Below are 144,179 nucleotides of genomic sequence, written 5' to 3' on the forward strand. Positions count from 1 at the left end.
GATTCCAGCGCCGCATTGTCTTTCCTATAATGGGATTCTAGTGCCGCACTGTCCTTCCTATAATGGGATACTAGTGCCGCACTGTCCTTCCTATAATGGGATACTAGTGTCGCACTGTCCTTCCTATAATGGGATACTAGTGCAGCACTCTCCTTCCTATAATGGGATACTAGTGCAGCACTCTCCTTCCTATAATGGGATTCTAGTGCCGCACTGTCCTTCATATAATGGGATTCTAGTGCCGCACTGTCCTTCCTATAATGGGATACTAGTGCCGCACTCTACTTCCTATAATGGGATTCTAGTGCTGCACTGTCCTTCCTATAATGGGATACTAGTGCTGCACTGTCCTTCCTATAATGGGATACTAGTGCCGCACTGTCCTTCCTATAATGGGATTCTAGTGCCGCACTCTCCTACCTATAATGGGATTCTAGTGCTGCACTCTCCTTCCTATAATGGGATACTAGTGCCGCACTGTCCTTCCTATAATGGGATACTAGTGCTGCACTGTCCTTCCTATAATGGGATACTAGTGCTGCACTGTCCTTCCTATAATGGGACACTAGTGCCGCACTGTCTTTCCTATAATGGGATTCTAGTGCCGCACTGTCCTTCCTATAATGGGATTCTGGAGCCGCACTGTCCTTCCTATAATGGGATTCTAGTGCTGCACTGTCCTTCCTATAATGGGATTCTAGTGCCGCACTCTCCTTCCTATAATGGGATACTAGTGCTGCACTGTCCTTCCTATAATGGGATACTAGTCCCACACTGTCCTTCCTATAATGGGATACTAGTGCCGCACTGTCCTTCCTATAATGGGATTCCAGCGCCGCATTGTCTTTCCTATAATGGGATTCTAGTGCCGCACTGTCCTTCCTATAATGGGATACTAGTGCCGCACTGTCCTTCCTATAATGGGATACTAGTGTCGCACTGTCCTTCCTATAATGGGATACTAGTGCAGCACTCTCCTTCCTATAATGGGATACTAGTGCAGCACTCTCCTTCCTATAATGGGATTCTAGTGCCGCACTGTCCTTCATATAATGGGATTCTAGTGCCGCACTGTCCTTCCTATAATGGGATACTAGTGCCGCACTCTACTTCCTATAATGGGATTCTAGTGCTGCACTGTCCTTCCTATAATGGGATACTAGTGCTGCACTGTCCTTCCTATAATGGGATACTAGTGCCGCACTGTCCTTCCTATAATGGGATTCTAGTGCCGCACTCTCCTACCTATAATGGGATTCTAGTGCTGCACTCTCCTTCCTATAATGGGATACTAGTGCCGCACTGTCCTTCCTATAATGGGATACTAGTGCGGCACTCTCCTTCCTATAATGAGATCCTAGTGCAGCACTCTCCTTCCTATAATGGGATACTAGTGCCGCACTGTCCTTCCTATAATGGGATACTAGTGCCGCACTCTCCTTCCTATAATGGGATTCCAGTGTCGCACTGTCCTTCCTATAATGGGATTCTAGTGCTGCACTGTCCTTCCTATAATGGGATTCTAGTGCTGCACTCTCCTTCCTATAATGGGATTCCAGTGTCGCATTCCTACATAAAATGCACTCTCCTTCCTATAGTGGGACACTAGTGCTGCATTCTCCTTCCGATAACGGGATTCTAGTGCCGCACTGTCCTTCCTATAATGGGATTCTAGTGCCGCACTGTCCTTCCTATAATATACTAGTGCCGCACTGTCCTTCCTATAATGGGATTCTAGTGCCGTACTGTCCTTCCTATAATGGGATACTAGTGCCACACTGTCCTTCCTATAATGGGATACTAGTGCCGCACTGTCCTTCCTATAATATACTAGTGCCGCACTGTCCTTCCTATAATGGGATTCTAGTGCCGTACTGTCCTTCCTATAATGGGATACTAGTGTCGCACTGTCCTACCTATAATGGGATACTAGTGCCGCACTGTCCTTCCTATAATGGGATACTAGTGTCGCACTGTCCTTCCTATAATGGGATACTAGTGCCACACTGTCCTTCCTATAATGGGATACTAGTGCCGCACTGTCCTTCCTATAATGGGATACTAGTGCCGCACTGTCCTTCCTATAATGGGATACTAGTGCCGCACTGTCCTTCCTATAATGGGATACTAGTGCCGCACTGTCCTTCCTATAATGGGATTCTAGTGCCGCACTGTCCTTCCTATAATGGGATACTAGTGCCGCACTGTCCTTCCTATAATGGGATACTAGTGTCGCACTGTCCTTCCTATAATGGGATACTAGTGCCGTACTGTTCTACCTATAATGGGATACTAGTGCCGCACTGTCCTTCCTATAATGGGATACTAGTGCCGCACTGTCCTTCCTATAATGGGATTCTAGTGCCGCACTGTCCTTCCTATAATGGGATACTAGTGCCGCACTGTCCTTCCTATAATGGGAAACTAGTGTCGCACTGTCCTTCCTATAATGGGATACTAGTGCCGCACTGTCCTTCCTATAATGGGATACTAGTGCCGCACTGTCCTTCCTATAATGGGATACTAGTGCCGCACTGTCCTTCCTATAATGGGATACTAGTGCCGCACTGTCCTTCCTATAATGGGATTCTAGTGCCGCACTGTCCTTCCTATAATGGGATACTAGTGCCGCACTGTCCTACCTATAACGGGATACTAGTGCTGCACTGTCCTTGCTATAACGGGATACTAGTGTCGCACTGTCCTTCCTATAACGGGATACTAGTGTCGCACTGTCCTACCTATAACGGGATACTAGTGCCGCACTGTCCTTCCTATAATGGGATACTAGTGCCGCACTGTCCTTCCTACTGTATAATGGGATACTAGTGCCGCACTGTCCTTCCTATAATGGGATTCTAATGCCGTACCTATAATGGAATAATAGTGCCGCACTGTCATTCTTATAATGGGATTCTGGTGCCGCACTGTCCTTCCTATAATGGGATACTAGTGTCGCACTGTCCTTCCTATAATGGGATACTAGTGCCGCACTGTCCTTCCTACTGTATAATGGGATACTAGTGTCGCACTGTCCTTCCTATGAGATTCTAGTGCTGCACTGTCCTTCCTATAATGAGATTCTAGTGCCGCACTGTCCTTCCTACTGTATAATGGGATACTAGTGTCGCACTGTCCTTCCTATGAGATTCTAGTGCTGCACTGTCCTTCCTATAATGGGATTCTAGTGCAGCACTCTCCTTCCTATAATGGGATACTAGTGCTGCACTGTCCTTCCTATAATGGGATTCTAGTGCTGCACTCTCCTTCCTATAATGGGATTCCAGTGTCGCATTCCTACATAAAATGCACTCTCCTTTCTATAGTGGGACACTAGTGCTGCATTCTCCTTCCGATAACGGGATTCTAGTGCCGCACTGTCCTTCCTATAATGGGATTCTAGTGCCGCACTGTCCTTCCTATAATGGGATACTAGTGCCGCACTGTCCTTCCTATAATGGGATTCCAGCGCCGCACTGTCCTTCCTATAATTGGATACTAGTGCCGCACTCTCCTTCCTATAATGGGATACTAGTGCCGCACTGTCCTTCCTATAATGGGATTCTAGTGCCGCACTCTCCTTCCTATAATGGGATACTAGTGCCGCACTCTCCTTCTTATAATGGGATACTAGTGCCGCACTCTCCTTCCTATAATGGGATTCTAGTGCCGCACTCTCCTTCCTATAATGGGATACTAGTGCCGCACTCTCCTTCCTATAATGGGATACTAGTGCCGCACTGTCCTTCTTATAATGGGATACTAGTGCCGCACTGTCCTACCTATAATGGGATTCTAGTGCCACACTCTCCTTCCTATAGGGGGACACTAGTGCCGCACTGTCCTTCCTATAGTGGTATACTAGTGCCGCACTCTCCTTCCTATAATGGGATACTAGTGCCGCACTGTCCTTCTTATAATGGGATACTAGTGCCGCACTGTCCTACCTATAATGGGATTCTAGTGCCACACTCTCCTTCCTATAGGGGGACACTAGTGCCGCACTGTCCTTCCTATAATGGTATACTAGTGCCGCACTGTCCTTCCTATAATGGGATACTAGTGCCACACTGTCCTTCCTATAATGGGATTCTAGTGCCGCACTGTCCTTCCTATAATGGGATTCTAGTGCCGCACTCTCCTTCCTATAATGGGATACTAGTGCCGCACTGTCCTTCCTATAATGGGATTCTAGTGCCGCACTCTACTTCCTATAATGGGATACTAGTGCCGCACTGTCCTTCCTATAATGGGATTCCAGCGCCGCACTGTCCTTCCTATAATGGGATACTAGTGCCGCACTGTCCTTCCTATAATGGGATTCTAGTGCCGCACTCTCCTTCCTATAATGGGATACTAGTGCCGCACTCTCCTTCCTATAATGGGATACTAGTGCCGCACTCTCCTTCCTATAATGGGATTCTAGTGCCGCACTGTCCTTCCTATAATATACTAGTGCCGCACTGTCCTACCTATAATGGGATACTAGTGCCGCACTGTCCTACCTATAATGGGATTCTAGTGCCACACTCTCCTTCCTATAATGGGATTCTAGTGCCGCACTGTCCTTCCTATAATGGGATACTAGTGCCGCACTGTCCTACCTATAATGGGATTCTAGTGCCACACTCTCCTTCCTATAGGGGGACACTAGTGCCGCACTGTCCTTCCTATAGTGGTATACTAGTGCCGCACTGTCCTGCTTACAGTAAAACACAAGGATGTATTGCTGACACACACACATAAAACAAGGATGTATTGCTGACACACACACAATGCACAGCTATAGAGGACAATCATTTTATTTAGGAGTGGTCACAAACAGAAATAAATCACATATTTCAGCCATACTCAGCAGAATAAAAGGCTCCGGAGTGTTTCTATCATCTCCCAGAAACTATTCTGCTCGTTTGCAGCTGGAGGTATAAGTAGCAGAACATGTGGTGTTGGCTGTTTCCTGCAGATTTCCCCTCTTTTCCTGCTCGCCATATTCCAGCCGCTGTAGAGTTTTCGGTATAGCAAACCCCTCATTCCAGGTATTGACATCAGGGATCTCACAGTCATTTACACAAAGCCAACATAGAAAGAGCGGTGTGAGGAGGGAGCGTAACTTGTCCTGAGCTGGGATTGTCCTACATCACCTGAATATGGCGTCCAGACCTTCAGCCAAAACTCACAGTAGAAAAAAAAGTTTCCCCAATCCTGGTTACTCAAGCACTAAATATGAACAGTCGTTGTCTAGATTGTAAAACTTTTTAAAAACAGGAAAATAGCACCACATTTTATCAGAAGCCAAGTGTTATATCACTAGCTATTTATTTATCCATGTCCAATGGACCTTGTATAGTGCACCTTGTGGGACCTGTCTGATGGACCTTGTATAGTGCACCTTGTGGGACCTGTCTGATGGACCTTGTATAGTGCACCCTGTGGGACCTGTCTGATGGACCTTGTATAGTGCACCCTGTGGGACCTGTCTGATGGACCTTGTATAGTGCACCCTGTGGGACCTGTCTGATGGATCTTGTATAGTGCACCTTGTGGGACCTGTCTGATGGACCTTGTATAGTGCACCTTGTGGGACCTGTCTGATGGACCTTGTATAGTGCACCTTGTGGGACCTGTCTGATGGACCTTGTATAGTGCACCTTGTGGGACCTGTCTGATGGACCTTGTATAGTGCACCTTGTGGGACCTGTCTGATGGACCTTGTATAGTGCACCCTGTGGGACCTGTCTGATGGACCTTGTATAGTACACCTTGTGGGACCTGTCTGATGGACCTTGTATAGTGCACCTTGTGGGACCTGTCTGATGGACCTTGTATAGTGCACCTTGTGGGACCTGTCTGATGGACCTGGTATAGTGCACCCTGTGGGACCTGTCTGATGGACCTTGTATAGTGCACCCTGTGGGACCTGTCTGATGGACCTTGTATAGTGCACCCTGTGGGACCTGTCTGATGGACCTTGTATAGTGCACCGTGTGGGACCTGTCTGATGGACCTTGTATAGTGCACCTTGTGGGACCTGTCTGATGGACCTTGTATAGTGCACCTTGTGGGACCTGTCTGATGGACCTTGTATAGTGCACCTTGTGGGACCTGTCTGATGGACCTTGTATAGTGCACCTTGTGGGACCTGTCTGATGGACCTTGTATAGTGCACCTTGTGGGACCTCTCTGATGGACCTTGTATAGTGCACCTTGTGGGACCTGTCTGATGGACCTTGTATAGTGCACCCTGTGGGACCTGTCTGATGGACCTTGTATAGTGCACCTTGTGGGACCTCTCTGATGGACCTTGTATAGTGCACCTTGTGGGACCTGTCTGATGGACCTTGTATAGTGCACCTTGTGGGACCTGTCTGATGGACCTTGTATCTGTGCAATTTATGGAATTCATCCAATGGTCTATGTATCAGTAGGGCATGCACAATACCTCCAATGGCCCTTGTAAAATGGGTGCTCATGGTATCTTCTAATGGACCAAGTACCAGTAGAGCTTGTGGAATCTATCAGATGAACCATGTATCAATGAAACTTGTGGTATTAACACAAAGGACCATGCATCGGAGGAGCGTGTATAATCTGTCAGATTATACACGCTCCTCCGATACACGGTCTATCTGACAGATTATACACGCTGCCCTGATACACGGCCTATCTGACAGATTATACACGCTCCCCCCGATACACGGTTTATCTGACAGATTATACACGCTCCCCCGATACATGGTCTATCTGTCAGATAAACCGTGTATCGGGGGGAGCGTGTATACTCTGTCAGATAGACCGTGTATCGGGGCAGCGTGTATAATCTGTCAGATAGACCGTGTATCGGAGGAGCGCGTATAATCTGTCAGATAGACCGTGTATCGGAGGAGTGTGTATAATCTGTCAGATAGACCGTGTATCGGAGGAGCGTGTATAATCTGTCAGATAAACCGTGTATCGGGGGGAGCGTGTATTATCGGGGGGAGCGTGTATGATCTGTCAAATAGACCATGTATCGGGGCAGCCTGTATAATCTGTTAGATAGACCATGTATCGGGGCAGCGTGTATAATCTGTCAGATAGACCGTGTATCGGGGGAGCGTGTATAATCTGTCAGATAGACCGTGTATCGGGGGAGCGTGTATAATCTGTCAGATAGACCGTGTATCGGGGCAGCGTGTATAATCTGTCAGATAGACCGTGTATCGGAGGAGCGCGTATAATCTGTCAGATAGACCGTGTATCGGGGCAGCGTGTATAATCTGTCAGATAGACCGTGTATCGGAGGAGCGTGTATAATCTGTCACATAGACCGTGTATCGGGGGAGAGTGTATAATCTGTCAGATAGACCGTGTATCGGAGGAGCGCGTATAATCTGTCAGATAGACCGTGTATCGGAGGAGCGTGTATAATCTGTCAGATAGACCGTGTATCGGAGGAGCGTGTATAATCTGTCAGATAGACCATGTATCGGAGGAGCGTGTATAATCTGTCAGATAGACCGTGTATCGGAGGAGCGTGTATACTCTGTCAGATAGACCATGTATCGGGGCAGCCTGTATAATCTGTTAGATAGACCATGTATCGGGGCAGCGTGTATAATCTGTCAGATAGACCATGTATCGGAGGAGCGTGTATAATCTGTCACATAGACCGTGTATCGGGGGAGCGTGTATAATCTGTCAGATAGGCCGTGTATCGGAGGAGCGCGTATAATCTGTCAGATAGACCGTGTATCGGGGGAGCGTGTATAATCTGTCAGATAGACCGTGTATCGGGGCAGCGTGTATAATCTGTCAAATAGACCATGCATCGGGGCAGCGTGTATAATCTGTCAAATAGACCGTGTATCGGGGGAGCGTGTATAATCTGTCAGATAGACCGTGTATCGGGGGAGCGTGTATAATCTGTCAGATAGACCATGTATCGGAGGAGCGTGTATAATCTGTCAGACCATGTATCGGAGGTGCGTGTATAATCTGTCAGATAGACCATGTATCGGAGGAGCGTGTATAATCTGTCAGACCATGTATCGGAGGTGCGTGTATAATCTGTCAGATAGACCATGTATCGGGGGAGCGTGTATAATCTGTCACATAGACCATGCATCGGGGCAGCCTGTATAATCTGTCAGATAGACCATGATTTAGTGGAGCTTGTAGAATCTATCCAAAGGACTATTCATGAGGTGTCAGTGAAGCCATCTGTCCAATGGGTTTGGCATCTCCTGATATCCTGCAGATAAATGTGCACTGAAAGATTTCATGTCACTGCTTCGGGGGATTTCGGCTGCTGTGTGCCGTCTTCTGCCAGTCTGAGAAAGACAATAGAAAGGAGTCAGTATTGGATAGGAGGGGAAAAACGCAGAGATGCAGAGAAAGGATGTATGGTGGCAGCAGTGAGGAGCAGGCAGATAATACCCATGTTAGTCTGTACTAACCATCACAGGATTACTGATGGAGAGAAAAGTGAGAGACTGGAAAAGCGCAAGAAAGAGAGGAAAGCAAAGAGTATGGAGGAGTAATGACAGAGGAGCCAGGAAAGTATATGGAGTATGGAGGAGTAATGACAGAGGAGCCAGGACAGTATATGGAGTATGGAGGAGTAATGACAGGAGACAGGACAGTATATGGAGTATGGAGGAGTAATGACAGAGGAGCCAGGACAGTATATGGAGTATGGAGGAGTAATGACAGAGGAGCCAGGACAGTATATGGAGTAGTAATGACAGAGGAGCCAGGACAGTATATGGAGTATGGAGGAGTAATGACAGAGCAGCCAGGACAGTATATGGAGTATGGAGGAGTAATGACAGAGGAGCCAGGACAGTATATGGAGTATGGAGGAGTAATGACAGAGAGGAGCCAGGACAGTATATGGAGTATGGAGGAGTAGTGACAGAGGAGCCAGGACAGTATAGGGAGTATGGAGGAGTAATGACAGAGGAGCCAGGACAGTATATGGAGTATGGAGGAGTAATGACAGAGAGGAGCCAGGACAGTATATGGAGTATGGAGGAGTAGTGACAGAGGAGCCAGGACAGTATAGGGAGTATGGAGGAGCAATGACAGAGGAGCCAGGACAGTATAGGGAGTATGGAGGAGTAGTGACAGAGGAGCCAGGACAGTATAGGGAGTATGGAGGAGTAATGACAGAGGAGCCAGGACAGTATATGGAGTATGGAGGAGTAATGACAGAGCAGCCAGGACAGTATATGGAGTATGGAGGAGTAATGACAGAGGAGCCAGGACAGTATATGGAGTATGGAGGAGTAATGACAGAGAGGAGCCAGGACAGTATATGGAGTATGGAGGAGTAGTGACAGAGGAGCCAGGACAGTATAGGGAGTATGGAGGAGCAATGACAGAGGAGCCAGGACAGTATAGGGAGTATGGAGGAGTAATGACAGGAGACAGGACAGTATAGGGAGTATGGAGGAGTAGTGACAGAGGAGCCAGGACAGTATATGGAGTAGTAATGACAGAGGAGCCAGGACAGTATATGGAGTATGGAGGAGTAATGACAGAGGAGCCAGGACAGTATATGGAGTATGGAGGAGTAATGACAGAGGAGCCAGGACAGTATATGGAGTATTGAGAAGTAATGACAGAGGAGCCAGGACAGTATATGGAGTATGGAGGAGTAATGACAGAGGAGCCAGGACAGTATATGGAGTATGGAGGAATAATGACAGAGGAGCCAGGACAGTATATGGAGTATGGAGGAGTAATGACAGAGGAGACAGGACAGTATATGGAGTATGGAGGAGTAATGACAGAGGAGCCAGGGCAGTATAGGGAGTATGGAGGAGTAATGACAGAGGAGCCAGGACAGTATATGGAGTATGGAGGAGTAATGACAGAGAGGAGACAGGACTGTATATGGAGGAGTAATGACAGAGGAGCCAGGACAGTATATGGAGTATGGAGGAGTAATGACAGAGGAGACAGGACAGTATATGGAGTATGGAGGAGTAATGACAGAGAGGAGCCAGGACAGTATATGGAGTATGGAGGAGTAATGACAGAGGAGCCAGGACAGTATATGGAGTATGGAGGAGTAATGACAGAGGAGCCAGGACAGTATATGGAGTATGGAGGAGTAATGACAGAGGAGCCAGGACAGTATATGGAGTATGGAGGAGTAATGACAGAGGAGCCAGGACAGTATATGGAGTATGGAGGAGTAATGACAGAGAGGAGCCAGGACAGTATAGCGAGTATGGAGGAGTAATGACAGAGGAGCCAGGACAGTATATAGAGTATGGAGGAGTAATGACAGAGGAGCCAGGACAGTATATGGAGTATGGAGGAGTAATGACAGAGGAGCCAGGACAGTATATGGAGTATGGAGGAGTAATGACAGAGGAGCCAGGATAGTATATGGAGTATGGAGAAGTAATGACAGAGGAGCCAGGACAGTATATGGAGTATGGAGGAGTAATGACAGAGGAGCCAGGACAGTATATGGAGTATGGAGGAGTAATGACAGAGTAGCCAGGACAGTATATGGAGTATGGAGGAGTAATGACAGAGGAGACAGGACAGTATATGGAGTATGGAGGAATAATGACAGAGGAGTCAGGACAGTATAGGGAGTATGGAGGAGTAGTGACAACGAGGAGCCAGGACAGTATATGGAGTATGGAGGAGTAATGACAGAGAGGAGCCAGGACAGTATATGGAGTATGGAGGAGTAATGACAGAGGAGTCAGGACAGTATATGGAGTATGGAGGAGTAATGACAGAGGAGTCAGGACAGTATATGGAGTATGGAGGAGTAATGACAGGAGACAGGACAGTATAGGGAGTATGGAGGAGCAATGACAGAGGAGCCAGGACAGTATATGGAGTATGGAGGAGTAATGACAGAGGAGCCAGGACAGTATATGGAGTATGGAGGAGTAATGACAGAGGAGCCAGGACAGTATATGGAGTATGGAGGAGTAATGACAGAGGAGCCAGGACAGTATATGGAGTATTGAGAAGTAATGACAGAGGAGCCAGGACAGTATATGGAGTATGGAGGAGTAATGACAGAGGAGCCAGGACAGTATAGGGAGTATGGAGGAGTAATGACAGAGAGGAGCCAGGACAGTATAGGGAGTATGGAGGAGTAATGACAGAGGAGCCAGGACAGTATATGGAGTATGGAGGAGTAATGACAGAGGAGCCAGGACAGTATAGGGAGTATGGAGGAGTAATGACAGAGAGGAGCCAGGACAGTATATGGAGTATGGAGGAGTAATGACAGGAGACAGGACAGTATAGGGAGTATGGAGGAGCAATGACAGAGGAGCCAGGACAGTATATGGAGTATGGAGGAGTAATGACAGAGGAGCCAGGACAGTATATGGAGTATGGAGGAGTAATGACAGAGGAGCCAGGACAGTATATGGAGTATGGAGGAGTAATGACAGAGGAGTCAGGACAGTATATGGAGTATGGAGAAGTAATGACAGAGGAGCCAGGACAGTATATGGAGTATGGAGGAGTAATGACAGAGGAGCCAGGACAGTATATGGAGTATGGAGGAGTACTGACAGAGGAGCCAGGACAGTATATGGAGTATGGAGGAGTAATGACAGAGGAGACAGGACAGTATATGGAGTATGGAGGAATAATGACAGAGGAGTCAGGACAGTATAGGGAGTATGGAGAAGTAGTGACAACGAGGAGCCAGGACAGTATATGGAGTATGGAGGAGTAATGACAGAGGAGCCAGGACAGAATATGGAGTATGGAGGAGTAATGACAGAGGAGCCAGGACAGTATATGGAGTATGGAGGAGTAATGACAGAGGAGCCAGGATAGTATATGGAGTATGGAGGAATAATGACAGAGGAGCCAGGACAGTATATGGAGTATGGAGGATTATTGACAGACAGGACAGTATAGGGAGTATGGAGGAGTAATGACAGAGGAGCCAGGATAGTATATGGAGTATGGAGGAGTAATGACAGACAGGACAGTATAGGGAGTATGGAGGAGTAATGACAGAGGAGCCAGGACATTATAGGGAGTATGGAGGAGTAATGACAGAGGAGGCAGGACAGTATAGGGAGTAATGACAGAGAGGAGACAGGACAGTATAGGGAGTATGGAGGAGTAATGACAGAGGAGCCAGGATAGTATATGGAGTATGGAGGAGTAATGACAGACAGGACAGTATAGGGAGTATGGAGGAGTAATGACAGAGGAGCCAGGACAGTATATGGAGTATGGAGGAGTAATGACAGAGGAGACAGGACAGTATAGGGAGTATGGAGGAGTAATGACAGAGGAGCCAGGACAGTATATGGAGTAGTAATGACAGAGGAGCCAGGACATTATAGGGAGTATGGAGGAGTAATGACAGAGGAGCCAGGACAGTATATGGAGTATGGAGGAGTAATGACAGAGGAGCCAGGACAGTATATGGAGTATGGAGGAGTAATGACAGAGGAGCCAGGACAGTATATGGAGTATGGAGGAGTAATGACAGAGAGGAGCCAGGACAGTATATGGAGTATGGAGGAGTAATGACAGAGGAGCCAGGACAGTATATGGAGTATGGAGGAGTAATGACAGAGCAGCCAGGACAGTATATGGAGTATGGAGGAGTAATGACAGAGGAGCCAGGACAGTATATGGAGTATGGAGGAGTAATGACAGAGGAGCCAGGACAGTATATGGAGTATGGAGGAGTAATGACAGAGCAGCCAGGACAGTATATGGAGTATGGAGGAGTAATGACAGAGGAGCCAGGACAGTATATGGAGTATGGAGGAGTAATGACAGAGGAGCCAGGACAGTATATGGAGTATGGAGGAGTAGTGTCAGAGAGGAGCCAGGACAGTATATGGAGTATGGAGGAGTAGTGACAGAGGAGCCAGGACAGTATAGGGAGTATGGAGGTGTAATGACAGAGGAGCCAGGACAGTATATGGAGTATGGAGGAGTAATGACAGAGGAGCCAGGACAGTATAGGGAGTATGGAGGAGTAGTGACAGAGGAGCCAGGACAGTATATGGAGTATGGAGGAGTAATGACAGAGGAGCCAGGACAGTATAGGGAGTATGGAGGAGTAATGACAGAGGAGCCAGGACAGTATAGGGAGTATGGAGGAGTAATGACAGAGGAGCCAGGACAGTATATGGAGTATGGAGGAGTAATGACAGAGCAACCAGGACAGTATATGGAGTATGGAGGAGTAATGACAGAGGAGCCAGGACAGTATATGGAGTATGGAGGAGTAATGACAGAGCAGCCAGGACAGTATATGGAGTATGGAGGAGTAATGACAGAGGAGCCAGGACAGTATATGGAGTATGGAGGAGTAGTGACAGAGAGGAGCCAGGACAGTATATGGAGTATGGAGGAGTAATGACAGAGCAGCCAGGACAGTATATGGAGTATGGAGGAGTAATGACAGAGGAGCCAGGACAGTATATGGAGTATGGAGGAGTAATGACAGAGGAGACAGGACAGTATATGGAGTATGGAGGAGTAATGACAGAGGAGCCAGGACAGTATATGGAGTATGGAGGAGTAATGACGGAGAGGAGACATGACAGTATATGGAGTATGGAGGAGTAATGACAGAGGAGCCAGGACAGTATATGGAGTATGGAGGAGTAATGACAGAGGAGCCAGGACAGTATATGGAGTATGGAGGAGTAATGACAGAGGAGACAGGACAGTATATGGAGTATGGAGGAGTAATGACAGAGAGGAGACAGGACAGTATATGGAGTATGGAGGAGTAATGACAGAGGAGCCAGGACAGTATATGGAGTATGGAGGAGTAATGACAGAGGAGCCAGGACAGTATATGGAGTATGGAGGAGTAATGACAGAGGAGCCAGGACAGTATATGGAGTATGGAGGAGTAATGACAGAGGAGCCAGGACAGTATAGGGAGTATGGAGGAGTAATGACAGAGAGGAGCCAGGACAGTATAGCGAGTATGGAGGAGTAATGACAGAGGAGCCAGGACAGTATATAGAGTATGGAGGAGTAATGACAGAGGAGCCAGGACAGTATATGGAGTATGGAGGAGTAATGACAGAGGAGCCAGGACAGTATATGGAGTATGGAGGAGTAATGACAGAGGAGCCAGGACAGTATAGGGAGTATGGAGGAGTAGTGAAAGAGGAGCCAGGACAGTATATGGAGTAATAATGACAGACAGGACAGTATATGGAGTATTGAGGAGTAATGACAGAGGAGCCAGGACAGTATATGGAGTATGGAGGAGTAATGACAGAGGAGCCAGGACAGTATATGGAGTATGGAGGAGTAATGACAGAGGAGCCAGGACAGTATATGGAGTATGGAGGAGTAATGACAGAGGAGCCAGGACAGTATATGGAGTATGGAGGAGTAATGACAGAGGAGCCAGGACAGAATATGGAGTATGGAGGAGTAATGAGAGAGGAGCCAGGACAGTATATGGAGTATGGAGGAGTAATGACAGAGAAGCCAGGATAGTATATGGAGTATGGAGGAATAATGACAGAGGAGCCAGGACAGTATATGGAGTATGGAGGATTAATGACAGACAGGACAGTATAGGGAGTATGGAGGAGTAATGACAGAGGAGCCAGGATAGTATATGGAGTATGGAGGAGTAATGACAGACAGGACAGTATAGGGAGTATGGAGGAGTAATGACAGAGGAGCCAGGACAGTATAGGGAGTATGGAGGAGTAATGACAGAGGAGCCAGGACAGTATATGGAGTAGTAATGACAGAGGAGCCAGGACATTATAGGGAGTATGGAGGAGTAATGACAGAGGAGGCAGGACAGTATAGGGAGTAATGACAGAGAGGAGACAGGACAGCATAGGGAGTATGGAGGAGTAATGACAGAGGAGCCAGGATAGTATATGGAGTATGGAGGAGTAATGACAGACAGGACAGTATAGGGAGTATGGAGGAGTAATGACAGAGGAGCCAGGACAGTATAGGGAGTATGGAGGAGTAATGACAGAGGAGCCAGGACAGTATATGGAGTATGGAGGAGCAATTACAGACAGGACAGTATAGGGAGTATGGAGGAGTAATGACAGAGGAGCCAGGACAGTATATGGAGTATGGAGGAGCAATTACAGACAGGACAGTATAGGGAGTATGGAGGAGTAATGACAGAGGAGCCAGGATAGTATATGGAGTATGGAGGAATAATGACAGAGGAGCCAGGACAGTATATGGAGTATGGAGGATTAATGACAGACAGGACAGTATAGGGAGTATGGAGGAGTAATGACAGAGGAGCCAGGATTGTATATGGAGTATGGAGGAGTAATGACAGACAGGACAGTATAGGGAGTATGGAGGAGTAATGACAGAGGAGCCAGGACAGTATAGGGAGTATGGAGGAGTAATCACAGAGGAGCCAGGACAGTATATGGAGTAGTAATGACAGAGGAGCCAGGACATTATAGGGAGTATGGAGGAGTAATGACAGAGGAGGCAGGACAGTATAGGGAGTAATGACAGAGAGGAGACAGGACAGTATAGGGAGTATGGAGGAGTAATGACAGAGGAGCCAGGATAGTATATGGAGTATGGAGGAGTAATGACAGACAGGACAGTATAGGGAGTATGGAGGAGTAATGACAGAGGAGCCAGGATAGTATATGGAGTATGGAGGAGTAATGACAGACAGGACAGTATAGGGAGTATGGAGGAGTAATGACAGAGGAGCCAGGACAGTATAGGGAGTATGGAGGAGTAATGACAGAGGAGCCAGGACAGTATATGGAGTAGTAATGACAGAGGAGCCAGGACATTATAGGGAGTATGGAGGAGTAATGACAGAGGAGGCAGGACAGTATAGGGAGTAATGACAGAGAGGAGACAGGACAGCATAGGGAGTATGGAGGAGTAATGACAGAGGAGCCAGGATAGTATATGGAGTATGGAGGAGTAATGACAGACAGGACAGTATAGGGAGTATGGAGGAGTAATGACAGAGGAGCCAGGACAGTATAGGGAGTATGGAGGAGTAATGACAGAGGAGCCAGGACAGTATATGGAGTATGGAGGAGCAATTACAGACAGGACAGTATAGGGAGTATGGAGGAGTAATGACAGAGGAGCCAGGACAGTATATGGAGTATGGAGGAGCAATTACAGACAGGACAGTATAGGGAGTATGGAGGAGTAATGACAGAGGAGCCAGGATAGTATATGGAGTATGGAGGAATAATGACAGAGGAGCCAGGACAGTATATGGAGTATGGAGGATTAATGACAGACAGGACAGTATAGGGAGTATGGAGGAGTAATGACAGAGGAGCCAGGATTGTATATGGAGTATGGAGGAGTAATGACAGACAGGACAGTATAGGGAGTATGGAGGAGTAATGACAGAGGAGCCAGGACAGTATAGGGAGTATGGAGGAGTAATCACAGAGGAGCCAGGACAGTATATGGAGTAGTAATGACAGAGGAGCCAGGACATTATAGGGAGTATGGAGGAGTAATGACAGAGGAGGCAGGACAGTATAGGGAGTAATGACAGAGAGGAGACAGGACAGTATAGGGAGTATGGAGGAGTAATGACAGAGGAGCCAGGATAGTATATGGAGTATGGAGGAGTAATGACAGACAGGACAGTATAGGGAGTATGGAGGAGTAATGACAGAGGAGCCAGGACAGTATAGGGAGTATGGAGGAGTAATGACAGAGGAGCCAGGACAGTATATGGAGTAGTAATGACAGAGGAGCCAGGACATTATAGGGAGTATGGAGGAGTAATGACAGAGGAGCCAGGACAGTATATGGAGTATGGAGGAGCAATGACAGAGGAGCCAGGACAGTGTATGGAGTAGTAATGACAGAGGAGCCAGGACGGTATATGGAGTATGGAGGAGTAAGGAGAGAGAGGAGCCAGGACAGTATAGGGAGTATGGAGGAGTAATAACACAGAGGAGCCAGGACAGTATAGGGAGTATGGAGGAGTAATGACAGAGGAGCCAGGACAGTATAGGGAGTATGGAGGAGCAATGACAGAGAGGAGCCAGGACAGTAAAGGGAGTATGGAGGAGTAAGAACAGGGAGGAGCCAGGACAGTATAGGGAGAGCCAGGACAGTATAGGGAGTAATGACAGAGAGGAGACAGGACAGTATAGGGAGTATGGAGGAGTAAGGAGAGAGAGAGGAGCCAGGACAGTATAGGGAGTATGGAGGAGTAATAACACAGAGGAGCCAGGACAGTATAGGGAGTATGGTGGAGTAATGACACAGAGGATACAGGACATTATAGGGAAGATGGAGGAGCCAGGACAGTATATGGAGTATGGAGGAGTAATGACAGAGGAGCCAGGACAGTATAGGGAGTATGGAGGAGCAATGACAGAGAGGAGCCAGGACAGTAAAGGGAGTATGGAGGAGTAAGAACAGGGAGGAGCCAGGACAGTATAGGGAGTAATGACAGAGAGGAGCCAGGACAGTATAGGGAGTAATGACAGAGAGGAGACAGGACAGTATAGGGAGTATGGAGGAGTAAGGAGAGAGAGGAGCCAGGACAGTATAGGGAGTATGGAGGAGTAATAACACAGAGGAGCCAGGACAGTATAGGGAGTATGGAGGAGCAATGACAGAGAGGAGCCAGGACAGTAAAGGGAGTATGGAGGAGTAAGAACAGGGAGGAGCCAGGACAGTATAGGGAGTAATGACAGAGAGGAGCCAGGACAGTATAGGGAGTAATGACAGAGAGGAGACAGGAGAGTATAGGGAGTATGGAGGAGTAAGGAGAAAGAGGAGCCAGGACAGTATAGGGAGTATGGAGGAGTAATAACACAGAGGAGCCGGGACAGTATATGGAGTATGGAGGAGTAAGAACAGGGAGGAGCCAGGACAGTATAGGGAGTAATGACAGAGAGGAGACAGGACAGTATAGGGAGTATGGAGGAGTAAGGAGAGAGAGGAGCCAGGACAGTATAGGGAGTATGGAGGAGTAATGACAGAGGAGCCAGGACAGTGTATGGAGTAGTAATGACAGAGGAGCCAGGACAGTATATGGAGTATGGAGGAGTAATGACAGAGGAGCCAGGACAGTATAGGGAGTATGGTGGAGCAATGACAGAGAGGAGCCAGGACAGTATAGGGAGTATGGAGGAGTAATGACAGAGGAGCCAGGACAGTATAGGGAGTAATGACAGAGAGGAGCCAGGACAGTATAGGGAGTATGGAGGAGTAAGGAGAGAGAGGAGCCAGGACAGTATAGGGAGTATGGAGGAGTAATAACACAGAGGAGCCAGGACAGTATAGGGAGTATGGAGGAGTAATGACACAGAGGATACAGGACATTATAGGGAAGATGGAGGAGTAATGACAGAGAGGAGCCAGGACAGTATATGGAGTATGGAGGAGTAATGACAGAGGAGCCAGGACAGTATAGGGAGTATGGAGGAGTAATGACAGAGGAGCCAGGACAGTATAGGGAGTATGGAGGAGCAATGACAGAGAGGAGCCAGGACAGTAAAGGGAGTATGGAGGAGTAAGAACAGGGAGGAGCCAGGACAGTATAGGGAGTAATGACAGAGAGGAGCCAGGACAGTATAGGGAGTAATGACAGAGAGGAGACAGGAGAGTATAAGGAGTATGGAGGAGTAAGGAGAAAGAGGAGCCAGGACAGTATAGGGAGTATGGAGGAGTAATAACACAGAGGAGCCAGGACAGTATATGGAGTATGGAGGAGTAATGACAGAGGAGCCAGGACAATATATGGAGTATCTAGGAGTAATAACACAGAGGAGCCAGGACAGTATATGGAGTATGGAGGAGTAAGAACAGGGAGGAGCCAGGATAGTATAGGGAGTAATGACAGAGAGGAGCCAGGACAGTATAGGGAGTAATGACAGAGAGGAGACAGGACAGTATAGGGAGTATGGAGGAGTAAGGAGAGAGAGGAGCCAGGACAGTATATGGAGTATGGAGGAGTAGTGACAGAGGAGCCAGGAAAGTATAGGGAGTATGGAGGAGCAATGATAGAGAGGAGCCAGGACAGTATGGAGGAGTAATGACAGAGGAGCCAGGACAATATAGGGAGTATCTAGGAGTAATAACACAGAGGAGCCAGGACAGTATAGGGAGTATGGAGGAGTAATGACAGAGGAGCCAGGACAGTATATGGAGTATGGAGGAGTAATGACAGAGGAGCCAGGACAGTATATGGAGTATGGAGGAGTAGTGACAGAGGAGCCAGGACAGTATATGGAGTATGGAGGAGTAATGACAGAGGAGACAGGACAGTATAGGGAGTATGGAGGAGTAATGACAGAGGAGCCAGGACAGTATATGGAGTATGGAGGAGTAATGACAGAGGAGCCAGGACAGTATATGGAGTATGGAGGAGTAGTGACAGAGGAGCCAGGACAGTATATGGAGTATGGAGGAGTAATGACAGAGGAGCCAGGACAGTATATGGAGTATGGAGGAGTAATGACAGAGCAGCCAGGACAGTATATGGAGTATGGAGGAGTAATGACAGAGGAGCCAGGACAGTATATGGAGTATGGAGGAGTAATGACAGAGGAGCCAGGACAGTATATGGAGTATGGAGGAGTAATGACAGAGGAGCCAGGACAGTATATGGAGTATGGAGGAGTAATGACAGAGAGGAGCCAGGACAGTATAGCGAGTATGGAGGAGTAATGACAGAGGAGCCAGGACAGTATATAGAGTATGGAGGAGTAATGACAGAGGAGCCAGGACAGTATATGGAGTAGGGAGGAGTAATGACAGAGGAGCCAGGACAGTATATGGAGTATGGAGGAGTAATGACAGAGCAGCCAGGACAGTATATGGAGTATGGAGGAGTAATGACAGAGGAGCCAGGACAGTATATGGAGTATGGAGGAGTAATGACAGAGGAGCCAGGACAGTATATGGAGTATGGAGGAGTAGTGACAGAGAGGAGCCAGGACAGTATATGGAGTATGGAGGAGTAATGACAGAGCAGCCAGGACAGTATATGGAGTATGGAGGAGTAATGACAGAGGAGCCAGGACAGTATATGGAGTATGGAGGAGTAATGACAGAGGAGCCAGGACAGTATATGGAGTATGGAGGAGTAGTGTCAGAGAGGAGCCAGGACAGTATATGGAGTATGGAGGAGTAGTGACAGAGGAGCCAGGACAGTATAGGGAGTATGGAGGAGTAATGACAGAGGAGCCAGGACAGTATATGGAGTATGGAGGAGTAATGACAGAGGAGCCAGGACAGTATAGGGAGTATGGAGGAGTAGTGACAGAGGAGCCAGGACAGTATATGGAGTATGGAGGAGTAATGACAGAGGAGCCAGGACAGTATAGGGAGTATGGAGGAGTAATGACAGAGGAGCCAGGACAGTATATGGAGTATGGAGGAGTAATGACAGAGCAACCAGGACAGTATATGGAGTATGGAGGAGTAATGACAGAGGAGCCAGGACAGTATATGGAGTATGGAGGAGTAATGACAGAGCAGCCAGGACAGTATATGGAGTATGGAGGAGTAATGACAGAGGAGCCAGGACAGTATATGGAGTATGGAGGAGTAGTGACAGAGAGGAGCCAGGACAGTATATGGAGTATGGAGGAGTAATGACAGAGCAGCCAGGACAGTATATGGAGTATGGAGGAGTAATGACAGAGCAACCAGGACAGTATATGGAGTATGGAGGAGTAATGACAGAGGAGCCAGGACAGTATATGGAGTATGGAGGAGTAATGACAGAGCAGCCAGGACAGTATATGGAGTATGGAGGAGTAATGACAGAGGAGCCAGGACAGTATAGGGAGTATGGAGGAGCAATGACAGAGAGGAGCCAGGACAGTAAAGGGAGTATGGAGGAGTAAGAACAGGGAGGAGCCAGGACAGTATAGGGAGTAATGACAGAGAGGAGCCAGGACAGTATAGGGAGTAATGACAGAGAGGAGACAGGAGAGTATAAGGAGTATGGAGGAGTAAGGAGAAAGAGGAGCCAGGACAGTATAGGGAGTATGGAGGAGTAATAACACAGAGGAGCCAGGACAGTATATGGAGTATGGAGGAGTAATGACAGAGGAGCCAGGACAATATATGGAGTATCTAGGAGTAATAACACAGAGGAGCCAGGACAGTATATGGAGTATGGAGGAGTAAGAACAGGGAGGAGCCAGGATAGTATAGGGAGTAATGACAGAGAGGAGCCAGGACAGTATAGGGAGTAATGACAGAGAGGAGACAGGACAGTATAGGGAGTATGGAGGAGTAAGGAGAGAGAGGAGCCAGGACAGTATATGGAGTATGGAGGAGTAGTGACAGAGGAGCCAGGAAAGTATAGGGAGTATGGAGGAGCAATGATAGAGAGGAGCCAGGACAGTATGGAGGAGTAATGACAGAGGAGCCAGGACAATATAGGGAGTATCTAGGAGTAATAACACAGAGGAGCCAGGACAGTATAGGGAGTATGGAGGAGTAATGACAGAGGAGCCAGGACAGTATATGGAGTATGGAGGAGTAATGACAGAGGAGCCAGGACAGTATATGGAGTATGGAGGAGTAGTGACAGAGGAGCCAGGACAGTATATGGAGTATGGAGGAGTAATGACAGAGGAGACAGGACAGTATAGGGAGTATGGAGGAGTAATGACAGAGGAGCCAGGACAGTATATGGAGTATGGAGGAGTAATGACAGAGGAGCCAGGACAGTATATGGAGTATGGAGGAGTAGTGACAGAGGAGCCAGGACAGTATATGGAGTATGGAGGAGTAATGACAGAGGAGCCAGGACAGTATATGGAGTATGGAGGAGTAATGACAGAGCAGCCAGGACAGTATATGGAGTATGGAGGAGTAATGACAGAGGAGCCAGGACAGTATATGGAGTATGGAGGAGTAATGACAGAGGAGCCAGGACAGTATATGGAGTATGGAGGAGTAATGACAGAGGAGCCAGGACAGTATATGGAGTATGGAGGAGTAATGACAGAGGAGCCAGGACAGTATAGGGAGTATGGAGGAGTAATGACAGAGAGGAGCCAGGACAGTATAGCGAGTATGGAGGAGTAATGACAGAGGAGCCAGGACAGTATATAGAGTATGGAGGAGTAATGACAGAGGAGCCAGGACAGTATATGGAGTAGGGAGGAGTAATGACAGAGGAGCCAGGACAGTATATGGAGTATGGAGGAGTAATGACAGAGCAGCCAGGACAGTATATGGAGTATGGAGGAGTAATGACAGAGGAGCCAGGACAGTATATGGAGTATGGAGGAGTAATGACAGAGGAGCCAGGACAGTATATGGAGTATGGAGGAGTAGTGACAGAGAGGAGCCAGGACAGTATATGGAGTATGGAGGAGTAATGACAGAGCAGCCAGGACAGTATATGGAGTATGGAGGAGTAATGACAGAGGAGCCAGGACAGTATATGGAGTATGGAGGAGTAATGACAGAGGAGCCAGGACAGTATATGGAGTATGGAGGAGTAGTGTCAGAGAGGAGCCAGGACAGTATATGGAGTATGGAGGAGTAGTGACAGAGGAGCCAGGACAGTATAGGGAGTATGGAGGAGTAATGACAGAGGAGCCAGGACAGTATATGGAGTATGGAGGAGTAATGACAGAGGAGCCAGGACAGTATAGGGAGTATGGAGGAGTAGTGACAGAGGAGCCAGGACAGTATATGGAGTATGGAGGAGTAATGACAGAGGAGCCAGGACAGTATAGGGAGTATGGAGGAGTAATGACAGAGGAGCCAGGACAGTATATGGAGTATGGAGGAGTAATGACAGAGCAACCAGGACAGTATATGGAGTATGGAGGAGTAATGACAGAGGAGCCAGGACAGTATATGGAGTATGGAGGAGTAATGACAGAGCAGCCAGGACAGTATATGGAGTATGGAGGAGTAATGACAGAGGAGCCAGGACAGTATATGGAGTATGGAGGAGTAGTGACAGAGAGGAGCCAGGACAGTATATGGAGTATGGAGGAGTAATGACAGAGCAGCCAGGACAGTATATGGAGTATGGAGGAGTAATGACAGAGCAACCAGGACAGTATATGGAGTATGGAGGAGTAATGACAGAGGAGCCAGGACAGTATATGGAGTATGGAGGAGTAATGACAGAGCAGCCAGGACAGTATATGGAGTATGGAGGAGTAATGACAGAGGAGCCAGGACAGTATATGGAGTATGGAGGAGTAGTGACAGAGAGGAGCCAGGACAGTATATGGAGTATGGAGGAGTAATGACAGAGGAGCCAGGACAGTATATGGAGTATGGAGGAGTAATGACAGAGGAGCCAGGACAGTATATGGAGTATGGAGGAGTAATGACAGAGGAGCCCGGACAGTATATGGAGTATGGAGGAGTAATGACAGAGGAGCCAGGACAGTATATGGAGTATGGAGGAGTAATGACAGAGGAGACAGGACAGTATATGGAGTATGGAGGAGTAATGACAGAGAGGAGCCAGGACAGTATATGGAGTATGGAGGAGTAATGACAGAGGAGCCAGGACAGTATATGGAGTATGGAGGAGTAGTGACAGAGAGGAGCCAGGACAGTATATGGAGTATGGAGGAGTAATGACAGAGGAGCCAGGACAGTATATGGAGTATGGAGGAGTAGTGACAGAGAGGAGCCAGGGCAGTATATGGAGTATGGAGGAGTAATGACAGAGGAGCCAGGACAGTATATGGAGTATGGATGAGTAATGACAGAGGAGACAGGACAGTATAGGGAGTATGGAGGAGTAATGACAGAGGAGCCAGGACAGTATATGGAGTATGGATGAGTAATGACAGAGGAGCCAGGACAGTATATGGAGTATGGAGGAGTAGTGACAGAGGAGCCAGGACAGTATATGGAGTATGGAGGAGTAATGACAGAGGAGACAGGACAGTATAGGGAGTATGGAGTAGTAATGACAGAGGAGCCAGGACAGTATATGGAGTATGGAGGAGTAATGACAGAGGAGCCAGGACAGTATATGGAGTATGGAGGAGTAGTGACAGAGGAGCCAGGACAGTATATGGAGTATAAAGGAGTAATGACAGAGGAGCCAGGACAGTATATGGAGTATGGAGGAGTAATGACAGAGGAGCCAGGACAGTATATGGAGTATAAAGGAGTAATGACAGAGGAGCCAGGACAGTATATGGAGTATGGAGGAGTAATGACAGAGCAGCCAGGACAGTATATGGAGTATGGAGGAGTAATGACAGAGGAGCCAGGACAGTATATGGAGTATGGAGGAGTAATGACAGAGGAGCCAGGACAGTATATGGAGTATGGAGGAGTAGTGACAGAGAGGAGCCAGGACAGTATATGGAGTATGGAGGAGTAATGACAGGAGACAGGACAGTATAGGGAGTATGGAGGAGCAATGACAGAGGAGCCAGGACAGTATATGGAGTATGGAGGAGTAATGACAGAGGAGCCAGGACAGTATATGGAGTATGGAGGAGTAATGACAGAGGAGCCAGGACAGTATATGGAGTATGGAGGAGTAATGACAGAGGAGTCAGGACAGTATATGGAGTATGGAGAAGTAATGACAGAGGAGCCAGGACAGTATATGGAGTATGGAGGAGTAATGACAGAGGAGCCAGGACAGTATATGGAGTATGGAGGAGTAATGACAGAGGAGCCAGGACAGTATAGGGAGTATGGAGAAGTAATGACAGAGAGGAGCCAGGACAGTATATGGAGTATGGAGGAGTAATGACAGGAGACAGGACAGTATAGGGAGTATGGAGGAGCAATGACAGAGGAGCCAGGACAGTATATGGAGTATGGAGGAGTAATGACAGAGGAGCCAGGACAGTATATGGAGTATGGAGGAGTAATGACAGAGGAGCCAGGACAGTATATGGAGTATGGAGGAGTAATGACAGAGGAGTCAGGACAGTATATGGAGTATGGAGAAGTAATGACAGAGGAGCCAGGACAGTATATGGAGTATGGAGTATGGAGGAGTAATGACAGAGGAGCCAGGACAGTATATGGAGTATGGAGGAGTAATGACAGAGGAGCCAGGACAGTATATGTAGTATGGAGGAGTAATGACAGAGGAGCCAGGACAGTATATGGAGTATGGAGGAGTAATGACAGAGGAGCCAGGACAGTATAGGGAGTATGGAGGAGTAGTGACAGAGAGGAGCCAGGACAGTATATGGAGTATGGAGGAGTAATGACAGAGGAGCCAGGACAGTATATGGAGTATGGAGGAGTAGTGACAGAGAGGAGCCAGGACAGTATATGGAGTATGGAGGAGTAATGACAGAGCAGCCAGGACAGTATATGGAGTATGGAGGAGTAATGACAGAGGAGCCAGGACAGTATATGGAGTATGGAGGAGGAATGACAGAGCAGCCAGGACAGTATATGGAGTATGGAGGAGTAGTGACAGAGAGGAGCCAGGACAGTATATGGAGTATGGAGGAGTAATGACAGAGGAGTCAGGACAGTATATGGAGTATGGAGGAGTAATGACAGAGGAGCCAGGACAGTATATGGAGTATGGAGGAGTAATGACAGAGGACCAGGACAGTATATGGAGTATGGAGGAGTAGTGACAGAGAGGAGCCAGGGCAGTATATGGAGTATGGAGGAGTAATGACAGAGGAGCCAGGACAGTATATGGAGTATGGAGGAGTAATGACAGAGGAGACAGGACAGTATAGGGAGTATGGAGGAGTAATGACAGAGGAGCCAGGACAGTATATGGAGTATGGATGAGTAATGACAGAGGAGCCAGGACAGTATATGGAGTATGGAGGAGTAGTGACAGAGGAGCCAGGACAGTATATGGAGTATGGAGGAGTAATGACAGAGGAGACAGGACAGTATAGGGAGTATGGAGTAGTAATGACAGAGGAGCCAGGACAGTATATGGAGTATGGAGGAGTAATGACAGAGGAGCCAGGACAGTATATGGAGTATGGAGGAGTAATGACAGAGGAGCCAGGACAGTATATGGAGTATGGAGGAGTAATGACAGAGCAGCCAGGACAGTATATGGAGTATGGAGGAGTAATGACAGAGCAGCCAGGACAGTATATGGAGTATGGAGGAGTAATGACAGAGGAGCCAGGACAGTATATGGAGTATGGAGGAGTAATGACAGAGCAGCCAGGACAGTATATGGAGTATGGAGGAGTAATGACAGAGGAGCCAGGACAGTATATGGAGTATGGAGGAGTAATGACAGAGGAGCCAGGACAGTATATGGAGTATGGAGGAGTAGTGACAGAGAGGAGCCAGGACAGTATATGGAGTATGGAGGAGTAATGACAGAGCAGCCAGGACAGTATATGGAGTATGGAGGAGTAATGACAGAGGAGCCAGGACAGTATATGGAGTATGGAGGAGTAATGACAGAGGAGCCAGGACAGTATATGGAGTATGGAGGAGTAATGACAGAGCAGCCAGGACAGTATATGGAGTATGGAGGAGTAATGACAGAGCAACCAGGACAGTATATGGAGTATGGAGGAGTAATGACAGAGGAGCCAGGACAGTATATGGAGTATGGAGGAGTAATGACAGAGCAGCCAGGACAGTATATGGAGTATGGAGGAGTAATGACAGAGGAGCCAGGAAAGTATATGGAGTATGGAGGAGTAGTGACAGAGAGGAGCCAGGACAGTATATGGAGTATGGAGGAGTAATGACAGAGGAGCCAGGACAGTATATGGAGTATGGAGGAGTAATGACAGAGGAGCCAGGACAGTATATGGAGTATGTAGGAGTAATGACAGAGGAGACAGGACAGTATATGGAGTATGGAGGAGTAATGACAGAGGAGCCAGGGCAGTATAGGGAGTATGGAGGAGTAATGACAGAGGAGCCAGGACAGTATATGGAGTATGGAGGAGTAATGACAGAGAGGAGACAGGACTGTATATGGAGGAGTAATGACAGAGGAGACAGGACAGTATATGGAGTATGGAGGAGTAATGACAGAGAGGAGACAGGACAGTATATGGAGTATGGAGGAGTAATGACAGAGGAGCCAGGACAGTATATGGAGTATGGAGGAGTAATGACAGAGGAGCCAGGACAGTATATGGAGTATGGAGGAGTAATGACAGAGGAGCCAGGACAGTATATGGAGTATGGAGGAGTAATGACAGAGGAGCCAGGACAGTATAGGGAGTATGGAGGAGTAATGACAGAGAGGAGCCAGGACAGTATAGCGAGTATGGAGGAGTAATGACAGAGGAGCCAGGACAGTATATGGAGTATGGAGGAGTAGTGACAGAGAGGAGCCAGGACAGTATATGGAGTATGGAGGAGTAATGACAGAGCAGCCAGGACAGTATATGGAGTATGGAGGAGTAATGACAGAGGAGCCAGGACAGTATATGGAGTATGGAGGAGGAATGACAGAGCAGCCAGGACAGTATATGGAGTATGGAGGAGTAGTGACAGAGAGGAGCCAGGACAGTATATGGAGTATGGAGGAGTAATGACAGAGGAGTCAGGACAGTATATGGAGTATGGAGGAGTAATGACAGAGGAGCCAGGACAGTATATGGAGTATGGAGGAGTAATGACAGAGGACCAGGACAGTATATGGAGTATGGAGGAGTAGTGACAGAGAGGAGCCAGGGCAGTATATGGAGTATGGAGGAGTAATGACAGAGGAGCCAGGACAGTATATGGAGTATGGAGGAGTAATGACAGAGGAGACAGGACAGTATAGGGAGTATGGAGGAGTAATGACAGAGGAGCCAGGACAGTATATGGAGTATGGATGAGTAATGACAGAGGAGCCAGGACAGTATATGGAGTATGGAGGAGTAGTGACAGAGGAGCCAGGACAGTATATGGAGTATGGAGGAGTAATGACAGAGGAGACAGGACAGTATAGGGAGTATGGAGTAGTAATGACAGAGGAGCCAGGACAGTATATGGAGTATGGAGGAGTAATGACAGAGGAGCCAGGACAGTATATGGAGTATGGAGGAGTAATGACAGAGGAGCCAGGACAGTATATGGAGTATGGAGGAGTAATGACAGAGCAGCCAGGACAGTATATGGAGTATGGAGGAGTAATGACAGAGCAGCCAGGACAGTATATGGAGTATGGAGGAGTAATGACAGAGGAGCCAGGACAGTATATGGAGTATGGAGGAGTAATGACAGAGCAGCCAGGACAGTATATGGAGTATGGAGGAGTAATGACAGAGGAGCCAGGACAGTATATGGAGTATGGAGGAGTAATGACAGAGGAGCCAGGACAGTATATGGAGTATGGAGGAGTAGTGACAGAGAGGAGCCAGGACAGTATATGGAGTATGGAGGAGTAATGACAGAGCAGCCAGGACAGTATATGGAGTATGGAGGAGTAATGACAGAGGAGCCAGGACAGTATATGGAGTATGGAGGAGTAATGACAGAGGAGCCAGGACAGTATATGGAGTATGGAGGAGTAATGACAGAGCAGCCAGGACAGTATATGGAGTATGGAGGAGTAATGACAGAGCAACCAGGACAGTATATGGAGTATGGAGGAGTAATGACAGAGGAGCCAGGACAGTATATGGAGTATGGAGGAGTAATGACAGAGCAGCCAGGACAGTATATGGAGTATGGAGGAGTAATGACAGAGGAGCCAGGAAAGTATATGGAGTATGGAGGAGTAGTGACAGAGAGGAGCCAGGACAGTATATGGAGTATGGAGGAGTAATGACAGAGGAGCCAGGACAGTATATGGAGTATGGAGGAGTAATGACAGAGGAGCCAGGACAGTATATGGAGTATGTAGGAGTAATGACAGAGGAGACAGGACAGTATATGGAGTATGGAGGAGTAATGACAGAGGAGCCAGGGCAGTATAGGGAGTATGGAGGAGTAATGACAGAGGAGCCAGGACAGTATATGGAGTATGGAGGAGTAATGACAGAGAGGAGACAGGACTGTATATGGAGGAGTAATGACAGAGGAGACAGGACAGTATATGGAGTATGGAGGAGTAATGACAGAGAGGAGACAGGACAGTATATGGAGTATGGAGGAGTAATGACAGAGGAGCCAGGACAGTAGATGGAGTATGGAGGAGTAATGACAGAGGAGCCAGGACAGTATATGGAGTATGGAGGAGTAATGACAGAGGAGCCAGGACAGTATATGGAGTATGGAGGAGTAATGACAGAGGAGCCAGGACAGTATAGGGAGTATGGAGGAGTAATGACAGAGAGGAGCCAGGACAGTATAGCGAGTATGGAGGAGTAATGACAGAGGAGCCAGGACAGTATATAGAGTATGGAGGAGTAATGACAGAGGAGCCAGGACAGTATAGGGAGTATGGAGGAGTAATGACAGAGGAGCCAGGACAGTATATGGAGTATGGAGGAGTAATGACAGAGGAGCCAGGATAGTATATGGAGTATGGAGAAGTAATGACAGAGGAGCCAGGACAGTATATGGAGTATGGAGGAGTAATGACAGAGGAGCCAGGACAGTATATGGAGTATGGAGGAGTAATGACAGAGGAGCCAGGACAGTATATGGAGTATGGAGGAGTAATGACAGAGGAGACAGGACAGTATATGGAGTATGGAGGAATAATGACAGAGGAGTCAGGACAGTATAGGGAGTATGGAGGAGTAGTGACAACGAGGAGCCAGGACAGTATATGGAGTATGGAGGAGTAATGACAGAGAGGAGCCAGGACAGTATATGGAGTATGGAGGAGTAATGACAGAGGAGTCAGGACAGTATATGGAGTATGGAGGAGTAATGACAGGAGACAGGACAGTATAGGGAGTATGGAGGAGCAATGACAGAGGAGCCAGGACAGTATATGGAGTATGGAGGAGTAATGACAGAGGAGCCAGGACAGTATATGGAGTATGGAGGAGTAATGACAGAGGAGCCAGGACAGTATATGGAGTATGGAGGAGTAATGACAGAGGAGCCAGGACAGTATATGGAGTATTGAGAAGTAATGACAGAGGAGCCAGGACAGTATATGGAGTATGGAGGAGTAATGACAGAGGAGCCAGGACAGTATAGGGAGTATGGAGGAGTAATGACAGAGAGGAGCCAGGACAGTATAGGGAGTATGGAGGAGTAATGACAGAGGAGCCAGGACAGTATATGGAGTATGGAGGAGTAATGACAGAGGAGCCAGGACAGTATAGGGAGTATGGAGGAGTAATGACAGAGAGGAGCCAGGACAGTATATGGAGTATGGAGGAGTAATGACAGGAGACAGGACAGTATAGGGAGTATGGAGGAGCAATGACAGAGGAGCCAGGACAGTATATGGAGTATGGAGGAGTAATGACAGAGGAGCCAGGACAGTATATGGAGTATGGAGGAGTAATGACAGAGGAGCCAGGACAGTATATGGAGTATGGAGGAGTAATGACAGAGGAGTCAGGACAGTATATGGAGTATGGAGAAGTAATGACAGAGGAGCCAGGACAGTATATGGAGTATGGAGGAGTAATGACAGAGGAGCCAGGACAGTATATGGAGTATGGAGGAGTAATGACAGAGGAGCCAGGACAGTATATGGAGTATGGAGGAGTAATGACAGAGGAGACAGGACAGTATATGGAGTATGGAGGAATAATGACAGAGGAGTCAGGACAGTATAGGGAGTATGGAGAAGTAGTGACAACGAGGAGCCAGGACAGTATATGGAGTATGGAGGAGTAATGACAGAGGAGCCAGGACAGAATATGGAGTATGGAGGAGTAATGACAGAGGAGCCAGGACAGTATATGGAGTATGGAGGAGTAATGACAGAGGAGCCAGGATAGTATATGGAGTATGGAGGAATAATGACAGAGGAGCCAGGACAGTATATGGAGTATGGAGGATTAATGACAGACAGGACAGTATAGGGAGTATGGAGGAGTAATGACAGAGGAGCCAGGATAGTATATGGAGTATGGAGGAGTAATGACAGACAGGACAGTATAGGGAGTATGGAGGAGTAATGACAGAGGAGCCAGGACAGTATAGGGAGTATGGAGGAGTAATGACAGAGGAGCCAGGACAGTATATGGAGTAGTAATGACAGAGGAGCCAGGACATTATAGGGAGTATGGAGGAGTAATGACAGAGGAGGCAGGACAGTATAGGGAGTAATGACAGAGAGGAGACAGGACAGTATAGGGAGTATGGAGGAGTAATGACAGAGGAGCCAGGATAGTATATGGAGTATGGAGGAGTAATGACAGACAGGACAGTATAGGGAGTATGGAGGAGTAATGACAGAGGAGCCAGGACAGTATATGGAGTATGGAGGAGTAATGACAGAGGAGACAGGACAGTATAGGGAGTATGGAGGAGTAATGACAGAGGAGCCAGGACAGTATATGGAGTAGTAATGACAGAGGAGCCAGGACATTATAGGGAGTATGGAGGAGTAATGACAGAGGAGCCAGGACAGTATATGGAGTATGGAGGAGTAATGACAGAGGAGCCAGGACAGTATATGGAGTATGGAGGAGTAATGACAGAGGAGCAAGGACAGTATATGGAGTATATGGAGTATGGAGGAGTAATGATAGAGCAGCCAGGACAGTATATGGAGTATGGAGGAGTAATGACAGAGGAGCCAGGACAGTATATGGAGTATGGAGTAGTAATGACAGAGCAGCCAGGACAGTATATGGAGTATGGAGGAGTAATGACAGAGGAGCCAGGACAGTATATGGAGTATGGAGGAGTAATGACAGAGGAGCCAGGACAGTATATGGAGTATGGAGGAGTAATGACAGAGCAGCCAGGACAGTATATGGAGTATGGAGGAGTAATGACAGAGGAGCCAGGACAGTATATGGAGTATGGAGGAGTAATGACAGAGGAGCCAGGACAGTATATGGAGTATGGAGGAGTAGTGTCAGAGAGGAGCCAGGACAGTATATGGAGTATGGAGGAGTAGTGACAGAGGAGCCAGGACAGTATAGGGAGTATGGAGGAGTAATGACAGAGGAGCCAGGACAGTATATGGAGTATGGAGGAGTAATGACAGAGGAGCCAGGACAGTATAGGGAGTATGGAGGAGTAGTGACAGAGGAGCCAGGACAGTATATGGAGTATGGAGGAGTAATGACAGAGGAGCCAGGACAGTATAGGGAGTATGGAGGAGTAATGACAGAGAGGAGCCAGGACAGTATATGGAGTATGGAGGAGTAATGACAGAGCAACCAGGACAGTATATGGAGTATGGAGGAGTAATGACAGAGGAGCCAGGACAGTATATGGAGTATGGAGGAGTAATGACAGAGCAGCCAGGACAGTATATGGAGTATGGAGGAGTAATGACAGAGGAGCCAGGACAGTATATGGAGTATGGAGGAGTAGTGACAGAGAGGAGCCAGGACAGTATATGGAGTATGGAGGAGTAATGACAGAGCAGCCAGGACAGTATATGGAGTATGGAGGAGTAATGACAGAGGAGCCAGGACAGTATATGGAGTATGGAGGAGTAATGACAGAGGAGACAGGACAGTATATGGAGTATGGAGGAGTAATGACAGAGGAGCCAGGGCAGTATAGGGAGTATGGAGGAGTAATGACAGAGGAGCCAGGACAGTATATGGAGTATGGAGGAGTAATGACAGAGAGGAGACATGACAGTATATGGAGTATGGAGGAGTAATGACAGAGGAGCCAGGACAGTATATGGAGTATGGAGGAGTAATGACAGAGGAGCCAGGACAGTATATGGAGTATGGAGGAGTAATGACAGAGGAGACAGGACAGTATATGGAGTATGGAGGAGTAATGACAGAGAGGAGACAGGACAGTATATGGAGTATGGAGGAGTAATGACAGAGGAGCCAGGACAGTATATGGAGTATGGAGGAGTAATGACAGAGGAGCCAGGACAGTATATGGAGTATGGAGGAGTAATGACAGAGGAGCCAGGACAGTATATGGAGTATGGAGGAGTAATGACAGAGGATCCAGGACAGTATAGGGAGTATGGAGGAGTAATGACAGAGAGGAGCCAGGACAGTATAGCGAGTATGGAGGAGTAATGACAGAGGAGCCAGGACAGTATATAGAGTATGGAGGAGTAATGACAGAGGAGCCAGGACAGTATATGGAGTATGGAGGAGTAATGACAGAGGAGCCAGGACAGTATATGGAGTATGGAGGAGTAATGACAGAGGAGCCAGGATAGTATATGGAGTATGGAGAAGTAATGACAGAGGAGCCAGGACAGTATATGGAGTATGGAGGAGTAATGACAGAGGAGCCAGGACAGTATATGGAGTATGGAGAGGTAATGACAGAGGAGACAGGACAGTATATGGAGTATCGAGGAATAATGACAGAGGAGTCAGGACAGTATAGGGAGTATGGAGGAGTAGTGACAACGAGGAGCCAGGACAGTATATGGAGTATGGAGGAGTAATGACAGAGAGGAGCCAGGACAGTATATGGAGTATGGAGGAGTAATGACAGAGGAGCCAGGACAGTATATGGAGTATGGAGGAGTAATGACAGAGGAGCCAGGACAGTATATGGAGTATGGAGGAGTAATGACAGAGGAGCCAGGACAGTATATGGAGTATTGAGAAGTAATGACAGAGGAGCCAGGACAGTATATGGAGTATGGAGGAGTAATGACAGAGGAGCCAGGACAGTATAGGGAGTATGGAGGAGTAATGACAGAGGAGCCAGGACAGTATATGGAGTATGGAGGAGTAATGACAGAGGAGCCAGGACAGTATAGGGAGTATGGAGGAGTAATGACAGAGAGGAGCCAGGACAGTATAGGGAGTATGGAGGAGTAATGACAGAGGAGCCAGGACAGTATATAGAGTATGGAGGAGCAATGACAGAGGAGCCAGGACAGTATATGGAGTATGGAGGAGTAATGACAGAGGAGCCAGGACAGTATATGGAGTATGGAGGAGTAATGACAGAGGAGCCAGGACAGTATATGGAGTATGGAGGAGTAATGACAGAGGAGCCAGGACAGTATATGGAGTATGGAGAAGTAATGACAGAGGAGCCAGGACAGTATATGGAGTATGGAGGAGTAATGACAGAGGAGCCAGGACAGTATATGGAGTATGGAGGAGTAATGACAGAGGAGCCAGGACAGTATATGGAGTATGGAGGAGTAATGACAGAGGAGACAGGACAGTATATGGAGTATGGAGGAATAATGACAGAGGAGTCAGGACAGTATAGGGAGTATGGAGAAGTAGTGACAACGAGGAGCCAGGACAGTATATGGAGTATGGAGGAGTAATGACAGAGGAGCCAGGACAGAATATGGAGTATGGAGGAGTAATGACAGAGGAGCCAGGACAGTATAGGGAGTATGGAGGAGTAATGACAGAGGAGCCAGGATAGTATATGGAGTATGGAGGAATAATGACAGACAGGACAGTATAGGGAGTATGGAGGAGTAATGACAGAGGAGCCAGGATAGTATATGGAGTATGGAGGAGTAATGACAGACAGGACAGTATAGGGAGTATGGAGGAGTAATGACAGATGAGCCAGGACAGTATAGGGAGTATGGAGGAGTAATGACAGAGGAGCCAGGACAGTATATGGAGTAGTAATGACAGAGGAGCCAGGACATTATAGGGAGTATGGAGGAGTAATGACAGAGGAGCCAGGACAGTATATGGAGTATGGAGGAGTAATGACAGAGGAGCCAGGACAGTATAGGGAGTATGGAGGAGTAGTGAAAGAGGAGCCAGGACAGTATATGGAGTATGGAGGAGTAATGACAGAGGAGCCAGGACAGTATATGGAGTATGGAGGAGTAATGACAGAGGAGCCAGGACAGTATATGGAGTATGGAGGAGTAATGACAGAGGAGCCAGGAAAGTAAATGGAGTATGGAGGAGTAATGACAGAGGAGCCAGGACAGTATATGGAGTATGGAGGAGTAATGACAGAGGAGCCAGGACAGTATATGGAGTATGGAGGAGTAATGACAGAGGAGCCAGGACAGTATATGGAGTATGGAGGAGTAATGACAGAGGAGCCAGGACAGTATATGGAGTATGGAGGAGTAATGACAGAGGAGCCAGGAAAGTAAATGGAGTATGGAGGAGTAATGACAGAGGAGCCAGGACAGTATATGGAGTATGGAGGAGTAATGACAGAGGAGCCAGGACAGTATATGGAGTATGGAGGAGTAATGACAGAGGAGCCAGGACAGTATATGGAGTATGGAGGAGTAATGACAGAGGAGCCAGGACAGAATATGGAGTATGGAGGAGTAATGAGAGAGGAGCCAGGACAGTATATGGAGTATGGAGGAGTAATGACAGAGAAGCCAGGATAGTATATGGAGTATGGAGGAATAATGACAGAGGAGCCAGGACAGTATATGGAGTATGGAGGATTAATGACAGACAGGACAGTATAGGGAGTATGGAGGAGTAATGAGAGAGGAGCCAGGATAGTATATGGAGTATGGAGGAGTAATGACAGACAGGACAGTATAGGGAGTATGGAGGAGTAATGACAGAGGAGCCAGGACAGTATAGGGAGTATGGAGGAGTAATGACAGAGGAGCCAGGACAGTATATGGCATGGGTCCTCAAACTGCGGCCCTCCAGATGTTGTGAAACTACAAATCCCAGCATGCCTTGCCACAGTTTTAACACTCCCTTATAGCAAAACTGTGGCAAGGCATGCTGGGATTTGTAGTTTCACAACATCTGGAGGGCCGCAGTTTGAGGACCCATGGTATATGGAGTAGTAATGACAGAGGAGCCAGGACATTATAGGGAGTATGGAGGAGTAATGACAGAGGAGGCAGGACAGTATAGGGAGTAATGACAGAGAGGAGACAGGACAGTATAGGGAGTATGGAGGAGTAATGACAGAGGAGCCAGGATAGTATATGGAGTATGGAGGAGTAATGACAGACAGGACAGTATAGGGAGTATGGAGGAGTAATGACAGAGGAGCCAGGACAGTATAGGGAGTATGGAGGAGTAATGACAGAGGAGCCAGGACAGTATATGGAGTATGGAGGAGTAATGACAGAGGAGCCAGGACAGTATATGGAGTATGGAGGAGCAATTACAGACAGGACAGTATAGGGAGTATGGAGGAGTAATGACAGAGGAGCCAGGATAGTATATGGAGTATGGAGGAATAATGACAGAGGAGCCAGGACAGTATATGGAGTATGGAGGATTAATGACAGACAGGACAGTATAGGGAGTATGGAGGAGTAATGACAGAGGAGCCAGGATTGTATATGGAGTATGGAGGAGTAATGACAGACAGGACAGTATAGGGAGTATGGAGGAGTAATGACAGAGGAGCCAGGACAGTATAGGGAGTATGGAGGAGTAATCACAGAGGAGCCAGGACAGTATATGGAGTAGTAATGACAGAGGAGCCAGGACATTATAGGGAGTATGGAGGAGTAATGACAGAGGAGGCAGGACAGTATAGGGAGTAATGACATAGAGGAGACAGGACAGTATAGGGAGTATGGAGGAGTAATGACAGAGGAGCCAGGATAGTATATGGAGTATGGAGGAGTAATGACAGACAGGACAGTATAGGGAGTATGGAGGAGTAATGACAGAGGAGCCAGGACAGTATAGGGAGTATGGAGGAGTAATGACAGAGGAGCCAGGACAGTATATGGAGTAGTAATGACAGAGGAGCCAGGACATTATAGGGAGTATGGAGGAGTAATGACAGAGGAGCCAGGACAGTATATGGAGTATGGAGGAGCAATGACAGAGGAGCCAGGACAGTGTATGGAGTAGTAATGACAGAGGAGCCAGGACGGTATATGGAGTATGGAGGAGTAAGGAGAGAGAGGAGCCAGGACAGTATAGGGAGTATGGAGGAGTAATAACACAGAGGAGCCAGGACAGTATAGGGAGTATGGAGGAGTAATGACAGAGGAGCCAGGACAGTATAGGGAGTATGGAGGAGCAATGACAGAGAGGAGCCAGGACAGTAAAGGGAGTATGGAGGAGTAAGAACAGGGAGGAGCCAGGACAGTATAGGGAGTAATGACAGAGAGGAGACAGGACAGTATAGGGAGTATGGAGGAGTAAGGAGAGAGAGAGGAGCCAGGACAGTATAGGGAGTATGGAGGAGTAATAACACAGAGGAGCCAGGACAGTATAGGGAGTATGGAGGAGTAATGACACAGAGGATACAGGACATTATAGGGAAGATGGAGGAGTAATGACAGAGAGGAGCCAGGACAGTATATGGAGTATGGAGGAGTAATGACAGAGGAGCCAGGACAGTATAGGGAGTATGGAGGAGCAATGACAGAGAGGAGCCAGGACAGTAAAGGGAGTATGGAGGAGTAAGAACAGGGAGGAGCCAGGACAGTATAGGGAGTAATGACAGAGAGGAGCCAGGACAGTATAGGGAGTAATGACAGAGAGGAGACAGGACAGTATAGGGAGTATGGAGGAGTAAGGAGAGAGAGGAGCCAGGACAGTATAGGGAGTATGGAGGAGTAATAACACAGAGGAGCCAGGACAGTATAGGGAGTATGGAGGAGTAATGACAGAGGAGCCAGGACAGTATAGGGAGTATGGAGGAGCAATGACAGAGAGGAGCCAGGACAGTAAAGGGAGTATGGAGGAGTAAGAACAGGGAGGAGCCAGGACAGTATAGGGAGTAATGACAGAGAGGAGCCAGGACAGTATAGGGAGTAATGACAGAGAGGAGACAGGAGAGTATAGGGAGTATGGAGGAGTAAGGAGAAAGAGGAGCCAGGACAGTATAGGGAGTATGGAGGAGTAATAACACAGAGGAGCCAGGACAGTATATGGAGTATGGAGGAGTAAGAACAGGGAGGAGCCAGGACAGTATAGGGAGTAATGACAGAGAGGAGACAGGACAGTATAGGGAGTATGGAGGAGTAAGGAGAGAGAGGAGCGAGGACAGTATAGGGAGTATGGAGGAGTAATAACACAGAGGAGCCAGGACAGTATAGGGAGTATGGAGGAGTAATGACAGAGGAGCCAGGACAGTGTATGGAGTAGTAATGACAGAGGAGCCAGGAACGTATATGGAGTATGGAGGAGTAATGACAGAGGAGCCAGGACAGTATAGGGAGTATGGTGGAGCAATGACAGAGAGGAGCCAGGACAGTATAGGGAGTATGGAGGAGTAATGACAGAGGAGCCAGGACAGTATAGGGAGTAATGACAGAGAGGAGCCAGGACAGTATAGGGAGTATGGAGGAGTAAGGAGAGAGAGGAGCCAGGACAGTATAGGGAGTATGGAGGAGTAATGACACAGAGGATACAGGACATTATAGGGAAGATGGAGGAGTAATGACAGAGAGGAGCCAGGACAGTATATGGAGTATGGAGGAGTAATGACAGAGGAGCCAGGACAGTATAGGGAGTATGGAGGAGAAATGACAGAGGAGCCAGGACAGTATAGGGAGTATGGAGGAGCAATGACAGAGAGGAGCCAGGACAGTAAAGGGAGTATGGAGGAGTAAGAACAGGGAGGAGCCAGGACAGTATAGGGAGTAATGACAGAGAGGAGCCAGGACAGTATAGGGAGTAATGACAGAGAGGAGCCAGGACAGTATAGGGAGTAATGACAGAGAGGAGACAGGAGAGTATAAGGAGTATGGAGGAGTAAGGAGAAAGAGGAGCCAGGACAGTATAGGGAGTATGGAGGAGTAATAACACAGAGGAGCCAGGACAGTATATGGAGTATGGAGGAGTAATGACAGAGGAGCCAGTACAATATATGGAGTATCTAGGAGTAATAACACAGAGGAGCCAGGACAGTATATGGAGTATGGAGGAGTAAGAACAGGGAGGAGCCAGGATAGTATAGGGAGTAATGACAGAGAGGAGCCAGGACAGTATAGGGAGTAATGACAGAGAGGAGACAGGACAGTATAGGGAGTATGGAGGAGTAAGGAGAGAGGAGCCAGGACAGTATAGGGAGTATGGAGGAGTAATGACAGAGGAGCCAGGACAATATAGGGAGTATCTAGGAGTAATAACACAGAGGAGCCAGGACAGTATATGGAGTATGGAGGAGTAAGAACAGGGAGGAGCCAGGACAGTATAGGGAGTAATGACAGAGAGGAGCCAGGACAGTATAGGGAGTAATGACAGAGAGGAGACAGGACAGTATAGGGAGTATGGAGGAGTAAGGAGAGAGAGGAGCCAGGACAGTATATGGAGTATGGAGGAGTAGTGACAGAGGAGCCAGGACAGTATAGGGAGTATGGAGGAGCAATGATAGAGAGGAGCCAGGACAGTATGGAGGAGTAATGACAGAGGAGCCAGGACAATATAGGGAGTATCTAGGAGTAATAACACAGAGGAGCCAGGACAGTATAGGGAGTATGGAGGAGTAATGACAGAGAGGAGCCAGGACAGTATAGGGAGTATGGAGTAGTAATGACAGCGAGGAGCAAGGACAGTATAGGGAGTATGGAGGAGCAATGATAGAGAGGAGCCAGAACAGTATAAGGAGTATGGAGGAGTAATTACAGAGAGGAGCCAGGACAGTATATGGAGTATGGAGGAGTAGTGACAGCGAGGAGCCAGGACAGTATATGGAGTATGGAGTAGTGACAGTGAGGAGCCAGGACAGTATATGGAGTATGGAGGAGTAATGACAGAGAGGAGCCAGGACAGTATATGGAGTATGGAGGAGTAGTGACAACGAGGAGCCAGGACAGTATATGGAGTATGGAGGAGTAATGACAGAGAGGAGCCAGGACAGTATATGGACTATGGGGGAGTAATGACAGCGAGGAGCCAGGACAGTATATGGAGTATAAAGTAGTGACAGTGAGGAGCCAGGACAGTATATGGAGTATGGAGGAGTAGTGACAACGAGGAGCCAGGACAGTATATGGAGTATGGAGGAGTAATGACAGCGAGGAGCCAGGACAGTATATGGAGTATGGAGTAGTGAGAGTTAGGAGCCAGGACAGTATATGGAGTATGAAGGAGTAATGACAGAGAGGAGCCAGGACAGTATATGGAGTATGGAGGAGTAGTGACAACGAGGAGCCAGGACAGTATATGGAGTATGGAGGAGTAGTGACAGTGAGGAGCCAGGACAGTATATGGAGTATGGAGGAGTAATGACAGAGAGGAGCCAGGACAGTATATGGAGTATGGAGGAGTAGTGACAACGAGGAGCCAGGACAGTATATGGAGTATGGAGGAGTAGTGACAGTGAGGAGCCAGGACAGTATATGGAGTATGGAGGAGTAATGACAGAGAGGAGCCAGGACAGTATATGGAGTATGGAGGAGTAGTGACAACGAGGAGCCAGGATAGTATATGGAGTAATGACAGAGAGGAGCCAGGACAGTATATGGAGTATGGAGGAGTAGTGACAGTGAGGAGCCAGGACAGTATATGGAGTATGGAGAAGTAATGACAGCGAGGAGCCAGGACAGTATATGGAGTATGGAGGAGTAGTGACAGTGAGGAGCCAGGACAGTATATGGAGTATGGAGGAGTAGTGACAGTGAGGAGCCAGGACAGTATATGGAGTATGGAGGAGTAATGACAGAGAGGAGCCAGGACAGTATATGGAGTATGGAGGAGTAGTGACAACGAGGAGCTAGGATAGTATATGGAGTATGGAGGAGTAATGACAACGAGGAGCCAGGACAGTATATGGAGTATGGAGGAGTGGTGACAACGAGGAGCCAGGATAGTATATGGAGTAATGACAGCGAGGAGCCAGGACAGTATATGGAGTATGGAGGAGTAATGACAGCGAGGAGCCAGGACAGTATATGGAGTAGTGACAGTGAGGAGCCAGGACAGTATATGGAGTATGGAGGAGTAATGACAGAGAGGAGCCAGGACAGTATATGGAGTATGGAGGAGTAGTGACAACGAGGAGCCAGGACAGTATATGGAGTAGTGACAGTGAGGAGCCAGGACAGTATATGGAGTATGGAGGAGTAATGACAGAGAGGAGCCAGGACAGTACATGGAGTATGGAGGAGTAGTGACAACGAGGAGCCAGGACAGTATATGGAGTATGGAGGAGTAATGACAGCGAGGAGCCAGGACAGTATATGGAGTATGGAGTAGTGACAGTGAGGAGTCAGGACAGTATATGGAGTATGGAGGAGTAATGACAACGAGGAGCCAGGACAGTATATGGAGTATGGAGGAGTGGTGACAACGAGGAGCCAGGATAGTATATGGAGTAATGACAGCGAGGAGCCAGGACAGTATATGGAGTATGGAGTAGTGACAGTGAGGAGCCAGGATAGTATATGGAGTAATGACAGTGAGGAGCCAGGACAGTATATGGAGTATGGAGGAGTAATGACAGAGAGGAGCCAGGACAGTATATGGAGTATGGAGGAGTAGTGACAACGAGGAGCCAGGACAGTATATGGAGTATGGAGGAGTAGTGACAGTGAGGAGCCAGGACAGTATATGGAGTATGGAGGAGTAATGACAGAGAGGAGCCAGGACATTATATGGAGTATGGCGGAGTAGTGACAACGAGGAGCCAGGACAGTATATGGAGTATGGAGAAGTAATGACAGCGAGGAGCCAGGACAGTATATGGAGTATGGAGGAGTAGTGACAGTGAGGAGCCAGGACAGTATATGGAGTATGGAGGAGTAGTGACAACGAGGAGCCAGGATAGTATATGGAGTATGGAGAAGTAATGACAGCGAGGAGCCAGGACAGTATATGGAGTATGGAGGAGTAGTGACAACGAGGAGCCAGGACAGTATATGGAGTATGGAGGAGTAATGACAGAGAGGAGCCAGGACAGTATATGGAGTATGGAGGAGTAGTGACAACGAGGAGCCAGGATAGTATATGGACTATGGGGGAGTAATGACAGCGAGGAGCCAGGACAGTATATGGAGTATGGAGTAGTGACAGTGAGGAGCCAGGACAGTATATGGAGTATGGAGAAGTAATGATAGAGAGGAGCCCGGACAGTATATGGAGTATGGAGGAGTAGTGACAACGAGGAGCCAGGATAGTATATGGAGTATGGAGAAGTAATGACAGTGAGGAGCCAGGACAGTATATGGAGTATGGAGAAGTAATGATAGAGAGGAGCCCGGACAGTATATGGAGTATGGAGGAGTAATGACAGAGGAGCCAGGACAGTATATGGAGTATGGAGGAGTGGTGACAACGAGGAGCCAGGATAGTATATGGAGTAATGACAGCGAGGAGCCAGGACAGTATATGGAGTATGGAGTAGTGACAGTGAGGAGCCAGGATAGTATATGGAGTAATGACAGTGAGGAGCCAGGACAGTATATGGAGTATGGAGGAGTAATGACAGAGAGGAGCCAGGACAGTATATGGAGTATGGAGGAGTAGTGACAACGAGGAGCCAGGACAGTATATGGAGTATGGAGGAGTAATGACAGAGAGGAGCCAGGACAGTATATGGAGTATGGAGGAGTAGTGACAACGAGGAGCCAGGACAGTATATGGAGTATGGAGAAGTAATGACAGCGAGGAGCCAGGACAGTATATGGAGTATGGAGGAGTAGTGACAGTGAGGAGCCAGGACAGTATATGGAGTATGGAGGAGTAGTGACAACGAGGAGCCAGGATAGTATATGGAGTATGGAGAAGTAATGACAGCGAGGAGCCAGGACAGTATATGGAGTATGGAGGAGTAGTGACAACGAGGAGCCAGGACAGTATATGGAGTATGGAGGAGTAATGACAGCGAGGAGCCAGGACAGTATATGGAGTATGGAGGAGTAATGACAGAGGAGCCAGGACAGTATATGGAGTATGGAGGAGTAGTGACAGTGAGGAGCCAGGACAGTATATGGAGTATGGAGGAGTAATGACAGAGAGGAGCCAGGACAGTATATGGAGTATGGAGGAGTAGTGACAACGAGGAGCCAGGATAGTATATGGACTATGGGGGAGTAATGACAGCGAGGAGCCAGGACAGTATATGGAGTATGGAGTAGTGACAGTGAGGAGCCAGGACAGTATATGGAGTATGGAGAAGTAATGATAGAGAGGAGCCCGGACAGTATATGGAGTATGGAGGAGTAGTGACAACGAGGAGCCAGGATAGTATATGGAGTATGGAGAAGTAATGACAGCGAGGAGCCAGGACAGTATATGGAGTATGGAGTAGTGACAGTGAGGAGCCAGGAAAGTATATGGAGTGTGGATGCGTACTGGTCAGCACTGATGTCTCAGTATTGGTGTCAGAAATTAGCTACAAGGGTCATACTGTATCTGTGTGGAGTTTATATGCTCGCGTTTGTGTGGGCTTTCTACAGGTTCTCTGGATTCCGGTGTCATGTCATAAATATATTGATAGACTATTCAGAAAGTTGTCCCCTAACGTGAGGGAATATAGAGTGTGAGCTCCTGTGGGCCGAGGTCTGATAACATGTAACATGGGTGCGTTCTATGAGATAAGAGACCAGCGTAGTATGTCACACGTTACCCATTGTGTCTGCACATTCCTCCATAAAGCAGCTTCAGGAAGAGACAAGCATTATAACACATGAGTGTACAAGTATAAACATTAATGTGTATATGTAGTTATTTTCTCATTCAGTGTGCAATTGGGATACAAAATGTTTTTTTTTTCCTAGACAGAATTACCCCTCCCTTTTGGCACCTGAATGACACACCTCTGATTGAGCAGCTTACCAACCAAAATGTTGTGCAGTTGAGAGGCATAGATGGGTCAGCATTAGGAGGGATTGCTGACACCTGAGTGCCATTGGAGAAGCCAGGGGTATCTCCAGGTAAGCTGGCTCTCAGACGTTATAAGCCATTATCATGTGGCCTTACACTGGGCTATTAAGCCCAGACATATATGTTATTGCTTATGGGATGGGTTTGGGAATGTGGTTCCCCCTGTGTTGATAGGGCTGGTCTGCTCCAGGTCAGCACACCCTAACACTTTATTAACTCTTATTTTTCCTATCACATTGTATATATTTTGTATTTTAATCCCACCTTCACTTCCCTACATAGCACCTATGTGCTTCTTATTAACCCCTACTAATTTTCATTTGTGTGCTGCCCTGGAGTACTCAGCCTGTGTCGGCATATTGGGGGCCCACACCCCAGACCCATACCCAGTATTAGGGACCCCCAGTGACAGAGAGGCCTTGACGCACGGCCTGGGGGCTTAGCCCTATATCTGCAGATATATGCAACCAACATCTCTGTATTATCTGATCAATATGTAGTTATTTTCTCATTCAGTGTGCAATTGGGATACAAAATGTTTTTTTTTTCCTAGACAGAATTACCCCTCCCTTTTGTCACCTGAATGACACACCTCTGATTGAGCAGCTTACCAACCAAAATGATAAACATTAATGTGATGTCACCACTTCTACAGGTCACTAGTGATGTCAGAGAGAGCGAGCGAGAAGGAGAAACATGTATTTCCCACCATCACAGTAACCTCAACACATAGATTACACCCAATAGGTCCAACCACCCCCACACCCAATAGGTCCAACCACCCCCACACCCAATACATCTAACCACCAGCCCCACACCCATGCACCCAATAGGGCCAACCACCAGTCCATCTCCCACACCCAGGAGGTCCAACCACCCAATACATCTAACCACCAGCCTCACACCCAGTAGGTCTGACCACCAGCCCCACACCCGTAAAACCAATAAGTCCAACCACCAGTCCGTCCCCACATTCGGTCGGTCCAGCCACCTGCCCCACACCCAATACATCTAACCACCAGCCCCACACCCATTTACCAAATAGATCCCACCACCAGTCCATCTTCCACACCCAATAGGTCCAACCACCCCCACACGCAATACATCTAACCACCAGCCTCACACCTAGTAGGTCCAACCACAAGCCCAAATCCCTAACTCGGTAGGTCCAGCCACCAGCCGCAAACCCAAACCCAATACATCTAACCACCAGCCTCAAGCCCAATAGGTCTAACCACCAGCCTCAAACCCAATAGGTCTAACCACCAGCCCCACACCCATTCACCCAATAGGTCCAACCACCAGTCCATCTCCCACACCCAATAGGTCCAACCACCCCCACACCTAATACATCTAACCACCAGCCCAACTCCCTAACTCGGTAGGTCCAGCCAATAGCCCCACACCCAATACATCTAACCACCAGCCTCAAACCCAATAAGTCTAACCACCAGCCTCACACCCAGGTATCCAGTAGATCCAACCACCAGTCCATCTCCCACACCCAATAGGTCCAACCGCCCCCACACCTAATACATCTAACCACCAGCCCAACTCCCTAACTCGGTAGGTCCAGCCACCAGCCCCACACCCAATACATCTAACCACAGCCTTAAACCCAATAAGTCTAACCACCAGCCTCACACCCAGGTATCCAGTAGATCTCCCACACCCAATAGCTCCACCCACCCCCTCACCCAATACATCTAACCACCAGCCTTACACCCAGTAGGTCAAATCACCAGCCCCATACCCAATAGGTCCAACCACCAGCCCCACACCCGTAAAACCAATAGGTCCAACCACCAGTCCGTCCCCACACTCGGTAGGTCCAGCCACCAGCCCCACACCCAATACATCTAACCACCAGCCTCAAACCCAGTAGGTCTAACAATCAGCCCCACACCCAATAGGTCCAACCATCAGTCCATCTACCACACCCAATGGGTCCAACCACCCCCACACCCAATACACATCTAACCACCAGCCTCACATCCAGTAGGTCCAATCACCAGCCAAACTCCCTAAATCGGTAGGTCCAGCCACCAGCTCCAAACCCAATGCATCAAACCCAATAGGTCTAACCACCAGCCTCACACCCATTCACCCAATAGGTCCAACCACCAGTCCATCTCCCACACCCAATAGGTCCAACCACCTCCACACCCAATACATGTAACCACCAGCCTCACACCGAGTAGGTCCAACCTACAGCCCCACACCCATTCACCCAATAGGTCCAACCACCAGTCCATCTCCCACACCCAATAGGTCCAACCACCCCCACACCCAATACATGTAACCACCAGCCTCACACCGAGTAGGTCCAACCTCCAGCCCCACACCCGTACACCCAATAGGGCCAACCACCAGTCCATCTCCCACACTTAGTAGGTCCAACCACCCTCACACCTAATACATCTAAAAAGGTACATGTGTATTAAAAACTGCGCTAGCGCGCGCGGATCTCATGCGATTTCCATGCAATGCAATTTAGCACACCCCCACAATCCACATGAGTTCGAAGCGTGGCGAGACTCGCTATGGGACGCGGAATGTGTCCTCTCAACCTGTTGATTTTATAAAGTGCGTCGAGCGCACCGAGCCCGCGAAGGGGAAGTGGATTACTTGACGTGTATTCCGCGTCCCCACATGCGGCACTCAGTGCCGTATACACACACACACCATCCTACAGCGGAGAGGCCGGATATACGCTCAGTGCCGTATACACACGCAATACTACAGCGGAGAGGCCGGATATACACTCAGTGCCGTATACACACACGTCGCACTACAGCAGAGAGGCCGGATATACGCTCAGTGCCGTATACACACACACACACCGTCCTACAGCGGAGAGGCCAGATATACGCTCAGTGCCGTATACACACACACACATGCCATCCCACAGCAGAGAGGCCGGATATACGCTCAGTGACGTATACACACAAAGTACTACAGCGGAGAGGCCGGATGTACGCTCAGTGCCGTATACACACACGCCGCCCTACAGCGGAGAGGCCGAATATACGCTCAGTGCCGTATACACACACGTCGCCCTACAGCGGAGAGGCCAGATATACGCTCAGTGCCGTATACACAAGCAATACTACAGCGGAGAGGCTAGATATACGTGCAGTGCCGTATACACAAGCAATACTACAGCGGAGAGGCTAGATATACGTGCAGTGCCGTATACACACACGCGCAATACAGCGGAGAGGCCGGATGTACGCTCAGTGCCGTATACACACACACACAGTACTACAGCAGAGAGGCCGGATATATGCTCAGTGCCGTATACACAAGCAATACTACAGCGGAGAGGCTAGATATACGCTCAGTGCCGTATACACAAGCAATACTACAGCGGAGAGGCTAGATATACGTGCAGTGCCGTATACACACACGCGCAATACAGCGGAGAGGCCGGATGTACGCTCAGTGCCATATACACACACAGTACTACAGCGGAGAGGCCGGATATATGCTCAGTGCCATATACACACACGCCGTCCTACAGCGGAGAGGCCGATATACGCTCAGTGCCGTATACACACACAGTACTACAGCTGAGAGGCCGGATATACGCTCAGTGCCGTATACACACACAGTACTACAGCAGAGAGGCCGGATATACGCTCAGTGCCGTATACACACACGCCGCCCTACAGTGGAGAGGCCGGATATACGCTCAGTGCCGTATACACACACGCCATCCTACAGCGGAGAGGCCGATATACGCTCAGTGCCGTATACACACACAGTACTACAGCGGAGAGGCCGGATGTACGCTCAGTGCCGTATACACAAACGCTGCCTTACAGCAGAGAGGCCGGATATACGCTCAGTGCCGTATACACACACGTGGCCCCACAGCGGAGAGGCCGGATATACGCTCAGTGCCGTATACACACACGCCACCCTACAGCGGAGAGGCAGATATACGCTCAGTGCCGTATACACACACAGTACTACAGCGGAGAGGCCGATATATGCTCAGTGCCGTATACACACACAGTACTACAGCAGAGAGGCCGGATATACGCTCAGTGCCGTATACACACACGCCATCCTACAGCGGAGAGGCCGGATTAACGCTCAGTGCCGTATACAAACACAGTACTACAGCGGAGAGGCCGGATATACGCTCAGTGCCGTATACACACACAGTACTACAGCGGAGAGGCCGGATATACGCTCAGTGCCGTATACACACACAGTACTACAGCGGAGAGGCCGGATATACGCTCAGTGCCATATACACACACAGTACTACAGCGGAGAGGCCGGATATACGCTCAGTACCGTATACACACACGCCACCCTACAGCGGAGAGGCCGGATATACGCTCAGTGCCGTATACACACACGCCGCCCTACAGCAGAGAGGCCGGATATACGCTCAGTGCCATATACACACACAGTACTACAGCGGAGAGGCCGGATATACGCTCAGTGCCGTATACACACACGCCGTCCTACAGCGGAGAGGCCAGATATACGCTCAGTGCCGTATACACACACAGTACTACAGCGGAGAGGCCGGATATATGCTCAGTGCCGTATACACACGCCGTCCTACAGCGGAGAGGCCGGATATACGCTCAGTGCCGTATACACACGCCGTCCTACAGCGGAGAGGCCGGATATACGCTCAGTGCCGTATACACACACGTCGCACTACAGCAGAGAGGCTGGATATACGCTCAGTGCCGTATACACACACGCCACCCTACAGCGGAGAGGCCGGATATACGCTCAGTGCCGTATACACACACAGTACTACAGCGGAGAGGCCGGATATACGCTCAGTGCCGTATACACACACGCCGCACTACAGCGGAGAGGCCGGATATACGCTCAGTGCCGTATACACACACGCCGTCCTACAGCGAAGAGGCCGGATATATGCTCAGTGCCGTATACACACACAGTACTACAGCGGAGAGGCCAGATATACGCTCAGTGCCGTATACACACACGCCGTCCTACAGCGGAGAGGCCGGATATACGCTTAGTGCCGTATACACACACGCCACCCTACAGCGGAGAGGCCGGATATATGCTCAGTGCCGTATACACACACGCCACCCTACAGCAGAGAGGCCGGATATACGCTCAGTGCCGTATACACACACGCCGTCCTACAGCGGAGAGGCCGGATATATGCTCAGTGCCGTATACACACACAGTACTACAGCAGAGAGGCCGGATATACGCTCAGTGCCGTATACACACACATCACCCTACAGCGGAGAGGCCGGATATACGCTCAGTGCCGTATACACACACAGTACTACAGCGGAGAGGCCGGATATACGCTCAGTGCCGTATACACACACGCCACCCTACAGCGGAGAGGCCGGATATACGCTCAGTGCCGTATACACACACGCCGCCCTACAGCGGAGAGGCCGGATATATGCTCAGTGCCGTATACACACACGCCGTCCTACAGCGGAGAGGCCGGATATACGCTCAGTGCCGTATACACACACAGTACTACAGCGGAGAGGCCGGATATACGCTCAGTGCCGTATACACACACGCCGCCCTACAGCGGAGAGGCCGGATATATGCTCAGTGCCGTATACACACACAGTACTACAGCGGAGAGGCCGGATATACGCTCAGTGCCGTATACACACACGCCGCCCCACAGCGGAGAGGCCGATATACGCTCAGTGCCGTATACACACACAGTACTACAGCAGAGAGGCCGGATATACGCTCAGTGTCGTATACACACACAGTACTACAGCAGAGAGGCCGGATATACGCTCAGTGCCGTATACACACACGCCGCCCTACAGCGGAGAGGCCGGATATACGCTCAGTGCCATATACACACACAGTACTACAGCAGAGAGGCCGGATATATGCTCAGTGCCGTATACACACACAGTACTACAGCGGAGAGGCCGGATATATGCTCAGTGCCGTATACACACACACAGTACTACTGCGGAGAGGCCGGATATACGCTCAGTGCCGTATACACACACGCCATCCTACAGCGGAGAGGCCGGATATACGCTCAGTGCCGTATACACACACAGTACTACAGCGGAGAGGCCGGATATACGCTCAGTGCCGTATACACACACAGTACTACAGCGGAGAGGCCGGATATATGCTCAGTGCCGTATACACACACACAGTACTACTGCGGAGAGGCCGGATATACGCTCAGTGCCGTATACACACACGCCATCCTACAGCGGAGAGGCCGGATATACGCTCAGTGCCGTATACACACACGCCATCCTACAGCGGAGAGGCCGGATATACGCTCAGTGCCGTATACACACACGCCGTCCTACAGCGGAGAGGCCGGATATACGCTCAGTGCCGTATACACACACGCCGTCCTACAGCGGAGAGGCCGGATATATGCTCAGTGCCGTATACACACACGCCGCACTACAGCAGAGAGGCCGGATATACGCTCAGTGCCGTATACACACACGCCGCACTACAGCAGAGAGGCCGGATATACGCTCAGTGCCGTATACACACACGCCACCCTACAGCGGAGAGGCCGGATATACACTCAGTGCCGTATACACACACAGTACTACAGCGGAGAGGCCGGATATACGCTCAGTGCCGTATACACACGCCGCCCTACAGCGGAGAGGCCGATATACGCTCAGTGCCGTATACACACACAGTACTACAGCGGAGAGGCCAGATATACGCTCAGTGCCGTATACACACATGCCGCACTACAGCGGAGAGGCCGGATATACGCTCAGTGCCGTATACACACACGCCGCACTACAGCGGAGAGGCCGGATATATGCTCAGTGCCGTATACACACACAGTACTACAGCGGAGAGGCCGGATATACGCTCAGTGCCGTATACACACGCCACCCTACAGCGGAGAGGCCGGATATACGCTCAGTGCTGTATACACACACAGTACTACAGCGGAGAGGCCGGATGTACGCTCAGTGCCGTATACACACACGCCGCACTACAGCGGAGAGGCCGGATATACGCTCAGTGCCGTATACACACACGCCGTCCTACAGCGAAGAGGCCGGATATATGCTCAGTGCCGTATACACACACGCCGTCCTACAGCGGAGAGGCCAGATATACGCTCAGTGCCGTATACACACACGCCGCACTACAGCGGAGAGGCCGGATATACGCTCAGTGCCGTATACACACACAGTACTACAGCGGAGAGGCCGGATATACGCTCAGTGCCGTATACACACGCCACCCTACAGCGGAGAGGCCGGATATACGCTCAGTGCCGTATACACACACAGTACTACAGCGGAGAGGCCGGATATACGCTCAGTGCCGTATACACACACAGTACTACAGCGGAGAGGCCGGATATACGCTCAGTGCCGTATACACACATGCTGCCCTACAGCGGAGAGGCCGGATATACGCTCAGTGCCGTATACACACACAGTACTACAGCAGAGGCCGTATATACGCTCAGTGCCGTATACACACACAGTACTACAGCGGAGAGGCCGGATATACGCTCAGTGCCGTATACACACACGCCGCCCTACAGCGGAGAGGTCGGATATACGCTCAGTGCCATATACACACACGCTGCCCTACAGCGGAGAGGCCGGATATACACTCAGTGCCGTATACACACACACCGCCCTACAGCGGAGAGGCCGGATATACGCTCAGTGCCGTATACACACACAGTACTACAGCAGAGAGGCCGGATATACGCTCAGTGCCATATACACACACGCCACCCTACAGCGGAGAGGCCGGATATACACTCAGTGCCGTATACACACACAGTACTACAGCGGAGAGGCCGGATATACACTCAGTGCCGTATACACACATGCCATCCTACAGCGGAGAGGCCGGATATACACTCAGTGCCGTATACACACACGCCGCCCTACAGTGCAGAGGCCGGATATACGCTTAGTGCCGTATACACACACGCCGCCCTACAGCGGAGAGGACGGATATATGCTCAGTGCCGTATACACACACAGTACTACAGCAGAGAGGCCGGATATACGCTCAGTGCCGTATACACACACGCCGCACTACAGCGGAGAGGCCGGATATATGCTCAGTGCCGTATACACACACGCCGTCCTACAGCGGAGAGGCCGGATATATGCTCAGTGCCATATACACACACAGTACTACAGCGGAGAGGCCGGATATACGCTCAGTGCCGTATACACACACGCCGCACTACAGCGGAGAGGCCGGATATACGCTCAGTGCCGTATACACACACGCCGTCCTACAGCGGAGAGGCCGGATATACGCTCAGTGCCGTATACACACACCGCCCTACAGCGGAGAGGCCGGATGTACGCTCAGTGCCGTATACACACACCGCCCTACAGCGGAGAGGCCGGATGTACGCTCAGTGCCGTATACACACACAGTACTACAGCGGAGAGGCCGGATATACGCTCAGTGCCGTATACACACACGCCGCCCTACAGCTGAGAGGCCGGATATACGCTCAGTGCCGTATACACACACGCCGCCCTACAGCGGAGAGGCCGGATATACGCTCAGTGCCGTATACACACACGCCGTCCTACAGCGGAGAAGCCGGATATACGCTCAATGCCAGGACACCATCCCTGTAACCCCAGCACACCAGCCCTGTAACCCCAGCACACCAGCCCTGTAACCTCAGGACACCAGCCCTGTAACCTCAGGACACCAGCCCTGTAACCTCAGGACACCAGCCCTGTAACCCAAGGACACCAGCCCAAGGACCCAGGACCTCAGCCCTGTAAGCCCAAGACACCAGCCCAAGGACCCGGAGCACCATCCCTGTAACCCCAGGACACCAGCCCAAGGACCTGGAGCACCATCCCTGTAACCCCAGGACACCAGCCCAAGGACCCGGAGCACCATCCCTGTAACCCCAGGACATCAGCTCAAGGACCCAGGTCACCATCCCTGTAACCTCAGGACACCATCCCTGTAACCCCAGGACACCAGCCCAAGGACCCAGGACACCAGCCCTGTAACCTCAGGACACCAGCCCTGTAACCCCAGGACAGCAGCCCAAGGACCCAGGACACCATCCCTGTAATCCCAGGACACAAGCCCTGTAACCCCAGGACACCAGCCCAAGGACCCGGAGCACCATCCCTGTAACCTCGGGACATCAGCCCAAGGACCCGGAGCACCATCCCTGTAACCCCAGGACACCAGCCCAAGGACAGATAAGCCTGTCTATGGCTGAAGGAACAAACACCCTTCTGTTGATACTAGGCTGTCTGTATAAGCTGGCACAAACCTTGAGAAGTCCTCATCTGGATCACCAAACCCATCATCATCATCCTCTTCCTGAGGAGAAGGAACAGTAACAGGTGAAGAAGCAACATTGGGTAAGAGCACAGAATACGTCATTACTAGTTATGGTGAAGGGGTTAAAAGGAGATTAATGTCTTTAAATCTCTTTGTTTGAGGACGTCAGGGGCCACAGGGATTACAGTTGGTAGAGAGCGGATGAGCGAGACCATTCCAGCACCAGAAAGGTTAAACTTATTGCCTGTTCCCTGGTCAGCCAGGCTCCTCCTCCCCTCCTCTACCCCCGCCTTCAGGCCAGACTCCTCCTCCCCTCCTCTACCCCGCCTCCAGGCCCAGTTCCTTCAGTTTGGACAAAGCCAGACAGGAGACCAGCTAGAAGGAAGAGAAACCCATACAGAAACAAAACCAAACATATATATGTGTGTGCGCGCGTGTGTATGTGTGTGTATGTGTGTGTATGTGTGTGGCACAGCAGGTGTCCAACGCATAAAAGCGTAAGAAAGAATTAACAGACAATCAAGTCGCCGCCGTCCAAAGTTGCTCTGCTGTTGCACGACCCGTAACAGCCCAAGACGCACCCACAGACCTAGTGGAATGAGCCTGAACCTCACAAGAACTGGGAGGGAGGTGCCCAAGTAAGCCTGCTTGATAACCGACCGCAGCCATCGTGCAATAGTCTGCTTGGTAGCAGGCCAACTCCTCTTCGGAAATCTGACTCCCTCTTTTTCCACTAGAGATTTCAGAAGTGTTCCAGCGTGAAGTACATAGACGTGCAAAGCACGGACAACATCCAGGGAACACTGCTCAGGAGAGGCATCAGGCCTACGAAGGGCAGGGACCACTATCTCCTGGATGACATGAAACTCGGAAACCACCTTGGTGAGGTGTGAAGGAACAGTTCAAAGAATCCGCCCTATGAGGATGAAAGACTAGGAAAGGAGACTAACAGGACAGAGCTGACCGGGCCCTCATGGCTGAAGCGATGGCCAACGGGAAAACCGTTGTCCAGGTAAGCCAGCAAAGGGCCACAGACTGAAGGGCCTAAAGAACCAGAGAAAGATACCACAGAATAACTGGGAGAACAAAAGGAGGTTGGATTCGCAGGACCCCCTGCCAGATGGAGGGGAGATCCTGCAAAAAAGCCCATCACCCGCAGAACAGAATGGAGAGAGGCCCGAGACCTGTACCTTTAAAGAAGACAGGCAGAGGCCAGCCTCCAAGTTCTTTTACTGAAAGGACAAAATCCTAGACAAACGGTAATTCCTGGGATTAAACCTATAAGAGCGACACCAGGAAAAATAAGCACCAGCCAAAGAAGGCTGATGGGCCCTGAGCATAGTTGATATGACCCTTGAAGTAAAGCCCTTGGCCCTTAACAAGGTGGTCTCTACAGCCCCGTGAGATCTGGCCATAAAGGCAGACGGATGGCCACCAACAGGGCCTGCATATCTGAGAACCAGATCCTCCTGTGCCCATGCGGGGCCACCAGGATCAAATTGCCCCCCCCTCAGCCTTCAACGTATGAAATACTTTGAAGAGGAGCTAGATGGGGGGGAAAGGCATACCTCAGGCCATGGGGTTGACAGTGCATTGACCCTGCAAGCCCCTGGGTCTCAAGACTTGGACCCGTACAGAGTGACCTGGTGACTGTGGCATGAGACCATCAAGTCCACCCATGGTTTGTCCCAATGGTCAACCAACATCTGGAACACTTCTGGATGGAGGGTCCATTTGACTGCATCCAGAGTCTGACGGCCGCGGGAGAGTGCCACCCTGGTGGTTAATATAAGCCACTGTTGTTGTGTTGTGTGACTGGACCTGCACCGGGTGACCTTGATGCCAAGGCTCCGTCTGGCGGAGATCCCGCAGGACTGCCCTCAAATTGAGGACATTGAAATACAGGAGGGATTCTTGTGGATTCCACAGCCCCTGTAAAGATGTCGGATACGTGACCGCTCCCCAACCGTAAAGACTGGCATCCTTGGCGACGAGAGTCCACCAGTGGATTGAAAATGATCTTGACAAGGCAATCCGGTGTGTTCGTAGATTTGTGCGAGAGTGGAATTGTGCATAACAAGTCGAAGGTCGACCCCATGAAGAGCACTGGACCGAGACCCACCTGAGGGAGAGGAGACGCCGAACACAGAACTGCAGAGCTCTGCGGTGTACCTCTGGTATATGGAGCTGCTGATGAACCATGTCAAACAGGGCCCCTGCTCATATCAGCTGTCCTGATGGAGGAGGGGTCTGAGAGAAGGGGCCCCACTGACTGGAGCCGTACTGCTTCCACACGTTCTCAGCAAGGATGTCTACCCTGAATAGAGGCTGGCAAAGCACGTGCCCAGGCAGGCTCCTCCACAAGGGGGGCACAGTCTGGAGACGTGGATGGCCCTGGCCGCAGGGATGGTGCAGATGACAGCTTATCTACTAACTGCGACATAACCTGAGTAAGGGACTGAGTCCCGGCATGTTCCTGAGAGGAACTGTTGGCATAAACCCTCCTCAAGCTGGGGGACGCCAGCCTTGCAATGTGTGCAGGGCACCAATATAGAGGCCCCTGTGTCACTACCGCTGCCCCCTGACATTGTACAAGAGGCAGCTAGACTGGTACAGTAACACAATATACGTCTGCCAGGCAGTGATGGTGTTATTACAGTATAAGTCACAGCGCCCATACAGAGGCATACAATGCAAATAATAACCTGGCACTGAGCTCCGCAAATCACTATGGCCGGCAGGAGCATAAAGGACTGTAACCTGTCATCCTTGTAGGAGGGGTACAGGGGGGACTTGCCCAAGTGGTCCGGCAGGAATGGCTGAGAGCTCTCCATGTTCCATGTGTGTATGTCCTACACCTCCTGTCCCCCGGGGAAGGGTTGTGTGAGGGGAGCCCACTCCCCCTACTAGCAAATCTTCATCTGGTGTCCTGGTGCCCGGTGATGGCTGTCGGTTGCCCAGTGCCAGCTGGATACACCACCTCCACTCATGCATCGTGGGTGGTGTGTGGCTGCCGGGCCCGGGCGATGGAGTGGCAGACCCCCAGCCTGCTGCCCTGTCACTGACACCAAGTCAGTGTAAAAGAAGAAAAAAAAAAGAAATAAAGTCTTTTAAATAGGAAGTAAGGCTGCATAAGGCAGCCCCTCTGTAGTGCGTGGTGGCTCCTGCCAGCACATCTAACACTGAAAGTAGCTGGGCCTGGAGGCGGGGTAGAGGAGGGCAGGAGCCTGGCCTGGAGGCGGGGTAGAGACGGGCATGAGCCTGGCCTGGAGGTGGGGTAGAGGAGGGGAGGAGCCTGGCCTGGAGGTGGGGTAGAGGAGGGGAGGAGCCTGGCCTGGAGGCGGGGTAGAGGAGGGCAGGAGCCTGGCCTGGAGGCGGGTAGAGACGGGCATGAGCCTGGCCTGGAGGCGGGGTAGAGGAGGGGAGGAGCCTGGCCTGGAGGTGGAGTAGAGGAGGGGAGGAGCCTGGCCTGGAGGCGGGGTAGAGGAGGGGAGGAGCCTGGCCTGGAGGTGGGTTAGAGGAGGGGAGGAGCCTGGCCTGGAGGCGGGGTAGAGGAGGGGAGGAGCCTGGCTGACCTGGGAGCAGCCAAGAAGTTTACCCTTTCTGGTGCTGGAATGGTCGCTCATCCGCTCCAGCCCACTGTAATCCCTGTGGCCCCCGACGACTGCCGCAGAAGAAAGAATCACTAGTTACAGGATAATCAGTACAGAGCACTGGGCCTGATTCAGGATAGACGCTGGTTATTACAGTTCTGCGTCTTTGATCGCAGTGGATGCGACAAGATTTGCAAATGCTGCAGGAGATGTCTTTGGAACAAGACGCTTGCGGCAGCTTCTAACATTCACCACTTAGATCCAAATATGCAGCATCAGTCACACCTGGGAACATTGGTTCCATCATCCCACCTCTGAGCACCTCTATGGTTCCTCTGAATGCACATCACTATGGAGATGTCGCAGCCATGTGCGCTGAGTCCCAAGGCGTATTTATTGGTTGAAACAGGTCACCAAAATGGTCATGACATACTTAAGATTTGAGAAACGCTCCCTGTCACCACCCCCAAAAACCTACAGTCTGTCAATGAAAGAGTGGGAGATGTGCACCCCAACCACAAAGCAACGGTCATTGGTGACCAAATCTAAGCTTGAATCAGGTCCATTGTCCGCTGTTCCAGAACCCATTGTGCACCACCATCGATACCACCATCCTTGGTGCACCACCATCTATACCACCGCCCCTTGTGCACCACCATCTATACCACTGCCCCTTGTGCACCACCATCTATACCACTGCTCCTTGTGCACCACCATCTATACCACCATCCTTGGTGCACCATCATCTATACCACTGCCCCTTGTGCACCACCATCTATACCACTGCTCCTTGGTGCACCATCATCTATACCACCGCCCCTTGTGCACCACCATCTATACCACTGCTCCTTGTGCACCACCATCTATACCACCACCCCTTGTGCACCACCATCTATACCACCACCCCTTGTGCACCACCATCTATACCACCGCCCCTTGTGCACCACCATCTATACCACCGCCCTTGGTGCACCACCATCTATACCACCACCCCTTGTGCACCACCATCTATACCACTGCTCCTTGTGCACCACCATCTATACCACCGCCCTTGGTGCACCACCATCTATACCACCACCCCTTGTGCACCACCATCTATACCACCACCCCTTGTGCACCACCATCTATACCACCGCCCCTTGTGCACCACCATCTATACCACCGCCCCTTGTGCACCACCATCTATACCACCGCCCCTTGTGCACCACCATCTATACCACCGCCCCTTGTGCACCACCATCTATATCACCGCCCCTTGTGCACCACCATCTATAGCACCACCTGCACTATCCTGCTCATAATGTACCACCATCTATACCACCACCCCTTGTGCACCACCATCTATACTACTGTCCATGGTGCAACACCATCTATATCACTGCCTCTCACCCCACCACTATAGTGCCTTGTGCTCATTACCACACACACGTCTAGTTATTACCCGATGTGAAAATGTCTTCAGAGTTCCTGCAGGCACCGGCTGGTGACAACCCGAAGTGAATGCATCTTGAATCTGGGCCGAGTGTTCTGAGATGGAGAAATAAGGGGAGTGAAGGACAGATAGAGAACAGCACATTATAGGGTCATCTGCTTGCTGGGCCGGACTGGTCGCAAAAGCGCAATTCTTGGCAGACTGCGCATATTTTATACCTTAGAGACGCTGCCGGCAGTGCGGAAATAGGTGGAGAGTGACTGACGGGGAGAGGACATTGGCGAGGAGAGTGACTGACGGGGAGAGGACATTGGCGAGGAGAGTGACTGACGGGGAGAGGACATTGGCGAGGAGAGTGACTGACGAGGAGAGGACATTGGCGAGGAGAGTGACTGACGGGGAGAGGACATTGGCGAGGAGAGTGACTGACGGGGAGAGGACATTGGCGAGGAGAGTGACTGACAGGGAGAGGACATTGGCGAGGAGAGTGACTGACGGGGAGAGGACATTGGCGAGGAGAGTGACTGACAAGGAGAGGACATTGGCGAGGAGAGTGACTGACGGGGAGAGGACATTGGCGAGGAGAGTGACTGACGGGGAGAGGACATTGGCGAGGAGAGTGACTGACGAGGAGAGGACATTGACGAGGAGAGTGACTGACGAGGAGAGTGACTGACGGGGAGAGGACATTGGCGAGGAGAGTGACTGACGGGGAGAGGACATTAGCGAGGAAGTCATAGTCTGTAAAAATGCTGGTGTGTCTCTGGACCATATTCTCAGGCGGGTGACGGCAATCTTGTACGCATAATACGCAGTGCTGGCGTCGCACCTCCTGTGGCTACAATGCACCCCACAAAAGTACTTAGGGAGTCCACATTCCGCTCATCTGCATTGCAGCACACAGGTGCGTTTTCATGCAGTTCCCTCTATAGCCAGGATCACTGCTGCGCTGGAATTGCCACATCGGAATGAGGCCCATTATAATAGATAACATAATGGGTAATGAACAGCGTGTTCCCGGAATGTGAAGGGTTAAAGGCGTCACCAACAATAAGGGAACGACACGCCCGGGATTACCTAATGCAGGAAAACGTCTCCCAAGTGACCGGTAATCGTCCACATTCAGCAATGTAATTGTCAAGCACTATGCCTGTGGGTCCATTACACAGCGCCCATTTCATGAGAGACTAATGCCAGTTCTCATGAGTCAATGACCACTTGAAAGAGGCGCTGTAGTTGCATCATTCCCCTGGCATCGTTCAGCTGTTTACCCTCAGAATAGAGAGTCATCAGCCGAATGTTCGGCGCCCTGGAGTTTGCAAAAAGGAAAGTTATGGTAGACCTACCTTGGTTAACTTCCTTTCCTTGAAGTCCATGGGAACCACAGGGGACATCGGGGTTGTAGGTGGATCCAGGGGTCCGAGGCACCAATCAGCGAAGCTTCTTTAAGATTTCCCAGGATGAATAGGGCCCTCTCCCCTGGAACCCCGCCTCCAGGCTCATGCAGTTCAGTTTTGGTACCAAGCCATAAGCAGGAAGCGGAGAAAAGAAGAGGACAGAGAGAACACATGGCCAAGTCCTCATACATACATAGTACGGCACATGGCCAAGTCCTCATACATACACAGTACGGCGCATGGCCAAGTCCTCATACATACATAGTACGGCACATGGCCAAGTCCTCACACATACACAGTACGGCACATGGCCAAGTCCTCATACATACACAGTACGGCACATGGCCAAGTCCTCATACCTACACAGTACGGCACATGGCCAAGTCCTCATACCTACACAGTACGGCACATGGCCAAGTCCTCACACATACACAGTACGGCACATGGCCAAGTCCTCATACATACACAGTACGGCACATGGCCAAGTCCTCATACATACATAGTACGGCACATGGCCAAGTCCTCACACATACACAGTACGGCACATGGCCAAGTCCTCATACATACACAGTACGGCACATGGCCAAGTCCTCATACATACACAGTACGGCACATGGCCAAGTCCTCATACCTACACAGTACGGCACATGGCCAAGTCCTCATACCTACACAGTACGGCACATGGCCAAGTCCTCATACATACACAGTACGGCACATGGCCAAGTCCTCATACCTACACAGTACGGCACATGGCCAAGTCCTCATACATACACAGTACGGCGCATGGCCAAGTCCTCATACATACACAGTACGGCACATGGCCAAGTCCTCATACATACACAGTACGGCACATGGCCAAGTCCTCATACATACACAGTACGGCACATGGCCAAGTCCTCATACATACACAGTTCGGCACATGGCCAAGTCCTCATATATATACAGTACGGCACATGGCCAAGTCCTCATACATACACAGTACGGCACATGGCCAAGTCCTCATACATACACAGTACGGCACATGGCCAAGTCCTCATACATACACAGTACGGCACATGGCCAAGTCCTCATACATACACAGTACGGCACATGGCCAAGTCCTCATACATACACAGTACGGAACATGGCCAAGTCCTCATACATACACAGTACGGCACATGGCCAAGTCCTCATACATACACAGTACGGCACATGGCCAAGTCCTCATACATACACAGTACGGCGCATGGCCAAGTCCTCATACATACACAGTACGGCACAGTACACATGGACTTCAAGGAAAGGAAGTTAACAAAGGTAGGTCTACCATAACTTTCCTTTTCCTTTTCAGGGTCCATGGGTCCGACAGGGGGCATCGGGAATGTCTGAAAGCCGTATTCAAGGGAGGGAATTTGCCTGAGGTGTCAGAAGTAGCCGACCGAAGGAGGCATCCTGGGAGGCGAACGTGTCAAAAGCATAGAATGTTATAAAGGTATGGACAGATGACCACGTTGCAGCCTTGCACAGCTGTTCGACAGATGCATCTCGGCGTGCTGCCCATGATGGGCCAACCGCTCTGGTAGAGTGTGCTTTAATGAAAACAGGAATAGGTAGATTAGCCTGATGATAAGTCCTTTGGATAGCCATGCGAATCCAGCTGGCCAACCCTTTTTGCGGAATCCATATAGCACAAAAAGGGAGTCAGATTTTCTAACCGTCTTAGTACAGTCAATATAGATGGTCAGGGTCCTGACCACATCCAGTAAGCGTTCATCTGGCGAAAGACCCTCTGCCGTGAACGCAGGAACCACAATCTCCTGATTAACGAGAAACCTGGAGACAACCTTCGGGAGGTAAGATGGTTTTGTCCTCAACACCGCCCTATCTGAGTGAAAAATGAGGAAAGGTGATTTACAAGAAAGAGCTGACAGATCTGAAACTCTTCGGGCGGAAGCGATGGCCAAGAGGAATACCGTCTTGGCTGTCAGCCATTTGAAATCAGTCGCAAATAGGGGCTTGGTTAAAGCCTGTAGCACAAGTGACAGGGCCCAAGGTGTTGTAGGAGGGACATACGGAGGCTGGACATGCAGCACTCCTTGCAGGAATGTACGGACATCCGGTAGGAAGGTTATTTTCTTCTGGAACCAAACAGATAAAGCCGAGACCTGGACTTTTAAAGACGCCAGTCTTAGGCCCATGTCCAGGCCCTTCTGTAGGAATGCCAGAATTCTGGCTACCTTGAAAACCTTCGGATCATACCTCCTCGCTGTACACCATGTAAAGTAGGTGTGCTATATCCGGTAATAAATCCTGGAAGATGCTGGCTTGCGTGCCTGAATCATGGTCCTGGCTACTTTAGAGGGAAAACCTTTACGTTTCAGTAAGGCAGTTTCAAGTGCCACGCCGTCAAAGACAGACACTGAGGGTTCGGGTGTAGGCACGGTCCCCAACTCAGCAAGTCCACCCGAAGGGGTAAGTGAAAGGGAGGCTGGTGTGACATTTGCTGAAGGTCTACATACCAGTGCCTGTGTGGCCAGGCCGGAGCTACCAGGATGAGGTTCCCGCATCCAGTTTGAACTTCCTGATTACTCTGGGAATCATGTTTATTGGTGGAAAGGCATATGGAAGACGAAAAGTCCATGGAACCAATAGGGCATCCGTGAAGCAAGCTTGAGGATCCCTGGACCTCGACCCGAAGTTGGACACTTTGTTGTTGTGTCTGGACGCCATTAGGTCCACATCCGGCAAGCCCCAATGGTATGTCAGGATGGCAAACACCTCTGGGTGGAGTGACCACTACCCCGGATGGATATCTTGGCGGCTTAGGAAGTCTGCCTCCCAATTTAGGACACCTGGGATGAAGACAGCCGACAGAGCCCGAAGGTACTGTTCCACCCAAGCTAGGATCTAGGACACCTCTGGGAGAGCAGCAACGCTGCAAGTACCTCCCTGGCGATTTATGTACGCCACAGCCGTGGCGTATGCCGGATCTGCACAGTTTTCCTTGGAGCAGGTCCTGCGAACGGATCAGGGCGTATGTATGTTGATGGAAAGGCGGGTTTCCGGAGTGGCCTACATGCCTTGCAAGGATTGGGATCCTACTACCGCCCTGCAGCCACGAAGACTGGCGTCGGTCGTGAGGATCAACCATTCGTTGAACCAGAAAGGGCGGCCCTGAGTCAGATGGTCTGTTTGCAGCCACCATTGAAGAGAGGTTTTCACCTCCTGAGTCAGCGTGACGAACGTGGACCTGATGTGGTGAGGTAGACCGTCCCACTTGGACAGGATGAGGCACTGGAGAGGACGAGAATGGAATTGTGCCCACTCCACCATATCGAATGTCTATACCATCAGACCCAAAATCCTCATTGCCCAGTGGACTGAGACTCTTGGGCTCTGAACAAACAACCGGATTCGGAGTTGTAGGGCATTGCACTTGTCTCTGGGAAGCGACATCCTCAATGACCGAGTATCTAAAAGAGTTCCCAGATGCAGCATTTGCTGAGAAGGGATCAGCGAAGACTTTTCCCAATTGAGGAGCCACCCGTGTATTTGAAGAGTGGTGATTGTTATCTGAAGGTGTGATAACAGAACCTCTGGGGACTTGGCCACCAATAAGAGGTCGTCCAGGTATGGGAATACTCAGATTCCCAGTTGGTGAAGATGTTCTGCCATAACCGCCATGATTTTTGTGAAAATCCTGGGAGCTGTGGCTAAAATCAGGGGCCACAGGGATAACAGTGGGTAGAGAGTGAGGTCACGATCCAATTCCAGCGCCAGAAAGGATAAAACTTCTGACTGCCTAGAGACAGCCCTGGCTCTTCCCCACCTCTACCCCGCCTCCTAGGCTAGCTACTTTCAGTTTTTTTCCAAAGCCAGGCAGGAGACAAGATAGAAGGAAGAGAAACCCATACAGAAACACATTCAACAAATATATGTGTGTGTGATTGCTCAACAGATAAACCATAACTGTAACATGTGTTAGTACCCTCAAAAGAGGAAACTTTAACTAAGTTCACTCAACGGAGGAACTATGAACTTTAATACCAATGAAGCAGGCGCGGCAGGGAGGGATCCCTGTGGCCCCTGACGTCTTTGAAGAAAGAGATTTAACAGGTAAGACATAAATCTCGGTTTCTTCTGCGGCAGACGTCAGGGGCACCAGGGATAACAGTGGGACATCCTAAAGTAGCCACCTATGGGTGGGGACGTGCCTGTGCCGTAGCCAGTATACTCTGGCGGAATGCAGAGTTCTGGGAGGCAAACGTAACAAACGCAAAGAAGCGTAAGAAATCGTTGGCAGACAACCAAGTTGCCGCCTTGCCAAGTTGCTCTGCAGTTGCACCACCTGTAAAAGCCCGAAACACACCCACAGATGTAGTGGAATGAGCCCGGACCCCCGCAAGAACCGGGAGGGAGGTTAACAAGGAAGCCTACTTGATAACTGACCGCAGCTATCGGCTGGCAATAGTCTGCGTGGTAGCAGACCAACAACCGCTTGTTTAATGTGATGAACACATAACTTGGCATCCTCAGAGGCATCCTGGGGGAAAGCTAGTCTTCCACGACCTGTACCCATGGGAAAATGGCCAGTGAATGAAAATATGGCTCTAAGAGAATGTTCCAGGCGTCTGTCCGTATGATCTTTCAAAACGGATCCTGAAGTGACCGGGAGGACCGAAGGCTTAACTAAGCTGGTCACATGGGAATCAACGGATGGAGGAATCTCCCATGGTTTACAATCCTCAGGATGTAGTGGATACCTGGCCAATAGCTTCCTGGGGATATTGGACTTTTTTCCCAAAGCCTCCCATTGATCCGCTCTGATCTTTGTTAAGCGATCCGAGTGAGGGAATTGGGCCTTGATCACCTTCTGCTTCTTAAAAACATCTCTGGTTTTTGCAGTAGGTTCAGGCTCCTCAGAGTCTGACAATAGTACCTCACGGATAGCGTGAATGAGAGCTGCCACATCCTGTGTCTCTTGTGAAGCAGGAGTGTCTGTAGGCATAGGATCATCATCTTGGTCATCATCAAGATTGATGTCATCATCTGTGTCATCCTGTGCTACAGAGAGCAATGGAGTTAACAGAGGTCTAGTTGGTTGTGCAGCACTGGGCAGCAGCTTCTGCATAGCCACCGTAGTCTGCTGCAAGGTCTGCACCGTGGTCGACAGGGCATCCACCCAAGGTGGAGGGGACTGGACTACAGGAGGTGCGATAGAGGGAGGAAGGCGATCCACTAGGGTGCCCAACAACTGTTGAAAAGCTGCCCAGGGGGGTTGTGGAGAAACAACCGTGGCAGAGGACTGGGCGGAAGGTACAAAGCCCATCCTGGATAACATCCTGCTCAGACAGGCCTGCAGCACAGCTCTTGCAAGACAGGAGCTGGGGTGACTGTCTGACTGCGCCCCCGTTTGGACATATTGCAACACACCCAACAAGGGGGGGGGGGGTGTTTACAGTGCACAATAGGTGAATTCAACCAAGGAAAACCTAGAGTGATATCACTGATTGAATGTGACCCCCGAGGTTAAACCTCGGTAATCTTCATCAGAAGATATGTGAAAAACAGTGGACAGTGTAAAAGTACTGACAGAGTGAGAGTAAGAGAACTAGCACAATAGCCACACACACACACACACACACACACACACACACGAGCATTTACTGACTAATAAATGCTGTCACACCCTGTATAAACCGCTTAAACTCTATGGAGTAAGGGGGATTAGGGTGGCTGTGAAAGCAACTACTTAGCGTGTAGACGGTTTCACAGGGGAGACTGTGCCCGGTCTCTGGAAGACTTCTGTGCCTTGTAGAAATGGCGCTGGTCTGAGAGAAAGGGGGCGGGCACAGGGTTAACACTGCTTGTGGATGGCAGATCTCTGGGAGATTGGCTCCAAAGCTGGAGGAGGGACTGCAGGCCAAGCGTCGCCTCCCCTTGCTGGTCTTCCACCACCAGAGCTATTGGAGCCTTAGTGTAAAAATGGGTCCCCCACCCAGGCCTGTGCTCAGTCCCCGGTGGTCTAGTGGAGTCCCTGACCGGAGCCAGTATCCACGCCAGCTACCGCGGCTGTCTCCCACAGCAAGGCAGTGATTTGCGCTCCCTAAGGGAGCATTACCTGCTCCTGGTTCCAGCCACGCTGCCTGGGGGGAGATGTCCGGCGGTGCTAGGCGCTGTCCGCGGTTGTGGGAGAAATGTTGACGCCAGCAGGAGCGACGCGGCTGCTCGCTCCACCATCAGATGATTAACGGCAGTGAGCAGCCTCAGCCACTAGGCGGCTTCTGTCGCTTAAGCGACAAATTCAAAAGTGTAAAATAGAAAATAAAGCAGCTTCTTATGGGATTACCTCAGTGATTACCTCAGTGATTACCTCAGTGAGGTAATCACTGCTGATAGAAGTTGCGTCCGCTTCCTGCAGGCACCAAACAAAAACTGGCTGCATGAGCCTGGAGGCGGGGTTGTGGGGGAGAGGGCCCAGGGCATTCCGGGAAACTTAATAGCTTCGCTGATTGGTGCCTCGGACCCCCTGGATCCGCCTACAACCCCGATGTCCCCTGTGGGACCCATGGACCCTGAAAAAGGAAATAAATGTAGTTGTTACAGTAGAACGAGCTTTCCGAGGGCATGCCGCCATTAATCCACCCTATCATAAGAACACAGGGAAGTCCACGTAGAGCCAGCCATGAGCTTGCACTGCCTCATTCCACCATCAGGCCAAGCCAGGTCCCACCGCCACCCACTAACCTCCATGACCACAAACATCTGCTCAGTGGGTATATCCCGACATCAGGCCAGCGCACGTTCCACTGCCACCCACTAACCTCCATGACCCCAAACATCGGCTCAGTGGGGATATCCCAACATCAGGCCAGTGCACATCCCACCGCCACCCACTAACCTCCATTACCCAAACATCGGCTCAGTGGGGATATCCCGACATCAGGCCAGTGCATGTCCCACCGCCACCCACTAACCTCCATTACCCAAACATCGGCTCAGTGGGGATATCCCGACATCAGGCCAGTGCACGTCCCACCGCCACCCACTAACCTCCATTACCCAAACATCGGCTCAGTGGGGATATCCCGACATCAGGCCAGTGCACGTCCCACCGCCACCCACTAACCTCCATGACCCCAAACATCGGCTCAGTGGGGATATCCCGACATCAGGCCAGTGCACGTCCCACCGCCACCCACTAACCTCCATGACCCCAAACATCGGCTCAGTGGGGATATCCCGACATCAGGCCAGGCCATGTCCCACAGCCACCCACTAACCTCCATGACCACAAACATCGGCTCAGTGGGGATATCCCGACATCAGGCCAGGCCATGTCCCACAGCCACCCACTAACCTCCATGACCACAAACATCGGCTCAGTGGGGATATCCCGACATCAGGCCAGGCCATGTCCAACAGCCACCCACTAACCTCCATGACCACAAACATCGGCTCAGTGGGGATATCCCGACATCAGGCCAGGCCATGTCCCACAGCCACCCACTAACCTCCATGACCACAAACATTGGCTCAGTGGGGATATCCCGACATGCGCCTGGGAGTACTCGGATTGCGCAGGTAGTGGACGCACTGAACACTTGTAAAACCTGATGATGAGAATATCGGGGACTATGCTGCAGTCGCTGCTGTGCACTGGGACGGAAGCTCGGCGAGTCTCTATGTGTGTAAGGAGAGCTACTCTGAGTATTAACCGATGTGCCCATTGCGCCAGCTCATCCCAGAGGTTCCCCGTGGGGTTACCGAACATTCTGTATACCAGTCTAGCGCCGCCCCGGACACATGACAACGCATTTGTTGGATCCATAGAAGTGGCACAGGGGAGGGCGCGCAGGGGCCGCACACCTCACACGCCTTGCTTGCTCATTGAGTGGGAAGCTTGCAGACTAAAGTGAAGCTTGATTACTTAAGTGACTTGTGAGTTGGAAACTGAAGCAGGTGAGTTAGAATACTGAAAAAGGTGAGTTTGAACACAGTCTAAATCTTCATTCTATTTTATTGTAATATATTCATCTTCTTTCTATCTTATTGCAACCTGTTGCTCAATTTTGACATTTAATTCATTTTATCTATATTTTTTCCAACATTGTATTTCATTTTACTCATTCACTATTATTTTCTCTTATCTTTGCCACACATTTATTGCACTCTGTTTCCCTCTTCAAGCCTGCTCACATTTGCCTCACTTCTGACCTTCTCTGTTCCCTTCATCCTCTCACTTGTTGTTGTTTCATACTTAATTGGATTACTCAATCAACCTGATTTTACCCACTTGTCTCCTCTCTGACAGTAGTTCCTTGCCTGTTACCTTCTCTCTCACTCTGTTTTCTACCACATCCTCGCAAATCTACTACAGACGCTGTCTGTCCTCCCAAATCCCTCTGTCTGCTTTCACTAACCTACCCTCTCACCTCTGGTCCTCATGGCTGTTAATCTCTCAACTTCACTTTCTCCAACCGCTCCTACCCCTCCCATCCCATACCTATCCTGACCACTCGCCCCCGCACCCCCACCCTCCCAACGACTCCCCCTCGCTTCTGCAATCCCAAAAAAACCTTATCCACATAAATACACAACCCACCCCCCCTCTTTCCTGTGCACTATGGAATGCCAGATCCATCTGCAACAAACTCCTTGCCATCCATGACCTATTCATCTCTAGAGCACTCCACCTCCTTGCTATCACCGAGACCTGGCTCTCCACCTCTGATTCTGTCTCTCCAGCTGCTCTCTCCCACGGTGGCCTCTCTTTCTCTCACACTCCCAGGCCTGACGGTCGCCAAGGTGGCGGTGTGGGTTTTCTCCTCTCAGCCTCATGCACCCAGTGTCATTCACCCTGAACCCTCTCTCCTTTTCTCCTCCTTTGAGTCTCACTCTATCCGTCTATACTACCCCTACCACCTCCGTGTCGCTGCAATCTACCGCCCCCCTGGCCCTATCTCCCAATTTCTTGACAACTTCGCCGCCTGGCTTCCACACTTCCTCTCCTCTGACCTGCCATCTGTCATTCTTGGTGACTTTAACATCCCCTTGGATAACCCCGCTGATCCTGGCACCTCCAAACTCCTCTCTCTCTGCTCCTCTCTTGGCCTATCTCAGTGACTCCCACCCACATCCAAGGACACTCCCTCGATCTCGTCTTCTCTCGCTCTTCTTCCCTTACTGACTACACTATCTCGGCTTTTCCTCTTTCTGATCATCACCTCATCTCCTTCTCCCTCACTGCTTCCCCCTCTCCCACCCCCCCTCCCAAGCGCATTGTCTCACGGCATAACGTCAACACACTTGATCTTGCTGCCTTCTCAAACATGCTGTGTCCTCTTCTCGCCCCAATCGCCCTCATGTCCTGCCCGAACCTCGCCGCCTCCCTCTATAATGACACCCTATCTTCGGCATTGGACTCTGCCTGCCCTCCCTCCTCTATCCCCCTTCGATGCTCTAACCCCCAACCGTGGCACTCGCCTATCACCCGATTCCTTAAAAAGTGCTCTCGCACTGCTGAGCGCTTCTGGAAGAAATCACGCTCCCTCGCGGATTATCTCCATTTCAAATTAATTCTTTCCTCCTTCAGCTCTGCCCTTGCTCTGGCCAAGGAATCCTACTTTAAGTCCCTCATCCTTTCCCAATCATCCAATCCCCGCAGGCTCTTCGCCACCTTCAACTCCTTGCTCTCCCCCCCCTCCTCCAGCTCTTCAGTCCTCCATCGTAGCCGCTGATTTTGCTACCGACTTTTCAACCAAAATCTCCTCTCTCAGGACTGCCATCACTGCTGCCATGACCTCACCCTCTCCCTCCTCCCCTCCTGCATCTCCACTCCCCTCCTTCCCACCCCTGTCCTAATTTTACCCCACCACTGCTGCTGAAGTCCACTCTATCCTTCAATCCGCTTCTCCCTCCACCTGCCCGCTCGATCCTATCCCCTCCAATATTATCCGTCGTCTCAGTCCGTCAGTCTGCTCTCACCTGGCTCACCTCTTTAATCTTTCCCTATCCTCTGGGATCTTCCCTTCCTCCTTCAAACACGCTCTTGTCTCCCCAATTCTCAAAAAAACAAATCTGGACCCCAACTCTCCATCCAACTACAGGCCCATCTCCCTCCTCCCTTTTGCCTCCAAGCTCCTAGAACGTCTGACCTATAATCGTCTCCTAAGCCACCTTACTGCTAAATCCATTCCAGACCCCCCTCCAATCCGGGTTCCGCCCTTTACATTCCACTGAAACTGCCCTGACCAAAGTCACTAACGATCTACTATCGGCTAAATCCAAAGGCCTCTTTTCTATCCTCATCCAGCTTGATCTGTCGGCTGCCTTTGACACTGTTGACCACCCTCTCCTGCTCAACACCCTCCGCTCCTTTGGCATCACTGGCACGGTCTTCTCCTGGTTCACCTCATACCTCTCCGATCGCTCGTTCTCCGTCTCCACTCCGAGCTCCTCCTCTCCTACTACCCCGCAGCCAGTCGGTGTTCCCCAAGGGTCACTCCTTGGCCCTCTCGTCTTCTCCCTCTACACCACCTCTCTGGGCACCCTCATCAGCTCCTATGGTTTTCATTACCACCTTTATGCTGATGATACCCTAATCTAGTTCTCCTCCCCCGACCTATCCCCATCACTCCTGTCCAAGGTCTCCGAATGCCTCACGGCCATCTCAGCCTGGATGACCCAACGCTTCCTGAAACTAAACATGGCTAAAACTGAACTTCTAATCTTCCATCCCCCGAACATCCCCTCTTCTCCCACTATCTCCATCAGCATTGGTGAAACCGCGATCACCTCCACCGACCAAATGCGCTGCCTCGTTGTCATCATTGACTCCTCCCTCTCTTTCACCCCCCACATTCGTGCTCTCTCACAGTCTTGCCGCTTTCACCTACGCAACATCTCACGCATCAGACCATTCCTCTCCACTGACGCGACCAAAATTCTCATTCACTCTCTTGTCATCTCCCGCCTTGACTACTGCATCATCCTTCTCTCTGGGCTACCTCTCACCCGCCTCGCACCTCTCCAATCCATTCTTAACGCTGCTGCTAGGCTCATCTTCCTCTCCCGCCGCTCTACCTCAGCCTCCCCCCTCTGTCTATCTCTTCACTGGCTCCCCATTCCTTTCCGAGTTCTCTTTAAACTCCTCACCACCACCTACAAGGCTCTCTCCTCTTCCACCGCTCCTTACCTCTCCTCACTGATCTCTATCCACACTCCCTCCCGTCCTCTTCACTCCATCGCTGACCGCCGACTGACCTCTCACCTAATCACCCCCTCCCACTCCAGTGTCCAAGACTTCTCTCGCGCTGCCCCCCTGCACTGGAACAACCTCCCGCCACCCATCAGGCTATCTGATTCCCTTACCTCCTTCAAGCGTTCCCTCAAAACCCACTTTTTTCGACTAGCCTATGCCTCCTCCTAACCTCTTTTGATCCTCCTATCCTGCCTCCGTTCCCCTCCGTTCCTACTTATCCTATTGTATTTCGTTCGTCCACCCACCTATTTTTAGTCTGTAACTCTTATGAGTAGGGTCCTCCTGCCTCACGTACTCACCCTACCTCATTACCTCACCTGTGCTCCTGTCCTGTTCTTCCCTTCCTCTACTTCATCTTCAGTCTCCTCGACAATTTTGACACCTACTTCTGAACTGATGCTGATTTTAGTTCTACCAGCTATACCCCTATTTATACTGTATTTTATCAACACACCCTGTACGTTACATTGTAATTTGTTTTTTGTTTGCTATGTACGGCGCTGCGGACACTTTACGGCGCCTTATAAATAAACGTACTACTACTACAGCATAACGCCACTGTCACAGCTACTGTCCACTCCAGCATCAGACGTCGTCATAGCAACCACCAAACACGCGATCCGTCACTGCATAGCACTCGCCGCCATTGTTCTCCCGTCTACACACACATTATATACACTACCTGGCCGGTCCTCTGCAGCCTGGTGACAGCCCCGGGGCGATTCCTCCTTCCCTAGTAGAGAGAGGAAATCGTTACCTATGAAGCTGCAAGAATCAAAAGAATGACACCGATACTGTATTACTTTGGTAGCCGGCTCATCACTAGATTACATAGGAAGGCGCTTCATACAACATGTGGGGGGAGGACAAGGGGGGGGGGGGGGTTTCCCATGCATCATAGGGAGGACGAGGGGGGGGGCGGGGGCACAATGCCTCCGCCTGGGGTGCATTACCTGCCGCCAGAGCATACCTTCCCTGGCTGATTGCCACAGCTCCAGAGCCATTGTGAATGCTTGAGCGACGGTCATGGTCACAGTCTGGGCCTGCAGAGAGCAATGCATGTTGGGTAATACGCCACTGACCGCACTAACAGGTTTCTGTCACATGACCCAATACCGTATTTTCTGAGTAAACGGGCACTCCAAGGCCAGCAGTAAGTGCTCAGCAGTGGGAGGCCGCGCCTAAGCCAGTGATACCAGTTCTCATACCCACCACGGCACCAATAGGAGACGCTCCCTACTCAGTGTACTCTGGTGGGCATGGCCGCACCCTCACACAGAAATCACCCCCCTATAATGATCTATAGTAGCTATCTAGCACATACAGCGTCACAGTCTGTCCTGGCACCGCCCCACCACTGGCACCATCCGACCAGTGCCCCACCACTGGCACCATCCTATCACCACTGGAACCATCCTGCCACCTCACCACTGGCACCATCCGACCAGTGCCCCACTACTGGAACCATCCTGCCACCTCACCACTGGCACCATCCGACCAGTGCCCCACTACTGGCACCATCCTATCACCACTGGAACCATTCTACCACCGCCCCCCCACTGGCACCATCCAACCAGTGCCCCACCACTGTCACCATCCTATCACCACTGGAACCATACTGCCACCTCACCACTGGCACCATCCGACCAGTGCCCCACTACTGGCACCATCCTATCACCACTGGAACCATCCTGCCACCTCACCACTTGTACCGCTGCACCAAAGCCTGACAAATGCCTGTATAGTCCATATACATAGAAGCATTTTCCCCAGTTACAGCCTGGTCTGTGCCAGCCCCAAGCCTCAGAATAAGAGCCGCTGTGCAGTCCCAGTGCCACCACCGACACAGAGCTGCCAATATGTGTCCCCATCTCATCAGCCAACCAGACCTTCTGCATGGAGGAGCTGCGCCCCACAGTTCCCGCACCCCGATACCTGTCATCAGCCAACCAGACCTGTGCCACCTTCTGCATGGAGAACTTGTGCCCCTGCACCCCGATACCTGTCAGCCAACCAGACCTGTGCCACCTTCTGCATGGAGAACTTGTGCCCCTGCACCCCGATACCTGTCAGCCAACCAGACCTGTGCCACCTTCTGCATGGAGAACTTGTGCCCCTGCACCCCGATACCTGTCAGCCAACCAGACCTGTGCCACCTTCTGCATGGAGAACTTGTGCCCCTGCACCCCGATACCTGTCATCAGCCAACCAGACCTGTGCCACCTTCTGCATGGAGAACTTGTGCCCCTGCACCCCGATACCTGTCAGCCAACCAGACCTGTGCCACCTTCTGCATGGAGAACTTGTGCCCCTGCACCCCGATACCTGTCATCAGCCAACCAGACCTGTGCCACCTTCTGCATGGAGAACTTGTGCCCCTGCACCCCGATACCTGTCAGCCAACCAGACCTGTGCCACCTTCTGCATGGAGAACTTGTGCCCCTGCACCCCGATACCTGTCAGCCAACCAGACCTGTGCTGCCTTCTGCATGGAGGACCTGTGCCCCCACAGCTCCCGTGCCCCTGCGCCCCAATACCAGGCAACAGCCAACCAGACCTGTGCCACCTTCTGCATGGAGGACCTGTGCCCCCACAGCTCCCGTGCCCCTGCGCCCCAATACCAGGCAACAGCCAACCAGACCTGTGCTACCTTCTGCAAGGAGGACCTGTGCCCCCACAGCTTCTGTGCCCCTGCACCCCAATACCCGGCAACAGCCAACATCCACGTACACTTACCAACTTCTTCTTAGGGGACAAGAAAGCGTGGCACTCCAGCGCCCCATTACTCTGGTTCTGAGCTACGTACGCAAATACCTTATTCTGCACCTTATCCGTGGTACAATAGGAGATCCTGCTAATACAGAGAGAGAGAGGCTGTACATCTCTATACATCTCCCCTGTGTATACAGACGCTATATATACCTCCCCTGTGTATACAGACACTATATACACCTCCCCTGTGTATACAGACGCTACATACACCTCCCCTGTGTATACAGACACTATATACACCTCCCCTGTGTATACAGACAGTATATATATCTCCCCTGTGTATACAGACAGAATATATATATATCTCCCCTGTGTATACAGACACTATATACACCTCCCCTGTGTATACAGACACTATATACACCTCCCCTGTGTATACAGACAGTATATATATCTCCCCTGTGTATACAGACAGAATATATATATATCTCCCCTGTGTTTACAGACACTATATACACCTCCCCTGTGTATACAGACGCTATATATACCTCCCGTTTATACAGACAGTATATATATCTCCCCTGTGTATACAGACACTATATACACCTCCCCTGTGTATACAAACGCTATCTATACCTCCCCTGTGTATACAGACGCTATATACACCTCCCCTGTGTATACAGACACTATATACACCTCCCCTGTGTATACAGACACTATATACACCTCCCCTGTGTATACAGACACTATATATACCTCCCCTGTGTATACAGACACTATCTATACCTAACCTGTGTATACAGACACTATCTATACCTCCCCTGTGTATACAGACAGTATATCTCCCCTGTGTATACAGACGCTATATACACCTCCCCTGTGTATACAGACACTATCTATACCTCCCCTGTGTATACAGACACTATCTATACCTCCCCTGTGTATACAGACAGTATATACACCTCCCCTGTGTATACAGACGCTATATACACCTCCCCTGTGTATACAGACGCTATAAACACCTCCCCTGTGTAAACAGACGCTATATACACCTCCCCTGTGTATACAGACAGTATATATATCTCCCCTGTGTATACAGACACTATATACACCTCCCCTGTGTATACAGACGCTATATATACCTCCCCTGTGTATACAGACACTATATACACCTCCCCTGTGTATACAGACGCTATATACACCTCCCCTGTGTATACAGACGCTACATACACCTCCCCTGTGTTTACAGATATTATATACACCTCCCCTGTGTACACAGACGCTCTACTGTGCTATATATCTCCTGAATATAGAGACACTGTACCTGCTGTGTATGTACCTGGGATGGGGGAGGGGGTATATGTCACCTGTATATAGAGACACTGTGTACCTGCTGTGTATGTACCTGGGATGGGGGGAAGGGGGGGGGGGTATATGTCACCTGTATATAGAGACACTGTGTACCTGCTGTGTATGTACCTGGGATTTGTGGGGGGTATATGTCACCTGTATATATAGACACTGTGTACCTGCTGTGTATGTACCTGGGATGGGAGGGAGGGGGGGGGGGTATATGTCACCTGTATATAGAGACACTGTGTACCTGCTGTGTATGCACCTGGGATGGGGGAGGGGGTATATGTCACCTGTATATATAGACACTGTGTACCTGCTGTGTATGTACCTGGGATGGGGGAGGGGGTATATGTCACCTGTATATAGAGACACTGTGTACCTGCTATGTATGTACCTGGGATGGGGGGGGGGGGGGGTATATGTCACCTGTATATATAGACACTGTACCTGCTGTGTATGTACCTGGGATGGGGGGGGGGGGGGTATGTCACCTGTATATAGAGACACTGTACCTGCTGTGTATGTACCTGGGATGGGGGCGGGGGGGTATATGTCACCTGTATATATAGACACTGTACCTGCTGTGTATGTACCTGGGATGGGGGGGGGTATATGTCACCTGTATATAGAGACACTGCACCTGCTGTGTATGTACCTGGGATGGGGGGGGTATATGTCACCTGTATATAGAGACACTGTGTACCTGCTGTGTATGTACCTGGGATGGGGGAGGGGGGGTATATGTCACCTGTATATAGAGACACTGTGTACCTGCTTTGTATGCACCTGGGATGGGGGGGGGTGTATGTCACCTGTATATAGAGACACTGTGTACCTGCTGTGTATGTACCTGGGATGGGGGGGGGGTATATGTCACCTGTATATAGAGACACTGTGTACCTGCTGTGTATGTACCTGGGATGGGGGGGGGGGGTTATATGTCACCTGTATATAGAGACACTGTACCTGCTGTGTATGTACCTGGGATGGGGGGGGGGGTATATGTCACCTGTATATAGAGACACTGTGTACCTGCTGTGTATGCACCTGGGATGGGGGGGGGGTATATGTCACCTGTATATAGAGACACTGTGTACCTGCTGTGTATGTACCTGGGATGGGGGGAGGGGGGGTATATGTCACCTGTATATAGAGACACTGTACCTGCTGTGTATGTACCTGGGATGGGGGGGGGGGTATATGTCACCTGTATATAGAGACACTGTGTACCTGCTGTGTATGCACCTGGGATGGGGGGAAGGGGGGGGGGGGTATATGTCACCTGTATATAGAGACACTGTGTACCTGCTGTGTATGTACCTGGGATGGGGGGAAGGGGGGGGGGGTATATGTCACCTGTATATAGAGACACTGTGTACCTGCTGTGTATGTACCTGGGATGGGGGAGGGGGGGTATATGTCACCTGTATATAGAGACACTGTGTACCTGCTTTGTATGCACCTGGGATGGGGGGGGGTGTATGTCACCTGTATATAGAGACACTGTGTACCTGCTGTGTATGTACCTGGGATGGGGGAGGGGGGGTATATGTCACCTGTATATAGAGACACTGTGTACCTGCTTTGTATGCACCTGGGATGGGGGGGGGTGTATGTCACCTGTATATAGAGACACTGTGTACCTGCTGTGTATGTACCTGGGATGGGGGGGGGGGGGTATATGTCACCTGTATATAGAGACACTGTACCTGCTGTGTATGTACCTGGGATGGGGGGGGGTATATGTCACCTGTATATAGAGACACTGTGTACCTGCTGTGTATGTACCTGGGATGGGGGGGGGGGGGGTATATGTCACCTGTATATAGAGACACTGTACCTGCTGTGTATGTACCTGGGATGGGGGGGGGGGGGTATATGTCACCTATATATAGAGACACTGTGTACCTGCTGTGTATGCACCTGGGATGGGGGAGGGGGGTATATGTCACCTGTATATAGAGACACTGTGTACCTGCTGTGTATGTACCTGGGATGGGGGGAGGGGGGGTATATGTCACCTGTATATAGAGACACTGTACCTGCTGTGTATGTACCTGGGATGGGGGGGGGGGGGGTATATGTCACCTATATATAGAGACACTGTGTACCTGCTGTGTATGCACCTGGGATGGGGGGGGGGGTATATGTCACCTGTATATAGAGACACTGTGTACCTGCTGTGTATGTACCTGGGATGGGGGGAGGGGGGGTATATGTCACCTGTATATAGAGACACTGTACCTGCTGTGTATGTACCTGGGATGGGGGGGGGGGTATATGTCACCTGTATATAGAGACACTGTGTACCTGCTGTGTATGTACCTGGGATGAGGGGGGGGGGGGTGTTATGTCACCTGTATATAGAGACACTGTGTACCTGCTGTGTATGTACCTGGGATGGGGGAGGGGGGTATATGTCACCTGTATATATAGACACTGTACCTGCTGTGTATGTACCTGGGATGGGGGAGGGGGGTATATGTCCCCTGTATATAGAGACACTGTACCTGCTGTGTATGTACCTGGGATGGGGGGGGGGGTATATGTCACCTGTATATAGAGACACTGTACCTGCTGTGTATGTACCTGGGATGGAGGAGGGGGTATATGTCACCTGTATATATAGACACTGTGTACCTGCTGTGTATGTATCTGGGATGGGGGGGGGGGGGGGGGGGAATATGTCACCTGTATATAGAGACACTGTGTACCTGCTGTGTATGTACCTGGGATGGGGGGGGGGGGGTATATGTCACCTGTATATAGAGACACTGTGTACCTGCTGTGTATGCACCTGGGATGGGGGGGGGTATATGTCACCTGTATATAGAGACACTGTACGTGCTGTGTATGTACCTGGGATGGGGGAGGGGGGGTATATGTCACCTGTATATAGAGACACTGTGTACCTGCTGTGTATGTACCTGGGATGGGGGGTGGGGTATATGTCACCTGTATATATAGACACTGTGTACCTGCTGTGTATGTACCTGGGATGGGGGGGGGGGGTATATGTCACCTGTATATAGAGACACTGTGTACCTGCTGTGTATGTACCTGGGATGGGGGGGAAGGGGGGGGGTATATGTCACCTGTATATAGAGACACTGTGTACCTGCTGTGTATGTACCTGGGATGGGGGGAAGGGAGGGGGGGTATATGTCACCTGTATATATAGACACTGTGTACCTGCTGTGTATGTACCTGGGATGGGGGGGGGGTATATGTCACCTGTATATAGAGACACTGTGTACCTGCTGTGTATGTACCTGGGATGGGGGGGGGGGGTATATGTCACCTGTATATATAGACACTGTGTACCTGCTGTGTATGTACCTGGGATGGGGGAGGGGGGGTATATGTCACCTGTATATAGAGACACTGTGTACCTGCTGTGTATGTACCTGGGATGGAGGGAGGGGGGGTATATGTCACCTGTATATAGAGACACTGTGCACCTGCTGTGTATGTACTCGGGATGGGGGAGGGGGTATATGTCACCTGTATATAGAGACACTGTACCTGCTGTGTATGCACCTGGGATGGGGGAGGGGGGGTATATGTCACCTGTATATAGAGACACTGTGTACCTGCTGTGTATGTACCTGGGATGGGGGGGGGGGTGTATGTCACCTGTATATAGAGACACTGTGTACCTGCTGTGTATGTACCTGGGATGGGGGGGGGGGGTTATATGTCACCTGTATATAGAGACACTGTACCTGCTGTGTATGCACCTGGGATGGGGGAGGGGGGGTATATGTCACCTGTATATAGAGACACTGTACCTGCTGTGTATGCACCTGGGATGGGGGAGGGGGGGTATATGTCACCTGTATATAGAGACACTGTGTACCTGCTGTGTATGTACCTGGGATGGGGGGGGGGGTGTATGTCACCTGTATATAGAGACACTGTGTACCTGCTGTGTATGTACCTGGGATGGGATGGGGGGATATATGTCACCTGTATATAGAGACACTGTGTACCTGCTGTGTATGTACCTGGGATGGGGGGGGGGGGTATATGTCACCTGTATATATAGACACTGTGTACCTGCTGTGTATGCACCTGGGATGGGGGGGGGGGGGTATATGTCACCTGTATATATAGACACGGTGTACCTGCTGTGTATGTACCTGGGATGGGGGGGGGATATATGTCACCTGTATATATAGACACTGTACCTGCTGTGTATGTACCTGGGATGGGGGGGGGGGGTTATATGTCACCTGTATATAGAGACACTGTGTACCTGCTGTGTATGTACCTGGGATTTGTGGGGGGTATATGTCACCTGTATATATAGACACTGTGTACCTGCTGTGTATGTACCTGGGATGGGGGGGGGGGTATATGTCACCTGTATATAGAGACACTGTATACCTGCTGTGTATGTACCTGGGATGGGGGAGGGGGTATATGTCACCTGTATATAGAGACACTGTGTACCTGCTGTGTATGTACCTGGGATGGGGGGGGGGGGGTATATGTCACCTGTATATAGAGACACTGTGTACCTGCTGTGTATGTACCTGGGATGGGGGGGGGGTATATGTCACCTGTATATAGAGACACTGTATACCTGCTGTGTATGTACCTGGGATGGGGGAGGGGGTATATGTCACCTGTATATAGAGACACTGTGTACCTGCTGTGTATGTACCTGGGATGGGGGGGGGGGGGGGGGGGTATATGTCACCTGTATATAGAGACACTGTGTACCTGCTGTGTATGTACCTGGGATGGGAGGGGGGGAGGGTATATGTCACCTGTATATAGAGACACTGTGTACCTGCTGTGTATGTACCTGGGATGGGGGGGGGGGGTATATGTCACCTGTATATATAGACACTGTGTACCTGCTGTGTATGTACCTGGGATGGGGGGGGGGGGTGTATGTCACCTGTATATAGAGACACTGTGTACCTGCTGTGTATGCACCTGGGATGGGGGGGGGGGTGTATGTCACCTGTATATAGAGACACTGTGTACCTGCTGTGTATGTACCTGGGATGGGGGGGGGGGTATATGTCACCTGTATATAGAGACACTGTATACCTGCTGTGTATGTACCTGGGATGGGAGGGGGGGAGGGTATATGTCACCTGTATATAGAGACACTGTGTACCTGCTGTGTATGTACCTGGGATGGGGGGGGGGGGGTATATGTCACCTGTATATATAGACACTGTGTACCTGCTGTGTATGTACCTGGGATGGGGGGGGGGGTGTATGTCACCTGTATATAGAGACACTGTGTACCTGCTGTGTATGTACCTGGGATGGGGGGGGGGGGTATATGTCACCTGTATATAGAGACACTGTGTACCTGCTGTGTATGCACCTGGGATGGGGGAGGGGGTATATGTCACCTGTATATAGAGACACTGTACCTGCTGTGTATGTACCTGGGATGGGGGGGTATATGTCACCTGTATATAGAGACACTGTGTACCTGCTGTGTATGCACCTGGGATGGGGGAGGGGGGGTATATGTCACCTGTATATAGAGACACTGTGTACCTGCTGTGTATGTACCTGGGATGGGGGAGGGGGTATATGTCACCTGTATATAGAGACACTGTGTACCTGCTGTGTATGTACCTGGGAGGGGGGGGGGGTATATGTCACCTGTATATATAGACACTGTGTACCTGCTGTGTATGTACCTGGGATGGGGGGAAGGGGGGGGTATATATCACCTGTATATAGAGACACTGTGTACCTGCTGTGTATGCACCTGGGATGGGGGGGGGGTATATGTCACCTGTATATAGAGACACTGTACCTGCTGTGTATGCACCTGGGATGGGGGGGGGGGTATAGGTCACCTGTATATAGAGACACTGTACCTGCTGTGTATGTACCTGGGATGGGGGGGGGTATATGTCACCTGTATATAGAGACACTGTACCTGCTGTGTATGCACCTGGGATGGGGGAGGGGGTATATGTCACCTGTATATAGAGACACTGTGTACCTGCTGTGTATGTACCTGGGATGGGGGGGGGTATATGTCACCTGTATATAGAGACACTGTGTACCTGCTGTGTATGTACCTGGGATGGGGGGGGGGGTATATGTCACCTGTATATAGAGACACTGTACCTGCTGTGTATGCACCTGGGATGGGGGGGGGGGTATAGGTCACCTGTATATAGAGACACTGTGTACCTGCTGTGTATGTACCTGGGATGGGGGGGGGGTATATGTCACCTGTATATAGAGACACTGTACCTGCTGTGTATGCACCTGGGATGGGGGGGGGGGTATAGGTCACCTGTATATAGAGACACTGTGTACCTGCTGTGTATGTACCTGGGATGGGGGAGGGGGTATATGTCACCTGTATATAGAGACACTGTGTACCTGCTGTGTATGTACCTGGGATGGGGGAGGGGGTATATGTCACCTGTATATATAGACACTGTACCTGCTGTGTATGTACCTGGGATGGGGGGGGGTATATGTCACCTGTATATAGAGACACTGTGTACCTGCTGTGTATGCACCTGGGATGGGGGAGGGGGGTATATGTCACCTGTATATAGAGACACTGTACCTGCTGTGTATGTACCTGGGATGGGGGGGGGGGTATATGTCACCTGTATATAGAGACACTGTATACCTGCTGTGTATGTACCTGGGATGGGGGGAGGGGGGTATGTCACCTGTATATAGAGACACTGTGTACCTGCTGTGTATGTACCTGGGATGGGGGAGGGGGGTATATGTCACCTGTATATAGAGACACTGTGTACCTGCTTTGTATGCACCTGGGATGGGGGGGGTATATGTCACCTGTATATAGAGACACTGTGTACCTGCTGTGTATGTACCTGGGATGGGGGAGGGGGGGTATATGTCACCTGTATATAGAGACACTGTGTACCTGCTGTGTATGTACCTGGGATGGGGGGGGGTATATGTCACCTGTATATAGAGACACTGTACGTGCTGTGTATGTGTGACGACCCCAGGCTCATAATGTGCATTACTTTTGCCTCATGTATATTCCGCCTTGAGAAAGGCAGCGTTTAGAGCTTTGCACGGGTCCTGGGGCCACACACGATTCTGCGATCACACAGAAAGCACGCAATAGCAAGGTCCAACGGAACCTTTATTACATAGAGACTAAATAAACATGTAAACCGTAACCACACTATGTACATATATATACAGGTAGCATTACTTTAAACACAGTTATGAATAGACCAATATGACTAGAACCACACAAAGCAAGAACCCCTCCCCCAATACCAGGAATATCCACCTCAGGGAATACTTGCGTCTGCTGGATGTTGGTTGCTGGGAGGGCGATGATGGTGTCCTGCTGATCTTGGCCTGCGCCAATCACTACTCCTGGGAGTAGGGCACCCTGGAAAAGTCACCCAGCTCCTGCTGGCACACTTAAGCCAGGCACCTGTGATGCTCTGGTGGGGGCAGTATGCTTGGCTGTGTCCCCATCTACCAGCACCAGGCGGACAGGCTTGGTTCCTGGCAGCCGCCTCTCTCTGCAGTCTCTCAAACTCAACAACAACCCCCACCCCTCGTGCGTGCCCTCTTCAAAACTTCCATCCTCCCAGAATGCTCCGCTCCCCTGGTGACCTCACGGAGTGTCCTGATTGGAGGGATTTCAATCCTGCTCTTTAGAAGGTGTCTCAGAGCTATGTGGAGACCCCCTGTGGTTTTGGAGACATGTAGTCTGCAATGACTGCCCTTAGAACAAAGGCCAGGTAATTATGCTGATAAGGAAAATGTCCACTTTGGGATTGTATAATGAGCCATGTTAACCCCTTGTAGTCATTTGTGATGTCACAGCCCCCTCAGCTGATTGCTGCTTCCTGTGCAGGGGGGTTGTGAGCACAGGGGGAGAGGGGGGGTCAGTCCTGGCTTTCCCATGTATCACTCACACTGGATGGCAGGAAATTGCACACATGCAATAAACAGTACATTACCGAGACAGACATCTATCAGGCTCAGGGGTATATGCCCTGATAGGCCCAACACTTATAAGAACAAGGGACTACTTCCCGAAACAACTGGTATCTAATAAAGTCACATTTTATTACTATAGAACACACAGTCCTGTGGATAGCTCCATTAGTGTGAGAGGCACAGCTCCCAGGAGGTTGCAGTCTGTGAATTCAGCTAAGAGGGTGTCTGTGTCTCTGGGCTGTATTTAGGAATTTTGGGGTGTCTACCCCCTCATGATCCAGGTGCGGGGGTGCACAAATGATGGTTCATGACACACCTCCCCCTTCCTAAATCCGGTCAGAGGGGCTAGCTCCGCGATCGGAGCCAGTCAGGATGACCGGGCCCAGAGATCGCATGCGGGCATGATCCCGCTCATCCTGTCGGGACAACCCACAACCCTTTGGGTGTTCCTTCTTCCTCTTGGGTTTGGCGAATCGTCCCAGGGGCTGCGGGTCAGGTATAACCACTACCCCTGTGGCCTGGGCCGACATCACCCCTTTCCCGCCTGGGTCACCCCAAGGTGTGCATATGTTACCCTTGGGGAGGACCGGCTCCTGGTCCGGGTGAGTGGGGTCTGAGGTCAGCAGTTTACCATTTGCAACACACCTTCCCGCATCCCCGTGACCGGGTTTTCCCCTGTCATGTGGAAAGCTTTCCTCCTCGCCTTCCCTTTTGGTTGTTCCTCCTCCCTCCGCCTCTGGCGCAACTGGGAGGGGCCTGATCTGCACACTCAGACCAGCATCATGGAACCTGGCCGCTCTCAACAACAGTGCTGATGTTGGCTGTAGAGTAGTGGTGGGTACCGTCAATGTTCCTCCCTCCAACGCCTTCACATCCACCCCACTTGGGTCGGAAACCTCCCCCAGCCCCGGAAACAGCTGGGCCTCCACTGGGCAACCTTCCATCCCTGTCTGTTCATCCACCTCGCAGGGCTTCCGCACACTCTGCCCCCACCTGCCCCTAGCAATAGGCAGTGGCCCAGGGAATTCTCCTCCACCCCATGGCTGCAGAAGAGCAGGGGGTATCCGCATTCCTTCTCCTGCTCTTCCCTCAAAAGCTTCCCCCTTTGGGCCGAACACCTCCCCCAGCCCTTGGAACAACAACTGCTGGGCCTCCCCTGGGCAAACTTCCATCTTCCCCAGGGTGCACTGGTTCCCCAGCCTGGCTATGAGAGGGACTGGTGGGGTGGCATTGTACAGCAGCACTGCTGGCATCTCCCTTACAGCCCCAGGTGCAAACTCACATTCTCTTGCTCGTGCCATGCTGGGTGGTGAGGTGTCTTCCTCTGAGGCGCAGGGGGGTGATGAGCTATGCCTCTGACCATCCCCTCCATGTTTGCTTGCTTGGCTGCCTGTTTGCTGCAGTGGCTCCCCGGGCACATAATTACAGTTAGTCACTCTTGCAGGGGACTCACAGTAGCGCTGCACCCCAGCCTCTACTCCCTGCTCTGGCACCCCGGTCACGTACCTGCCTTTTAACTTCAGATCCTCCTGGCTCTGATGGCTAAGTGGGAACAGTCCTGGATAATCCTCCTGGGGGGGTGGAGCGGCGGAGCACACACCAGACACATTTTCTTCCATCTCCCCCTGCTGAATATGCTGGGGATCCTGTGGCAAGATGCCCTCATTCGCTGGGCCGCTGGTGGTCCTGTAAGGGAGAATTACTGCCCCCTCGGCTGGGGCACAATCATTGCAGACCCCCTGGCCGCTAGTTTCAAAGTCTCCATCTCCCACATCTGCAAAAGGGAAGATGTACTGCCATTCTTCCTGGGGTGCCATTTTTGGGTGCACCCCCATCCTTTGGCTAGCTGCTTGGAGCAGTGGCTGACCACTGCTTTGTACCTCCTGTGGCGAGGACTCAGCAATCACAGCCCCAGCCTCCGAGGTCTGCTCTGCTCTGGGGCTATTCTCTGGGGCAGCCCCTGCACTGTATACTGGCACTGCTCCATCTATCACGGGCTCCGTGTGCACCAGTCCATCATCACCATGTGGGGCCACAGTGCCCAGCTCTGCCACACTACTTGGCACAATGCAGGGGGAATAAATATCCTCTTCCCGATATCCATCTGCCACAATCACAGTCCATGATGTTAGGGCTCCTTTAGAGTCCCAGGTCCCTGGTGCGATATCGCAGGGACACTCCACAGCTCGTTCCTCATTTCCCAACTCGCTGAATGGGAACAGTTCTGTGATTTCTCCCGGTGTCAGAGGGGAATTTAGTTCAGTGTCTCTGTGCGGATGCACAAGCTGCAGCAGCCGACGTTCCTCTGCCTCTACCCTCTGACACTGGTCCAGCCACTCTGGAGAATTCAGCTGCCCCTGTGCTAGGGCGACTCTCTCTGCATTCTCATAGCAATGCAGGAGACACTGCAACTGCTCCTGGACACTTCTCAGTTCCCCTGGACACAGGACCCAGTTTCTATACGCGCTGAACGCATGTAGCGGGTCCTCTTGCTGCTCGTACACCCATCGGATAAGAGTGCAGTGTGAGCGGCCTTCAGGGGGTGTGCTGCATCGTAGCCTCCATTCCGCAATTAGGTCCTCCAGACTCATTCTTGCTAATGGAGCTCCAGATTCTGCAGGCCACAGATCCTCCGCCTCCCCCCCTGGGATCTCGGTAGTGGACCCCTCGGTCATCCACCCCGGTGGCACCATCAACTCCTCCTCCCTTTGAGTTCTCTTCGCGGGCTCCTTCCCAGGACCCACTTTACCCGGTGCTGGCACGCTGGCCTCAGCGACCCGGCTTCTGTGCATTAGCTGATGCGTGGCGTTACTTACTTCTGTGACAAAAGCCTCCCACGCCACCGTATGCAGCAGGTTCCCTGCAGCAGCCTCAAATACATACTGCTCAAATTCATCGGTCAGGTAAGCTGCTTTCTCCTCTGTAGTAGCTCCTGTCCATACATTAATCCACCGATATGCTGCTTCCCAATCCTCCCAGAGGGGCTGCATCAGCGTGGATGGACTGCTCAGGTCCCATTCCTCAGCCAGACGACTCCATGACGATTCCTCATCTATGAGCCTCACTGCTCTGGGCAACTGTGGGCACCTCTTGCCTCTCTTTAGACGTTTCTGTCCTTTTCCTGGCCCCATTCTCCAAACGTGCTGCACTAGTAGGGCTTGGCCAGCATCACTTGCTGAACCCCCTCACTTCAGCTTCCGTTTCTGGGCCACGGCACACTCCACCGTTCTCACGCTTGCAGGGAAAGTCCCCTGGACAAGCAGGCACTTAAGCGGAATTCTTCCCTCGCGTAATGCCCTCGCACAGGAACCTTTTTCTTCCTCCCCGGTGTTCCAGCTAGGTTTATAAGAGCTCTGCTCTGTGTGGTTCTATACTACTGGGTTACGGACTATTGCGCCTTTAGAGCTTGGCCGCATACCGATACGGACCCCTGGCTCTGCCCGGACGTCGGGCCTGTGTGATCCCCACTGCTTGCCACCAATTGTGACGACCCCAGGCTCATAATGTGCATTACTTTTGCCTCATGTATATTCCGCCTTGAGAAAGGCAGCGTTTAGAGCTTTGCACGGGTCCTGGGGCCACACACGATTCTGCGATCACACAGAAAGCACGCAATAGCAAGGTCCAACGGAACCTTTATTACATAGAGACTAAATAAACATGTAAACCGTAACCACACTATGTACATATATATACAGGTAGCATTACTTTAAACACAGTTATGAATAGACCAATATGACTAGAACCACACAAAGCAAGAACCCCTCCCCCAATACCAGGAATATCCACCTCAGGGAATACTTGCGTCTGCTGGATGTTGGTTGCTGGGAGGGCGATGATGGTGTCCTGCTGATCTTGGCCTGCGCCAATCACTACTCCTGGGAGTAGGGCACCCTGGAAAAGTCACCCAGCTCCTGCTGGCACACTTAAGCCAGGCACCTGTGATGCTCTGGTGGGGGCAGTATGCTTGGCTGTGTCCCCATCTACCAGCACCAGGCGGACAGGCTTGGTTCCTGGCAGCCGCCTCTCTCTGCAGTCTCTCAAACTCAACAACAACCCCCACCCCTCGTGCGTGCCCTCTTCAAAACTTCCATCCTCCCAGAATGCTCCGCTCCCCTGGTGACCTCACGGAGTGTCCTGATTGGAGGGATTTCAATCCTGCTCTTTAGAAGGTGTCTCAGAGCTATGTGGAGACCCCCTGTGGTTTTGGAGACATGTAGTCTGCAATGACTGCCCTTAGAACAAAGGCCAGGTAATTATGCTGATAAGGAAAATGTCCACTTTGGGATTGTATAATGAGCCATGTTAACCCCTTGTAGTCATTTGTGATGTCACAGCCCCCTCAGCTGATTGCTGCTTCCTGTGCAGGGGGGTTGTGAGCACAGGGGGAGAGGGGGGGTCAGTCCTGGCTTTCCCATGTATCACTCACACTGGATGGCAGGAAATTGCACACATGCAATAAACAGTACATTACCGAGACAGACATCTATCAGGCTCAGGGGTATATGCCCTGATAGGCCCAACACTTATAAGAACAAGGGACTACTTCCCGAAACAACTGGTATCTAATAAAGTCACATTTTATTACTATAGAACACACAGTCCTGTGGATAGCTCCATTAGTGTGAGAGGCACAGCTCCCAGGAGGTTGCAGTCTGTGAATTCAGCTAAGAGGGTGTCTGTGTCTCTGGGCTGTATTTAGGAATTTTGGGGTGTCTACCCCCTCATGATCCAGGTGCGGGGGTGCACAAATGATGGTTCATGACAGTATGTACCTGGGATGGGGGAGGGGGGGTATATGTCACCTGTATATATAGACACTGTGTACCTGCTGTGTATGTACCTGGGATGGGGGGGGGTATATGTCACCTGTATATAGAGACACTGTACGTGCTGTGTATGTACCTGGGATGGGGGAGGGGGGGTATATGTCACCTGTATATAGAGACACTGTGTACCTGCTGTGTATGTACCTGGGATGGGGGAGGGGGTATATGTCACCTGTATATAGAGACACTGTGTACCTGCTGTGTATGTACCTGGGATGGGGGAGGGGGTATATGTCACCTGTATATAGAGACACTGTGTACCTGCTGTGTATGTACCTGGGATGGGGGGGGGGGGGGGGTATAGGTCACCTGTATATAGAGACACTGTACCTGCTGTGTATGTACCTGGGATGGGGGAGGGGGGGTATATGTCACCTGTATATAGAGACACTGTGTACCTGCTGTGTATGCACCTGGGATGGGGGAGGGGGTATATGTCACCTGTATATAGAGACACTGTACCTGCTGTGTATGTACCTGGGATGGGGGAGGGGGGGTATATGTCACCTGTATATAGAGACACTGTGTACCTGCTGTGTATGTACCTGGGATGGGGGAGGGGGGGTATATGTCACCTGTATATAGAGACACTGTGTACCTGCTGTGTATGTACCTGGGATGGGGGGGAAGGGGGGGGTATATGTCACCTGTATATATAGACACTGTGTACCTGCTGTGTATGTACCTGGGATGGGGGGGGGGGGGTATATGTCACCTGTATATAGAGACACTGTGTACCTGCTGTGTATGCACCTGGGATGGGGGGGGGGGGGTATATGTCACCTGTATATATAGACACGGTGTACCTGCTGTGTATGTACCTGGGATGGGGGGGGGATATATGTCACCTGTATATAGAGACACTGTGTACCTGCTGTGTATGTACCTGGGATGGGGGGGGGGTATATGTCACCTGTATATAGAGACACTGTGTACCTGCTGTGTATGTACCTGGGATGGGGGGGGGGTATATGTCACCTGTATATAGAGACACTGTGTACCTGCTGTGTATGTACCTGGGATGGGGGGAAGGGGGGGGGGTATATGTCACCTGTATATATAGACACTGTGTACCTGCTGTGTATGTACCTGGGATGGGGGGGGGGTATATGTCACCTGTATATATAGACACTGTGTACCTGCTGTGTATGTACCTGGGATGGGGGGGGTATATGTCACCTGTATATAGAGACACTGTGTACCTGCTGTGTATGTACCTGGGATGGGGGGGGGGTATATGTCACCTGTATATAGAGACACTGTGTACCTGCTGTGTATGTACCTGGGATGGGAGGGGGGGGGGGTATATGTCACCTGTATATAGAGACACTGTGTACCTGCTGTGTATGCACCTGGGATGGGGGGGGGGGTATATGTCACCTGTATATAGAGACACTGTACCTGCTGTGTATGTACCTGGGATGGAGGGAGGGGGGTATATGTCACCTGTATATAGAGACACTGTGTACCTGCTGTGTATGTACCTGGGATGGGGGGGGGGGGGGGGTATATGTCACCTGTATATATAGACACTGTACCTGCTGTGTATGTACCTGGGATGGGGGGGGGGGGGGGTATATGTCACCTGTATATAGAGACACTGTGTACCTGCTGTGTATGTACCTGGGATGGGGGGGGTGTGTATGTCACCTGTATATAGAGACACTGTGCACCTGCTGTGTATGTACCTGGGATGGGGGGGGGGGGTATATGTCACCTGTATGTAGAGACACTGTATACCTGCTGTGTATGTACCTGGGATGGGGGAGGGGGTATATGTCACTTGTATATATAGACACTGTGTACCTGCTGTGTATGTACCTGGGATGGGGGGTGGGGGTATATGTCACCTGTATATAGAGACACTGTACCTGCTATGTATGTACCTGGGATGGGGGGTGGGGGTATATGTCACCTGTATATAGAGACACTGTACCTGCTGTGTATGTACCTGGGATGGAGGGAGGGGGGTATATGTCACCTGTATATAGAGACACTGTACCTGCTGTGTATGTACCTGGGATGGGGGGGGGGGGGGGGGTTTATGTCACCTGTATATAGAGACACTGTGTACCTGCTGTGTATGTACCTGGGATGGGGGGGGGGGGGTATATGTCACCTGTATATAGAGTCACTGTGTACCTGCTGTGTATGCACCTGGGATGGGGGGGGGGGGGGTATATGTCACCTGTATATAGAGACACTGTGCACCTGCTGTGTATGTACCTGGGATGGGGGGGGGGGGGGTATATGTCACCTGTATATAGAGACACTGTGTACCTGCTGTGTATGTACCTGGGATGGGGGGGGGGTATATGTCACCTGTATATAGAGACACTGTACCTGCTGTGTATGTACCTGGGATGGGGGGGGTGTGTATGTCACCTGTATATAGAGACACTGTGTACCTGCTGTGTATGTACCTGGGATGGGGGGGGGGGGGTATATGTCACCTGTATATAGAGACAATGTGTACCTGCTGTGTATGCACCTGGGATGGGGGGAAGGGGGGGGGGTATATGTCACCTGTATATAGAGACACTGTGTACCTGCTGTGTATGTACCTGGGATGGGGGGGGGGGGTATATGTCACCTGTATATAGACACACTGTGTACCTGCTGTGTATGTACCTGGGATGGGGGGGGGGGGGTATATGTCACCTGTATATAGAGACAATGTGTACCTGCTGTGTATGCACCTGGGATGGGGGAAAGGGGGGGGGGGTATATGTCACCTGTATATAGACACACTGTGTACCTGCTGTGTATGTACCTGGGATGGGGGGGGGGGGGTATATGTCACCTGTATATAGAGACACTGTACCTGCTGTGTATGTACCTGGGATGGGGGTATATGTCACCTGTATATAGAGACACTGTGTACCTGCTGTGTATGTACCTGGGATGGGGGGGGGGGGGTATATGTCACCTGTATATAGAGACACTGTGTACCTGCTGTGTATGTACCTGGGATGGGGGGTATATGTCACCTGTATATAGAGACACTGTGTACCTGCTGTGTATGCACCTGGGATGGGGGGGGGGGTATATGTCACCTGTATATAGAGACACTGTGTACCTGCTGTGTATGTACCTGGGATGGGGGGGGGGGTATATGTCACCTGTATATAGACACACTGTGTACCTGCTGTGTATGTACCTGGGATGGGGGGGGGGGGGTATATGTCACCTGTATATAGAGACAATGTGTACCTGCTGTGTATGCACCTGGGATGGGGGGAAGGGGGGGGGTATATGTCACCTGTATATAGAGACACTGTGTACCTGCTGTGTATGTAACTGGGATGGGGGGTGGGGGTATATGTCACCTGTATATAGAGACACTGTACCTGCTGTGTATGTACCTGGGATGGGGGTATATGTCACCTGTATATAGAGACACTGTGTACCTGCTGTGTATGTACCTGGGATGGGGGGGGGGGGGGGTATATGTCACCTGTATATAGACACTGTGTACCTGCTGTGTATGTACCTGGGATGGGGGAGGGGGGGTATATGTCACCTGTATATAGAGACACTGTGTACCTGCTGTGTATGTACCTGGGATGGGATGGGGGGATATATGTCACCTGTATATAGAGACACTGTGTACCTGCTGTGTATGTACCTGGGATGGGGGGTGGGGGTATATGTCACCTGTATATAGAGACACTGTGTACCTGCTGTGTATGCACCTGGGATGGGGGGGGGGTATATGTCACCTGTATATAGAGACACTGTGTACCTGCTGTGTATGTACCTGGGATGGGGGGGGGGGGGGGTATAGGTCACCTGTATATAGAGACACTGTACCTGCTGTGTATGTACCTGGGATGGGGGGGGGGGGTATATGTCACCTGTATATAGAGACACTGTGTACCTGCTGTGTATGTACCTGGGATGGGGGAGGGGGTATATGTCACCTGTATATAGAGACACTGTGTACCTGCTGTGTATGTACCTGGGATGGGGGGGGGGGTATATGTCACCTGTATATAGAGACACTGTACCTGCTGTGTATGTACCTGGGATGGGGGGGGGGGGGGTATATGTCACCTGTATATAGAGACACTGTGTACCTGCTGTGTATGTACCTGGGATGGGGGGGGTATATGTCACCTGTATATAGAGACACTGTGTACCTGCTGTGTATGTACCTGGGATGGGGGGGGGGTATATGTCACCTGTATATAGAGACACTGTGTACCTGCTGTGTATGTACCTGGGATGGGGGGGGGGGGTATATGTCACCTGTATATAGAGACACTGTGTACCTGCTGTGTATGTACCTGGGATGGGGGGGGGTATATGTCACCTGTATATAGAGACACTGTGTACCTGCTGTGTATGTACCTGGGATGGGGGGGGGGGGGGTATATGTCACCTGTATATAGAGACACTGTACCTGCTGTGTATGCACCTGGGATGGGGGGAAGGGGGTATATGTCACCTGTATATAGAGACACTGTGTACCTGCTGTGTATGTACCTGGGATGGGGGGTGGGGTATATGTCACCTGTATATATAGACACTGTGTACCTGCTGTGTATGTACCTGGGATGGGGGGGGGGGGTATATGTCACCTGTATATAGAGACACTGTACCTGCTGTGTATGTACCTGGGATGGGGGAGGGGGTATATGTCACCTGTATATAGAGACACTGTACCTGCTGTGTATGTACCTGGGATGGGGGGGGGGGGTATATGTCACCTGTATATATAGACACTGTGTACCTGCTGTGTATGTACCTGGGATGGGGGGGGGGGGGTATATGTCACCTGTATATATAGACACTGTGTACCTGCTGTGTATGTACCTGGGATGGGGGAGGGGGGTATATGTCACCTGTATATATAGACACTGTACCTGCTGTGTATGTACCTGGGATGGGGGCGGGGGGGTATATGTCACCTGTATATAGAGACACTGTGTACCTGCTGTGTATGCACCTGGGATGGGGGGGGATATATGTCACATGTATATAGAGACACTGTGTACCTGCTGTGTATGTACCTGGGATGGGGGGGGGGTATATGTTACCTGTATATATAGACACTGTACCTGCTGTGTATGCACCTGGGATGGGGGGGGAGGGTATATGTCACCTGTATATAGAGACACTGTGTACCTGCTGTGTATGCACCTGGGATGGGGGGGCGGGGGGGTATATGTCACCTGTATATAGAGACACTGTGTACCTGCTGTGTATGTACCTGGGATGGGGGGGGGGGGGGGGTATATGTCACCTGTATATATAGACACTGTACCTGCTGTGTATGTACCTGGGATGGGGGGGGGGGGGGGGTATATGTCACCTGTATATAGACACTGTGTACCTGCTGTGTATGTACCTGGGATGGGGGGGGGGGTATATGTCACCTGTATATAGAGACACTGTGTACCTGCTGTGTATGTACCTGGGATTTGTGGGGGGTATATGTCACCTGTATATAGAGTCACTGTGTACCTGCTGTGTATGCACCTGGGATGGGGGGGGAGGGTATATGTCACCTGTATATAGAGACACTGTGTACCTGCTGTGTATGCACCTGGGATGGAGGAGGGGGTGTAGGTCACCTGTATATAGCCACGTTCTCCATCTGTTCCCCGGACACCGCATCCTGTACAGCGAGCCCTCGCGCAGTCACGGTTAATATGACTTTCTGCAGCTTGTTGGCGCCGGCGCGGGTCTGTGTGATAGGAGGTCAGAGGTCAGTGCAGTCAGCGGGGAGATAATGAGGATATTATACAGGTATCAGGCTATAATACACGGGTTATTATACATGGGTTATTATACACGGGTTATTATACACGGGTTATTATACACGGGTTATTATACACGGGTTATTATACACGGATTATTATACACGGGTTATTATACACAGAGTATTATACACATATGGGGCTATTATACACAGATTATTGTACGGGTATGGGGCTATTATACGCAGATTATTATACACGTATGGGGTTATTATACACAGGTTATTATACACGTATAAGGCTATTATACACAGATTATTAAACACGTATGGGGTTATTATACACAGATTATTATACAGGTATGGGGCTATTATACACAGGTTATTATACGGGTATGGGGCTATTATACACAGATTATTATACACGTATGGGGTTATTATACACAGATTATTATACGGGTATGGGGCTATTATACACAGATTATTATACACGTATGGGGTTATTATACACAGATTATTGTACGGGTATGGGGCTATTATACACAGGTTATTATACACGTATGGGGCTATTATACACAGATTATTATACGGGTATGGGGCTATTATACACAGATTATTGTACGGGTATGGGGCTATTATACACAAATTATTATACACAGGTTATTATACACAGATTATTATACGGGTATGGGGCTATTATACACAGATTATTATACACGTATGGGGCTATTATACACAGAGTATTATACACGTATGGGGTTATTATACACAGGTTATTATACACGTATGGGGCTATTATACACAGAGTATTATACACGTATGAGGCTATTATACACAGAGTATTATACACGTATGGGGCTATTATACACAGATTATTATACACGTATGGGGTTATTATACACAGATTATTATACACGTATGGGGCTATTATACACAGGTTATTATACACGTATGGGGCTATTATACACAGGTTATTATACACGTATGGGGCTATTATACACAGATTATTATACACGTATGGGGCTATTATACACAGATTATTATACACGTATGGGGCTATTATACACAGATTATTATATGGGTATGGGGCTATTATACACAGATTATTATACACGTATGGGGCTATTATACACAGATTATTATACACATATGGGGCTATTATACACAGATTATTATACACGTATGGGGCTATTATACACAGATTATTATACAGGTATGGGGCTATTATACACAGATTATTATACAGGTATGGGGCTATTATACGATTATTATACGGGTATGGGGCTATTATACACAGATCATTATACACGTATGGGGCTATTATACACAGATTATTATACACGTATGGGGCTATTATACACAGATTATTATACACGTATGGGGCTATTATACACAGATTATTATACACGTATGGGGCTATTATACACAGATTATTATACGGGTATGGGGCTATTATACACAGATTATTATACACGTATCTGGCTATTATACACAGATTATTATACAGGTATGGGGCTATTATACACAGGTTATTATACGGGTATGGGGCTATTATACACAGGTTATTATACGGGTATGGGGCTATTATACACAGATTATTATACACGTATGGGGCTATTATACACAGATTATTATACACGTATGGGGCTATTATACACAGATTATTATACACGTATGGGGCTATTATACACAGATTATTGTACGGGTATGGGGTTATTATACACAGGTTATTATACACGTATGGGGCTATTATACACAGATTATTATACACGTATGGGGCTATTATACACAGATTATTATACACGTATGGGGCTATTATACACAGATTATTATACACGTATCTGGCTATTATACACAGATTATTATACAGGTATGGGGCTATTATACACAGATTATTATACAGGTATGGGGCTATTATACACAGAGTATTATACACGTATGGGGCTATTATACACAGATTATTATACGGGTATGGGGCTATTATACACAGATTATTATACAGGTATGGGGCTATTATACACAGGTTATTATACAGGTATGGGGCTATTATACACAGATTATTATACACGTATGGGGCTATTACACACAGGTTATTATACACGTATGGGGCTATTATACACAGATTATTATACACGTATGGGGCTATTATACACAGATTATTATACACGTATGGGGCTATTATACACAGATTATTATACGGGTATGGGGCTATTATACACAGATTATTATACAGGTATGGGGCTATTATACACAGATTATTATACGGGTATGGGGCTATTATACACAGATTATTATACAGGTATGGGGCTATTATACACAGAGTATTATACACAGATTATTATACACGTATGGGGCTATTATACACAGATTATTATACGGGTATGGGGTTATTATACACAGATTATTATACACGTATGGGGCTATTATACACAAATTATTATACACGTATCTGGCTATTATACACAGATTATTATACAGGTATGGGGCTATTATACACAGAGTATTATACACGTATGGGGCTATTATACACAGATTATTATACACGTATGGGGCTATTATACACAGATTATTATACACGTATGGGGCTATTATACACAGATTATTATACACGTATGGGGTTATTATACACAGATTATTATACACGTATGGGGCTATTATACACAAATTATTATACACGTATCTGGCTATTATACACAGATTATTATACAGGTATGGGGCTATTACACACAGATTATTATACACGTATGGGGCTATTATACACAGATTATTATACACGTATGGGGCTGTGAAGATACGAGGTTCCTCAATCACTCAGACACTGAGCAGATGAAACCAAAATATGGTTTATTTTTATCACAGCACACACATGTAGATAAAGACAGGAACCAGAGGCAAATGTAGCATATAAACGTTATCGGGTAGCAAAGTCCTTGTAGCATCACAGTCCAAATAACAAAACTATCACTTATTCCACACAGCAGTGATAGCAGATAAGTCCACACGATACCTAGACAGAGCATAACCTCTTAGTCCAGGACAGTCCATCAAAATCTCTCTCCTGGCTTGTCTGCAAGTCATTTTAAAAACTTCTCAATTCCCACGGTGCACAAACCGAAAGTGGGCTTGCAGTGGATCTTGATTGGTGGATTCAAGAGTCAGGTATCACCCCCTCCCAGCTACTGCTGCTGCCCCCCCCCCTGCTGGGGTCGGTTCCAGAAAGTCTGGAAGTGGCCAGAGATATGCAGAGCAGTGTCAATACAACGAACAATAACCAGCTGATTACGTTGTGTGGTGGTCACCCCCTGTGGACAACCTTCCTGTTGATAGCAGGAGAATTTGATCACCCCCTGTGGTGCCCGGTTCCACTAAGTCTGGTATTGACACAAAGGACTGAAGATAGAGACACAAACACAGTCTGATTACATTATGTCCTGATTACCCCCTGTGAACATTTCCTGTTGGTAGCAGGGGAATTGGATCACCCCCTGTGAAGATTGTCCCTCAGCTACCACCCTCCTGTGATAGCAGGAACAAAAGTATGGTAATGGGACATAACCTTTTGGTGAATTCTTTCCTGGGTATTTCCTGTCCGACCATATTTGCTTAACAGCATCTAATACTATGGTACACACAGATATGGGGGATAGAAACATCTGCAGTGAACAAGAGACCTAAAATGTACATTAATTACTGTGGAGTTCTACAGCCTAATACTATATGATCTGGAAATACACACAGATTTGGGGGATAGAAACATCTATGGAGAATAAGAGGGTACAGACGGACTAAAATAGTACATTAATTACTACACCTAATAAAATATCATAATTACAGTCTTACGGTCAGTTTGCTAACCTCACAGGGGCTATTATACACAGATTATTATACACGTATGGGGCTATTATACACAGATTATTATACACGTATGGGGCTATTATACACAGATTATTATACACGTATGGGGCTATTATACACAGGTTATTATACACGTATGGGGCTATTATACACAGATTATTATACAGGTATGGGGCTATTATACACAGATTATTATACACGTATGGGGCTATTATACACAGAGTATTATACACGTATGGGGCTATTATACACAGAGTATTATACACGTATGGGGCTATTATACACAGGTTATTATACACAGATTATTATACACGTATGGGGCTATTATACACAGATTATTATACACATATGGGGCTATTATACACAGATTATTATACACGTATGGGGCTATTATACACAGAGTATTATACACGTATGGGGCTATTATACACAGAGTATTATACACGTATGGGGCTATTATACACAGATTATTATACACGTATGGGGCTATTATACACAGATTATTATACACGTATGGGGCTATTATACACAGATTATTATACGGGTATGGGGCTATTATACACAGATTATTATACGGGTATGGGGCTATTATACACAGAGTATTATACACGTATGGGGCTATTATACACAGAGTATTATACACGTATGGGGCTATTATACACAGATTATTATACGGGTATGGGGCTATTATACACAGATTATTATACGGGTATGGGGCTATTATACACAGAGTATTATACATGTATGGGGCTATTATACACAGATTATTATACGGGTATGGGGCTATTATACACAGAGTATTATACACGTATGGGGCTATGATACACAGGTTATTATACACGTATGGGGCTATTATACACAGATTATTATACACGTATGGGGCTATTATACACAGATTATTATACAGGTATGGGGCTATTATACACAGAGTATTATACACGTATGGGGCTATGATACACAGGTTATTATACACGTATGGGGCTATTATACACAGAGTATTATACAGGTATGGGGCTATTATACACAGATTATTATACGGGTATGGGGCTATTATACACAGATTATTATACGGGTATGGGGCTATTATACACAGAGTATTATACACGTATGGGGCTATTATACACAGATTATTATACGGGTATGGGGCTATTATACACAGGTTATTATACACGTATGGGGCTATTATACACAGATTATTATACACGTATGGGGCTATTATACACAGAGTATTATACAGGTATGGGGCTATTATACACAGATTATTATACACGTATGGGGCTATTATACACAGATTATTATACAGGTATGGGGCTATTATACACAGATTATTATACACGTATGGGGCTATTATACACAGATTATTATACACATATGGGGCTATTATACACAGATTATTATACGGGTATGGGGCTATTATACACAGATTATTATACGGGTATGGGGCTATTATACACAGAGTATTATACACGTATGGGGCTATTATACACAGATTATTATACGGGTATGGGGCTATTATACACAGATTATTATACACGTATGGGGCTATTATACACAGATTATTATACAGGTATGGGGCTATTATACACAGAGTATTATACACGTATGGGGCTATTATACACAGAGTATTATACACGTATGGGGCTATTATACACAGATTATTATACGGGTATGGGGCTATTATACACAGATTATTATACACGTATGGGGCTATTATACACAGATTATTATACACATATGGGGCTATTATACACAGAGTATTATACACGTATGGGGCTATTATACACAGATTATTATACGGGTATGGGGCTATTATACACAGATTATTATACGGGTATGGGGCTATTATACACAGAGTATTATACACGTATGGGGCTATTATACACAGAGTATTATACACGTATGGGGCTATTATACACAGATTATTATACGGGTATGGGGCTATTATACACAGATTATTATACGGGTATGGGGCTATTATACACAGAGTATTATACATGTATGGGGCTATTATACACAGATTATTATACGGGTATGGGGCTATTATACACAGAGTATTATACACGTATGGGGCTATTATACACAGGTTATTATACACGTATGGGGCTATTATACACAGATTATTATACACGTATGGGGCTATTATACACAGAGTATTATACAGGTATGGGGCTATTATACACAGATTATTATACGGGTATGGGGCTATTATACACAGATTATTATACGGGTATGGGGCTATTATACACAGAGTATTATACACGTATGGGGCTATTATACACAGGTTATTATACACGTATGGGGCTATTATACACAGATTATTATACACGTATGGGGCTATTATACACAGAGTATTATACAGGTATGGGGCTATTATACACAGATTATTATACACGTATGGGGCTATTATACACAGATTATTATACAGGTATGGGGCTATTATACACAGATTATTATACACGTATGGGGCTATTATACACAGATTATTATACACATATGGGGCTATTATACACAGATTATTATACGGGTATGGGGCTATTATACACAGATTATTATACGGGTATGGGGCTATTATACACAGAGTATTATACACGTATGGGGCTATTATACACAGATTATTATACGGGTATGGGGCTATTATACACAGATTATTATACACATATGGGGCTATTATACACAGATTATTATACACGTATGGGGCTATTATACACAGATTATTATACACGTATGGGGCTATTATACACAGATTATTATACACGTATGGGGCTATTATACACAGGTTATTATACACGTATGGGGCTATTATACACAGATTATTATACACGTATGGGGCTATTATACACAGATTATTATACACGTATGGGGCTATTATACACAGGTTTTTATACGGGTATGGGGCTATTATCACAGATTATTATACACGTATGGGGTTATTATACACAGATTATTATACACGTATGGGGCTATTATACACAGATTATTATACACGTATGGGGCTATTATACACAGATTATTATACACATATGGGGCTATTATACACAGATTATTATACACGTATGGGGCTATTATACACAGATTATTATACACGTATGGGGCTATTATACACAGATTATTATACACGTATGGGGCTATTATACACAGGTTATTATACACGTATGGGGCTATTATACACAGATTATTATACACGTATGGGGCTATTATACACAGATTATTATACACGTATGGGGCTATTATACACAGGTTTTTATACGGGTATGGGGCTATTATCACAGATTATTATACACGTATGGGGTTATTATACACAGATTATTATACACGTATGGGGCTATTATACACAGATTATTATACGGGTATGGGGCTATTATACACAGATTATTATACACGTATGGGGCTATTATACACAGGTTATTATACACGTATGGGGTTATTATACACAGATTATTATACACGTATGGGGCTATTATACACAGATTATTATACACGTATGGGGCTATTATACACAGATTATTATACACGGGTTATTATACACAGATTATTATACACGTATGGGGCTATTATACACAGGTTTTTATACAGGTATGGGGCTATTATACACAGAGTATTATACACGTATGGGGTTATTATACACAGAGTATTATACACGTATGGGGCTATTATACACAGGTTATTATACACATATGGGGCTATTATACACAGATTATTATACACGTATGGGGCTATTATACACAGATTATTATACACGTATGGGGCTATTATACACAGATTATTATACACGTATGGGGCTATTATACACAGAGTATTATACAGGTATGGGGCTATTATACACAGATTATTATACACATATGGGGCTATTATACACAGATTATTATACACGTATGGGGCTATTATACACAGATTATTATACACGTATGGGGCTATTATACACAGATTATTATACACGTATGGGGCTATTATACACAGAGTATTATACACGTATGGGGCTATTATACACAGATTATTATACACGTATGGGGCTATTATACACAGAGTATTATACACGTATGGGGCTATTATACACAGATTATTATACACGTATGGGGCTATTATACACAGATTATTATACACATATGGGGCTATTATACACAGATTATTATACGGGTATGGGGCTATTATACACAGATTATTATACACGTATGGGGCTATTATACACAGATTATTATACACGTATGGGGCTATTATACACAGATTATTATACACGTATGGGGCTATTATACACAGATTATTATACACATATGGGGCTATTATACACAGATTATTATACGGGTATGGGGCTATTATACACAGATTATTATACGGGTATGGGGCTATTATACACAGATTATTATACACGTATGGGGCTATTATACACAGATTATTATACACGTATGGGGCTATTATACACAGATTATTATACACGTATGGGGCTATTATACACAGATTATTATACACGTATGGGGCTATTATACACAGATTATTATACGGGTATGGGGCTATTATACACAGATTATTATACACGTATGGGGCTATTATACACAGATTATTATACACGTATGGGGCTATTATACACAGATTATTATACACGTATGGGGCTATTATACACAGATTATTATACACGTATGGGGCTATTATACACAGATTATTATACGGGTATGGGGCTATTATACACAGATTATTATACACGTATGGGGCTATTATACACAGATTATTATACACATATGGGGCTATTATACACAGATTATTATACGGGTATGGGGCTATTATACACAGATTATTATACACGTATGGGGCTATTATACACAGATTATTATACGGGTATGGGGCTATTATACACAGAGTATTATACGGGTATGGGGCTATTATACACAGATTATTATACACGTATGGGGCTATTATACACAGATTATTATACGGGTATGGGGCTATTATACACAGATTATTATACGGGTATGGGGCTATTATACACAGATTATTATACACGTATGGGGCTATTATACACAGGTTATTATACACGTATGGGGCTATTATACACAGATTATTATACACGTATGGGGCTATTATACACAGATTATTATACACGTATGGGGCTATTATACACAGATTATTATACGGGTATGGGGCTATTATACACAGATTATTATACACGGGCTATTATACACAGATTATTATACACGTATGGGGCTATTATACACAGGTTTTTATACAGGTATGGGGCTATTATACACAGAGTATTATACACGTATGGGGCTATTATACACAGATTATTATACACGTATGGGGTTATTATACACAGAGTATTATACACGTATGGGGCTATTATACACAGAGTATTATACACGTATGGGGCTATTATACACAGATTATTATACACGTATGGGGCTATTATACACAGATTATTATACACATATGGGGCTATTATACACAGATTATTATACGGGTATGGGGCTATTATACACAGATTATTATACACGTATGGGGCTATTATACACAGAGTATTATACGGGTATGGGGCTATTATACACAGATTATTATACGGGTATGGGGCTATTATACACAGATTATTATACACGTATGGGGCTATTATACACAGATTATTATACACGTATGGGGCTATTATACACAGATTATTATACGGGTATGGGGCTATTATACACAGATTATTATACACATATGGGGCTATTATACACAGATTATTATACGGGTATGGGGCTATTATACACAGATTATTATACGGGTATGGGGCTATTATACACAGATTATTATACACGTATGGGGCTATTATACACAGATTATTATACACGTATGGGGCTATTATACACAGATTATTATACACGTATGGGGCTATTATACACAGATTATTATACACGTATGGGGCTATTATACACAGATTATTATACGGGTATGGGGCTATTATACACAGATTATTATACACGTATGGGGCTATTATACACAGATTATTATACACGTATGGGGCTATTATACACAGATTATTATACACGTATGGGGCTATTATACACAGATTATTATACGGGTATGGGGCTATTATACACAGATTATTATACACGTATGGGGCTATTATACACAGATTATTATACACATATGGGGCTATTATACACAGATTATTATACGGGTATGGGGCTATTATACACAGATTATTATACACGTATGGGGCTATTATACACAGATTATTATACGGGTATGGGGCTATTATACACAGAGTATTATACGGGTATGGGGCTATTATACACAGATTATTATACACGTATGGGGCTATTATACACAGATTATTATACACGTATGGGGCTATTATACACAGATTATTATACACGTATGGGGCTATTATACACAGATTATTATACACGTATGGGGCTATTATACACAGATTATTATACGGGTATGGGGCTATTATACACAGATTATTATACACGTATGGGGCTATTATACACAGATTATTATACACGTATGGGGCTATTATACACAGATTATTATACACGTATGGGGCTATTATACACAGATTATTATACGGGTATGGGGCTATTATACACAGATTATTATACACGTATGGGGCTATTATACACAGATTATTATACACATATGGGGCTATTATACACAGATTATTATACGGGTATGGGGCTATTATACACAGATTATTATACACGTATGGGGCTATTATACACAGATTATTATACGGGTATGGGGCTATTATACACAGAGTATTATACGGGTATGGGGCTATTATACACAGATTATTATACACGTATGGGGCTATTATACACAGATTATTATACGGGTATGGGGCTATTATACACAGATTATTATACGGGTATGGGGCTATTATACACAGATTATTATACACGTATGGGGCTATTATACACAGAGTATTATACACGTATGGGGCTATTATACACAGATTATTATACACGTATGGGGCTATTATACACAGATTATTATACAGGTATGGGGCTATTATACACAGATTATTATACACGTATGGGGCTATTATACACAGATTATTATAAAGGTATGGGGCTATTATACACAGGTTATTATACGGGTATGGGGCTATTATACACAGAGTATTATACACGTATGGGGCTATTATACACAGATTATTATACGGGTATGGGGCTATTATACACAGGTTATTATACAGGTATGGGGCTATTATACACAGGTTATTATACAGGTATGGGGCTATTATACACAGATTATTATACACGTATGGGGCTATTATACACAGATTATTATACGGGTATGGGGCTATTATACACAGGTTATTATACGGGTATGGGGCTATTATACACAGGTTATTATACGGGTATGGGGCTATTATACACAGATTATTATACACGTATGGGGTTATTATACACAGATTATTATACGGGTACGGGGCTATTATACACAGATTATTATACACGTATGGGGCTATTATACACAGATTATTATACACGTATGGGGCTATTATACACAGATTATTATACGGGTATGGGGCTATTATACACAGGTTATTATACACGTATGGGGCTATTATACACAGAGTATTATACAGGTATGGGGCTATTATACACAGATTATTATACACGTATGGGGCTATTATACACAGATTATTATACGGGTATGGGGCTATTATACACAGATTATTATACGGGTATGGGGCTATTATACACAGATTATTATACGGGTATGGGGCTATTATACACAGATTATTATACACGTATGGGGCTATTATACACAGAGTATTATACACGTATGGGGCTATTATACACAGATTATTATACACGTATGGGGCTATTATACACAGGTTATTATACACGTATGGGGCTATTATACACAGATTATTATACACGTATGGGGCTATTATACACAGATTATTATACACGTATGGGGCTATTATACACAGAGTATTATACACGTATGGGGCTATTATACACAGATTATTATACACGTATGGGGCTATTATACACAGATTATTATACACGTATGGGGCTATTATACACAGATTATTATACGGGTATGGGGCTATTATACACAGGTTATTATACACGTATGGGGCTATTATACACAGATTATTATACACGTATGGGGCTATTATACACAGAGTATTATACGGGTATGGGGCTATTATACACAGGTTATTATACACGTATGGGGCTATTATACACAGATTATTATACACGTATGGGGCTATTATACACAGAGTATTATACACGTATGGGGCTATTATACACAGATTATTATACACGTATGGGGTTATTATACACAGATTATTATACACGTATGGGGCTATTATACACAGAGTATTATACACAGGCTATTATACACAGATTATTATACACGTATGGGGCTATTATACACAGATTATTATACACGTATGGGGCTATTATACACAGGTTATTATACGGGTATGGGGCTATTATACACAGATTATTATACACGTATGGGGCTATTATACACAGATTATTATACACGTATGGGGCTATTATACACAGAGTATTATACACGTATGGGGCTATTATACACAGATTATTATACGGGTATGGGGCTATTATACACAGATTATTATACACGTATGGGGCTATTACACACAGAGTATTATACACGTATGGGGCTATTACACACAGGTTATTATACACGTATGGGGCTATTATACACAGATTATTATACACGTATGGGGCTATTATACACAGAGTATTATACACGTATGGGGCTATTATACACAGAGTATTATACACGTATGGGGCTATTATACACAGAGTATTATACACGTATGGGGCTATTATACACAGAGTATTATACACGTATGGGGCTATTATACACAGAGTATTATACAGGTATGGGGCTATTATACACAGAGTATTATACACGTATGGGGCTATTATACACAGATTATTATACACGTATGGGGTTATTATACACAGGTTATTATACACGTATGGGGCTATTATACACAGAGTATTATACACGTATGGGGCTATTATACACAGATTATTATACACGTATGGGGCTATTATACACAGATTATTATACACGTATGGGGTTATTATACACAGAGTATTATACACGTATGGGGCTATTATACACAGATTATTATACACGTATGGGGCTATTATACACAGGTTATTATACACGTATGGGGCTATTATACACAGAGTATTATACACGTATGGGGCTATTATACACAGAGGTTTATACACGTATGGGGCTATTATACACAGATTATTATACACGTATGGGGCTATTATACACAGATTATTATACACGTATGGGGCTATTATACACAGGTTATTATACACGTATCTGGCTATTATACACAGATTATTATACACGTATCTGGCTATTATACACAGATTATTATACACGTATGGGGCTATTATACACAGATTATTATACACGTATGGGGCTATTATACACAGATTATTATACACGTATGGGGTTATTATACACAGATTATTATACACGTATGGGGCTATTATACACAGATTATTATACACGTATGGGGCTATTATACACAGAGTATTATACACGTATGGGGCTATTATACACAGATTATTATACGGGTATGGGGCTATTATACACAGATTATTATACACGTATGGGGCTATTATACACAGATTATTATACACGTATGGGGCTATTATACACAGATTATTATACACGTATGGGGCTATTATACACAGAGTATTATACACGTATGGGGCTATTATACACAGGTTATTATACACGTATGGGGCTATTATACACAGATTATTATACGGGTATGGGGCTATTATACACAGATTATTATACACGTATGGGGCTATTATACACAGATTATTATACACGTATGGGGCTATTATACACAGAGTATTATACACGTATGGGGCTATTATACACAGATTATTATACACGTATGGGGCTATTATACACAGATTATTATACACGTATGGGGCTATTATACACAGGTTATTATACGGGTATGGGGCTATTATACACAGAGTATTATACACGTATGGGGCTATTATACACAGATTATTATACACGTATGGGGCTATTATACACAGAGTATTATACACGTATGGGGCTATTATACACAGATTATTATACACGTATGGGGCTATTATACACAGGTTATTATACGGGTATGGGGCTATTATACACAGATTATTATACGGGTATGGGGCTATTATACACAGATTATTATACACGTATGGGGCTATTATACACAGATTATTATACACGTATGGGGTTATTATACACAGATTATTATACACGTATGGGGCTATTATACACAGATTATTATACGGGTATGGGGCTATTATACACAGATTATTATACACGTATGGGGCTATTATACACAGAGTATTATTACACGTATGGGGCTATTATACACAGATTATTATACACGTATGGGGCTATTATACACAGGTTATTATACGGGTATGGGGCTATTATACACAGAGTATTATACACGTATGGGGCTATTATACACAGATTATTATACACGTATGGGGCTATTATACACAGATTATTATACACGTATGGGGGCTATTATACACAGATTATTATACACGTATGGGGCTATTATTACACAGATTATTATACACGTATGGGGCTATTATACACAGATTATTATACACGTATGGGGCTATTATACACAGAGTATTATACACGTATGGGGCTATTATACACAGATTATTGTACGGGTATGGGGCTATTATACACAGATTATTATACACGTATGGGGCTATTATACACAGATTATTATACACGTATGGGGCTATTATACACAGGTTTATTATACGGGTATGGGGCTATTATACACAGATTATTATACGGGTATGGGGCTATTATACACAGATTATTATACACGTATGGGGCTATTATACACAGATTATTATAACACGTATGGGGTTATTATACACAGATTATTATACACGTATGGGGCTATTATACACAGATTATTATACGGGTATGGGCTATTATACACAGATTATTATACACGTATGGGGCTATTATACACAGAGTATTATACACGTATGGGGCTATTATACACAGATTATTATACGGGTATGGGGCTATTATACACAGGTTATTATACGGGTATGGGGCTATTATACACAGAGTATTATACACGTATGGGGCTATTATACACAGATTATTATACGGGTATGGGGTTATTATACACAGATTATTATACGGGTATGGGGCTATTATACACAGATTATTATACACGTATGGGGCTATTATACACAGATTATTATACGGGTATGGGGCTATTATACACAGGTTATTATACGGGTATGGGGCTATTATACACAGAGTATTATACAGGTATGGGGCTATTATACACAGATTATTATACACGTATGGGGATATTATAACACAGATTATTATACGGGTATGGGGCTATTATACACAGGTTATTATACGGGTATGGGGCTATTATACACAGGTTATTATACACGTATGGGGCTATTATACACAGAGTATTATTACAGGTATGGGGCTATTATACACAGATTATTATACACGTATGGGGCTATTATACACAGATTATTATACACGTATGGGGCTATTATACACAGATTATTATACGGGTATGGGGCTATTATACACAGATTATTATACACGTATGGGGCTATTATACACAGATTATTATACACGTATGGGGCTATTATACACAGATTATTATACGGGTATGGGGCTATTATACACAGAGTATTATACAGGTATGGGGCTATTATACACAGATTATTATACACGTATGGGGCTATTATACACAGATTATTATACGGGTATGGGGCTATTATACACAGGTTATTATACACGTATGGGGGCTATTATACACAGATTATTATACACGTATGGGGCTATTATACACAGAGTATTATACACGTATGGGGCTATTATACACAGATTATTATACATTTATCTGGCTATTACACACAGGTTATTATACACGTATGGGGCTATTATACACAGATTATTATACAGGTATGGGGCTATTATACACAGAGTATTATACACGTATGGGGGCCTATTATACAACAGATTTATTTATACACGTATGGGGGCTATTATACACAGGTTATTATACGGGTATGGGGCTATATACACAGATTATTGTACGGGTATGGGGCTATTATACACAGAGTATTATACACGTATGGGGCTATTACACACAGGTTATTATACACGTATGGGGCTATTATACACAGATTATTATACACGTATGGGGCTATTATACACAGAGTATTATACACGTATGGGGCTATTATACACAGAGTACACGTATGGGGCTATTATACACAGATTATTATACACGTATGGGGTTATTATACACAGAGTATTATACACGTATGGGGCTATTATACACAGATTATTATACACAGGTTATTATACACAGAGTATTATACACGTATGGGGCTATTATACACAGAGTATTATACACGTATGGGGCTATTATACACAGAGTATTATACATGTATGGGGCTATTATACACAGATTATTATACACGTATGGGGCTATTATACACAGATTATTATACACGTATGGGGCTATTATACACAGAGTATTATACACGTATGGGGCTATTATACACAGATTATTATACGGGTATGGGGCTATTATACACAGATTATTATACACGTATGGGGTTATTATACACAGAGTATTATACACGTATGGGGCTATTATACACAGAGTATTATACACTTATGGGGCTATTATACACAGATTATTATACACGTATGGGGTTATTATACACAGAGTATTATACACGTATGGGGCTATTATACACAGAGTATTATACACGTATGGGGCTATTATACACAGAGTATTATACACGTATGGGGCTATTATACACAGGTTATTATACGGGTATGGGGCTATTATACACAGATTATTATACACGTATGGGGCTATTATACACAGAGTATTATACACGTATGGGGCTATTATACACAGATTATTATACACGTATGGGGCTATTATACACAGATCATTATACACGTATGGGGCTATTATACACAGAGTATTATACACTATGGGGCTATTAACGTGTCGGTTTATTATACATATGAATTTCTCGCCATTACCCCGGCCGTTCCCCAGGTAACGTCTCACCATACTGACCCCAGGTAGAATGCCTAGGATGTCTCACTATGTACTAAGCCTCCAATGGGGATGAGGGATTAGCCAATCAGCTCCGGCCAGCCTGTAATGATGCAGTTAGGAGCCGATTGGTTTAGTACATAGACCCAATATTATAGTGTATCTGCACTGTTACCATGGTGATGATGCGGCGTATGGCGGCAGCTGCCATTTCCTCGCCTTTAGGCGTCTCTACCAGCGTCATGCCCATGTACTTCAGGTGGAAGATAACTCCCTCCAGCAGCGCTTCCTGCGAATCCGTCCAGTTCTCCGGCAGCTCTGAAAAGACACAGAATGCAGAACGTTCCGTCACTGTATGTGCTGCAGAGTATCGCTGCTATACCTTCCAACCTGCCCCTCTCTATGAGGGAGCCGATGCTCTGCGCTGGGGCTTTCCGCTCCCCGTATCCCCCACCAGTCCCCCCCTCTGCTCCCCGTATCCCCCACCAGTCCCCCCTCTGCTCCCCGTATCCCCCCCAGTCCCCCCCCCCCCTCTGCTCCCGGCATCCCCCACCTGTCCCCGTATCCCCCACCAGTCCCCCCCTCTGCTCCCCATATCCCCCACCAGTCCCCCCCTGCTCCCCGTATCCCCCACCAGTCCCACCCTCTGCTCCCCATATCCCCAACCAGTCCCCCCCTCTGCTCCCGGCATCCCCCACCAGTCCCCCCCCTGCTCCCTGTATCCCCCACCAGTCCCCCCCTCTGCTCCAGGCATCCCCAACCAGTCCCCCCTCTGCTCCCCATATCCCCAACAAGTCCCACCCTCTGCTCCCCGTTTCCCCACCAGTCCCACCCTCTGCTCCCCGTATCCCCACCAATCCCCCCTGCTCCCCGTTTCCCCCACCAGTCCCCCCCTGCTTCCGGTATCCCCCACCAGTCCAACCCTCTGCTCCCGGCATCGCCCACCAGTCCCACCCTCTGCTCCCCGTATCTCCCACCAGTCCCCCCCCCCTTAGCTCCCGGCATCCCCCACCTGTCCCCCCCTGCTACCCGTATCCCCCACCAGTCCCCCCCTGCTCCCCGTATCCCCCACCAGTCCCACCCTCTGCTCCCCATATTCCCAACCAGTCCCCCCTCTGCTCCCGGCATCCCCCACCAGTCCCCCCCCTGCTCCCTGTATCCCCCACCAGTCCCCCCCTCTGCTCCAGGCATCCCCAACCAGTCCCCCCTCTGCTCCCCATATCCCCAACAAGTCCCACCTTCTGCTCCCCGTTTCCCCACCAGTCCCACCCTCTACTCCCCGTATCCCCCACCAATCCCCCCTGCTCAACGTATCCCCCACCAGCCCCCCCCTGCTCCCGGCATTCCCCACCAGTCCCACCCTCTGCTCCCGGCATCCCCCACCAGTCCCACCCTCTTCTCCCCGTATCCCCACCCTCTGCTCCCCATTTCCCCCACCAGTCTCCCCATATCCCCCAACAATTCCGCCCTCTGCTCCCTGTATCCCCCACCAGTCTCCCCCCTCTGCTCCCCGTATCCGCCCTCTGCTCCCTGTATCGCCCCCCTCTGCTCCCCATATCCCGCACCAGTCCCCCCCTCTACTCCCCGTATCCCGCACCAGTTTCCCCTCTGCTCCCCGTATCCGGCACCAGTCCCCCTCTGCTCCCCGTATCCGGCACCTGTCCCCCGTCTGATCCCCGTATCCCCCACCTGTCCCCCCCCCACCCCCGCTCCCCGTATCCGGCACCTGTCCCCCCCCTCTGCTCCCCTATCCCGCACCAGTCCCTCCCTCTGCTCCCCGTATCCCGCACCAGTCCTCCCCTCTGCTCCCCGTAACCGGCGCCTGTCCCCCCTCTGCTCCCCGTATCCCCCACATGTCCCCCCCACCCCCGCTCTCCGTATCCGGCACCAGTCCCCCCCTCTGCTCCCCGTATCCAGCACCAGTACCCCTCTGCTCCCCGTATCCGGCACCTGTCCCCCGTCTGCTCCCTGTATCCCCCACCCCCACTCCCCGTATCCGGCACCTGTCCCCCCTCTGCTCCCCTATCCCGCACCAGTCCCCCTCTCTGCTCCCTGTATCCTGCACCAGTCCCCCCCTCTGCTCCCCGTATCCCGCACTTGTCCCCCCCTCTGCTCCCCTTATCCCCCACCAGTCCCCCCCTCTGCTCCCCGTATCCCCCACCAGTCCCCCCTCTGCTCCCTGTATCCCCCACCAGTCCCCCCTCTGCTCCCCATTTCCCAGACCAGTCTCCCCATATCCCCCAACAGTTCCGTCCTCTGCTCCCTGTATTCCCCACCAGTCTCCCCCTCTGCTCCCCGTATCCCCCCCTCTGCTCCCCATATCCCGCACCAGTCCCCCCCTCTACTCCCCGTATCCCGCACCAGTCCCCCCCTCTGCTCCCCGTCCCCAGCACCAGTCCCCCTCTGCTCCCTGTATCCGGCACCTGTCCCCCGTCTGCTCCCCGTATCCCCCACCTGTCCCCCGTATCCGGCACCTGTCTCCCCCTCTGCTCCCCTATCCCACACCAGTCCCCCCATCTGCTCTACGTATCCCGCACCAGTCCCCCCCTCTGCTCCCCGTATCCCCCACATGTCCCCCCCCACCCCCGCTCTCCGTATCTGGCACCAGTCCCCCCCTCTGCTCCCCGTATCCGGCACCTGTCCCCCGTCTGCTTCCCGTATCCCCCACCTGTCCCCCCGCTCCCCGTATCCGGCACCTGTCCCCCCCTCTGCTCCCCGTATCCCCCACCAGTCCCCCCCTCTGCTCCCCGTATCCCGCACCAGTCACCCCCTCTGCTCCCCGTCCCCGGCACCTGTCCCCCGTCTGCTCCCCGAATCCCCCACCTGTCCCCCTCACCCCCTCTCCCCGCATCCGGCACCTGTCCCCCCCTGCTCCCCGTATCCCCCACCAGTCCCCCCCTCTGCTCCCCGTATCCCGCACCTGTCCTCCCCCTCTGCTCCCCGTATCCCGCACCAGTCCCCCACTCTGCTACCAGTATCCCCCCTCTGCTCCCCGTATCCCCCACATGTCCCCCCCATCCCCGCTCTCCGTATCCGGCAACAGTCCCCCCTCTGCTCCCCGTATCCAGCACCAGTCCCCCTCTGCTCCCCGTATCCGGCACCTGTCCCCCGTCTGCTCCCTGTATCCCCCACCTGTCCCCCCCACCCCCTCTCCCCATATCCGGCACCTGTCCCCCCCCCTGCTCCCCGTATCCCCCACCAGTCCCCCCCTCTGCTCCCCGTATCCCGCACCAGTCACCCCCTCTGCTCCCCGAATCCGGCACCTGTCCCCCCCTCTGCTCCCCGTATCCCCCACATGTCCCCCCCACACCCCCGCTCTCCGTATCCGGCACCAGTCCACCCCTCTGCTCCCCGTATCCAGCACCAGTCCCCCTCTGCTCCCCGTCCCCGGCACCTGTCCCCCGTCTGCTCCCCGAATCCCCCACCTGTCCCCCTCACCCCCTATCCGGCACCTGTCCCCCCCCTGCTCCCCGTATCCCCCACCAGTCCCCCCCTCTGCTCCCCGTATCCCGCACCAGTCACCCCCTCTGCTCTCCGTATCTGGCACCAGTCCACCCCTCTGCTCCCCGTATCCAGCACCAGTCCCCCGCTGCTCCCCGTATCCAGCACCTGTCCCCCGTCTGCTCCCCGTATCCCGCACCTGTTCCCCCACCCCCGCTCTCCGTATCTGGCACCTGTCCCCCCCCTGCTCCCCATATCCCGCACCAGTCCCCCTCTGCTCCCCGTCTCAGGCACCAGTCCCCCCCTCTGCTCCCCGTATCCGGCACCTGTCCCCCCTCTGCTCCCCGTATCCCCCACATGTCCCCCCCTCTACTCCCCATATCCCGCACCAGTCACCCCCTCTGCTCCCCGTATCCCGCACCTGTCCCCCCCCACCCTCCGTATCCCCCACCAGTCCCCCCCTCTGCTCCCCGTATCCCCCACCCCCTCTCCCCGTATCCCCCACCTGTCCACCCCTCTGCACCCCGTATCCCACACCAGTCACCCCCTCTGCTCCCCGTATCCGGCACCTGTCCCCCCCTCTGCTCCCCGTATCCCCCCTCTGCTCCCCGTATCCCCCACATGTCCCCCCCACCCCCGCTCTCCGTATCCGGCACCAGTCCCCCCCTCTGCTCCCCGTATCCAGCACCAGTCCCCCTCTGCTCCCCGTCCCCGGCACCTGTCCCCCGTCTGCTCCCCGTATCCCCCACCTGTCCCCCTCACCCCCTCTCCCCGTATCCGGCACCTGTCCCCCCCTGCTCCCCGTATCCCCCACCAGTCTCCCCCTCTGCTCCCCGTATCCCGCACCAGTCACCCCCTCTGCTCTCCGTATCCGGCACCAGTCCCCCCCTCTGCTCCCCAAATCCAGCACCAGTCCCCCGCTGCTCCCCGTATCCAGCACCTGTTCCCTCCACCCCCGCTCTCCGTATCCGGCACCTGTTCCCCCCCTGCTCCCCATATCCCGCACCAGTCCCCCGCTGCTCCCCGTATCCCACACCAGTCCCCCCCTCTGCTCCCCGTATCCGGCACCAGTCCCCCCCTCTGCTCCCCGTATCCGGCACCTGTCCCCCCTCTGCTCCCCGTATCCCCCACATGTCCCCCCCTCTGCTCCCCATATCCCGCACCAGTCACCCCCTCTGCCCCCGTATCCCGCACCAGTCACCCCCTCTGCTCCCCGAATCCGGCACCTGTCCCCCCTCTGCTCCCCGTATCCGGCACCTGTCCCCCCTTTGCGCCCCGTATCCCGCACCTGTCCCCCCTCTGCGCCCCGTATCCCGCACCAGTAACCCCCTCTGCTCCCCGTATCCCCCACCTGTCCCCCGCTGCTCCCCGTATCCCCCACCTGTCCCCCCCACCCCCGCTCCCCGTATCCCGCACCTGTCCCCCCTCTGCTCCCCGTCCCCTGCACCAGTCACCCCCTCTGCTCCCCGTATCCCCCACCTGTCAACCACTGCTCCCCGTATCCCCCACCTGTCCCCCCACCCCCACTCTCCGTATCCCCCACCAGTCCCCCCCTCTGCTCCCCGTATCCGGCACCTGTCCCCCCCTCTGCTCCCCGTATCTGGCACCTGTCCCCCCTCTGCTCCCCGTATCCCGCACCAGTCCCCCCTCTGCTCCCCGTCTCCCGCACCAGTCACCCCCTCTGCTCCCCGTATCCCGCACCTGTCCCCCCCACCCTCCGTATCCCCCACCAGTCCCCCCCTCTGCTCCCCGTATCCGGCACCTGTCCCCCCCTCTGCTCCCCGTATCCGGCACCTGTCCCCCACTCTGCTCCCCGTATCCGGCACCTGTCCCCCACTCTGCTCCCCGTATCCCGCACCAGTCCCCCCCTCTGCTCCCCGTATCCCGCACCAGTCACCCCTCTGCTCCCCGTATCCCGCACCAGTCACCCCCTCTGCTCCCCGTATCCCGCACCTGTCCCCCCCACCCCCGCTCTCCGTATCCCCCACCAGTCCCCCCCTCTGCTCCCCGTATCCGGCACCTGTCCCCCCCTCTGCTCCCCGTATCCGGCACCTGTCCCCCACTCTGCTCCCCGTATCCCCCTCTGCTCCCCGTATCCCGCACCAGTCCCCCCTCTGCTCCCCGTTTCCGGCACCTGTCCCCCCCTCTGCTCCCCGTATCCGGCACCTGTCCCCCCCTCTGCTCCCCGTATCCGGCACCCCCCCCCCTCTGCTCCCCGTATCCGTCACCTGTCCCCCACTCTGCTCCCCGTATCCGGCACCTGTCCCCCACTCTGCTCCCCGTATCCCCCCTCTGCTCCCCGTATCCCGCACCAGTCCCCCCCTCTGCTCCCCGTATCCCGCACCAGTCCCCCCTCTGCTCCCCGTATCCCGCACCAGTCCCCCCTCTGCTCCCCGTATCCGGCACCTGTCCCCCCCTCTGCTCCCCGTATCCGGCACCTGTCCCCCCCCCTCTGCTCCCCGTATCCGTCACCTGTCCCCCACTCTGCTCCCCGTATCCCCCCTCTGCTCCCCGTATCCCGCACCAGTCCCCCCCTCTGCTCCCCGTATCCCGCACCTGTCCCCCCCTCTGCTCCCCGTATCCGGCACCTGTCCCCCCCTCTGCTCCCCGTATCCCGCACCAGTCCCCCCCTCTGCTCCCCGTATCCCGCACCTGTCCCCCCCTCTGCTCCCCGTATCCGGCACCTGTCCCCCCCTCTGCTCCCCGTATCCCGCACCAGTCCCCCCCTCTGCTCCCCGTATCCCGCACCTGTCCCCCCCTCTGCTCCCCGTATCCCGCACCAGTCACCCCCTCTGCTCCCCGTATCCCGCACCTGTCCCCCCCTCTGCTCCCCGTATCCGGCACCTGTCCCCCCCTCTGCTCCCCGTATCCCGCACCTGTCCCCCCCTCTGCTCCCCGTATCCGGCACCTGTCCCCCCCTCTGCTCCCCGTATCCCGCACCTGTCCCCCCCTCTTCTCCCCGTATCCGGCACCTGTCCCCCCCTCTGCTCCCCGTATCCCGCACCAGTCACCCCCGGCCTCCTCTTACTCTGGTGGCGGGTGACCCGGCGGGTGTGCCGGGCGATGCTCGGGCTCCGTAGAATAGCTTTACCGGCAGATTTCAGTGCGTCCATGTCACACCGGGGAGAGCAGGGAGACGCCCATGTGGGCGGTACTATGCAGTGCCCTTCCCTCATAGGGCGGGGCCGGTATGACGTAAGGGCTGTGCTGGGGATGAGGGAAAGACATAGCGCGTGCGGGGGAGGCGGGGCCTAATGGTGGTGGAGGCGGGTCCGAGTGCTGGAGGGGGCGGGCTTTATGGTAGGAAGAGGCGGGGCAGGTGCGCCTGTGTATAGCGGAGAGGACCCAGTGACAGCAGGTTGCCCATAGCAACCAATCAGCGTTATCCTCTCCTATAGCCAGTGGTTCCCCCCTGTGCTCCAGGTCTCCGCACAGACCCACGGGTCATTTACAATGTGTCCCTGACTAAGGAGTGACCGCTGCTACAGCCCTCCAGCTGGTGTGGAACTACACCTCCCAGCATGCCCTGCTACAGTTTTGCTATTTGGCCATGTTAAAACGGTTGCAGGGCATGCTGGGATGTGTAGTTCCCCATCCCTGCTATAGCCTACACCACATCATGCCTGCCACCATGAGCCACTCTCCAGGAGGACACAATACTCTGTTGCTGTCTTATCCCTTCCCCTGGCAGCCATACAGAGCGAGGTGCAGGAGCATTGTGTCCTACTGGAGAGGGGCATGCTGGGAGGTTTTCTGTACATACAGTGTCCCGTACCCCCTCATACAGTGTCCCGTGCCCCCCCCCCCCATACAGTGTCCCGTGCCTCCTCATACAGTGTCCCGTACCCCCCTCATACAGTGTCCCGTACCCCCCTCATACAGTGTCCCGTACCCCCCCCTCATACAGTGTCCCGTACCCCCCCTCATACAGTGTCCCGTACCCCCCTCATACAGTGTCCCGTGCCCCCCCATACAGTGTCCCGTGCCCCCTCATACAGTGTCCCGTGCCCCCCCCCATACAGTGTCCCGTGCCTCCTCATACAGTGTCCCATACCCCCTCATACAGTGTCCCGTGCCCCCCCCCATACAGTGTCCCGTGCCCCCTCATACAGTGTCCCGTACCCCCCTCATACAGTGTCCCGTGCCTCCTCATACAGTGTCCCGTGCCCCCCCCCCATACAGTGTCCCGTACCCCCCTCATACAGTGTCCCGTGCCTCCTCATACAGTGTCCCGTACCCCCCTCATACAGTGTCCCCGTACCCCCCTCATACAGTGTCCCGTACCCCCCCCCTCATACAGTGTCCCGTACCCCCCCTCATACAGTGTCCCGTACCCCCCTCATACAGTGTCCCGTGCCCCCCCATACAGTGTCCCGTGCCCCCTCATACAGTGTCCCGTGCCCCCCCATACAGTGTCCCGTGCCTCCTCATACAGTGTCCCATACCCCCTCATACAGTGTCCCGTGCCCCCCCCATACAGTGTCCCGTGCCCCCTCATACAGTGTCCCGTACCCCCCTCATACAGTGTCCCGTACCCCCCTCATACAGTGTCCCGTGCCCCCTCATACAGTGTCCCGTACCCCCCTCATACAGTGTCCCGTACCCCCCTCATACAGTGTCCCGTGCCCCCTCATACAGTGTCCCGTACCCCCCTCATACAGTGTCCCGTGCCCCCTCATACAGTGTCCCGTACCCCCCTCATACAGTGTCCCGTGCCTCCTCATACAGTGTCCCGTGCCCCCCCCCCCATACAGTGTCCCGTACCCCCCTCATACAGTGTCCCGTACCCCCCTCATACAGTGTCCCGTGCCCCCCCCCATACAGTGTCCCGTACCCCCTCATACAGTGTCCCGTGCCCCCCCCCCCATACAGTGTCCCGTGCCCCCTCATACAGTGTCCCGTACCCCCCTCATACAGTGTCCCGTGCCTCCTCATACAGTGTCCCGTACCCCCCTCATACAGTGTCCCGTACCCCCCTCATACAGTGTCCCGTGCCCCCTCATACAGTGTCCCCGCACGCCCCCTCATACAGTGTCCCGTGCCCCCTCATACAGTGTCCCGTACCCCCCTCATACAGTGTCCCGTACCCCCCTCATACAGTGTCCCGTACCCCCCTCATACAGTGTCCCGCACCCCCCCTCATACAGTGTCCCGTGCCTCCTCATACAGTGTCCCGTACCCCCCTCATACAGTGTCCCGTGCCCCCTCATACAGTGTCCCGTGCCCCCTCATACAGTGTCCCGTGCCCCCCCATACAGTGTCCCGTGCCCCCTCATACAGTGTCCCATACCCCCTCATACAGTGTCCCGTGCCCCCCCCATACAGTGTCCCGTGCCCCCTCATACAGTGTCCCGTACCCCCCTCATACAGTGTCCCGTGCCCCCCCCATACAGTGTCCCGTACCCCCCTCATACAGTGTCCCGTGCCCCCTCATACAGTGTCCCGTGCCCCCCCCATACAGTGTCCCGTGCCTCCTCATACAGTGTCCCATACCCCCTCATACAGTGTCCCGTGCCCCCCCCCCATACAGTGTCCCGTGCCCCCTCATACAGTGTCCCGTACCCCCCTCATACAGTGTCCCGTACCCCCTCATACAGTGTCCCGTGCCTCCTCATACAGTGTCCCGTACCCCCTCATACAGTGTCCCGTACCCCCTCATACAGTGTCCCGTACCCCCTCATACAGTGTCCCGTGCCTCCTCATACAGTGTCCCGTGCCCCCTCATACAGTGTCCCGTACCCCCCTCATACAGTGTCCCGTGCCTCCTCATACAGTGTCCCGTGCCCCCCCCCCCATACAGTGTCCCGTACCCCCCTCATACAGTGTCCCGTGCCTCCTCATACAGTGTCCCGTACCCCCCTCATACAGTGTCCCGTGCCCCCCCCCATACAGTGTCCCGTACCCCCTCATACAGTGTCCCGTGCCCCCCCCCATACAGTGTCCCGTGCCCCCTCATACAGTGTCCCGCACGCCCCCTCATACAGTGTCCCGTGCCCCCTCATACAGTGTCCCGTGCCCCCCCCATACAGTGTCCCGTGCCCCCCTCATACAGTGTCCCGTACCCCCCTCATACAGTGTCCCGTGCCTCCTCATACAGTGTCCCGTACCCCCCTCATACAGTGTCCCGTGCCCCCCCCCATACAGTGTCCGTGCCCCCTCATACAGTGTCCCGTACCCCCCTCATACAGTGTCCCGTGCCTCCTCATACAGTGTCCCGTACCCCCTCATACAGTGTCCCGTGCCCCCCCCCCATACAGTGTCCCGTGCCCCCTCATACAGTGTCCCGTGCCCCCCCCATACAGTGTCCCGTGCCTCCTCATACAGTGTCCCGTGCCCCCCCATACAGTGTCCCGTGCCCCCTCATACAGTGTCCCATACCCCCTCATACAGTGTCCCGTACCCCCCTCATACAGTGTCCCGTGCCCACTCATACAGTGTCCCGTGCCCCCCCATACAGTGTCCCATGCCCCCTCATACAGTGTCCCGTACCCCCTCATACAGTGTCCCGTGCCCCCCCCCATACAGTGTCCCCGTGCCCCCTCATACAGTGTCCCGTACCCCCTCATACAGTGTCCCGTGCCCCCCCATACAGTGTCCCGTGCCCCCTCATACAGTGTCCCGTGCCCCCCCATACAGTGTCCCGTGCCTCCTCATACAGTGTCCCGTGCCCCCCCATACAGTGTCCCGTGCCCCCCCCCCATACAGTGTCCCGTGCCCCCTCATACAGTGTCCCGTACCCCCCTCATACAGTGTCCCGTGCCCACTCATACAGTGTCCCGTGCCCCCCCCCATACAGTGTCCCGTGCCCCCTCATACAGTGTCCCGTACCCCCTCATACAGTTTCCCGTACCCCCATCATACAGAGTCCCGTACCCCCCCCTCATACAGCGTCCCGTACCCCCCCTCATACAGCGTCCCGTACCCCCCCTCATACAGCGTCCCATACTGCCCTCATACAGCGTCCCGTAGCCCCTCATACAGCGTCCCGTACCCCCCCTCATACAGTGTCCCGTATCCCCCCCTCATACAGTGTCCCGCACCCCCCCTCATACAGTGTCCCGCACCCCCCCTCATACAGTGTCCCGCACCCCCCTCATACAGTGTCCCGCACCCCCCTCATACAGAGTCCCTTACCCCCCTCATACAGCGTCCCGTACCCCCTCATACAGCGTCCCGTACCCCCTCATACAGCGTCCCGTACCCCCCCTCATACAGCGTCCCGTATCCCCCTCATACAGCGTCCCGTGCCCCCCATCATAGAGTGTCCCGTACCCCCCTCATACAGTGTCCCGTACCCCCCTCATACAGTGTCCCGTATCCCCCTCATACAGTGTCCCGTACCCCCCCCCTCATACAGTGTCCCGTACCCCCCTCATACAGTGTCCCGTACCCCCCTCATACAGTGTCCCGTACCCCCCCCCCCTCATACAGTGTCCCGTACCCCCCCTCATACAGTGTCCCGTACCCGCCCTCATACAGTGTCCCGTACCCCCCCTCATACAGAGTCCCGTACTGCCCTCATACAGTTTCCCGTACCCCCCCGCATACAGAGTCCCGTACCCCCCTCATACAGTGTCCTGTGTCCTGTAGCACCCTCTTACAGTGTCCCGTAGCCCCTCCATACACTGTCCCTTATCCCCTAATACAGTGTCCCGTACCCCCCTCATACAGTGTCCTGTGACCTGTACCACCCTCATACAGTGTCCCGTAGCCCCCCCGATACAGTGTCCCGTACCCCCTAATACAGTGTCCCATACCCCCCCTCATACAGAGTCCCGTACCCCCCTCATACAGTGTCCTGTGTCCTGTACCACCCTCATACAGTGTCCCGTAGCCCCCCCATACAGTGTCCCGTAACCCCTAATACAGTGTCCCGCAACCCCCCTCATACAGTGTCCCGCACCCCCCCTCATACAGTGTCCGGTACCCCCCTCATACAGTGTCCCGTACTGCCCTCATACAGTGTCCCGTGCCCCCGCTCATACAGAGTCCCGTACCCCCCTCATACAGTGTCCCGTACGCCCCCTCTTACAGTGTCCCGTACCCCCCTCATACAGTGTCCCGTACCCCCCCTCATACAGTGTCCCGTACCCCCCTCATACAGTGTCCCGTACCCCCCTCATACAGTGTCCCGTACCCCCCTCATACAGTGTCCCGTACCCCCCTCATACGGTGTCCCGTAGCCCCCCTCATACAGTGTCCCGTACCCCCCTCATACAGTGTCCCGTACCCCCCTCATACGGTGTCCCGTAGCCCCCCCAATACAGTGTCCCATACCCCCTAATACAGTGTCCCGTACCCCCCTCATACAGTGTCCTGTGTCCTGTACCACCCTCATACAGTGTCCCGTAGCCCCCCCGATACAGTGTCCCGTACCCCCTAATACAGTGTCCCGTACCCCCCCTCATACAGAGTCCCGTACCCCCCTCATACAGTGTCCCGTGCCCCCTCATACAGTGTCCCGTACCCCCCTCATACAGTGTCCCGTAGCCCCCCTCATACAGTGTCCCGTGCCCACTCATACAGTGTCCCGTGCCCCCCCCCATACAGTGTCCCATGCCCCCTCATACAGTGTCCCGTACCCCCATCATACAGAGTCCCGTACCCCCCCTCATACAGCGTCCCGTACCCCCCATCATACAGCGTCCCGTACCCCCCATCATACAGCGTCCCGTACCCCCTCATACAGCGTCCCGTAGCCCCTCATACAGCGTCCCGTACCCCCCCTCATACAGTGTCCCGTTTCCCCCCCTCATACAGTGTCCCGTTTCCCCCCCTCATACAGTGTCCCGCACCCCCCCTCATACAGTGTCCCGCACCCCCCCTCATACAGTGTCCCGCACGCCCCCTCATACAGTGTCCCGCACCCCCCTCATACAGTGTCCCGCACCCCCCTCATACAGAGTCCCGTACCCCCCTCATACAGCGTCCCGTACCCCCAAATACAGCGTCCCGTACCCCCTCATACAGCGTCCCGTACCCCCCCTCATACAGCGTCCCGTATCCCCCTCATACAGCGTCCCGTGCCCCCCATCATAGAGTGTCCCATACCCCCCTCATACAGTGTCCCGTACCCCCCTCATACAGTGTCCCGTATCCCCCTCATACAGTGTCCCGTACCCCCTCATATAGAGTCCCGTACCCCCCTCATACAGTGTCCCGTACCCCCCTCATACAGTGTCCCGTACCCCCCCTCATACAGTGTCCCGTACCCCCCCTCATACAGTGTCCCGTACCCGCCCTCATACAGTGTCCCGTACCCCCCCTCATACAGAGTCCCGTACTGCCCTCATACAGTTTCCCGTACCCCCCCGCATACAGAGTCCCGTACCCCCCTCATACAGTGTCCTGTGTCCTGTAGCACCCTCATACAGTGTCCCGTAGCCCCTCCATACACTGTCCCTTATCCCCTAATACAGTGTCCCGTACCCCCCTCATACAGTGTCCTGTGACCTGTACCACCCTCATACAGTGTCCCGTAGCCCCCCTGATACAGTGTCCCGTACCCCCTAATACAGTGTCCCGTACCCTCCCTCATACAGAGTCCCGTACCCCCCTCATACAGTGTCCTGTGTCCTGTACCACCCTCATACAGTGTCCTGTAGCCCCCCCATACAGTGTCCCGTAACCCCTAATACAGTGTCCCGCAACCCCCCTCATACAGTGTCCCGCACCCCCCCTCATACAGTGTCCGGTACCCCCCTCATACAGTGTCCCGTACTGCCCTCATACAGTGTCCCGTGCCCCCTCATACAGTGTCCCGTACCCCGCTCATACAGTGTCCCGTACCCCCGCTCATACAGAGTCCCGTACCCCCCTCATACAGTGTCCCGTACGCCCCCTCTTACAGTGTCCCGTACCCCCTCATACAGTGTCCCGTACCCCCCTTCATACAGTGTCCCGTGCCCCCCTCATACAGTGTCCCGTACCCCCCTCATACAGTGTCCCGTACCCCCCTCATACAGTGTCCCGTACCCCCCTCATACGGTGTCCCGTAGCCCCCCTCATACGGTGTCCCGTACCCCCCTCATACAGTGTCCCGTACCCCCCTCATACGGTGTCCCGTAGCCCCCCAATACAGTGTCCCATACCCCCTAATACAGTGTCCCGTACCCCCCTCATACAGTGTCCTGTGTCCTGTACCACCCTCATACAGTGTCCCGTAGCCCCCCCGATACAGTGTCCCGTACCCCCTAATACAGTGTCCCGTACCCCCCCTCATACAGAGTCCCGTACCCCCCTCATACAGTGTCCTGTGTCCTGTACCACCCCCATACAGTGTCCCGTAACCCCTAATACAGTGTCCCGCACCCCCCCTCATACAGTGTCCCGTACCCGCCCTCATACAGTGTCCCGTACTGCCCTCATACAGTGTCCCGTGCCCCCTCATACAGTGTCCTGTACCCCCCTCATACAGTGTCCCGTACCCCCCTCATACGGTGTCCCGTAGCCCCCCCAATACAGTGTCCCATACCCCCTAATACAGTGTCCCGTACCCCCCTTATACAGTGTCCTGTGTCCTGTACCACCCTCATACAGTGTCCCGTAGCCCCCCCGATACAGTGTCCCGTACCCCCTAATACAGTGTCCCGTACCCCCCCCATACAGAGTCCCGTACCCCCCTCATACAGTGTCCCGTACCCCCTCATACAGTGTCCCGTACCCCCCTCATACAGTGTCCCGTAGCCCCCCTCATACAGTGTCCCGTGCCCCCCCCCATACAGTGTCCCATGCCCCCTCATACAGTGTCCCGTACCCCCATCATACAGAGTCCCGTACCCCCCCTCATACAGCGTCCCGTACCCCCCATCATACAGCGTCCCGTACCCCCCATCATACAGCGTCCCGTACCCCCTCATACAGCGTCCCGTAGCCCCTCATACAGCGTCCCGTACCCCCCCTCATACAGTGTCCCGTTTCCCCCCCTCATACAGTGTCCCGTTTCCCCCCCTCATACAGTGTCCCGCACCCCCCCTCATACAGTGTCCCGCACCCCCCCTCATACAGTGTCCCGCACGCCCCCTCATACAGTGTCCCGCACCCCCCTCATACAGTGTCCCGCACCCCCCTCATACAGAGTCCCGTACCCCCCTCATACAGCGTCCCGTACCCCCAAATACAGCGTCCCGTACCCCCTCATACAGCGTCCCGTACCCCCCCTCATACAGCGTCCCGTATCCCCCTCATACAGCGTCCCGTGCCCCCCATCATAGAGTGTCCCATACCCCCCTCATACAGTGTCCCGTACCCCCCTCATACAGTGTCCCGTATCCCCCTCATACAGTGTCCCGTACCCCCTCATATAGAGTCCCGTACCCCCCTCATACAGTGTCCCGTACCCCCCTCATACAGTGTCCCGTACCCCCCCTCATACAGTGTCCCGTACCCCCCCTCATACAGTGTCCCGTACCCGCCCTCATACAGTGTCCCGTACCCCCCCTCATACAGAGTCCCGTACTGCCCTCATACAGTTTCCCGTACCCCCCCCGCATACAGAGTCCCGTACCCCCCTCATACAGTGTCCTGTGTCCTGTAGCACCCTCATACAGTGTCCCGTAGCCCCTCCATACACTGTCCCTTATCCCCTAATACAGTGTCCCGTACCCCCCTCATACAGTGTCCTGTGACCTGTACCACCCTCATACAGTGTCCCGTAGCCCCCCCGATACAGTGTCCCGTACCCCCTAATACAGTGTCCCGTACCCCCCCTCATACAGAGTCCCGTACCCCCCTCATACAGTGTCCTGTGTCCTGTACCACCCTCATACAGTGTCCTGTAGCCCCCCCATACAGTGTCCCGTAACCCCTAATACAGTGTCCCGCAACCCCCCTCATACAGTGTCCCGCACCCCCCCTCATACAGTGTCCGGTACCCCCCCTCATACAGTGTCCCGTACTGCCCTCATACAGTGTCCCGTGCCCCCTCATACAGTGTCCCGTACCCCGCTCATACAGTGTCCCGTACCCCCGCTCATACAGAGTCCCGTACCCCCCTCATACAGTGTCCCGTACGCCCCCTCTTACAGTGTCCCGTACCCCCTCATACAGTGTCCCGTACCCCCCTTCATACAGTGTCCCGTGCCCCCCTCATACAGTGTCCCGTACCCCCCTCATACAGTGTCCCGTACCCCCCTCATACAGTGTCCCGTACCCCCCTCATACGGTGTCCCGTAGCCCCCCTCATACGGTGTCCCGTACCCCCCTCATACAGTGTCCCGTACCCCCCTCATACGGTGTCCCGTAGCCCCCCAATACAGTGTCCCATACCCCCTAATACAGTGTCCCGTACCCCCCTCATACAGTGTCCTGTGTCCTGTACCACCCTCATACAGTGTCCCGTAGCCCCCCCGATACAGTGTCCCGTACCCCCTAATACAGTGTCCCGTACCCCCCCTCATACAGAGTCCCGTACCCCCCTCATACAGTGTCCTGTGTCCTGTACCACCCCCATACAGTGTCCCGTAACCCCTAATACAGTGTCCCGCACCCCCCCTCATACAGTGTCCCGTACCCCCCCTCATACAGTGTCCCGTACCCGCCCTCATACAGTGTCCCGTACCCCCCCGCATACAGAGTCCCGTACCCCCCTCATACAGTGTCCTGTGTCCTGTAGCACCCTCATACAGTGTCCCGTAGCCCCTCCATACACTGTCCCTTATCCCCTAATACAGTGTCCCGTACCCCCCTCATACAGTGTCCTGTGACCTGTACCACCCTCATACAGTGTCCCGTACCCCCCTCATACGGTGTCCCGTAGCCCCCCCAATACAGTGTCCCATACCCCCATAATACAGTGTCCCGTACCCCCCTCATACAGTGTCCTGTACCACCCTCATACAGTGTCCCGTAGCCCCCCCGATACAGTGTCCCGTACCCCCTAATACAGTGTCCCGTACCCCCCCTCATACAGAGTCCCGTACCCCCCTCATACAGTGTCCTGTGTCCTGTACCACCCCCATACAGTGTCCCGTAACCCCTAATACAGTGTCCCGCACCCCCCCTCATACAGTGTCCCGTACCCCCCCTCATACAGTGTCCCGTACCCGCCCTCATACAGTGTCCCGTACCCCCCCCTCATACAGAGTCCCGTACTGCCCTCATACAGTTTCCCGTACCCCCCCGCATACAGAGTCCCGTACCCCCCTCATACAGTGTCCTGTGTCCTGTAGCACCCTCATACAGTGTCCCGTAGCCCCTCCATACACTGTCCCTTATCCCCTTATACAGTGTCCCGTACCCCCCTCATACAGTGTCCTGTGACCTGTACCACCCTCATACAGTGTCCCGTAGCCCCCCCGATACAGTGTCCCGTACCCCCTAATACAGTGTCCCATAACCCCCTCATACAGAGTCATCCTGTGTCCTGTACCACCCTCATACAGTGTCCCGTAGCCCCCCCATACAGTGTCCCGTAACCCCTAATACAGTGTCCCGCAACCCCCCTCATACAGTGTCCCGCACCCCCCCTCATACAGTGTCCGGTACCCCCCTCATACAGTGTCCCGTACTGCCCTCATACAGTGTCCCCTGCCCCCTCATACAGTGTCCCGTACCCCGCTCATACAGTGTCCCGTACCCCCGCTCATACAGAGTCCCGTACCCCCCTCATACAGTGTCCCGTACACCCCTCTTACAGTGTCCCGTACCCCCCTCATACAGTGTCCCGTACCCCCCCTCATACAGTGTCCCGTACCCCCCTCATACAGTGTCCCGTACCCCCCTCATACAGTGTCCCGTACCCCCTCATACAGTGTCCTGTGACCTGTACCACCCTCATACAGTGTCCGTACCCCCCTCATACGGTGTCCCGTAGCCCCCCCAATACAGTGTCCCATACCCCCTAATACAGTGTCCCGTACCCCCTCATACAGTGTCCTGTGTCCTGTACCACCCTCATACAGTGTCCCGTAGCCCCCCCGATACAGTGTCCCGTACCCCCTAATACAGTGTCCCGTACCCCCCCTCATACAGAGTCCCGTACCCCCCTCATACAGTGTCCTGTGTCCTGTACCACCCCATACAGTGTCCCGTAACCCCTAATACAGTGTCCCGCACCCCCCCTCATACAGTGTCCCGTACCCCCCCTCATACAGTGTCCCGTACCCGCCCTCATACAGTGTCCCGTACCCCCCCTCATACAGAGTCCCGTACTGCCCTCATACAGTTTCCCGTACCCCCCCCGCATACAGAGTCCCGTACCCCCCTCATACAGTGTCCTGTGTCCTGTAGCACCCTCATACAGTGTCCCGTAGCCCCTCTATACACTGTCCCTTATCCCCTAATACAGTGTCCCGTACCCCCCTCATACAGTGTCCTGTGACCTGTACCACCCTCATACAGTGTCCCGTAGCCCCCCCGATACAGTGTCCCGTACCCCCTAATACAGTGTCCCGTAACCCCCTCATACAGAGTCCCGTACCCCCCTCATACAGTGTCCTGTGTCCTGTACCACCCTCATACAATGTCCCGTAGCCCCCCCATACAGTGTCCCATAACCCCTAATACAGTGTCCCGCAACCCCCCTCATACAGTGTCCCGCACCCCCCCTCATACAGTGTCCGGTACCCCCCTCATACAGTGTCCCGTACTGCCCTCATACAGTGTCCCGTGCCCCCTCATACAGTGTCCCGTACCCCGCTCATACAGTGTCCCGTACCCCCGCCTCATACAGAGTCCCGTACCCCCCTCATACAGTGTCCCGTACGCCCCCTCTTACAGTGTCCCGTACCCCCCTCATACAGTGTCCCGTACCCCCCCTCATACAGTGTCCCGTACCCCCCTCATACAGTGTCCCGTACCCCCCTCATACGGTGTCCGTAGCCCCCCTCATACGGTGTCCCTACCCCCCTCATACAGTGTCCCGTACCCCCCTCATACGGTGTCCCGTAGCCCCCCCAATACAGTGTCCCATACCCCCTAATACAGTGTCCCGTACCCCCCTCATACAGTGTCCTGTGTCCTGTACCACCCTCATACAGTGTCCCGTAGCCCCCCCGATACAGTGTCCCATACCCCCTAATACAGTGTCCCGTACCCCCCTCATACAGAGTCCCGTACCCCCCTCATACAGTGTCCCGTGCCCCCTCATACAGTGTCCCGTACCCCCCTCATACAGTGTCCCGTGCCCACTCATACAGTGTCCCGTGCCCCCCCCCCATACAGTGTCCCATGCCCCCTCATACAGTGTCCCGTACCCCCCTCATACAGTGTCCCGTGCCCCCTCATACAGTGTCCCGTACCCCCCTCATACAGTGTCCCGTGCCCACTCATACAGTGTCCCGTGCCCACTCATACAGTGTCCCGTGCCCCCCCATACAGTGTCCCATGCCCCCTCATACAGTGTCCCGTACCCCCCTCATACAGTGTCCTGTGTCCTGTACCACCCTCATACAGTGTCCCGTAGCCCCCCGATACAGTGTCCCGTACCCCCTAATACAGTGTCCCGTACCACCCCTCATACAGAGTCCCGTACCCCCTCATACAGTGTCCCGTGCCCCCTCATACAGTGTCCCGTACCCCCCTCATACAGTGTCCCGTGCCCACTCATACAGTGTCCCGTGCCCCCCCATACAGTGTCCCATGCCCCCTCATACAGTGTCCGTACCCCCCATCATACAGAGTCCCGTACCCCCCCTCATACAGCGTCCCGTACCCCCCTCATACAGCGTCCCGTACCCCCCATCATACAGCGTCCCGTAGCCCCTCATACAGCGTCCCATACTGCCCTCATACAGCGTCCCGTAGCCCCTCATACAGCGTCCCGTACCCCCCCTCATACAGTGTCCCGTAGCCCCCCCTCATACAGTGTCCCGCAACCCCCCCTCATACAGTGTCCGGCACCCCCCCTCATACAGTGTCCCGCACGCCCCCTCATACAGTGTCCCGCACCCCCCTCATACAGTGTCCCTCACCCCCCTCATACAGCGTCCCGTACCCCCTCATACAGCGTCCCGTACCCCCTCATACAGCGTCCCGTACCCCCCTCATACAGCGTCCCGTATCCCCCTCATACAGCGTCCCGTGCCCCCCATCATAGAGTGTCCCATACCCCCCTCATACAGTGTCCGTACCCCCCTCATACAGTGTCCCGTATCCCCCTCATACAGTGTCCCGTACCCCCCCTCATACAGTGTCCCCGTACCCCCCTCATACAGTGTCCCGTACCCCCCTCATACAGTGTCCCGTACCCCCCCCCTCATACAGTGTCCCGTACCCCCCCTCATACAGTGTCCCGTACCCGCCCTCATACAGTGTCCCGTACCCGCCCTCATACAGTGTCCCGTACCCGCCCTCATACAGAGTCCCGTACTGCCCTCATACAGTTTCCCGTACCCCCCGCATACAGAGTCCCGTACCCCCCTCATACAGTGTCCTGTGTCCTGTAGCACCCTCATACAGTGTCCCGTAGCCCCTCCATACACTGTCCCTTATCCCCTAATACAGTGTCCCGTACCCCCCTCATACAGTGTCCTGTGACCTGTACCACCCTCATACAGTGTCCCGTAGCCCCCCCGATACAGTGTCCCGTACCCCCTAATACAGTGTCCCGTACCCCCCTCATACAGTGTCCTGTGTCCTGTACCACCCTCATACAGTGTCCCGTAGCCCCCCCATACAGTGTCCCGTAACCCCTAATACAGTGTCCCGCAACCCCCCTCATACAGTGTCCGGTACCCCCCTCATACAGTGTCCCGTACTGCCCTCATACAGTGTCCCGTGCCCCTTCATACAGTGTCCCGTACCCCGCTCATACAGTGTCCCATACCCCCGCTCATACAGAGTCCCGTACCCCCCTCATACAGTGTCCCGTACGCCCCCTCTTACAGTGTCCGTACCCCCCTCATACAGTGTTCCCGTACCCCCCCTCATACAGTGTCCCGTACCCCCCTCATACAGTGTCCCGTACCCCCCTCATACAGTGTCCCGTACACCCCTCATACAGTGTCCCCGTACCCCCCTCATACGGTGTCCCGTAGCCCCCCTCATACAGTGTCCCGTACCCCCCTCATACAGTGTCCCGTACCCCCCTCATACGGTGTCCCGTAGCCCCCCCAATACAGTGTCCCATACCCCCTAATACAGTGTCCCGTACCCCCCTCATACAGTGTCCTGTGTCCTGTACCACCCTCATACAGTGTCCCGTAGCCCCCCCGATACAGTGTCCCGTACCCCCTAATACAGTGTCCCGTACCCCCCCTCATACAGAGTCCCGTACCCCCCTCATACAGTGTCCTGTGTCCTGTACCACCCCCCATACAGTGTCCCGTAACCCCTAATACAGTGTCCCGCACCCCCCCTCATACAGTGTCCCGCACCCCCCCTCATACAGTGTCCCGTACCCCCCTCATACAGTGTCCCGCACCCCCCCTCATACAGTGTCCCGCACGCCCCCTCATACAGTGTCCCGCACCCCCCTCATACAGTGTCCCTCACCCCCCTCATACAGCGTCCCGTACCCCCTCATACAGCGTCCCGTACCCCCTCATACAGCGTCCCGTACCCCCCTCATACAGCGTCCCGTATCCCCCTCATACAGCGTCCCGTGCCCCCCATCATAGAGTGTCCCGTACCCCCTCATACGGTGTCCCGTAGCCCCCCCAATACAGTGTCCCATACCCCCTAATACAGTGTCCCGTACCCCCCTCATACAGTGTCCTGTGTCCTGTACCACCCTCATACAGTGTCCCGTAGCCCCCCCGATACAGTGTCCCGTACCCCCTAATACAGTGTCCCCGTACCCCCCTCATACAGAGTCCGTACCCCCCTCATACAGTGTCCTGTGTCCTGTACCACCCCCATACAGTGTCCCGTAACCCCTAATACAGTGTCCCGCACCCCCCCTCATACAGTGTCCCGCACCCCCCCTCATACAGTGTCCCGTACCCCCCTCATACAGTGTCCCGCACCCCCCCTCATACAGTGTCCCGTACCCCCCTCATACAGTGTCCCGTTCTGCCCTCATACAGTGTCCCGTGCCCCCTCATACAGTGTCCCGTACCCCCGCTCATACAGTGTCCCGTACACCCACTCATACAGAGTCCCGTACCCCCCTTATACAGTGTCCGTACGCCCCCTCTTACAGTGTCCCGTACCCCCTCATACAGTGTCCCGTACCCCCCCCTCATACAGTGTCCCGTACCACCTCATACAGTGTCCCATAGCCCCCCTCATACAGTGTCCCGTACACCCCTCATACAGTGTCCCATACCCCCCTCATACAGTGTCCCGTAGCCCCCCCCCTAATACAGTGTCCCATACCCCTAATACAGTGTCCTGTACCCCCCTCATACAGTGTCCCGTACCCCCCTCATACAGTGTCCCTTACACCCCCTCATACAGTGTCCCGTACCCCCCTCATACTGTGTCCCGTACCCCCCTAATACAGTGTCCCGTACCCCCCTCATACAGTGTCCTGTGACCTGTACCACCCTCATACAGTGTCCCGTAGCCCCCCCGATACAGTGTCCCGTACCCCCTAATAAAGTGTCCCGTACCCCCCTCATACAGAGTCCCGTACCCCCCTCATACAGTGTCCTGTGTCCTGTACCACCCTCATACAGTGTCCCGTAGCCCCCCCATACAGTGTCCCGTAACCCCTAATACAGTGTCCCGCCCCCCTCATACAGTGTCCCGCACGCCCCCTCATACAGTGTCCCGCACCCCCCTCATACAGTGTCCCGCACCCCCTCATACAGAGTCCCGTACCCCCCTCATACAGCGTCCCGTACCCCCAAATACAGCGTCCCGTACCCCTCATACAGCGTCCCGTACCCCCCCTCATACAGCGTCCCGTATCCCCCTCATACAGCGTCCCGTGCCCCCCATCATAGAGTGTCCCATACCCCCCTCATACAGTGTCCCGTACCCCCCCTCATACAGTGTCCCGTATCCCCCTCATACAGTGTCCGTACCCCCTCATATAGAGTCCCGTACCCCCCTCATACAGTGTCCCGTACCCCCCTCATACAGTGTCCCGTACCCCCCCTCATACAGTGTCCCGTACCCCCCCTCATACAGTGTCCCGTACCCCGCCCTCATACAGTGTCCCCGTACCCCCCCTCATACAGAGTCCCCGTACTGCCCTCATACAGTTTCCCGTACCCCCCCGCATACAGAGTCCCGTACCCCCCTCATACAGTGTCCTGTGTCCTGTAGCACCCTCATACAGTGTCCCGTAGCCCCTCCATACACTGTCCCTTATCCCCTAATACAGTGTCCCGTACCCCCCTCATACAGTGTCCTGTGACCTGTACCACCCTCATACAGTGTCCCGTAGCCCCCCCGATACAGTGTCCCGTACCCCCTAATACAGTGTCCCGTACCCCCCCTCATACAGAGTCCCGTACCCCCCTCATACAGTGTCCTGTGTCCTGTACCACCCTCATACAGTGTCCCGTAGCCCCCCCATACAGTGTCCCGTAACCCCTAATACAGTGTCCCGCAACCCCCCTCATACAGTGTCCCGCACCCCCCCTCATACAGTGTCCGGTACCCCCCTCATACAGTGTCCCGTACTGCCCTCATACAGTGTCCCGTGCCCCCTCATACAGTGTCCCGTACCCCGCTCATACAGTGTCCCGTACCCCCGCTCATACAGAGTCCCGTACCCCCCTCATACAGTGTCCCGTACGCCCCCTCTTACAGTGTCCCGTACCCCCTCATACAGTGTCCCGTACCCCCCTTCATACAGTGTCCCGTGCCCCCCTCATACAGTGTCCCGTACCCCCCTCATACAGTGTCCCGTACCCCCCTCATACAGTGTCCCGTACCCCCTCATACGGTGTCCCGTAGCCCCCCTCATACGGTGTCCCGTAGCCCCCCTCATACGGTGTCCCGTACCCCCCTCATACGGTGTCCCGTAGCCCCACCAATACAGTGTCCCATACCCCCTAATACAGTGTCCCGTACCACCCTCATACAGTGTCCTGTGTCCTGTACCACCCTCATACAGTGTCCCGTAGCCCCCCCGATACAGTGTCCCGTACCCCCTAATACAGTGTCCCGTACCCCCCCTCATACAGAGTCCCGTACCCCCCTCATACAGTGTCCTGTGTCCTGTACCACCCCCATACAGTGTCCCGTAACCCCTAATACAGTGTCCCGCACCCCCCCTCATACAGTGTCCCGTACCCCCCCTCATACAGTGTCCCGTACCCCGCCCTCATACAGTGTCCCGTACCCCCCCGCATACAGAGTCCCGTACCCCCCTCATACAGTGTCCTGTGTCCTGTAGCACCCTCATACAGTGTCCCGTAGCCCCTCCATACACTGTCCCTTATCCCCTAATACAGTGTCCCGTACCCCCCTCATACAGTGTCCTGTGACCTGTACCACCCTCATACAGTGTCCCGTACCCCCCTCATACGGTGTCCCGTAGCCCCCCCAATACAGTGTCCCATACCCCCTAATACAGTGTCCCGTACCCCCCTCATACAGTGTCCTGTACCACCCTCATACAGTGTCCCGTAGCCCCCCGATACAGTGTCCCGTACCCCCTAATACAGTGTCCCGTACCCCCCCTCATACAGAGTCCCGTACCCCCCTCATACAGTGTCCTGTGTCCTGTACCACCCCCATACAGTGTCCCGTAACCCCTAATACAGTGTCCCGCACCACCGTAACCCCTAATACAGTGTCCCGCACCCCCCTCATACAGTGTCCCGCACCCCCCCTCATACAGTGTCCCGTACCCCCCTCATACAGTGTCCCGTACTGCCCACATACAGTGTCCCGTGCCCCCTCATACAGTGTCCCGTAACCCCGCTCATACAGTGTCCCGTACCCCCCTCATACAGAGTCCCGTACCCCCCTCATACAGTGTCCCGTACGCCCCCTTTACAGTGTCCCGTACCCCCCTCATACAGTGTCCCGTACCCCCCCCTCATACAGTGTCCCGTACCCCCCTCATACAGTGTCCCGTACCCCCCTCATACAGTGTCCCGTACCCCCCTCATACAGTGTCCCGTAGCCCCCCTCATACAGTGTCCCGTACCCCCCTCATACAGTGTCCCATACCCCCCTCATACGGTGTCCCGTAGCCCCCCCCCCTAATACAGTGTCCCATACCCCCTAATACAGTGTCCTGTACCCCCCCTCATACAGTGTCCCGTACCCCCCTCATACAGTGTCTCTTACCCCCCCTCATACAGAGTCCCGTACCCGCCCTCATACAGTGTCCCGCACCCCCCCTCATACCATATCCCGTACCCCCCTCATACAGTGTCCCGTACCCCCCTCATACAGAGTCCCGTACCGACCTCATACAGTGTACCGTGCCCCCTCATACAGTGTCGCGTGCCCCCTCATACAGTGTCCCGTACCCCCCCTCATACCATATCCCGTACCCCCCCTCATACAGTGTCCCGTACCCCATAATACAGTGCCCCGTACCCCCTAATACAGAGTCCCGTACACCCCTCATACAAAGTCCCATACGCCCCCTCATACAGAGCCCCGTACCCAGGGCTGGCAACAGAAATCTCGGGGCCCGGTACACTGATATATCTTGGGGGCCCACTACCCTGCCCCCATGAGCAGAACATTTTCAGTACACTGCATATTGAACGTGTTTTTTTATTTTTACAAAAGAAACATAATTAATATTCACTAATACAGGAGGGGGTTCCAGGCAAGTACCCTTACAGGAATCCAGGCGGGTGCCTTTATAAACCATTGATAGGCACTGCACTGCCGCAGCCATGCTTACAGCCTATGACCCCTCAGAACCTTGAGGCCCCTCACAAGCTTGGGGCCCGGTACAGGTGTACCCCTTGACCCCCCCCTGTCGCCTGCCCTGCCCGTACCCCCCTCATACAGTGTCCCACACCCCCCTCATACAGTGTCCCGTACCCTCCATCATACAGTGTCCCGTACCCCCCTCATACAGTGTCCCGTACCCCCCATCATATAGTGTCCCGTACCCGCCCTCATACAGTGTCCCGTACCCCCCTCATACAGTGTCCCGTACCCCCCTCATACAGTGTCCCGTACCCCCTCATACAGTGTCCCGTACCCCCCTCATACAGAGTCCCGTACCCCCCTCATACAGTGTCCCTTACCCCCCTCATACAGTGTCCCGTACCCCCCTCATACAGTGTCCCATACGCCCCCTCATACAGTGTCCCGCACCCCCTTCATACAGTGTCCCGTACCCCTCTCATACAGTGTCCCGCACCCCCCCTCATACAGTGTCCCGTACCACCCCTCATACAGTATCCCGCACCCCCCCTCATACAGTGTCCCGTACCCCCCCTCATACAGTGTACCGTACCACCCCTCATACAGTATCCCGTACACACCCTCATACAGTGTCCCGTACCCCCCTCATACAGTGTCCCGTACCCCCCTCATACAGAGTCCCGTACCCCCCTCATACAGCGTCCCGTACCCCCCTCATACAGCGTCCCGTACCCCCCTCATACAGCGTCCCGTACACCCCTCATACAGTGTCCCGTACCCCCCTCATGCAGTGTCACGTGCGCCCCCTCACGCAGTGTCCCGCACCCCCCTCATGCAGTGTCCCGCATCCCTTCTCATACAGTGTCCCGCATCCCTTCTCATACAGTATCCCATACCCCCGCTCATACAGTGTCCCGTACCCCCCTCATACAGAGTCCCGTACCCCCCTCATACAGTGTCCCGTACCCCCCCTCATACAGTGTCCCGCACCCCCCTCATACAGTGTCCCGTATCCCCCTCATACAGTGTCCCGTGCCACCCCTCATACAGTGTCCCGTAACCCCTCATACAGTGTCCCGCACCCCCCCTCATACAGTCTACCGTACCCTCCCTCATACAGTGTTCCCTACCCCCTCATAGAGTCCCGTACCCCCCTCATACAGTGTCCTGTGTCCTGTACCACCCTCATACAGTGTCCCATAGCCCCCCCCCATACAGTGTCCGGTACCCCCTAATACAGTGTCCCGTACCCCCTCATAGAGTCCCGCACCCCCCTCATACAGTGTCCTGTGTCCTGTACCACCCTCATACAGTGTCCCATAGCCCCCCATACAGTGTCCCGTACCCCCTAATACAGTGTCCCGTACCCCCCTCATACAGTGTCCCGTACCCCCCTCATACAGTGTCCCGTACCCCCCCCCATACAGTATCCCGTACCCCCCCCTCATACAGTGTCCCCTACCCCCCTCATACAGCGTCCCGTACCGCCCTCATAGAGAGTCCCGTACACCCCTCATACAGTGTCCCGTACCCCCCTCATACAGTGTCCCCTACCCCCCTCATACAGTGTCCCGTACCCCCCTCATACGGTGTCCCGTAGCCCCCCTCATACTGTGTCCCGTACCCCCCCTAATACAGTGTCCGTACCCCCTCATACAGTGTCCCGTACCCCCCTCATACAGTGTCCCGTACCCCCCCTCATACAGTGTCCCGTACCCCCCTCATACAGTGTCCCGTACCCCCCTCATACAGTGTCCCGTACCCCCCCCATACAGTATCCCGTACCCCCCCCTCATACAGTGTCCCCCTACCCCCCTCATACAGCGTCCCATACTGCCCTCATACAGCGTCCCGTACCGCCCTCATAGAGAGTCCCGTACACCCCTCATACAGTGTCCCGTACCCCCCTCATACAGTGTCCCCTACCCCCCCTCATACAGTGTCCCGTACCCCCCTCATACGGTGTCCCGTAGCCCCCCTCATACTGTGTCCCGTACCCCCCCTAATACAGTGTCCCGTACCCCCTCATACAGTGTCCCGTACCCCCCTCATACAGTGTCCCGTACCCCCCCTCATACAGTGTCCCGTACCCCCCTCATACGGTGTCCCGTACCCCCCCTCATACAGTGTCCCCTACCCCCCCTCATACAGTGTCCCGTACCCCCCTCATACGGTGTCCCGTAGCCCCCCTCATACTGTGTCCCGTACCCCCCTAATACAGTGTCCCGTACCCCCTCATACAGTGTCCCGTACCCCCCTCATACAGTGTCCCATACCCCCCTCATACGGTGTCCTGTAGCCCCCCCAATACAGTGTCCCATACCCCCTAATACAGTGTCCCGTACCCCCCTCATACAGTGTCCTGTGTCCTGTACCACCCTCATACAGTGTCCGGTAGCCCCCCCGATACAGTGTCCCGTACCCCCTCATACAGTGTCCCGTACCCCCCCTCATACAGAGTCCGTACCCCACTCATACAGTGTCCTGTGTCCTGTACCACCCTCATACAGTGTCCCGTAACCCCTAATACAGTGTCCCGCACCCCCCTCATACAGTGTCCCGCACCCCCCCTCATACAGTGTCCCGTACCCCACCTCATACAGTGTCCCGTACTGCCCACATACAGTGTCCCGTGCCCCCTCATACAGTGTCCCGTAACCCCGCTCATACAGTGTCCCGTACCCCCACTCATACAGAGTCCCGTACCCCCCTCATACAGTGTCCCGTACGCCCCCTTTACAGTGTCCCGTACCCCCCTCATACAGTGTCCCGTACCCCCCCTCATACAGTGTCCCGTACCCCCCTCATACAGTGTCCCGTACCCCCCTCATACAGTGTCCCGTACCCCCCTCATACGGTGTCCCGTAGCCCCCCTCATACAGTGTCCCGTACCCCCCTCATACAGTGTCCCATACCCCCTCATACGGTGTCCCGTAGCCCCCCCCTAATACAGTGTCCCATACCCCCTAATACAGTGTCCCGTACCCCCCTCATACAGTGTCCGTACCCCCCTCATACAGTGTCTCTTACCCCCCCTCATACAGAGTCCCGTACCCGCCCTCATACAGTGTCCCGCACCCCCCCTCATACCATATCCCGTACCCCCCTCATACAGAGTCCCGTACCCCCCTCATACAGTGTCCCGTACCGCCCTCATACAGTGTCCCGTACCCCCTAATACAGTGTCCCGTACCCCCCCTCATACAGTGTCCCGTACCCCCCCTAATACAGTGCCCCGTACCGCCCTCATACAGTATCCCCGCACCCCCCCTCATACAGAGTCCCGTACACCCCTCATACAAAGTCCCATACGCCCCCTCATACAGAGTCCTGTACCCCCCTCATACAGAGCCCCGTACCCAGGGCTGGCAACAGAAATCTCGGGGCCCGTTACACTGATATATCTTGGGGGCCCACTACCCTGCCCCATGAGCAGAAAATTTTCAGTACACTGCATATTGAATGTGTTTTTTTATTTTTACAAAAGAAACATAATTAATATTCACTAATACAGGAGGGGGTTCCAGGCAAGTACCCTTACAGGAATCCAGGCGGGTGCCTTTATAATCCATTGATAGGCACTGCACTGCCGCAGCCATGCTTACAGCCTATGACCCCTCAGAACCTTGAGGCCCCTCACAAGCTTGGGGCCCGGTACAGGTGTACCCCTTGACCCCCCCCTGTCGCCTGCCCTGCCCGTACCCCCTCATACAGTGTGCCACACCCCCCTCATACAGTGTCCCGTACCCTCCATCATACAGTGTCCCGTACCCCCCTCATACAGTGTCCCGTACCTCCCATCATATAGTGTCCCGTACCTCCCATCATATAGTGTCCCGTACCCGCCCTCATACAGTGTCCCGTACCCCCCTCATACAGTGTCCCGTACCCCCCTCATACAGTGTCCCGTACCCCCTCATACAGTGTCCCGTACCCCCCTCATACAGAGTCCCGTACCCCCCTCATACAGTGTCCCTTACCCCCCTCATACAGTGTCCCGTACCCCCCTCATACAGTGTCCCATACGCCCCCTCATACAGTGTCCCGCACCCCCTTCATACAGTGTCCCGTACCCCCCTCATACAGTGTCCCGTACCACCCCTCATACAGTGTCCCGCACCCCCCTCATACAGTGTCCCGTACCCCCCCTCATACAGTGTACCGTACCACCCCTCATACAGTATCCCGTACCCACCCTCATACAGTGTCCGTACCTCCCATCATATAGTGTCCCGTACCCGCCCTCATACAGTGTCCCGTACCCCCCTCATACAGTGTCCCGTACCCCCCTCATACAGTGTCCCGTACCCCCTCATACAGTGTCCCGTACCCCCCTCATACAGAGTCCCGTACCCCCCTCATACAGTGTCCCTTACCCCCCTCATACAGTGTCCCGTACCCCCCTCATACAGTGTCCCATACGCCCCCTCATACAGTGTCCCGCACCCCCTTCATACAGTGTCCCGTACCCCCCTCATACAGTGTCCCGCACCCCCCCTCATACAGTGTCCCGTACCACCCCTCATACAGTATCCCGCACCCCCCCTCATACAGTGACCCGTACCCCCCCTCATACAGTGTACCGTGCCACCCCTCATACAGTATCCCGTACCCACCCTCATACAGTGTCCCGTACCCCCCCTCATACAGTGTCCCGTACCCCCCTCATACAGTGTCCCGTACCCCCCTCATACAGAGTCCCGTACCCCCCTCATACAGCGTCCCGTACCCCCCTCATACAGCGTCCCGTACCCCCCTCATACAGCGTCCCGTACCCCCCTCATACAGCGTCCCGTACACCCCTCATACAGTGTCCCGTACCCCCCTCATGCAGTGTCACGTGCGCCCCCTCACGCAGTGTCCCGCACCCCCCTCATGCAGTGTCCCGCATCCCTTCTCATACAGTGTCCCGCATCCCTTCTCATACAGTATCCCATACCCCCGCTCATACAGTGTCCCGTACCCCCCTCATACAGAGTCCCGTACCCCCCTCATACAGTGTCCCGTACCCCCCCTCATACAGTGTCCCGCACCCCCCTCATACAGTGTCCCGTATCCCCCTCATACAGTGTCCCGTGCCACCCCTCATACAGTGTCCCGTAACCCCTCATACAGTGTCCCGCACCCCCCTCATACAGTCTACCGTACCCTCCCTCATACAGTGTTCCCTACCCCCTCATAGAGTCCCGTACCCCCCTCATACAGTGTCCTGTGTCCTGTACCACCCTCATACAGTGTCCCATAGCCCCCCCCATAACGTGTCCGGTACCCCCTAATACAGTGTCCCGTACCCCCTCATAGAGTCCCGCACCCCCCTCATACAGTGTCCTGTGTCCTGTACCACCCTCATACAGTGTCCCATAGCCCCCCATACAGTGTCCCGTACCCCCTAATACAGTGTCCCGTACCCCCCTCATACAGTGTCCCGTACCCCCCTCATACAGTGTCCCGTACCCCCCCATACAGTATCCCGTACCCCCCCCTCATACAGTGTCCCCTACCCCCCTCATACAGCGTCCCATACCGCCCTCATACAGAGTCCCGTACCGCCCTCATAGAGAGTCCCGTACACCCCTCATACAGTGTCCCGTACCCCCCTCATACAGTGTCCCCTACCCCCCCTCATACAGTGTCCCGTACCCCCCTCATACGGTGTCCCGTAGCCCCCCTCATACTGTGTCCCGTACCCCCCCTAATACAGTGTCCCGTACCCCCTCATACAGTGTCCCGTACCCCCCTCATACAGTGTCCCGTACCCCCCCTCATACAGTGTCCCGTACCCCCTAATACAGTGTCCCGTACCCCCCTCATACAGTGTCCCGTACCCCCCTCATACAGTGTCCCGTACCCCCCCATACAGTATCCCGTACCCCCCCCCCTCATACAGTGTCCCTACCCCCCTCATACAGCGTCCCATACCGCCCTCATACAGCGTCCCGTACCGCCCTCATAGAGAGTCCCGTACACCCCTCATACAGTGTCCCGTACCCCCCTCATACAGTGTCCCCTACCCCCCCTCATACAGTGTCCCGTACCCCCCTCATACGGTGTCCCGTAGCCCCCCTCATACTGTGTCCCGTACCCCCCCTAATACAGTGTCCCGTACCCCCTCATACAGTGTCCCGTACCCCCCTCATACAGTGTCCCGTACCCCCCCTCATACAGTGTCCCGTACCCCCCTCATACGGTGTCCCGTACCCCCCCTCATACAGTGTCCCCTACCCCCCCTCATACAGTGTCCCGTACCCCCCTCATACGGTGTCCCGTAGCCCCCCTCATACTGTGTCCCGTACCCCCCCTAATACAGTGTCCCGTACCCCCTCATACAGTGTCCCGTACCCCCTCATACAGTGTCCCGTACCCCCCTCATACGGTGTCCCGTAGCCCCCCTCATACTGTGTCCCGTACCCCCCCTAATACAGTGTCCCGTACCCCCCCTCATACAGTGTCCCGTACCCCCCTCATACAGCGTCCCGTACCCCCCTCATATAGAGTCCCGTACCGCCTTCATACAGCGTCCCGTACCCCCCCTCATACAGCGTCCCGTACCCCCCTCATATAGTGTCCCGTACCCCCCCTCATACAGTGTCCCGTACCCCCCCTCATACAGTGTCCCGTACCCCCCCTCATACAGCGTCCCGTACCCCCCCTCATACAGCGTCCCGTACCCCCCTCATATAGTGTCCCGTACCCCCCTCATATAGCGTGCCGTACCACCCTCATACAGTGTCCTGTACGCCCTGTTAAAACTGAAATAACGCATCAAAAATTCTATACTTTTGTTATACTCTGTTTTCTCAAATATTGTTATTTATTGCTGCAGGTGGCGTTAGCTTGTTGCACAAGGTACTAGCCACGGCGTTTAAGGCCTACCCTTTGTGCTAAGCAGCAGGTGTTTGTTAAAAGCAGCAGCCATTTTGTTGAATCATGACTTGCATAATAACATTATAAAATGGCTGATCATTCAGAACAGTGCTGTAAAAGTGATTTCTTATAGAGAATTGTTTTTGGTTTTAGGAGCTTAAGAATGTGATGTTGACATTATAATGGAGCAAGGACAGAAAGCTAGTCTCCACAACCTGAATAATATGGGAACAGGGCCACACATAGACCCCAAGGCCACTGAAGTTGGGTGTTGGGTTAATTATGACATCATGATTGAAAGCAGAGCTTTCCAATAAGACTCAATGCTTATGAGAAATTAATTAATTAATGTGATTAAGGTTTAAATATCAGAGTTAGAGAAGGAGGAAGGAGGCAGTTGAGGAAGAACAAGGAAGCACAGGGGGCTGGAGGTAACTATGAAGGAGGTTTAATCATGGCTGATCACTGTCCTTGAAAGGTGTCCATTTTGATTTGATTTAGAATTACTGTTTAAGTTTTAGCTAATCAATTTTATGTTTCTTGTGTTAGTCTGCATTTGCAAATACCTGTAATGAAGCTATTCTTTAAGTAAAGCATTGTCATACATTTTATAACAAGGTTGTGTGGGTGTGCAATCATTTCAGCGTTGCCGTTATATTTAGAGGTAATAAAGTAAATATATACAGGTTTGGGTTATCAATCATATCTAATCTTAGCAAACAAATCTCTGCGTTATCAGTTGGAGGCCCCAGCGAGATTCACTGATGTTGGTGTCCACATTTTATCAGTTATTGAGAAAATCAAAGTCAGAGAATAGATAAGAAATGCGAGAAACTTGGCAAGAAGTTTTAAACAACCTTGCTTGGATCAGGAAGAATATTTCTTTAGTTTATTTGCAAAGCGTGCAGACTATAGCAAGCATATTGATATAAAGGTTATGCTGGCAATGATTTTCTACTTAAAAAAAAAAAAAATCTTGAAATAACAGTATTTTTGGTTTGTTTTTATTTTTTGACCGCGGTTGGATTGTTTGGTGTATATTGTCTGCTGAGGATATTGCTGAAGTAACTAATCTGTAGCGGTTGTTTTGATAATTAGAGTTCTTTGTTTGTCCAATCTATAAATTTTAAAGAAGTTGCATATATTTGTTGTAGGTTTTCCCGTGCTTATAATTTGGTGATTAGAGATAGGAGGTTGTGCATTTACATTTCTTTCTGGTTGACTGGCCAGCAACATGTGGACGAAATGGAATGCATGATTTATCCATAATCTGTATTGTTTGGAAACCCCCGGATTGTCTACTGTATATGGTTTATATAAGAAAATGTTAATAAATAATTAAATATACGTTGCATTGTTAGAGCTAGCAAGCAGTCGGATTACAATAACAGTTTGAACTAATTTCTTTATATCCATAGACAGAGGTCCGTTAAAATACAGAGTTTAAAGGAGTAGACGCTAATATTGTAAGCCAAGTAACAGTTCATTTTTACCACCAGAATAAATAAAGTTAATTGGAATATTGTTTATAACAAAGAAAGTAAGATCGAGTTTATCTCATTGTAAAGTTTTTTTGGTCTCTTGTCTTGTGGAGATGAAGTACGTTATGTAGGACTGATGTTTTTCTGCTATGGGTTTTTGATTTAATTTTTTTGGTTTATTAAACAAAGCAGCTGTGAGTTGGAAACTCTAAAGTGATGGATTCAGTTGATGTAATGCGAGATAAGGAGTTGTCCATGTTAGGTGAAGAAACAGGAAATGATAATGTGAATTCAATGTTTTTTTCAGTTAATGAGTAATACATTTTGGATAAGAAAAGTGATATATATCGATGAGATATAAGTCCAATATAACATCTATTTTTAAAGGTTCATTTTGACATATTAGACCGTGTTTTCTGTTGGCAATTTCTATTGCTTATTTGCTTGATATGGATACATATATTGAATCAGATATACCTTGAGTAATGCGCAGATAAGTCCTGGGTTTATTTTTATTCTTATGAATGGAAGGTAATCAGTGATAACTGACTCAAGGCTGTGGGGTTTTCTTTAAGCCAATTTTTGTTTTGTTTTTGATTTGTGTTAATTTAATTTTGTTTGTTTTGA

At 51.0% G+C, this 144,179-nt stretch overlaps 2 protein-coding genes across 4 annotated transcripts; both read right to left on the reverse strand.

The window, feature by feature from the left end:
• Positions 1-4,784: 4,784 nt before the first annotated feature.
• Positions 4,785-6,643, reverse strand: LOC146064937 (uncharacterized). Its single transcript, XM_083178978.1, has 2 exons — positions 5,881-6,643; positions 4,785-5,806 (listed from the first exon to the last, which is right to left on the reverse strand). The coding sequence occupies exons 1-2, from the start codon at positions 6,468-6,470 to the stop codon at positions 5,320-5,322; spliced, it is 1,077 nt and encodes a 358-aa protein (XP_083035104.1). The 5' UTR covers positions 6,471-6,643; the 3' UTR covers positions 4,785-5,319.
• Positions 6,644-6,745: 102 nt separating this feature from the next.
• On the reverse strand, positions 6,746-116,761 carry LOC146064938 (low density lipoprotein receptor adapter protein 1-B-like). 3 transcript variants are annotated; one of them, XM_083178979.1, is made up of 10 exons: positions 116,558-116,760; positions 110,264-110,406; positions 93,004-93,116; positions 73,320-73,434; positions 71,554-71,626; positions 71,266-71,316; positions 57,954-58,039; positions 52,909-52,958; positions 43,369-43,400; positions 6,746-8,309 (listed from the first exon to the last, which is right to left on the reverse strand). In XM_083178979.1, the coding sequence occupies exons 1-10, from the start codon at positions 116,703-116,705 to the stop codon at positions 8,263-8,265; spliced, it is 858 nt and encodes a 285-aa protein (XP_083035105.1). In that variant the 5' UTR covers positions 116,706-116,760; the 3' UTR covers positions 6,746-8,262. The 3 variants fall into 3 exon arrangements, with proteins under 3 accessions (XP_083035105.1, XP_083035106.1, XP_083035107.1); XM_083178980.1 differs by lacking the exon at positions 43,369-43,400; XM_083178981.1 differs by lacking the exons at positions 52,909-52,958; positions 57,954-58,039 and having other exon boundaries at positions 116,558-116,761.
• Positions 116,762-144,179: the final 27,418 nt, after the last annotated feature.

Source organism: Crinia signifera, chromosome 3 (assembly GCF_055691185.1).
Source record: "Crinia signifera chromosome 3, ASM5569118v1, whole genome shotgun sequence".
In the NCBI taxonomy this organism is placed as follows: domain Eukaryota; kingdom Metazoa; phylum Chordata; class Amphibia; order Anura; family Myobatrachidae; genus Crinia; species Crinia signifera.

Coding starts and splice junctions, on each gene's coding strand:
- LOC146064938 (XM_083178979.1), bottom strand. CDS start 116,705: ATGAGGGAAGGGCACTGCATAGTACCGCCCACATGGGCGTCTCCCTGC. Junction 110,407..116,557: donor CCGGGTCACCCGCCACCAGA/GTAAGAGGAGGC, acceptor GTGTCTTTTCAG/AGCTGCCGGAGAACTGGACG. Junction 58,040..71,265: donor GGCTGCAGAGGACCGGCCAG/GTAGTGTATATA, acceptor TCTCCATCTCAG/AACACTCGGCCCAGATTCAA.
- LOC146064937 (XM_083178978.1), bottom strand. CDS start 6,470: ATGAGCACCCATTTTACAAGGGCCATTGGAGGTATTGTGCATGCCCTA. Junction 5,807..5,880: donor ATACAAGGTCCATCAGACAG/GTCCCACAGGGT, acceptor TCCATCAGACAG/GTCCCACAAGGTGCACTATA.